General features: G+C 36.3%; 1 protein-coding gene, 1 non-coding gene and 1 pseudogene across 3 annotated transcripts; 1 reads left to right on the forward strand and 2 right to left on the reverse strand.

Annotated features, from left to right (window-relative positions):
• LNPK (lunapark, ER junction formation factor) lies at nt 9,534-113,229 on the reverse strand. 2 transcript variants are annotated; one of them, XM_005675935.3, is made up of 14 exons: nt 113,096-113,229; nt 107,832-107,920; nt 106,203-106,244; nt 105,314-105,501; nt 88,017-88,075; nt 84,114-84,154; nt 73,620-73,703; nt 73,489-73,540; nt 33,055-33,267; nt 24,709-24,814; nt 23,366-23,436; nt 22,425-22,595; nt 20,794-20,876; nt 11,709-11,822 (listed from the first exon to the last, which is right to left on the reverse strand). In XM_005675935.3, the coding sequence occupies exons 2-14, from the start codon at nt 107,856-107,858 to the stop codon at nt 11,814-11,816; spliced, it is 1,146 nt and encodes a 381-aa protein (XP_005675992.1). In that variant the 5' UTR covers nt 107,859-107,920; nt 113,096-113,229; the 3' UTR covers nt 11,709-11,813. The 2 variants fall into 2 exon arrangements, with proteins under 2 accessions (XP_005675991.1, XP_005675992.1); XM_005675934.3 differs by lacking the exon at nt 20,794-20,876 and having other exon boundaries at nt 9,534-11,822.
• On the reverse strand, nt 72,086-72,158 carry TRNAG-UCC. The gene has a single exon. It is a non-coding gene; the product is annotated as a tRNA-Gly (tRNA).
• Nucleotides 137,618-138,104, forward strand: LOC102179330 (annotated as a pseudogene).

The following is a 144,179-nucleotide window of genomic DNA, read 5'->3' on the forward strand; positions in this document are numbered from 1 at the left end:
GTGAAAAGCTAATTTTATGACATCATTTCATAAGCAGGAAGTTCCTGGGTTGAGGAGAGGGAACAAGTAGCTGTTTGGGGTAGGGTGGTGAAACTTTATAACATCAAAACCAGTAAGATACCTTGTGATTCCTTACAATACCCCTATCTTATTTTCAAAATGCAATCTCACTAACCTGATGAGTTTTAAGCAATTCCCATGTCTAAAAGTGATCACTGATAAAGCTATCAGCAATCTTAAAACATGCAAGACTCACACACTGAACTTCAGTTCCATTTTTATACTAATTTTGCCACTGCTGCGGCACTGCTGCGGCACTGCTGCTTTGTACCTCACATATAGCTTCTGGCCATGGGGATAATTTGATGGATTCTCTAATGCCCGAAGAAAAGGATCTTGAGGTTCAACTGTTGTTGTTTTTTTAATATTATTAAACATTAATGTTCACTAGTATCTTTGGTAGTTAGCTATTCTCTCAGAAGAGAGCTGCAGCATTCCTGCTCTACTGACTTGTGATCCCCTTTGAAAATTAGATGAAAGTTATGTATTCTCTTCCTAGAAAAATGTGCACATACACACATAAAATTCTGCAGAAAATTTCCAGAGGCCCTTGGACTCCCTGGATCCTTGTTAACAACCTCTATACCAGAAAGAGAGAAATTTATAGAGAAACAGTAAACTGGATGAGAGGTATAGGAAGAGATAAAGAAAGGATAGGAAGTAGAAAAGGAAGTTTCCCATTCTAGTCGACTTTCCCTATTTAATTTTCACAGCAGCTCTATGCATCACATATCATTTCTCAATAGTCAAGGAAACGAAGGTTTAGAGACATTACCTAATTTCCCCACAAGGTCGTACTACTGGAAATTGGCTGAGTCAAAATGCAAACCTGGTCTCCTAACTTTTTAAGTCCTATGAATACTTCACTTAGGACTTACGAAGTCAACTTACTGCTTCTTCATCTTGAGACTTAAGGTAGAACTTAAGACCTATTAGATTAACCATTGAGTAGACAATGAACTCCCTGAGTAGGGTCCATGTCACACTCATTCTACATCTCCAGTGCCTGACACACAGGAGGCACTCATTAATGGAGAAATGAATATTTGAATTAACACACTGGGGCAACAATCCCATAAATAGTGGTAGAAGCTACATGCAGCTGTGTATGATCATATCATAAAGATCCTTATCACCACTAAATACTCCTTTAGATGGCCACTGGGCACGTTTCAAACCACAAATGGTAAACCTCTTGTACAGAAGCAGCATTTAATCCTTTTGAAAAATCATGTATTTATAAAACACAAAGTAGATTTACAGAAACCTGCCTAACATTATCATGTCAAGATCTTTTGATAGTCAACTATTTCATCCTATGAACATCAAACTCATATTGAAAATAAGTTCATAAATTAGGGCTGTTTCCAAAGATACTTATTTTGTAAATGTTATAATAAGAACTTAAATGCATTGTTTTCTTTTTGCAGTAATTGCTCTGAAGATGAAAACTAAAGTACCATTTCAATGAGGTAATTGCTGCATTTACTGCTCATGTCATGTTGATATATAACCATGTATCAAAGGTCATCCTTCTGTACTCATACATTATCAAATTTGAAAGCACAATATTTGATTCTGACCAACCTTTAAACTGCCCACAATGTGTGTAAAAAATAGATAGAGTTCTACCTTGGGTTAAAAAAAAAAAAAAATGAACCCATGTTTTGGAAGCAGAAGGGTCAAGAAGCCAGTAGCAAGGTTAGATGTCAGCACCATGAATCTTGCAGTGTCTTAGCTTATCAGTGAGGGCTAGCACAATGATCACAAGCTAAAATTGCTGTACTAATGAAGACAAAGGTCTAAAAAATTAGATAGCACAGCCCTCCTAACAGAGGGCAGTATCTTGTGGGCAATAATGCAGATATAAGGACATAAATCACTTTAAAGACAATAAAACCTATAATGCACAAATTGAATTCTTTACATGTCTATTGGAGGAGGCACTGTTGAAAACAGAAAACAGAAGTGTCAGCCATATACCTCTTGTTACTCATCTGTACAAGGCAGTCCAGAATTCTGCTTCTTCATTAGAAGGCAAGTCCTCTGCTCCCCTTTTCTTCTGCCCACTCGAAGCTCACAGCACTACTGTCCTGACTCACAATTTAGTAGTCTTGTGCCACCCTGTCCTAAAAGAAGTGTTGAACATTCATGCTTGCTTCAAACTATTGCTAACAACTGTTTGCTAGGATAAACTGGTCTTATCAGAATCTACTAAAACCTGAACAGCTGCTGCCCCTGCATTTGCTGGTTGGGGGAGGGGAGGAGGTGTGGCAGGGTGGAGGGCGGGGGTGGGGGGAAATGGCAGCAGGAAAGGAAAAATCCCCACTGTTCAGTAAGGACTGTGGCTGTATTAAACAAATAATATACCATTGACTTTCATCAAGCCCAACTACAGGAGATTGCCCTGTTGAAGAAAGATCATACAAACATCAAAAAGAATCCAGGTCTTTAAAAACCAAAAGAAAAAAATCATGTTGAAAAGAGTCTACAACATCCACCCAAAACGTGTTTCAAGCGTATAAATTTTATTTCAGTCAATACTCAGTTCATTTTATAAAATTCACAACATCCTATTCTGAAAAGTCATGTATTCTTTGGCTGTATGAAGACTCATAATTGAGAATACAAATTCATTCCAAAATTTGATTTCATCTATTCCTATGAAAGGTTTTTTTTTAAACCCTACTACTTATAATTTAATAAAATATGTCAACACTTGGCAGGTAGGCAAAGCCTTTATAATTCTTGCTATAGACATTAAGGTACAAGTAGCCTTTCTCATTTTCAGAAAAAAAAATAGCTGACTATAATTCATAAACTATAACACACTAAGCAAGTTTGAATTTTATTTGCCATGTACAATATATCTCATGTTTAATGATTTTTTGAGGAAAGTACGCAACTTTAAGATGTTTTTGTGTCTGGGCTCCAACAGATACAATGTCCAAAACCAGCAGCTTAATCCAGAAAATTCTAACTTAATGTCAGTTGCAACATTAAAAGGTCAGAAATAAGAAAATAAACATAAAAATGAGATTTTTTAAAAACACCAGTCCATAAGTAATTAAAATATGGGATCGAGGGTGGGGAGAGTGGGGATCTTCAAAAATGGAAATTTGCTAAAGAACCCAAATTACAGATAGAATTTAAAAATCATGCCCAAATAATGGACTCACATGAATCAAGGAAGAGCTCTGACTCTGTGGTCCCCCCTCAGCACACCAGCTCTTAGGCCATCTTCAGCTTGGTTCCTTCAGTTACTAAGCATCTATCTCAGACATTAAGAATTCAAAACAAATGAATCCTCCCCACTCTCAAGGTGCTCAGTTTCCATTTTCTCATATCTTGAGCTAGTCCTTCTCACTTTCTATCCCCAATTCCTGTATTTGTAAGAGTTTCAGATAGAAGTAGCATACCAACTGATCAACTCAGGTCTATCACAGGAATCCATTCTCTAAACAGACAGGTAGCTGACACCATGTCAGGTTTCAGTTTTGTTTTAATCTGTGCTGTTCTGCTGGAGGAGTGCAAAAGTGAGAAATGCAAGACTGAGCAACAAGGCCTTTCTTCTATGTTACCAATCAAACGAGGGAGGCAGACTAAACGAGGTCAGGAGATTACAAATTCTACATGGTGTATAAAGAACAGTAAGAACAAAAAGCAAGTAACTGCTTAGGGAGGTTGAGGAAGTCACTTGGATTACAGAGTTAGCTCTTCAGGAAATGAGAGTTGACAAGAGTAGCATCATGGAAGATCAATGCAAGGCACCTCTCAGAAGTGTGGTCAGAAGGTGAGGGAGAATAGTAGGAGATAAGGCCAGAAAAGAAGGGCATGCTTACAAGCCACCTAAGGAGGTGGCCAGACACAAATGAGCCAGACAGCAGTTTTTGAAATTTGTGTTTTAGAATGCTCCAATAGCAATGTGGACAATGGACTTTAAAAAAAGGAAAAAAAAAAAGACAAAAGCATCAGTTGAAATTTTCCTAAGTTGTGAGGAACAAACTTTCTGGCCATTTCCCTTCTCAATAATTCAAATAATCAGAGATTTGCAAAATCCTTCACACTATAAAATCTGCACTGAACACTATAGCAGTATTTCCCATTGTGCATATGTGTAGGTTCACCCATACTACTACTCAACAGATAATTTATTGTCTCTTCTATACACCAGGCACTGGGAATATAATAAGCAAAACCAGATATGGCCTTGACTTCAACGAGTTCAGAGTCTGGTGCAAAAGACAATATTATTAAAGAATTTCAAGAGGAGGGTACGTCAGAGTGGAAAGTCTGACAAGTGTTAGGTTAAGAGAAGACCGCCCTGAAGAAGTAACAATTGAGTTATCACAAAAATGAGAAAACCAAGAGCCTGAGTCTATTTCTTTCAGCCAACAGAGGACAAGAAAGCTCATAGGTAGTGAAAAGGACAGAACTTAGAGATCCTAGGTTTCAATTCCATTTACAATATCCATAAATTAAGTAATTTTCGGGAATTCATTAAATCCCTGCTTGACAGGATTCCAGCCCCTCACATGGCTGTGTGAGACTATATGAGAATGTATATGAAAGTATCCAGGGCACAGGGCCTGACTAAGAACAGGTATTCAAAAAAAAATGTTCATTTAATTCCCCACTTTCTTCATCCTTCAAAACCAGACTTAAGATAGAAATATTTATTTTCACAAAAATAAATTTTTCCCAGTTTTCCTAAATCAAGTGCCAGGGATCTGGTAAACGTCTTTGGCAGTTGAAAATTTGGCCTATTCTCATATAATCCTGGAATAAGAACTTAAACTAATTTATGAGGGAGATTTTGAGAACTCTTTTTAATCTTCTCAGAGTGCTTCCAGATTCTATCAATTTTGCTGCCAAAAAAAAAAAAAAAAGGAAGGCATAAATATTTTTTTAAAAAAGAGAAAAATGCATAAAACAGAAAATCTAGGTTTTAAAAAACATCAATATAGAGCTATGAAAGTGGATAGTATTTTCTTTTCCTAAAACCCGTGAGTAGTATAAACTAAACTACATATAATAGGAGCTTTGGAGGAAAAAGAATAGGAAATTGAATGCAATCTAAGTTTCATACAAAGGTTAACTGATAAAGGTAACTGGGGGGACACAAACTATTTAATAAATAATTTTTAAAGGCATTTTTAAATAGTATTAAAGTAGAAAATGTAGATTAGTTTCCAAGGAGGAAAGAAATTAGGCTGATACAATTATGGATTGATACAAATTCTGTACTCACTAATAATTTTTAATTCCTCACTTTATTTGTATTCTTATGGTTATATTCTAATAAATGTACTTTTCTATATTTATCAGTCTAAACTCAAGAGCCTGAATCTGTGGATATAAATCACTTTAAAGAAGGCCATCAGCACACTTGTTAGCCAATCTCATTTGCTTCTGTTTTTCTGTGTGTGCATAATAAAGTCAACTGACCAAGTGACCATGAGGAGGACTGACTAGGGTTCCTGTCTTTTTTCTAGCAGCTGTTCTTCTTTATCTCTGACTGTGTTACTGTGCGATTATCTCAACTGGGTTTCACTGAGATAGAAACTGAAGCTCTAGCAATGAACTATTTAAAACTAAGACACTAGTTTATTGTTTGCAGTTAACAACAAAAACTCTGTTTTATTGCTTTACTAATTTGGTGGTGGTGTTCAGTCACTCTGTTGTGTCCAACTTTCTGCAAACCCATGGACTGCAGCACACCAGGCTTCCCTGTCTTTCATTATCTCCCAGAGCTTGCTCAAACTCATGTCCATCGAGTCGGTGATGCCATGCAATCATCTCATCCTCTGTCATCGCCTTCTCTTCCTGCCTTCAATCTTTCTCAGCATCCGGATCTTTTCCAATGAGGCGGCTCTTTGCATCAGGTGGCCAAAGTATTGGAGTTTCAGCTTCACCATCAGTCCTTCCAATGAATATTCAGGAATGATTTCCTTTAGAATTTACTGGTTCCATCTCCTTGCAGTCCAACGGACTCTCAAGAGTTTTCTCCACCACAGTTCAAAAAAAATCAACTCTCTGGCACTCAGCCTTCCTTCTTTATAGTCCAACTCTCCCATCCATACATGACTACTGGAAAAACCAGAGCTTTGACCAGATGGACCTTTGTTCCCAAAGTAATGTCTCTGCTTTTTAATATGCTATCTAGATTGGCCATAGCTTTTCTTCCAAGGAGCAAGTGTCTTTTAATTTCATGGCTGCAGTCACCACCTGCAGGGATTTGGGAGCCCAAGAAAATGAAGTCTGTCAGTTTCCATTTTTTCCCCTCTATTTGCCGTGAAGTGACAGGATCAGATGCCATGATCTATTTTTTGAATGTTGAGTTTGAAGCCAGCTTTTTCACTCTCCTCTTTCACTTTCATCAAGAGGCTCTTTAGTTTCTCTTTGCTTTCTACCATGAGGGTGGTGTCATCTGCAAATTTGAGGTTATTGGTATTTCTTCTGGCAATCTTGACTCCAGCCTGTGCTTCATCTAGCCCAGCGTTTCACGACATACTCTGCATATAAGTTAAATAACCAGGGTGACAATATACTAATTTGGTAGAGTCAATATATTTAGGTCTTTAATAGTTCTAAAACAAGTCAAATTACAAACGGTAAGATTTGGCAGATCAATTCACAATCATCTCTAGCTTGGTCTGTCTTCACGTAAACACTTGTATTATTTTAATAGCTCTAAGAGTTCATAAACTATATGTAAATCTCTTCTATAATTCTTACAATGAGTTGATGTTATACTAGATAATGACACCACATTATTTTCTTTCAATTTTCTAAAGCAGATCTGTATCCATAATTGTCTCAAAACTGCTATAATTCCACAAATTATCCTCATTCTTTGACCCTTCCACTAACTGATTTGAGCACAATCCAACAGGCATTATTGTAGAGTAATACTATAAGGTAATATAAAGGAAAAAATAAGAAGTTTTAAGATAGTTAAGTAGTTACTATCAGCTGGAAATAGAAATAAACATGTTACATATTTTAAATACATAAACTCTAACACCAATAATGATTGGCAGTATAAAAACAGTGGTTTAATATAAAGCATCCTACATTAAGAGCTGAGATTCGAGTTCTGACTTGCTTAGGCGCTAACTCTCCCCATGACTTCATGTAAGACATTTAGTATTTCCAGCACCTAGCATACAATGTTTAATGAAAATCATTATATAATTAGAACCTCTCCCTGACTACATGAAATGATAGCTCTTCAGATTCAGTTATGTTCAGCAAACAATAGTGACTGTGTGTCCAATGCATTGGGCTTCCCCAGTGGCGCAGACAGTAAAGGATATGCCTGTGATGCCGGAGACCCAGATTTGATCCCTGGTTTTGGAAGATCCCCCAGAGAAGGGAATGGCCACCCACTCCTGTATTCTTGCCTGGTAATGAGAAAGACCAAGTACAAGAATAAAGAGCAAAGCTTAATAATTAGCAAGATTTCTAAACTTGGATTCTGACTGGAACTATTTCACTTGAATCCAACAACTGATTGTCCTCCTGTCTGTGCAAGTGGGAAGGTATCCCAGGCAGAGGAAGAGCACCAGGAGACCAGGGGATTAGGAAAAAACACTGCATTTGCAAACAGAGAAAACTGTATAGCTGTACTAAAAGTGTGCACGTACAGGGGCAGAGGAACAGTGGCAGCAGTTGCAGTGAGAAATGCCAGAAGAAACTAGGAGCAAAGTTACATGGGCTTTGTAAGCCGTATGGGTAACTTTGGACCTCATCCTAAGAACAGTGAGGGTTTAAGCAATGGTACAACACCATTTGTTTTCCAGTTATGAAAACTCTTTCAGGCTGAAGTAGACAGAATAGATAGCCATGGACAAGACTGGAAACAAGGAAACCTGCTAAACAGTTTTGAGATGAAGGAGGCCTGAATTAGAAGGTAGTACAACAGTAATAAGAAGTAAGACTTCTAAAGTCATATGTGTGTGTATGTGTTAGTTGCTCAGTTGTGTCTGACTCTTGCAACCCCATGGACTGTAGCCCACAAGGCTGCTCCATCCATGGAATTCTCCAGACAAGAATACTGGGTAGCCATTCTCTTCTCGAGGGAATTTTCCTGACCCAAGGATTGAACCTGGGTTTCCTGCATTGCAGACAGATTCTTTACGGTCGGAGCCACCTGAAGTCATTTGCCTGCATTCCAATCGCAGATTTTTCACTTATCCAGTGGCTTACTCTCTATAACATGTTTTCCTATTTATAACCCAGAGGAAAAAATCCTCATAGGGTTGTTGCCAAGGAACAAATAATACTCATACAACAGTTAGCATGTTGCTTGGTACATAGTAAGAATGCAAATGTTTACTATCATTAATGTAACATTAATGGGATGGAGAAATGAGAATATAACTGAAAGATGCTTAGGAAACAGAAATTGACAGTTAAGGTACAGGAAAAAGGGGAAAGGAATGAGTGCACAAACTCTAGTTTCTAGCCTGCATAGTAGCACTATTTGATAAGATGAGAAACACAGAAATTAAACTGAAACATAGAAACTTTTTGAAGGTTTTAAAGGAGAAAATAGTGTTCACTTTTTAATAAACTGATTGGGAGAGACATTCATTCCAGTAGGCAGGTGTATCTATCACTCTACAAGTGAAGGAAAGAGATCAAGGCTGAAGATGTGAGAATGAGAGAGATAGATGGTAATTAAGTCCATGGGGGTTGATGAGAGCCTTTAAAGAGAGAATACACAGAGTGAAGAAATGCTGACAAGGTAGAAAGGTGAAACATCAACATGTAAATGATGGGCAGAGGAAGAGAAACCTGCAAAGGACACTGAGAGAAAAGGGGCAGAAGAATAAGAGAACAATAGTGTGAGAACGCAAAAGCCAAATGAGAAAAAAGTGTTTCAAACTAAAGGGAGCACCCAAGAGTGTCAATGGAATAAGGTAAGAACTGAGTTTTTGCTGAATTTAGCAACAAAGTTATTCATTCACATAATAAATAATAAATGTGTCAAACATTGTACCAGGCTCTGGAGATACAAAGGTAAATAAGACAGAACCTTGCACACAAAGACTCTTAAGTCTTGAAGAAATACAGTAAACTAATACACAGATAAAATACTCACAGATTATAACAGAAAAAGTGACAGGATGAAGTAAAAGGCAGAGACCAGCTTTAGATATGGACCTTGGGAGGGCATCTCTCTTGAGGAAAGAACATTTAAACTGAGACCTAACGTGGGAAAGGGTTTAGCTTAGTTAGAGGATTGAAAAGACACCCTAAGACTACAGCATAATGGTAGAAGAGAGATGGAGAGAAAAGCCAGACATGTTTGTAGATTATGCTAAGGGCATAGTGAGAAGTTTAGATGATGACCTGTTGAGCATTAGTAAGTAGGGAAGTGAAGGTTACTCTAGCTCACAGCACTGATTAGTTTGCTTCTCCTCATTTATACTAGTCTTAATAATCAGAAATAGGACATTATACCATTCTTCAACCATTAATTGTTTATTATCAGAAGAAACTTTTTAATTTTAATAGGTACTACATGATTACAGCATGTTACCCATTATATTAATTTACCTATTTTAACCTTCTTCCATAGATACTTCTGATATCTACTTAATTCTATCACTAAATTATATTTCTCTGAGATTACTCATTTTTCAGAATTTGAATGTTTTATAACAAGAAGACTGAGCAAAGTGTTACTCAAGTGTTATGGGCCAATAACACACACACCAAAAAAACTGATCAGCTTCATCAAAAAAGAAAAAAAGACTATATTCTATAGTATTATTATATTCCACAGTTTCAGGTTCCTATTGCCTTAATCTATGCATTTATATACATGTATATGATAAAGAAAACCTATCAGAAAACTTTGGCTTGATTCTGATCGGCCAAATTATATTTCATATTTTTTTTCATTTCCTTATCTGCAAGAAGAATTCAGAGCCCTTCCACATTTCACAAAGATATCAAAAGTATAAATATCTACTATCAGACAGTCAGCTAGGCCCACTACATAAATTACTTTTTATTGTCCTCATACTCCAAAAAGTAGGCATTCTTCCAATTTTAAAGATGAAAAAACATGACCTCAGTGAGGTCAGGTGACTTGCCCAAGACTGCAGAGCTAGAATTCAAGCCCAATCTTGTAATCTTGAAAACTCTCAGACTATTAACATATTTGTGTTCCTTTAAAAAACCTATCAGATATAAGATATTAAATCATAAAGGTGAATTTTTAAATAACATATGGTATTTTATTTAATTTTTAACAAACCATATATAACTTAGAAATACTTGCCATATACACCATTCCTGTATATTCCTTCCTTTGGCATAACTTGATAGTTTTTTCTTAGTAATAGATAAAAAGAAGATAGAAAAGATAACAACAATAATTATTATTCTGGGTCAAAAAAATTGCCAGTTAGTCTTTAATACACATATTAAATCCAATGAACTACTAGTAATTAACTGCCTATTCTCACAAAACTATGTCTCTCAAAATTAAAAACTACAAATGGCCTAAGGTTTTCCTGAATCAGAAAAATCTAACCTCTGATTAGAAACTCTAAATGTCACTAATTCTCTGAACTTGAAAGGTAACAAATTTGAATAAAAGGATCATAATTCTGTCTCAGCATAATTTACAGATTTACTGAATTGTGAGCTCTTCCTACTAAGACTTTTCAGGTACCTAAGTCATCTACCAAGATATTGTCTGAAGTAGTCTAGATATTTAACAAAAAGAAATTGCTGCCAGATCATCTTTATTTTCCTTAACAAAATACACATAAGAGCACAAAATTCATTTATAATATCAGTATTATTTTACAAATATAAATAATGTTCAAAATTCAAGTACAGTCAAGTGCAGAGATATTTCCTATATGTTAATATGTAAACATAAGCTAATTATATACATCAGGTACCTCTGGCCCAGCTGCAAAATAAGAGACATCAAAAGTAACACTGCACTTGACTGTTCAACTGTAAGAATTCACACAAATGCCTATATTGTTACTGTAATAACTTTCATACCTCTTGATGTAAATGCCTAAATAGATATTTTACCCCCGGCAAATATCACAAGAGTTAAAATTCTATCCATTTTAATAATGAAGTATTAAAAATCTTAATTGACTTTCATTCCTTAAAACAAACGCTATTAGAACTTATTCCTAACCAAGGTTCTTCCTATGCCAAATGTATTTACAGGTCACAAGTAGAAAACAAAACTTCTGTTATATTTGTTTACTTTTAGAACAGAAAAAAATACCTAAACGTTGTCTAAACATTGTGGGTTTCTGTACATTCAAAAGGATTTTACTTTACTGACACCATTTGCTTTTAATTTTAATACCCAGTAGACATAACTTTGACATATTGAAATAGCTAGGCAATCTGAAATTCAAATGATACCAAGCATGTCTTTGAGGGGGCGAAAAAAAAGAAAGCACTACCTTAAAAAGCAATAACTGACATCAGCAAGACTACAAATATCCAGTTGAAGGCACATGGAAGCATTTACTACATTGTCAAAGATTCTCCACTTAGTTCAGGATTAGGAACAGCATCAGCTCTGGGAACTGTGGACTTGTCTTCACTCATTGAGGTTTCTTCATTCTCGGTCTCTTCTTGTTTCTCCTCTGGTTCCTCTATGCCAGATGCTTGTTCAGTCACTGGGTCTGTCTGCTCTGTATCTGGTATTTTGTCATCTGTCTGTTCTGTACTATTATCTAGAACATCTTGTTCTTCTAAAGATTCTGAAAAGATAAAGAGTAAAAACTTTAGGAATAGCCAATGTTAATAACTACTAAATAAGATAAGCACGTGCAAAGAAACTAAGAAACAGAAGAATAGTCTAACATTATCCTTAAAATATATCTTTTTAATGTACTTAAGTACTTCATGCACGCATACTCAGTCGCTAAGTCATGTTGACTCTTTTGTGATCCCATGCACTGTAGATCACCAGGCTCTTCTGTTCACGGGATCTTCCAAGCAAGAATACTGGAGTGGGTTGCCATGCCCTTCTCCAGGGCATATTCCCAACATGGGGATCAAACCAATGTCTCCTGCATTGGCAGGCAGATTCTTTACACTGAGCCACTTTGGAAGCCTATCCCTATAGCATACTATATATGAAATGGTATGAATGAAGGAAAAAACAATTTGGGGGAAACATACCCATAAACATAATTTTACCTAAAGTCCCATTGTTCACAAAATAAATGAACTTTCATAATACTTAAGAACTTTCCTAAAGATGGATTTGAAAGCTGAATGTCTGAATATATAAAAATTCCAATAGAATTATATATTATAAGACAACAGCCCAGCAAAAACAGCAAATGCACTAACTCCCAGATTATGTTTCCTGAAGGAACTAGTCTCTCTTGCGTCCAGGCAACACTGTGACCGATGTATAAATGTGTACTTTTGTAGGGTGCGTATGTGTGTATAGGTGGTGTGATTTCCCACACTGATTTACATCTCTATTATCCATGACTGTGGGGGTCTGGATCCACCTTTTCCAAAGTCAAGACAAGTCTTCCGTCATCCCTGTGCAAGACAAGTTCTTGGGATTTAAACCTCTGGGTCAGAATATGCTACATACCTTGAATGCTAGGGAGCCAAAGGGAAGAGTCTTTTGCCTCTGTCTCCATTAGCAGAGGCCAAGTAAGGGCATTGGTTCCTAACCTGAAAGTTTACGTCTTTCAAACTCTCATTTGAGTTTCATTAAACTCATATCTCTTAATAATAATTTAATAATAATAACTTTAATTCTTCAAAGTTTAAAGAATAGGAAAGGGAAGGAAGTGACAGGAGCAGAGTTTTGGGCCACTCAATTTCCAAATTTAAGATAAACACCTAAGTTTGAGGTGTTTCTTTGTTTTGTTTCTGTAATAAATAGCAACTAATATTACTGCTAGGACAAATATGGTTAAACTACATCAGCAAAGCAAATACGGAGATTTTCATACCCTCACAGATGATCTCTTATATTACAAATGCTATTGATTCAAAAATCTGGAGGACAGGCCAGTTTACACTAGTAAAAAGTTCTAGATTTGTTCCTTGTAGAATAGTAACCCACTCCAGTATTCTTGCTGGAGAATCCCATGGACAGAGGAGTCAGGTGGGCTATAGTCCATAGAGACACAAAGAGTTGGACACAACCAAAGCAACTTAGCATATAAAAAATGCCAGCATTTTGATAACAAAATTAATACTTTTTAAAGAAAATATGCACACATGTTGACATGGAGGTTTTATAAATTCATGGTTTTATCACTTTTAATAAATACAAATTATATCACATACTCTATGTGGAGTTGAAAATAAATTTTTAACTTATTTTTAAACAGATTTTTTGACTCTAGTTTATGGAATTAATTACAATCTCTTTCTTTTTATATATAGAACAAAGAGCAAAAATTGCATAGCTAGGGATATCCAAGTTAATGAGGTTTACTGTATGAAAATTTCATATGCTCACAAAAAAGATGAGGAATGTTCACATGTCACAAAAATGCTATTTTTATTGTAAAAGGAACATAAAATGGCACTGTGCACCACTTGGAATCTTACAAAAATCCAAAGTTGAAAAGCAGGAGGTCGAGTCGTGTTATACGAAGTTGTGTTATATCCAGTGGTCAAAGGAAAAGCAGAGAGTGAAATGAAACTCTATGGACATGTACAGACCATTTCTGATACAAGGGCAAGCAAACTCTTCAGTGGAAAACTTCAGGAGTCAATAAATGAAAGTCACTCAGTCATGTCCAACTCTTTGCGACCCTGTGGACTATATAGTCCATGGAATTTTCCAGGCCAGAATACTGGAGTGGAAAGCCCTTCCCTTCTCCAGGGGATCTTCCCAACCCAGGGATTGAACCCAAGTCTCCTGCATTACAGGTGGATTCTTTACCAGCTGAGCCACAAGGGACGTCAAAAACCATTTGTAATTCTACCTTTACAGAATTTATCCAGGGAGAATTTTAAGAGTCACTGTCTTCTACAACTCTCTGGCCATAGAGTAATACTTACTTGCCAAGAATTTTACAAGTGGTTATGAGAAGGGAATGGCAAACCACTTCAGTATACTTGCCTTGAGAACCCCATGAACAGTATGAAAAGGCAAAATGATAGGATACTGAAAGAGGAACTCCCTAGGTCAGTAAGTACCCAATATACTACTGGTGATTAGTGGAGAAATAACTCCAGAAAGAATGATGGGATGAAGCCAAAGCAAAAACAATACCCAGCTGTGGATGTGACTGGTGATAGAAGCAAGGTCCGATGCTGTAAAGAGCAATATTGCATAGGAACCTGGAATGTCAGGTCCATGAATCAAGGCAAATTGGAAGTGGTCAAATAAGAGGTGGCAAGGGTGAACATCGACATTCTAGAAATCAGCAAACTAAAATGGACTGGAATGGATTAATTTAACTCAGATGACCATTATATCTACTACTGTGGGCAGGAATCCCTCAGAAGAAATGGAGTAGCCATCATGGTCAACAAAAGAGTCCAAAATGCAGTACTTGGATGCAATCTCAAAAACGACAGAATGATCTCTGTTCGTCTCCAAGGGAAACCATTCAATATCACAGTTATCCAAGTCTATGCCCCAACCAGTAACACTGAAGAAGCTGAAGTGAACGGTTTTATGAAGACCTACAAGACCTTTTAGAACTAACACCCAAAAAAGATGTCCTTTTCATTATAGGGGACTGGAATGCAAAAGTAGGAAGTCAAGAAACACCTGGAATAACAGGCAAATTTGGCGTGGAATGCGGAATGAAGCAGGGCAAAAACTAATAGAGTTTTGCCAAGAAAATGCACTGGTCATAGCAAACACTTCTCTTCCAACAAGAGAAGACTCTACACAAGGACAGCACCAGATGCTCAACACCAAAATCAGACTGATTATATTCTTTGCAGCCAAAGATGGAGAAGATCTATACAGTCAGCAAAAACAAATCCAGGAGCTAACTGTGGCTCAGATCATGAACTCCTTACTACCAAATTCAGATTCAAATTGAAGAAAGTAGGGAAAACCGCTAGACCATTCAGGTATGACCTCAATCAAATCCCTTATGATTATACAGTGGAAGTGAGAAATAGATTTAAGGGCCTAGATCTGATAGATAGAGTGCCTGATGAACTATGGAATGAGGTTCGTGACACTGTACAGGAGACAGGGATCAAGACCATCCCCATGGAAAAGAAATGCAAAAAAGCAAAATGGCTGTCTGGGGAGGCCTTACAAATAGCTGTGAAAAGAAGAGAGGTGAAAAGCAAAGGAGAAAGGGAAAGATATAAGCATCTGAATGCAGGGTTCCAGAGAATAGCAAGAAGAGATAAGAAAGCCTTCTTCAGCGATCAATGCAAAGAAACAGAGGAAAAGAACAGAATGGGAAAGACTAGCGATCTCTTCAAGAAAATTAGAGATACCAAGGGAACATTTCATGCAAAGATGGGTTCAATAAAGGACAGAAATGGTATGGACCTAACAGAAGCAGAAGATATTAAGAAGAGGTGGCAAGAATACACAGATGAACTGTACAAAAAAGATCTTCTCAATCCAGATAATCATGATGATGTGATCACTAATCTAGAGCCAGACATCCTGGAATGTGAAGTCAAGTAGGCCTTGGAAAGCATCACTACGAACAAAGCTAGTGGAGGTGATGGAATTCCAGTTGAGCTGTTTCAAATCCTGAAAGATGATGCTGTGAAAGTGCTACACTCAACATGCCAGCAAATTTGGTAAACTCAGCAGTGGCCACAGGACTGGAAAAGGTCAGTTTTCATTCCAATCCCAAAGAAAGGCAATGCCAAAGAATGCTCAAACTACCGCACAAATGCACTCATCTTACATGCTAGTAAAGCAATGCTCAAAATCCTCCAAGGCAGGCTTCAGCAATATGTGAACCGTGAACTTCGTGATGTTCAAGCTGGTTTTAGAAAAGACAGAGGAACCAGAGATCAAATTGCCAACATCTGCTGATCATGGAAAAAGCACGAGAGTTTCAGAAAAACATCTATTTCTGCCTTATTGACTATGCCAAAGCCTTTGACTGTGTGGATCACAATAAACTGTGGAAAATTCTGAAAGAGATGAGAATACCAGACCACCTGACCTGCCTCTTGGGAAATCTGTATGCAGGCCAGGAAGCAACAGTTAGAACTGGACATGGAAGAACAGACTGGTTCCAAATAGGAAAAGGAGTACGTCAAGGCTGTATATTGTCACCCTGCTTACTTAACTTATATGCAGAGTACATCATGAAAAATGCTGGACTGGGAAGAAACACAAGCTGGAATCAAGATTGCCAGGAGAAATATCAAGAAGCTCAGATATGCAGATGACACCACCCTTATGGCAGAAAGTGAAGAGGAACTAAAAAGCCTCTTGAAGAAAGTGAGTGAAAGTGAAAGTGGAGAGTGAAAAAGTTGGCCTAAAGCTCAACATTCAGAAAATGAAGATCATGGCATCCAGTCCCATCACTTCATGGGAAATAGATGGGGAAACAGTGGAAACAGTGTCAGACTTTATTTTTGGGGGCTCCAAAATCACTGCAGATGGTGACTGCAGCCATGAAATTAAAAGATGCTTACTCCTTGGAAGAAAAGTTATGACCAACCTAGATAGTATATTCAAAAGCAGAGACATTACTCTGCTGACTAAGGTCCATCTAGTCAAGGCTATGGTTTTTCCTGTGGTCATGTATGGATGTGAGAGTTGGACTGTGAAGAAGGCTGAGTGCCGAAGAATTGATGCTTTTGAACTGTGGGGTTGGAGAAGACTCTTGAGAGTCCCTTGGATTGCAAGGAGATCCAACCAGTCCATTCTGAAGGAGACCAACCCTGGGATTTCTTTGGAAGGAATGATGCTAAAGCTGAAACTCCAGTACTTTGGCCACCTCATGAGATGAGTTGACTCATTGGAAAAGACTCTGATGCTGGGAGGGATTGGGGGCAGGAGGAAAAAGGGACGACCGAGGATGAGATGGCTGGATGGCATCACTGACTCGATGGATGTGAGTCTGAGTGAACTCCAGGAGTTGGTGATGGACAGGGAGGCCTGGCGTGCTGCGATTCATGGGGTGGCAAGGAGTCGGACACAACTGAGCAACTGAACTGAACTGAACTGATGATTTAGTAAACCCTCCAATAAAGTTACATGAAATGAAAAAACAAAAAGCTCAGAACTCAGGACTCAACTCATCAATAAGCATGCTTCAGTGAACATGGGCCCACATAGTCTGTTATCTGTTTGACAGATTAACTTAGTATTAAACAGGAGAGGTATCAAAGTTTATGATTTATCATATTAAAGCTTTGTGATATAATTAAACAGACACATCCCCAGTCAAATACAATGCAAATTTTAAAATTCTGGGATCTTAAAGAAGCAGTTAATAAAAAGAGAAAAATTATAATACTTAATTTTGTTAACGTATATAGAGGTGAATTATAAGAAATACCATGTGAATTCTATGAAAGTCAATTATTTTCATAATAAGAAAGTAGCATTATATACAAAACTTGCTCATCAATACTATATTGTATTTCAGAAAATATACAGAAGACTAAAAAATGGTGAAATGATGAATAGGGTTTGAGAACAAAAAGTGTATTAATGACTACTTTTCTTCCGCCAGGTTAATCTGTAGAAAAGTAATATTAATAGCAGTTAATGCTACAAAAATTTGGTACGTGTCATGATACCTATAATGCAGATATCAGCTAGTCTAAACAACATAGATATTCAATATATGTATGTCAGTGTCATTTTGTGAGAAGTCATCCCAACAAGCTGTAAGTGAACTAGATGCACAAGATTAACAGACATTTAATTACATACCAGTTTAATAACTAAACCACTGAACTTTATAAAAAGATTATTAAATATATTCCAAAAGTACTTACTTTATTTCTGTGGGAGAGTATCATTTGCCTGTTCTAATAAAAACAGTATATTTTTTCTGTGAAGCTGTTAGTGTATATATAATAGCTTGGTGGTATAAAATTCATTACAGTAGATGTCAATATTTGGGCATAAAATACCAAAAGAGAAACCATATTTCATGTTCACACTAATTAAACAGGTCTACTCTCCCCTGTGCAGCTCCAGTTTAAGACTAAAATTAATACAAGGTTACCTGAATAACCTAATTCCATCTGTAGGAAAATTTTTAAAATCACCTTTGACATCTGTAATGCCAAGAAAACAATATATCACAATGTGATAAAACAAAAATGATCCATGGGATTTGTTCCTTACCTGACTCCTTCCCCTTCTACTCTCCTACCCCAATATTCTTGAGAGAAAAGCTTTTCCCACCAAATTGTCACAACTGGCTTCTGGTTGTTTGGGTAAAGCTTCAATTCAGCTAGTTAGCTCAACCTCATAGAACTGAATGTAACTGTATAATGAACACTGCCACTGCCTCACCTATAAACCACAAACATGCAAAAACATTTAAGAAGACCACTGTCCCTTTAGGTTTTTATTCTAGCTCTTGAAAGGATAATTCTCCAATAAAATTAAAGAATAGTTAACAAAAGAATTTCATACATGTCCAAAAGAAACACATAATTTCTGCAGCAAAATACATGATTCTATTTATATTATGTATTCCAAAACTCCTAATATTTCGGTGATTTAGATTCTTCTTATTCCTTTTTACAATAACTTTAAAAAAATTTTGCCTTGCTAACATATCAGTACCTACTATATGTACAGACTATAAAATTCACCCAAAGGAAATTGTTAAATTAAAATGGACAATTTGTCTTTAACTCATAGATTTTGAAGTTTTTTTAAGATTTTTCTGCCTTAAGAAAAACAGCCAACTTATATTCAAGGACCAAAGACACAAATTTCATCACAAAATGCAATTTACTGGCTCAATGAATAAAATTCAAATAAATGATGACCACCTATGAGAAAATAGCTCATTTTAAACATAAAAATGTTGTGTAATTATTTACCATTTGTGAACAAATCCATCAGATGAGTCATGAGAATGTCATTATTAAGCAATAATGTAAAACTGCTAGGTGAAGGTGTTTCAGAAAACGAAACCAACGGCTAAAAGATCTCTATATCTAAAACAAGCATGAAAAAAACATAATATAGGCAAGTTTACATCTTGAGTAAGCTATACATAGCTAAAAATAAAGACATAAGTTTTTCTGATCTGATACATAGAATTCAATAAAATCTACATTATCAAGTAGTACAATTTCCTAAAGCACCTAATAAGCAAAACTAAAAACAGAACTTTCCCTAGTTCAACATAACCTAATGGTAATAGTATATTGCTGAAACAAAAGAAAGGGAAGAGCAAAAATCAGATTATCAAGATAAATTTCACCTTATATAAATTTTACTTGCTATTTTTGATAGTACTAAGTAGACGCCATGAGTTTTATTACTAGCAAGTTATTTCCAGTGAATAAAAGTTATATTCTACTAAAATAATTACATAAGATCTAACTAAATATAACTGAACAACAAAAACAATATTAACGTTTTTTAAACATGCTAACTCCAAATCACTATACTGGAATATTAATAGTGTAGTAACCTTGTACTCTAATTATTACCATATCTAACAAAAAGAATGCTATGAATCAATTATTTTGAAAAGCACATTTAAAAAAGAAGAAAAACTGATAAATTGACTTTAACATGGCTTAGCAGACACTCATTTACTGCACTATTCATTTCACAATAAAAGAAACCAAAAAAAAAACTAAAAACCAGCTCATTACTTTGACATACCATATTTAGTATGCTCTTAGAATAAAGTGACAATCTTAATTTTTTGTTTTCTCTAATAGTTTATTACCAAAACATCTGTGTACATAGTTTTAGAAAGAATTTTAGGAATTCAAGTGAGCAGTTAACAGGAGGAATTTCTTTCTTCTAGCACTCCTTCTTTGATGAAAACTTTCCAAGGTTTCATGTGTTGTTCCAAGAGTGGTCCAAAAATTTCAAAAGCCTTATGCCTCATCCTAAATGCAAAATATTCCAGTAGAATGAAGATAAAATTTAAAGTCTTGCATCATAAATTGAAAAAAGGATTTCTTGTATTAATTCTAGATTCACATAAGCGGTTATGAACTATTCTTAGAAAAAACATTAAGATGAAAGAAAGTTACCTTTTGGTTCCATCTGTAAATTCAGTAATGCAATCTCAAGAAGCTGGTTCAATACTTTTAAAAATATATAAAAATTAAAACAGGAAAGTTTTTCTCTCAGACCCTAAGTTTTGTGTAATTATTCTACACAGATGTGTAGAAATCAGCAATCTAAGCCTTTCATCACATTGGCTGTCAACAGAGGGAGTAGGTGATTGAGATGATATGCTCCTTACTTCACAGTTCAATTTAATCATAAAGGTACGCCACAGTGTTTAAATAAATGCAGCTTTATCTCTTCATCAGAAATACTTCCCGCCATTTACCAATGGAATCCAGCTTGAAATTGATAACCATATATCACAGTGTTGAGAGACAGGAGTCTTGGAAAAAATTTTGTCTTCTGACAAACCAAAGAAGTAAAACGATGCTCATAATAGCCATTTTGATGAATCCAAAAAGAAGAATGAAGTTACTAGTGTAGTGACTCTCTTAACCAAATGGAATTGTTGCTTCAGTTTCTAGCATTGTGGAGCTATCACACCCTGCCTCAATGTCTTCACCTATTAACGTTACCTTATTAGGGTTGAGTTTGAGCCAGTTAGACTTCATTCCGGAGGTTTCTGACAGAAAATGAGACATCTGGGGTATTGCTCCTCCTAGATTAGATGAGAAGGAAAGGTATAGCTGGGTGTGGTTTGCTAACTTTGCATCTTGACCTTAGCAGAAGATAAAAGCATGGGACTCATTATCAAGATATCTATTTTGTTGGCTGTTTTTTCTTTTTTTGTCCCAACTATTGGCTTTCAAATATTCACTTTAGCTTTCATAAGCAAAGTTACTCATGGCAGGGACTCCAATTTTTCCTCTAGGCATCTTCAGGTTGGAATTCTTTAATTTTCAGTTCCAAGAGGCTGCAATGGCAAGGCAGACGATTTGCATGTAACAGCATGCAGCTCAGAGCATGACTTAAGCAAAAGAAAAAAGTCTGACATTGTGTTTGGAGTTGATGTTGCAGACATGGAGAAGACAAATACGATTCAGCGTTGAAGTACATAGGCCTCTTGTCATGGCTCTCTGTATTCAAATTCATTTTGATATTTGTTAGTAAGCCAAAAGCCAAGCCCAAGTCAACACACATATTTTAGGTTCATTCTTCAAAGTTAAAAAAAAAACAAACATAGTCAAATTCTCATACCAAACTTCAGATATGTGAAAATTCACTGCCTTGTGTATTTTTCTCAGTTAAAGCACTTTTTCCACTACTCAGTGATTTTATAAAGAAATCAAATATATGTAAATGATAACTTCTAGAAGTCAAAAGAATGACTACTGACTGCTACCTTAAACTATGTGAACAAAACTTCCCATATGGATTTTTTTTTCCTGTACGGGGTGAAGCACCAAAATATCAGGGACTGTGTCATAACTTTAGCAATCTTCATAATTCAGAGCTGCTTAACAAATAGTTCCTCACCCAATATTGATAACAAGAAATAGTTGGCAATTAATAGTCAGACATTCCATCTCATCTTTTCCATTTTTTCATGAAACTTCCTTAGGAATTCCTAAAACAGAACTGAAAGATTAGTTCTAAAACTCAATGAATCCTAATAACTTCCATTTCCTTAAAATAAGTTTGCTTTACAACAAAGGCATTCATCAACAATATTAAATTCTGTGGACCTTGATAAATTGTCTGTTTCAAAGGAACACCAGTCCTGTCAATATAGTCATCCAAAGAATGTAAGGCTGACTTTTCAACTTCAGAGCTTCCTGTTTTCCAATAACTTCTAGTCATAGAAATGGTAAGGCACAAACCTATATTTATCAGTGTTAACTATAATTATTATAAGAAATTGACCCTTATGAGTAGTGGCTTCATAATTATCTTAAATCTGCTTCATTTTACATAAATTGAAAAACAATTCCATGAAATTATTACTAGTTAAATCTCCCAACAGTTAATTAAAAAGATAACTCCATAAATAATATTTACCAAGCTATTTCTAGACCCTGCTTAACACAATATATATTTTAAAGCTCAAACACATCAAACCAAGTGCATAGGAGGCCATAATATCAGAGCAATACCTGATATACACATGCTGCAAAATCTGATCCATTCTTGTCTAAAACAATTATGCTTTTATTGTTGAAAGCAAACACTATCAAGAGACAAAACTTTTTAATTAACATATTCATACCTTCATTGATCTGGTTCTCTGATGAAATTACATTTCCTGAGGGCAAGGAACCAACTGTACTTGAGCCTTCCAATGCCTGCCTCTTTTCAAAACTAAATTCTGGAAGTCTTGGAGCCTGGGGTCTGGTTTTTCTAGCAGGATTCAAGAAAAAACAGTAGGCACAACGAAAAGCTGTAGAGAATTAAAAAAAAAAAATACCATAAACCAAAGAAACTTTAAGGACTAATCAAGCAACCCTCAAGGTTATTTTTACAAAGAATATTTCAAAAGCCATTTATTCCTTGTGAAATTACACATGGTTTTAATAATATTATGGCAGGTGTTCGAACCAAAGTTTATTTTAAAGCATATTTTTAAATTATTATTAGAATTATAATATCAATTTAAAGCAGAAAAGATAATAAGTTACATAGCAGGTTAACTAAGGGCAAAACAATAATAATGATCTAAATGTATTATAGAAATTACACTTCTAGGACCATGAGGTATCTTAAAAGCCAGAACTTTACTCATCTGCCCCCCAAAATGTTGCATGTTATATATATTTGAGAAGCATGATTAATTTAGTTCAATATTTTTAAATAGTAGCTGCACATGAAAATACTCTGAAGAACTTTAAAAAAAATGCTGATGCCTGGGCCCCACCTCAGATCAACTAAAGCAGATTATTTGTAGGTGGAACCTGGGCATCACAATGTTTAAAAGCTCTTCAGGTTAATTCTGATGCACAGTGAAAGTTTAAGAACAGCTAGCCTAGAAGTTGTACATTGTATGAAGAAAAAACGTGAGCTGTCTTTTCTGCTTTGCTGTGTGTTCTATAATATGCCTAAACAACATATACAGAGCAACACCTAAAACAAAATGGCATTACATGGCAATTGGCACAGAATGAAACATTTAAGAGTAAAATATTTAAAATCTAACTGCCAAATAATTCTTACCAATGTACTCAAATTCTTCTTTCAAAGCCATGCCATTGTGAGAAAAACACTGCTGACATATAAGGGCATACCTACAGCAAAAGGAAAATAAACAGATTAGTTACAAATGCAGACAAAACAAGCAGGAGAAGCTACTTTAGCCATCACAGCTAAAGTACACAGTTAGATTACACAGCATTTAATGTAGCTAGATGTGCCATAATAGATATTACTTCATAAACAATAAACAACACTCTTTATGACAACAGTCAAAATTTCAATTATTTTACAATATTATATATCAAATTAAAAATAAACTAAGAAACAGTCAAATAAAATTTTCTTAGTAAGCAGAAATGTATTTGATAACAGAACACTTAAATTTTAATGTTTCCTAACACATATTCCTGGGGATGATAGACCCCAAGTCTGTGGTCAGATAAAGAGTGGAAAAGATGAAGCCTCTTAGAGATTCACAAATGAGTATCATTAAAACCTCTGTGAAGTCTTGTAGTAAAGAAATGAATTTAATTTTGTTTAGCCCAGTCCAAAGGTTAATTTCTGTATATCATGATTTCTTAGCTATCCCAGTTACACCTAAACATCTTCCACATTTTCTATTTATATACCCTTTGTGTTCTCTGAGTAAATACTTAATAAATACCTGGCCCTATCAAACAACATTCTATCTGTTTTGAAGAACATATAATTTTTCACATTAATATTAAATTCTAGTCTCTTTATTTAGACAATAATATTAACCAATAACCTTGTCAAATATCTATTCTTAAAATATCCTAAGAATTATTTAAAAGTCTATACAATGACAATTGCTCTGCTCATATCATACTTATAATCCTAGAGTTATTATAAGGATCAATTAAAATAACTGGAGAAGCATTTTGGAACTCCAAGTGTCAAATACAGGAAGCTGTCCTCACTATTAAAATTATCACTATCATTACATCTAGTACTCATATCTATAGAACTCCATTTCTTATAACCTACCAACTTTTCACTATTTACAAACTTCAAATTCAAAAGATTCAACAAAATGATTCCAATTCTCTAAAAATAATGTTATAGCAAGGTTATAGCAGTTACAATATTTTTTTGTTATATATAATACATTTTAAAATATTTTATCCAAATACTTTATCTAGATAATCTACTACTGAAAAATAACTGAGTATGTACTCTTTTGCAGGGCCATAAAATACTGCATTATGTTCTAAAATCAGGAAACAACTACAAAATCAGAGAACATTTAGTGCATGTGCACATGTGTGTACACACACCCCCCCCCCCACTCTGACCAATAAACTTTCTTCATTTTTATTTAGCTACACCCTAGTAAACATTACCTGTTCTGTGGACCGTCACCAACTAAATATTCAACAATTCTATCCAGAGCACCTCGTTCTCGAGGCAGAATGGGTCTTGCTAAAGGTGGACCAGGAGGATGAAGACCTAGTAAATAAATATACACCAAATTTATATGTGTGAAATACATTTAAACTTCAATTCAGTTGCCAAGAACTACTTATGCTTGTTAAGAGTTTTTTAAATGATTTTAACAAAACAAAAATGATACTATCTCTGTATTCAAATTTTCATTAAAAATACTACAGTACAAAAATATATTTATATATGTGCTATATTAGAACCAGCAACATAATCTATTAAGGAATAAAACTATGTTGAGTTCTGTACAAATTAATTTTTTAAATGCTCAGACTCTTAAAAGTTTATGTAATAATAAACTAGGAGACTTCCACTTTGTACCATAACACAGTAATCAGAGTCAGATTTAATCTCCCATTTAAAACAACTAAAATACCATGTAAAATATATTATGCAATGGTTTTAGACACACTGGATATCAAGTAATGTAGGATAAAGATGCCTGAGACACATACAGCAAGTAAGATGAGCCCTACAACTGCCCCAACTTATTGTCTGGAGAGTTTTCCAGGTAGCAATTCAGGCAGAGTAAATCCAGGTGAAGTTCATTAGTCTCCCCGAGTTGAGGAGAAGCTGGAACGCTGGAGAGGCCAAGGCAGGTTGAGTTCACTGGGAACAGTACCAGAGAGGAGGGAATGCAGAGACCCAGAACACCAAAGATCTGCCCAGGATGCAAATGAGAAAAACTACCTGAGGACAGAGAAAGAACTGCCCCCAAAATACTAAAGGTACCAGTGCTCACATGGGGTCAAAAATATCACATGTTCCCACCAGCCAGGATGGAAAACTTTGTAACTCACAGGTCACTGGGTAAATATTCAGAGAGGCCTTGTACAGTAATTTTAAAATATTCTGTACCCAATATGGCAAAATTTACAATGTCTGACATCAGATAAAAAATTATTAGTCATGCAAATTGGAAAGAAAATAAAACCCATAATGAGAAGAATCAATCAAAAGTGACCCAGAAATGATGGAGATGATAGTATTAAGAGACAAACATATTAAAACACTTATTATGACTATATTCCATATGCTTGAGAATCTAGATGAAAACTGTAATATGTTAAGCAGAGACATGAAAAAAATTTATAAAAGACCCAAACTGAACCTCTACAGATGAAATTTACAATGTCTTAGGTTTAAAAATTCACAGATGAAATGAGCAGCAGTTTGGACATTACAAAATAATTAGTAAATCTGAAGATAGCAATAGAAGCCATGCAAAAGGAAACACAAAGACTAAAAAGATTTTTAAATGAACAAATCATCAGTGAGCTGTGTAACAACCTCAAGCATCTAGTATACATATAATTGGAGTTCAGAAGAGGAGAGGAAAAAAATTTGACTCAAAAAAATAATGCACAAAAATTTTCAAAACCTGATGAAAACCGAAAACATACAGACCCAAGAATATCAACAAATCCTAAGTACAAGAAATAATTTTACACCAAGATACAGCATAATCAACCTTCTTAAAACCAGTGACAGAAAATCTTAAAAGCAGTCAGAAAAAGATACATTAGTACAGAGAAACAAAGAATGATAGATTACTCATAAGAAAATAAGCAAGCAAGAAGACTATGAAACAGTATCTTAAAAGTTCTGAAAGAAAAACTATCAAATTAGTAAAATTATCTGTATTAGTGAAGACATCTTTTAAAAATGAAGGCAAAATGAAGACTTTTTTCAGACATACAAAACTGAAAGAATTCATCACTAAAAGAAGTGTACTACAAGAAATGTTAAAAGAAATCCTTCATGCAGAAGGAAAATGACACCAGACAGAAAGCTGGATCACACAAAAGAAAGAGTACCTGAAATGGTTACCATGTCGGTAAATATATAAAACATTATTTATATCACTTTAAAAAACAATTGATGGCTTAAAGAAAAAGTAATACAGGTTTCCCTTGCTATCCAAAAGTTCCCATGAAAGCTTTCGCAAGCCAAAATGGCATAAAGTGAAGAAGCAATTACCTTAGGACACATCTTGCTAACGGATGCACAAAATAAATTGAGACAAAGCACAGATGCTCACAGACAAAGTTCAAAGCTATGGCGGCTTGATGATGAGATGCTGAGTGTAGTTCCCAGGGAAGGAGCTTGGTGGTGCCACTCTTGCTGGTCAGGATGCACGCTGCCTCTACAACGGCTCGCTGCAAAACAAATGCTGAACGCTATTTTCGCTTTTCATCTTTTTTTGTAAAAGCGAAAACCTTCTTCCGATTCTTTCAATTAGTGGAAACAGGCACTAATGTAGGTCTTTCATAAAAGCAAAGTGGTGTAAAGTGAACTTTCAAAATGTGGAGGATATATCTGTAATTCCTTGTGGGGTTTATAACACATGTATAAGTAAAACGTATGACAACAATACCACAAAGGCCAAGGGGAAAGAAACATTAAGTATACTATAGTTTGATTCTTAATCTGTATGAGAACTGGTGTCATATCATTTGAGATGAACTATGATAAATTAATGATACATACGGAAAACTCTAAAGTACCCACAAAATAACAACAAAAAAGCACTATAGCTAATAAGGCAACAAAAAATAAATGATTAAAAGCAGTCATAAAAGATGCTCAACCCACAAGAGGCAGAAAACAAGAAAGGTAGCAGAACAAATGGGACAAATAGAAAACTAGCACAATAAAAGATTTGAACTCGAACTTAAACATATCAATCATTACATTAAGTGTAAGTGGCCTGAGCATCCTCACTATGAGGCAAAGACTGTCAGAACAGATAAAAAAGCAAGACCCAACAGATGCTGCTTACAAAAAATCCATTTTAAATATAAAAACACAAACAGACTAAAGGTAAATGACAGGGAAAACTACATAAGTACGCTAACACTACTCAAAAGAAACCTAGAGCACCTGTATTAATAGCAATCAAAGTAGATTCTAGAGCAAAGAATATAAACAGGGATAAAAGTGTAATTTCATAATGACAAGGAGTCAATTCATCAAGAGAACATAATAATCCTAAACCTATGATGTATGTGCATTATAACAGAGTTTCAAAACACATTATGCAAAAACTAAAAGAAATACAAAAACAAACAAATACACAATTATAGCTGGAGATTTCAACAGCATTCTCTCAAGCACTGACAGAATAAACAGACAAAAAATCATTAATGATATGCAATACTACCTACTTAACCAATTTGATGCAATCAACATTTACAGCCATTCTACCCAGCAGGAACAAAACATATATTCTTTCCAAGTGAACATAGAGCATATACCAAGACAAATGATAGTCTGAAACATAAAACAAATCTCAATACATTCAAGAAGATTCAATAATACAAAGTATGTTTTCTGACCACAACATAATTAAACTAGAAATAAGTAACAAAAAGACATCAGGAAAATACTCAAATATTTGAAGACTCAATAATATATAAATAATCCAAGCTTTAAGAAAAATAAAGAAATTAGAAAGTATTTTTAACTGAATGAGAACAAAAAACCAACATATCAAATTTATGATATGCAACTAAAACAATATGTAGAGGAAAATTTATAGCACTAAACACCTATACTGCTAAACACCTACAAATGAGAATAAATCTAAAATCCATGAATTCAGTTTCTACCTTAAGAACCTAAAAGGAAAGAGCAAATGAAACCCAAAGTAAACAAAATAAATGAAATTATAAAGATCAGAGTGGAAATTAATAAAAATATACTAGAATAATAGAGAAAAGATAATTCTTTGAGAAGACCAAACTGATAAAGCTCTAGTCAGACTAATCAGGATAAAAAGGAAAGATACAAAATATTAACAATGAGAGAAATGACATAAATCCAGATAGTAAAGATATTCAAAGAATAATAAGGGTATATTATGAATAACTTTCTGCCAATAAATTCTATAAATTAGAAGAAAAAAATTCCTCAAAAGACTACCAAACTACCACAACTTACTCAACAATAAACAGAAACTTCAACTTGCTAAAATTTTGTTAAGAATTTTTGCATCTATTAAGGATATTAGTCTGTAGTTTTTTCTTTAAAAAAGTTGAATTTTTTTTTAAAAAAAGAGAAAACCTTCCACAAAAAAAACACCAGGCCTATTAGCCACCTCAACCTGTAACATTTAAATTTATTACTAAGAAATAATACCAATTCTATACAAACTTGTCCATAAAACTAAAGACAAGAAAATGCTTTCTCATACTGAGGCCAGCAATACTCTTATACCAAAACCAGACCAAAAAAATTACAAGAAAAACAATAAAATTACAAGAAAACAAATAAACAAAGAAAATCGACAAAACAAAATTACAAGAAAAAAAACAAAAAGCAAAAACAAAACAGACCAGTATCTTTAAGGAAAATTGATGTACACATTTCTAACAAAATTTTAACAAACTGAACCCAATAATATGTATAAAAATTAAAACATGACCAAGTCAAATTTACCTCAGGAAAGCACGGTGGTTTAATGTCTAAAAAATGTCAGTGTTAATGAGGTGGATGAAACTGGAGCCTATTATACAGAGTGAAGTAAGCCAGAAAGAAAAACACCAATACAGTATACTAATGCATATATATGGAATTTAGAAAGATGGTAACGATAACCCTGTATGCGAGACAGCAAAAGAGACACAGATGTACAGAACAGTCTTTTGGACTCTGTGGGAGAGGGAGAGGGTGGGATGATTTGGGAGAATGGCATTGAAATATGTATAATATCATATATGAAATGAATTGCCAGTCCAGGTTCAATGCATGATACTGGATGCTTGGGGCTGGTGCACTGAGACAACCCAGAGGGATGGTATGGGGAAGAAGGAGGGAGGGGGGTTCAGGATGGGGAACACATGTATACCTGTGGTGGATTCATGTTGACATATGGCAAAACCAATACAATATTGTAAAGTAATTAACCTCCAATTTAATAAATTTATATTAAAAAAAGATATTAACATTGGAATAAAAAAAATCAATCAACGTATTTCACCATATGAAATAGTGATATTAAAAAAAAAACTAAACTAAACTAAAACCCTATAAGAGCATCTCAATAGATGTAAAAAAGGGATTCGAAAAAATCCATCATCTGTAACTGATAAAAACCTTCAGCTAACTAGGAATGGTAGGGTACTTCTCCTCAATCTGATAGGGGCTATCTATTAAAAAAAAAAAAGAAAAACCTATAGCTTACACTGAGTTGAGTGATAAAAAAGTAAATGCTTTCTTCCTAAGATCAGCAATAAGACAAGGATGTGTGCTCTCACCACTTCTATTTAACACTGCACTGAAAAGTCTAGCTAGTGTAATAAGGCAAGAAAAAGAAAGGAATCTACATTTAAAAGGAAGAAGCAGAATTGTATTTAGTCACCAACAATCTGAAACCTGTTTAGGATATATTATGGAATCTATATAAAAGTTATAAGAATCAGTGACTTTAGCAATATTACAGGATATAAGATCACTATACAAAAATCAATTTCTATGTATGTTACCAGTGAACAATGGAAACAGTTAATAAAGTATTTAAATTAGGATAAAAACATGAAATAATCACATGTACATTTAATCAAAAAAGGTACAAAAGCTATAAACACTGCAAAACATTGCTAAGAGAAACTAGAGAATATCTAAATAAATGGAGAGATACATTGTATTCCTATTACAAATTAGCCAGTATCAGAGATGATGACTGGAGAGTCAGGAGTAGAGGAATAACTTAGAATTTAGTTAATGATTACATTATATAAAACAGTAACAAAAATAAAGTTACACATTCAAAATTACGAATTGTAACTCCATAATCTCTGAAAACTGAAAGAGAACTGTTTGTAGGAGATATTCTAAAATTAAGAGACTACACAGAAGGCACTGAGAAGAAAGTTAGAGAATAAAATAAACAAGATGTGATGTTTGCCTTTGTAAAACAAGGCCAGATAAAAGTAAGATAGGCAGCAATGGACGTTTACATGGAGACCTTCCAAACAAAATGAGGTTTTGTTGAAACAAGCCCTGCAATACATGGATTAAAGGTCTTCAAAATGACTGTTACAAAACCTTTAAAGCATTAAAAAAATGGCTTTAGGGCAGCAATATGATAATACTATTCTAAAAGATAAGAGATTTGCGTTGTAAATAGTCACAAATCTTAAGGCTGTTACCATCTTAAAAAGGGGGGAATGATATAGAATTATAGCTAATAAATGAAATTAGGTTCTAGAATAAGTTTTCAGTATTAGGAATCAAGTGCATTTTTCACATTTCATTGGCTATTGGCATTTCTTTGGCTAATGTTAGGTAGAGTCATACTTAACATTCAATCATCAGCATCAAAAAATAAACTTGAATGCAGACATTAAGTGTCATCCCTCATTATCAAATTTTCAACTTAAATAAACACGGCAAATTAAATTTTGAAAGCATTTAAGCCAGCTTAACTTTTGCTGGAGTATTTTACTTCTACATGCTTAAAATTAAAATGTCCATAAAGGAATCTGGATAAATAAAACAACAGATTTCATAAAAATATCTTAACTCCCTTGCATGTTAATAACTTTTAAAATAACACATCTTTGTATTCATGCTGTTACGGGTAACAGTAATTAATACAAACATCAAGAGCAATCATTGTAGGAATATTGGTCATTTTTACACAGCTTGGCAAATTATCAAGTACCTGCTGGTTATTAATTTTCAAACATATGGGAGCCCTGTGGTAATACACATTAAATTGATTCTCTTTCACAAATATGGCATAATAAAAAAATGAATTATTAATCTTCTCTATAAGAAATCACTTAGTTCACTCACATTTTTGGCAATGTACAACTTAAATACAAAGTCTTTTACACAGAAACAAATTAAAAACTTTAGTAAAATATATTATGTTTACATGATCATGAAATGGTAGGCTACTGAAACCCTGTTCTTACACGTGCTATTATATAGTTTTCATTACTCTGTATAAGTTGATAAACTCTAATTTCTTTAAAAATAGTTAGATATACAAAATGTATTCTCACAAAAATAGTTCTTCCATTATAACAATTAAGAGCTTTACTTTACAAGTCATGGGTATCTCAAATCAACCAGTAACAACTGAAAGATGAATAATTTTCAATCAATTTACTCAATTTCACAAAATATACAGTTGCCCTGAGTGACATCATTATATGTTAAGTTTAAAAGTATTTTTTCAATAACCAACAATTAAAATTTATGATTTGTATTCATTTCATTTATAGTTAGCTTTCTTAATATATTTATAAATTAATAGTTTTTTAGTTTTCTAAAATCTTATGCTGTTTTCGAAGAAAAAGGAGGGGGAAAAAAATCTGTATTAGTAACATTTAGATTGCTTACTGATTTTATTAAGACTATGTAAATGCCCTGAATATCTAATATCAACTTCTGATGAGGCTCAAAGTCATAAATTATATGTAATTAGTCATGAAATATGAAATTAATCTAAATTAAAATTAAATATCCTAAAATAAATAATTTATTATCATATTTAAGAATCTGACATGGGACTCTACATACAATAATGTGATCTGCTGAAGAAGAAGACTTTCATGTCCTAATCATACTCCAAAAGAAGGTTGCAGGGTAACATAATCTATTACACTCCTAAAATGGGATCTTCCCCTAGAGATCTACAAAACTGAAAAAGGAGAATCCAAAGAGATGAAATAGTAGTAAAGGCAGTACGTTAATTCAATAAGACTTTATGTTAAATTATCTGTCAGAAAATATTGAGGCTCTATGGCTTAAAAAAAGAAAAATCTACCAAGCTCACATTAACATTAGTAGTATTACACACTACAGTACATGAATATTCTTCCTAAAATGTTAATCTGTCAGGTTTGAAAATATATATGAAGGGTTTAGCACAAAGCATGAATACACTCCCAAAATGTTCTCTTCTATCCTCATTTTATATAAATCTGGAGCCATTCTAAGCTGAATATAAAAAGATATGCTATACTGTTGACTACAGAATACTACAAAGTTTTATTGCCATTTAAACAAAGAAGCCATAACAGTTAAATGAGCTCAAGAAATAGGTTTCAGTATCACAAGGTGCCAGCTGTAAAGAGTTATGGCTAATTGAATATGGAACTCCTGCTTAATCAAATAACTGCTCTGCTATTTCCAAATGAAATGCCATTTCCACACTGTCTGAAAATGGCCCATTTTATTGGTAACCAGAGAAAACAATATAAACTGTAAATAACATTAAGTGCTCTGTTTACCCATTCCAGGCACTGAAGTAGCAGGGGATCCAAAACGTCTTGGTAATACATTTGATGATAGGGCTGGAGTAACAGTTCTTTCTGGGGGTCCACCAGGGGCTGAAGTGTCCTTTGGTGGTCCAGGAGAAACTGGAATTTGCGGAGGAGGGCCCTGGCTGGAGCCTGCTGGTGTTGGAGAAAGGTTTCTTTGAGCGGCAGTTCGCTGACGAATCTCTGAAAATAAGAATTAAAAGTATATATTAGGTTTAACATTTAGCATACCACCATCAGTCAATATCACAAATGACTTATATTCAATAAAGCTTTGCAGCACTAGAAATCATCTACAAGGTCAAACTGCTTATAAATAACAAATGTGTACAATGTAACACTGAAAACTGACTACAAAGTACTCCATTTCTGAACCTAAAATTCAACTACATGTATATATTTACATAAGTCTTGATCTAAGTCTACCTACTGATACTATTTTTCAAAATAAATTCAAATAAAATAAAATAAAATCACCCAATTATGCATTATATCTTTTTATAATAAATCCCTCCCAAGTTATGATAAAGAAAGTTTATCAGAATCAGTGAAAACACCAGTGAAAACTGAGGAATTGCTTTTTCAAGATAAAAAAATGGTAATGCTAAGAAATGAGCAAATAAGTATATCTGGAATTGTCATGTAATTTATGAAGTAATTAATCTAAGTAGTCATAGAAATGCTGAAGAAAGGTACCATTTCTATTCTTCTTTATACTACTATCTTCTGGGGTAAATTTTTTTTGGTCAGTACATTCAACAGAGGAAAACTTTCACTGTGCACAAACAATACATTAGAATAACAAATTTTCTCTTTTTGATGCAGAAATTACAAGAAGTCAGTAAGTGAGTCAAATCCAGGCTGCTGCCTCTTTTGTAGTTTTCCACTGAAACACCCTAACACAGTTCTTTACATACTGTCTATGGCTGTTTTAGAAGAGTTTGAGTAAACACACTAGAGACCATATGGCTCTCAAAGTCATTCACTATATTTACTATCTGTTCCTCTACAGAAAATTTCATGATCCCCCTCTGTACTCAGTAACACAAAATTCAATTCTATCATTCCCCATTCTCACCAATACCTTACTTGAATGTTGACGGTACGATCTCAAATAAAGATGCACTTCTAACTTTGTAATTCTACATATCACCTTAAATTATTACAAATCTTGAAATGGTAAGCCAAAACTAAAGAAGTTATTGATAAATTTTAATTGGCATGATTGGTAAAACATGCAGTTTCAGAAGCAAAATACTTTAGATTTGGACTCCATTTGACAGTTAAATATTTTCAGAAACAGCTCATTGCAATCACAACTTGAGCACCAGATTTCAGTTCACTATAGCCTCGTCAACTATTAAGAACCTGGGTCCTGCGGTCAAAAAGGTTTGGTTAGAATCCCAGCTACAGCTCCATGACCCCAGATGGGTTAACTTTGTTAAGCCTCTATTTATTTGCAAAATTAAGATAATAATATCCTAACTCAGAATTGTTTTGAGAATTAAATAAGATAATGTCTTTAAGTTGACAGATCACATTTATTGAATACAAATCTCAGATGACAGTGCTTTCATACAGCTAAGTATTTTCAAATCACCATTTAGCTGTAATTACTGGGACCAACAAATTTTCCATTGGTTCTTAATTTAGTCTCTAACCTAGCCACTGCAATAATAAATTACAAGTATGTTATCACTATATAAATGGATATGTCCTTATATGTGGCTATTTTCCTTACAGTTTATGGAAATTTTTGAATTTTACCTAGATTAATTATATCCTAATTAATTCAGCAAATTAACTGGTCACTTAATTATCTTTTACTCACAAGGAACTTCTTAAAAGATGGTTACACATTAGGAAAGCCATTAAATTCTACAAAAGGTACTGAGTTCAGTGAAATCATCTAAGGATCTGATTACTGGAATTAATTTAAAAAACAAGGCATCAATATTTTAAATCATTTCTTTAGCAGATTTTTAGGTAAAACATAACTCCAAAAGGCTTCCCTAGCGGCTCAGTTGGTAAAGAATCTGCCTGCAATGCAAGAGACCCAGGTTCCATCGCTGGGTCGGGACAATTCCCTGGAGGAGAGTATCCTTGCCTGGAGAATTCCATGGACAGAGGAGCTGGGCAGGATACAGTCCATGGCATCACAAAGAGTAGGATACGACCATGCGACTTTCACTTCACTTTCAACTCAAAAATGGTATTTTTCTTCCAGATAAATGCTTACCATTTATTATACTATCTTAAAAGTCTGTAACTTCTTGAACAAAGACTTGAGACTGCTTCCTCTGAGCATGCATTTACCCAGCAAAAATTAACTAAAGCACACTTTTAACGTCACTCATATGCTACTGAAAGGTAAGGTCTATAACTAAAAGGAACACCATATCCAGCATTCCATAAAAGAGATTTGGCTTCATTTCTAAATCTAAAATTAGGCAGACAAAAGGGAAAACTGACACAAAAGAGTCAGGAAAGGGAGAAAACATAGTTTCAGTATTTACAAAGGAAAAGAAGGTAACAAAGAGTTACAATGACTATGGTTGAAAACAGCTAGCAATACAATACCAAATCTATATTTGGTAAAATACTATAAAATATTCTGGTAGTCTCAATGAAAAACAGCTAAGATTTACCTACTTTAGCTATGTGCCATTTACAAATGCTTTGTATTATTAAATCTCTTAAAAAGTTTCTCACACTCAACAAAATAGTCATACTGGATATATTGAACATTTCCCACATTCAAACGTAAAATATCATCCCCTAACAACATTTACCAAGCACTCCACATAAGTCTCGTTAGGTACAAGGACTATCCCATAAAGTTACCTCTTGACTAGAGGATATCCTTATCAATGACCAATCAATAATTCAAAAAAAATCACACTAAGTATGAGGACATTCACTTCAGCCATGTCCGACTCTCTGAGACCGTATGGATTGTAGCCTGCTAGGCCCCACAGTCCATGGGATTCTCTAGGCAAGAATATTTGAGTGGGTTGCCATGCCCTCCTCCAGGGGACCTTCCTGAACCAGGGATTGAACCAGCATCTCTTAATGTTTCCTGCATTAGCAGGCAGGTTCTTTACCACTAGCACCACTTGGGAAGCCCAATTTTAAATTCAAAATGAATCAAATAGAATCAAAATGAGACTGAAAACTACTATTTTATGATAAACAAAAGGAAGAAAACAAAGTTTAAAGTAATGACACAGAATATGTTTTATGTTGTTAAAAACATAAATTTTGGAAACAAATTGTCTGGATTTAAATTTTAGCTCCACCCTATTTATTAGTTGTGCAGGAAGGCTTTTCCAAGTTGATGAAATCTCTCAGTTCAGTTTCCTCATAATGAGAATACTTATCTCTTACAGTTGTTATAAAGAATAAATGAGATAATCAACACAAAGAGCTTAGCCAGAGCATAAGAAAAGTACTTAATAACTATTACAAGTGGTATACATCGAAAGGTTCCAACTTGTATAATAAATCTAAAGCTGAGCAATCTAGAATTTCTAAAGTAATTATTAAAACAAAATACAGATTTTAGTTTGCAAATTAAATGTTTTCCTAGAGTTATTTGCGAACTTGTTTAAATGTATTATATAAAACTTAAATCTATTACTCTAGCTTGCTATTAAATACTTCTTGAGATGAATGTTCTATAATACCAATAATTATCCCTTAATTTATCAGATTTTAAATAATGAATGATTCCTTATACATACAGGTAGGTTTTGTCTTTGTTTTGGTATTAAGCTGTAGTAGCAAAAACATCATACAACAGTTAGGAGGCCTATATTTTCATCCTAGCTGATACCATTTCCTTATGTGAACTAAAAGTCTTTTATCCACTCTGGGTTTCGAATTTCTTTAAAAGAGTGTTGGAAGAACTACAAAGACAATCCTCATATTTTCCCTAATACTGGTTAAAGGCTTTCTGAACTATCGTGTCCAGTCCTAAGCATCATACGAAGAAATTTCAATGACTAGGATTTTAGTAACCAACAGAAATGTCTTTAAGTCTATCAATGATTAGCATATGCAGATATGAACACTTAAATTCAGGAGAATGTGGTTCTTTATAAATGTGATCATGAGATGCAGTTAGGTGGAACACAGATATATTTTCAGGAGAGTTTCTACTTTTGAATTTATATAAATTCAGGTCTCTCTTGTTTAAATTGATATGATTCCTTTAAATAAAATAATAAAGATCATGCATCTGATATCTCCTCCTTTTACTTTCTAAATGATCTAAAGTCTGCATTCACTGTATCATCTTCTTCACATTCTACTCATACTAAGCTCCTTTAAATTCAGCTTCTGCCATGCTTTTCTATCCGATTTGTTTCCTCAATCCGTCAATGGCCTTTTATTAACAAAAATGACTCTATAACCTTTTTCTTCCCATAGAGGCAAAGCTTTAAGGAAAAAAAGAAAAGAAGAAAAACTTTCCTAACAGTTCATTCTTCAACCCAATGCAATATGGTTTCTGTCCTCCTCCTTAGCTACCAAAGTATCATCTACCACTCAAAGTACTATTGCTTTGGTTACCAACTTATCATCATTACTGTTATTATACATGGTAGCAATGGTTTTGTCACTAAGTCATGTCCAACTCTTGTGATCCCACTGACTACAGTCTGCCAGGCTCCTCTGTCCATGGGATTTTCGTTATTATATATACATTTTACCAAATCCCTACTATTTGCTAGGAACTATATGAGGCATTTTACTTGCATTTACTAATGTCATACAGTACTCAGGCCAACTTTTTGTGATAACTCCTATCCTGTTTTCAAAAGAAACCAAAGCTCAGAAGTCAAGTACCTTCCCAAAAGTCTTACAATATAATAAGAGATGGAGCCAGGATTCAACTCCAAGGTTTTATGACAGATACCCTCACTCTGTTATATATCCTGTTAGATTCAATGGACTCATTTCTCTTCTATCCACTTGACCCTTTGTAGAATATGGCAGAGAGTATCATTCCTACTTATGCTTCAACTTTCTAGATGTCAATTTAGTTCTACTTTTAATTCTGATCATTTTTTTTCCTGGGATGCTCTTTCTCCATCTACCCTTAAATGCTAATGTTCTTGCAGGTTTTCTTACTCCATTTTCTCTCCCTGGAGAGAAAATTTCACTTGATCGCATAGTTTCAATAAATACCACTTATACTTCCCAATGACTCCTAATCTGTATCTATAAACTCAACTTTTTTCTAAGCTCCACTTGAAATAATTAGCTATCTATACGTTATATCACCTGGATTTAACTCCCACTTAACAGATACAAAAGCAAATTTATTACCTTTGACACAAATCTACTTCAATTCTTAATGTTCCTTATCTTGCTTAAAATACTAACATCTAAACAGCTGCCCAAGCCAAAAACCTTTACTCCTCCTTCCACTCCACACTTTTCAAATCTAATCACCATCAAGTCCTGTCAATCTACTCTTAAGTCTGAATTCTCTCTTACATCTCTTCCAACATTGTTGCAATAATTTATCTAGTGCAGGCCCTTATCTTTCACCTAGATTAGCTGGTATTCTAATTCATCTCCATGTGTTCAGCCTGGCATTCTGGAATCCATTATGCATATTACCAAAAAACCAAAAACAAGCAAAAAGGCTGTTGTTTCTAAAACACAAAGCCTCCAGTGGCTTTCCATGTTGTATATAAAATAAAGTCCCAAGCTCTGTAATGTTGCATACAAAATCTTTCATAATTATCCCTTTGTTGCTGCTGTTATTCAGTCCCTAAGTTGTGTCTGACTCTTTGTGATCCCATGGACTGCAGCATGCCAGGCTTCCCTATCCTTCACCATCTCCTGGAGTTTGCTCAAACTCATGTCCATTAAGTTAGTGATGCCATCCAACCATTTCATCCTCTGTCATCCCATTCTCCTCCTGCCTTCAATCTTTCCCAGCATCAGGGTCTTTCCAATGAGTCAGCTCTTCTCATCAGGTGGCCAAAGTACTGGAGCTTCAGCTTCAGTATCAGTCCTTCCAATGAATACTCAGGGTTGACTTCCTTTAGGATTGACTGGCTTGATCTCCCTGCAGTCCAAGGGACTTTCAAAAGAGTCTTCTCCAACACCACATTCAAAAGCATCAACTGTGCGGTAGCTTGTACAACCTGTTTTTATTCCAATTCCAAAGAAGGGCAATGCCAAAGAATGTTCAAGCTACTGCACAACTGCACTCCTTTCACATGCTAGCAAGGTAATACTCAAAATCCTTCAAGCTAGACTTCAACAGTACATGAACTTAGAACTTTCAGATGTACCAGCTAGATCTAGAAAAGGCAGAAGAACCAGAGACCAAATTGCTAACATCCATTAGATCATAGAGAAAGCAAGGGAATTCCAGAAAAACATCTACTTCTGCCTCATTAACTATGCTAAAGCCTTTGTGTTGATAACAGCAAACTGGAAAATTCTGAAAGAGATGGGAATTCCAGACCACCCTACCTGCCTCCTGAGAAACCTCTATGCAGGTCAAGAAGCAACTGGACATGGAACAATGGACTGGTTCAAAATCAGGAAAGGAGTATGTCAAGGCTGTATATTGTCACCCTGCTTATTTAACTTACATACAGAGTGAAAGTGAAAGTGTTAGTTGCTCAGTTCAGTTCAGTTGCTCAGTCGTGTCCGACTCTTTGCGACCCCATGAATCGCAGCACACCAGGCCTCCCTGTCCATCACCAACTCCCAGAGTTCACTCAGACTCATATCCATCAAGTCTGTGATCCCATCCAGACATCTCATCCTCTGTTGTCCCCTTCTCCTCCTGTCCCCAATCCCTCCCATCATCAGAGTCTTTTCCAATGAGTCAACTCTTCATATCAGGTGGCCAAAGTCCTGGAGTTTCAGCTTCAGCATCATTCCTTCCAAAGAACACCCAGGGCTGATCTCCTTTAGAATGGACTGGTTGGATCTCCTTGCAGTCCAAGGGACTCTCAAGTTGCTCAGTCATGTCCTATTTGTTGCCTGCTACATTGAGAATTTCAGCCTAATTTCAGGAGACCATACAAAAAAGCTTTCTTTTTCAAACATTTTCAAATATTATTTTCTAATAGTACATATGACATGTCAACATTTAGTTGAGTTCACTTTTTTGTTGCTCTGCTTTTTAAAGAACTATAAAGCAAAATATACTTTCAATTGATCTAAACATTTACTTTTCTTCATCACCTTGATAATTTATTTCTAGTTCTCTCTTATCTCTCAATGTTAAACAACCTGCACCTTGCGGTTTGTCAAGGTCTCATTTGGTTAGTCATATTTTTTATAACATTCAAACAAAATTTATGAGTTCTTTTAAAAAAAAGTTTCCTTTTATTTCCTTTAACAACACATTTATTAAGCAACCACAATGAGTAAGGCACTTCAGAATGGGATTCAGAGTTGCGTATAAAAGTGGCAAGCAAAGATAACACAAAATTACAAATTACAATAACTCAAGGTAAATGCCACAAAAAAAAAGAACTAATAAGGTACTATGGAGGGTTCAGAAAGGAGAATATTAAACTCAGGAATGGGCTGAAGAAAGGTTTTGTGGTAATGGTGGCATTTAAGATAAACGCTGAAAGATGAATGGGGGTAGAAATGCCTTTTGGAGAAGGAAATGGCAACCCATTCCAGTGTTCTTGCCTGGAGAATCCCAGGGACGGGGGAGCCTGGTGGGCTGCTGACTATGGGGTCACACAGAGTCGGACACGACTGAAGTGACTTAGCAGCAGCAGCAGCAGAAATGCCTTTGTTACCTGTATTAAGGTATATGTGGCATTTTAAAAATAAAAGTCCAAAATTATTTGAGTTGCCTCCATTAAAATGGAAGAAAGAGAATGTCTATGTCTCCTCCCTTGAATCTGTACTACTGCTGTTTGACCAAGAGAATATAAATTCTAGTTTTCAAAACTACTTTTCTGTCTCTTGGGCAGCTTGCTCTTAGAATCCAGCCACCATATTAGGAAAGTCCAAGTGGCTCCACTAAAGAGATCCATGCGGAGAGGAACCAATGGCCAGCACCAACTTGTCAGTCATGTGAGTAGGCCATCCTGGTAGTAGTTCCTCCATCCCCAATCAGGTAGTTCCAAACCCATGTTGGGTAGAGACGAGATATTTCTACCAAACTCTGCCAAAACTGTGAATTCATGAGAAAAACAAATGAATGTTGTTTTCTGTTCAGTCCAGTCACTCAGTCGTCTCCGACTCTTTGCGACCCTATGAACCGCAGTACACCAGGCCTCCCTGTCCATTGCCAACTCCCGGAGTTCACCCAAACCCATGTCCATTGTGTAAGCCACTAAGTTGTGGAGCGGTTTGTAATACAATAAATAAAAGCACAGCTATAACATGTAAGAACGCCCAAAAAAGTGAATTTGCTATTTTATGTCTTCCCAGATTTTCTTAATCAAATGTACATCCCCTGAAACATCAAAATATGAAATATCATTATGTTTACTTACAAAAGCAAAAAAGATTAATGATTTCTACTTTCATCTTCCATGTATGCCATGGAACACAAGTGAGTAAACTATAAAAACCTACTTAAATAAGCTGTAATCCATGTGCCAGAACCATTAAATTTTTTTTCAAAACTTTTTGATTTCAAACTTAGCTGTGGCACAATTTTGACTTTTGACTGACCTTCCTTTTACTAACTTCACTAGTAGAGATGCAGGGTTATATATAAAGGTAAAAGAGAATGTATGAGTGCCTTCCTTTTAAAACAAATATAAGAGGATCTATTAAGGGTTTATTTTCAGCTATCAGATGACATCCTCCAAAAATCTTATCAGCCTTCCTACTTCAGTCATTCACTGTTATGGTCATAACCTAGTTCTAGAACCTTGCCATTAAAGATAACTGAACTCCACTCAAGTTCAAGCACAAACTCTCAAATCACACTTACATTTCCTACTTCCTTCCTCTATGACTCTTTCAATTCCAAGGGGATCTCAGTTCAGTTCAGTTCAGTTCAGTCGCTCAGTCGTGACAGACACTTTTCGACCCCATGGACTGCAGCAAGCCAGGCTTCCCCGTCCATCACCAATTCCTGGAGTTTACTTAAACTCATCATTGAGTCTGTGATGCCATACAATCATCTCCACCTCTGTCATCCCCTTCTCCTCCCACCTTCAATCTTTCCAAGCATCAGGGTCTTTTCAAATGAGTCAGTTCTTTGCATCAGGTGGCCGAAGTATTGGAGTTTCAGCTTCAGCATCAGTCCTTCCAGTGAATATTCAGGACTGATTTTTAGGATTGATTGGTTAGATCTCCTTGCAGTCCAACAGACTCTCAAGAGTCTTCTCAAACACCAGTTCAAAAGCATCAATTCTTCAGTGCTCAGCTTTCTTTATAGTCCAACTCTCATCCATACATGACTACTGGAAAAACCAGAACCTTGACAAGATGGACCTTTGTTGGCACAGTGATTTCTCTGCTTTTTAATATGCTGTCTAGGTTGGTCATAACTTTTCTTCCAAGGAGCAAGAGTCTTTTAATTTTATGGTTGCAGTCACAATCTGCAGTGATTTTGGAGCCCAAGAAAATAAAGTCAGCCATTGTTTCCACTGTTTCTCCATGAAAGTGCCATGAAGTGATGGAACCGGATGCCATGATCTTAGTTTTCTAAATATTGAGCTTTACCACAACTTTTTCACTCTCCTTTTTCATTTTCATCAAGAGGCTCTTTAGTTCTTCTTTGCTTTCTGCCATAAGGGTGGTGTCATCTGCATAGCTGAGATTATTTATATTCCTCCCGGGCAATCTTGATTCCAGCTTGTGCTTCCTCCAGCCCAGTGTTTCTCATGATGTACTCTGCATAGAAGCTAAATAAGCAGGGTGACAATATACAGCCTTGACATACTTCCTTTTCCAATTTGGAATCAGTCTGTTGTTCCATGTCTTGTTCTAACTGTTGCTTCCTGACCTGCATACAGATTTCTCAGGAAGCAGATCAGGTGGTCTGGTGTTCCCATCTCTTCCAGAATAAGGGGATCTATAATCCATTAATCATTAAAGAGGTCAGCAAACTTTTTTTTGGTAAAAGATCATATAGTAAATATTTAAGATTTTGTAGATCACATATGTATTTCTGTTGCATATTCTTAATTCTGCATTTTGGGGGTTTTATTGGAACACTTTTTTTTTTTTTTTTTGGTGTATGGCATGGGGATCTTAGTTCCTTTCCTCAACCAGGGATTAAACCCACGCACCCTGCATTGGGAGCACGGAGTCTTAACCACTCAATGGCCAGGGAAGTCCCTTGGAACACTTTAAAATATGTAACTCTAAGCTCAAGCACCACAGAAAACAGACCTTGGCCCAGATTTGCAGACTGAAGACTGCAAATCCCTGTATTATTAATAATACTACCAATACCTTTTGACTGTCCATCATCCCCCTGTTATATCATTTCCTTTATGATCATCTCAGATTCAATAATACATCACTATAATTACCTTCTTGCAAACAACTTCATCTCCTTGCCTTTTGATAATCCATTCCACTAAACCCCAACCCTACTCAAAATCAACTCTCTGTCTACTCCAAGCCTGCACTCATACAGCTAAACTCAACTGGAAAACATTCAGACAACTATGCTTTAAATACATAACTATTAACTTTAAGTGGACATAAATGCCCCCTAGTAGTCCTACATTCTGAAAATTATTTTATTCCTTCTCTTCAGGTCCCTCAACAACATTTTCCTCATCCTCACTCTCATTAAGAAAATAAACACAATCAGAAAACAATTCGAATCACCTACCTATAATTGCCTAAGTTCTCTGTCTGCCTTCCTAATACAGATGACATGAGCACACTCCTATCAAGAGCCAACTCCACACTTGTACACTAAATCCCATTCCTTCTTGTCTCCTCATGGATGGTTCTCCAACTGTCGCACTCTCTCCATCATCAATCATCTATGTCTTCTAGGCCATTCCCAGTAGCACATAAACATGCTATCATTTCTTTCACACATCATGTTCACCCGTACATATACATACATACAAAATGCTCCAGCTACCCATGTTTTTCAAGTCTCTTTACTCAAAAGAATTGTCTCTTCTCATTGTTTACAACTTCTCTACTCCCTTTCTTAAATCTACTCTAATGAATCCATTCCTCCACCAAAACTATTCTTTTCAAGGTCATCAAGTTCCTCAAAATTGCTAAAATCAATGGCTAATTCTAGACCCTCAACTTATTTAGCAGTGGTATTTATCACAAATGATCACTACCTAGAAACTCTTCAATTAGTGTTTAGGACACCACATACTTTTGGGTTTCCTATCTCACTGAACATTTCTCAGTTTCTTTTTCTGGTTCTTCTTCATTACTCCAAATATCTTAATGTTAGAGTACCCAAGGGTGACCTTGGTCCCTTCTCTTCTTTCTCCATTTCTCCATCACATTTACATCCTTGATAACCTCATCTAGTTTCATGGTTTTAATACAATCCACAAACTGATGACACCCAAATTTGTACCTCTAATACAGATAATTCCTGTTTGCCAGACTTGTATTCAACTACTTCCTTAGAATCCCCACTTGGACACCTGTCTAACAGGCATCTCAAAGATGCATATCCAAAATCAAACCCTGTTCTTCATCACCTCATCTGAACCCCCATTCAAAAAGTGCTTCTTTTGTAATTTCTACCATCTCAGTGGGGCTTCCCTTGTAGCTCAGTTGGTAAAGAATCTGCCTGCAGTGCAGGAGACCTGGGTTCGATCCCTGGGTCAGGAAGATCCCCTGGAGAAGGAAATGGCAACCCACTCCAGTATCCTTGCCTAGAAAATCTCATGGACAGAAGAGCCTAATGGGCTGCAGTCCATGGGGTCGCAGAGTCAGACATGAATGAGCAGCTAACACACAAACATACAAACACACGTGAAAGAGGTGAGGGGATGAGTCATGGCAGATATCTGAGGGAAGTTACATTCCAGACAGAGGGATCATTAAGTGCAAAAACTGAATACAAAGCATGCCTGGATTACTCTAGAAATACCGTGGAGGCCAATATGGCTGGGACTGGGTTGAACAACTGGGAGAATAGTAAAAGAGGCAATAAAAGAGGCAGCAAAGGATCGTATCATGTGGGATCTTGTAGAATGCAGACCATTGTAAGAACTTCAGTTTTTAAAAAAGTTTTTTTTGTCTTTTGTTTTGAGCTGAGGATTGACATGATTTTAAATTATATTTTAAAAGAAAGGTGACTGTGTTGGGGCTGCAAAGGAAATAGAAGTGGAGTTGTAGTTACCTAAGGAAAGCACTGATGAGACCTGAACCTTTTAGTAACATAGACGTGGTTTAAGATTCTGCATATATTTTAAAGTTGGAACCCAAAAGAGCTCCTGATGGACTGGGTATGGGTGGGGTCAGAGACAGAGAAGTCAGAGATAACATCCAGGATTTTGGCCTGAGTAACTGGCAAGGTATTTACTGAGATGGTAAGTAGGTAAGTTAAGTGTTAGTTGCCCAGTCGTGCCCAACTCTTTGCGACCCCATGGACTGCAGCCCACCAGGCTCTTCTGTAGTCTGCCAGGCTTCTCTGTCCATGGGATTCTCTAGGCAATAATACCAGAAGTTTTAGGTTGCCAGTTCCTTCTCCAGGGCATCTTTCTGACCCAGGGATTAAACCCAGGTCTCCCACATTGCTGGCATATTCTTTACCATCTGAGCCACTAGGGAAACCCTCTTTCATAACTTTGATCAAATGTTACCTCCTCAATGTGGCATTCCCTGACAGCCCAATGTAACATTAAAACCCCATTCTCACTCAAGACACTACCTATGCATTATCCTTTTATCATTCTCCTCCAACATTATACAAATAAATTGATAAATAAAATTTTCTACCCCCACCAAATGCACAAAAGGTGATTTTTTTTCTTACTATCTTTTGTTCACTACTATGAACTCAGGGCCTAAAACAATGCCTGGCAGTACATACTCACTAAACATTTATTTTAAAACAAAACAAATTTTTAAAAAATCAGATTAGCACATACAAGTCAAATTTATTCCCCTATACCAATTAAAACCTTAAAAAGAAATTTAATTTTTCACTAGCCCCAAATATCTATATTAATTTATCCTAAAGAAGCTACTCAGGAATCTGTACTATGGCAAATTCAGTTTTTCACTAAATCCAAACTTCATTACTTTTTAATCCAGTAAGGATATAAAATTCTTCCATTTCTCAGTCCATTATTTCTATAGAACTAAAATAAATGCTGCACATCTAGTAACCATATCACTCTATTTAACACATATATGTATATATAAACACGGGCTCCCCAGGTGGCACAGTTGTAAAGAATCCACCTGCCAATGCAGGAGATGCAAGAGATATGGGTTCAATCCCTGGGTTGAGAGGATCCCTTGGAGTAGAAAATGGCAACCCACTCCAGTATTCTTGCCTGGAAATTTTCATGGACAGAGGAGCCTAGTGGGTTACAGTCAATGAGCTCACAGAGAGCTGAGCAACTGAGCACACACACATATATAAACATACACCTATTTTTTTGTCATTTATATTGGATTGGCCAACATGTTCATTTCCATGAGATATAATGGAAGTTTTTGGCCAACTCAATAACTTCATATCAAATGACAATACTGATTTTCTAACATTAAGTGTCCACTGATTAAAATTCCTTATAAAAAAACGGTCAGGGTCAAACAGTTAAGATTATCAAAACCAAAGAAAAGTCCGAGAAACTGGCACAGCCAAATGAAACCTAATAAACATAACAACTAAATATAATGTGATATCCTGGGTGAGATCCTGGAACAGAGAAAGAACATTAGGGAAAAACTAAGGAAATTATTATAAACCATGGACTTCAGGTTAATAATAGTGAATTATTGGTTCATCAATTTTGTTACTGGTCCATCAATTTTAATAAATGTACTACATTAATGTAAGACATTAATAATAAGGAGAAGGCAGTGCAAAGGTATATGGGAACTCTTTACCAAGCTATTGCTTTGTAAATTTTCTGTAAATCTAAAACTGTTCAAAAAGATGTGACCTACTAAAAAGGGGGAAGAGGGCCTATATCAAGAGTACAGAGTAGGACAGATTGAGCATGCGCTCACCTCCTCCCACAGGCACACCAAAATTACAACTACTTAGAGAGTAACCATCTCTGAGAATGACCAAAGGACAAGAAGAGAAGATTTCCCATAACTAAGATATAAAGAAGCCACAAAAAAGCAGGTAGGAGGGGCAGAGACATAGTCTATTCAGGACCCACCCCACCACCCCAGTGTGGCAACCCACAATGGGGAGGAAAATCACAACTACAGAGGTCCTCCCCAGGGACTGAGAAGTCCAATCTGCACATTGGGCTCCCCAGCCCATGAGTCCTGTACCATGATAAGACCCCAAAATGTCTGACTTTGAAAACCAACAGGGCTCACATTTGGGAGAGCCAGAAGGGTGTAGGAAACTGAGACATAGCTCTTTAAAGGTGCAGGAAAAAACACACACAATCCTAAATTAAGCACAAGACAGCAGTGTGAAAGATGCCAGGATCAGACCTATCTGCTGATCTTAAGAAACATTCTGCTGGGACTCCCCCTGAGTACTGAGATGCTGTCAGCAGCCACTTTTGTGATGTCATATTACCTTGATGACACTAGAAGTGGCAGGTGCCATTTTGGAATCCTCTCAAGCTTATTAACACCAGGGGCCTACCTTACCTACCAGTGTGCTAACAGAAATTGCATGGCAGCAGGCCTCAGAGCCAGATGTGAAGAGCCTGCACTGTCCACCAATGTACCCCTAGTAATAACATGAAGCAGGTCATCTCAGCTACCTGGGCCCAGGGACCAGCTCCACATACCAGCAAACCCATATCAGCTGGTCCTGCAACAATAGAAAGGTGCACACAGTCCACAAAGGGTACACTGCTGAAGCATCTTCTGATGGATAGAAGAAAGCATGCACCTGGATACCTCCTACATAAGACCACTTCTCCAAGATCAAGAAATGTAATGGGCCCACCTAACACAAAGAAACAAATACAGAGAATTAGGCCAAATAAGAATGATCCAAATGAAAGAACAAGATACTCTCAGAAAAATGACTAACTGAAATGGAAATAAACCATCTGATAAAGAATTGAAGGTAATAATTATAAAGATGCTCACCAAACTCAGAATAAGAATGGATGCCCACAATGAGAGCTTCATAGAGACAGAAAATATGCTTAAAAATCAGAGCTGAAGTTCAATAACCCAAATGGAAAACATACTAGAGGGAATCAATGGGAGATAAGATGATACAGAAGAACAGACTGGTTATCTGAAAGACACAGAAGTGGAAACCACCCATGCTGAACAGAAAAAAAGATAAACAACTCAGAAAAATGAGAATAGTTTAAGGCAGGGGTCTCAAACCTTTGGGATCTAATGTCTGATGTGAGGTGGAGTTGATGTAATAATAAAAGAAAGAAAGTGTACAGTAAGTGCAATGTGCTTGAATCATCCTGAAACCAACTCTCCTCCCCAGTCCGTGAAAAAATTGTCTTCTGCACCGATCCCAGGGGCCAGAAACACTGGGGACCACTGGTAAGGGATCTGGGGGACAACATCAAGGAAGTGCACTAGCATTCACATTACAGGAATTCCAGAAGGAAGAAAGACAGACAAAAGGCTAGAGAAGTTATTTGAAGAAATAACGGCCTAAAACTTCCCCAGTGTGAGGAAGGAAACAAACATCCAGGTCCTGAAAGAACAGACAGTTCCAAAGAAGATAAACCAATGAAGTCCACACCAAGACACATTATATTTAAAATGTCAAAAGATAAAGAGAAAATCTTAAAAGCAACAGGAGAAAAACAACTAGTTACCCATAAGACTAACAGCTAACTCTTCAGCAGAAACTTGGCAGGTCAGAAGAGAGTGGCAAAATATATTCAAAGTAATGGAGGGAAAAAAAGAAACTTCAATCAAGAAAACTACTCAGCAAGGTTATCATTCAGAATTGAAGGAGAAGTAGAGTTTTACAGACAACAAAAAGCTGGAGGAGATCACTACCATTAAACCAACCTTACAAGAAAAGTTCATACTGGGGGGAGAGGGAAAGATGGCAGAGGAATAGGACGGGAAGACCACTTTCTCCCTCACAAATTCCTCAAAAGAACATTTCAACGCTGAGCAAACTTCACAAAACAACTTCTGTAGGCTGGCAGAGGACATCAGGCAACCAGAAAAGCAGATCATTGTCTTCAAAAACAGGTAGGAAAAAATATAAAAGACGAAAAAGGAGACAAAGGAGGTGGGGAGGGAGCTCCGTCCCGGGAAGAGAATTTTAAGAAGAGAGGTTTCCAAACACCAGGAAACACTCTCCCTGCCAAGTCTGTGGCGAGCCTTGGAAACACAGAGGGCAACATAACAGGAAGGAAAAATAGATAAATAATTAAAACCAACAGATTACAAGCCCAACAGTAACTCCCCCAGCGGAAAAGCAGCACAGACGCCTGCATCCGCCACTGGGAAGTGGGGGCAGGGCAGGGACGCGCGGGAGGCGCGGGCTGCAGGGCTTTGTAAGAATCAGGCAGGAACGCCCCACGCGCAACCAGAACGATCTAACTTGGGCTAGCAAACCGGACTGTGGGATAGCTACCACGCGAAAAGCTCGAACATAAGACACCGCCAGGACCCAGCACAGAACAAAGGACAGAACGGGAAAAGCCGGCTGCAGACCATCCCCCGCCAGGGACAGGCAGCCAGAGCCGTAAGGACTGGAAAGGGGCAATCGCAGCCCCGGAGAGACTTTACTTACCTAACTGCAAGCAAGCTCCTTTGCTAAGACTTCTGGGGGTGCTGGACAGTCACAATCTACCGCACGGGGTGCGCCAGCGGTCCACCCAGAAAGCTGAGCAGCAGCGGCAGAAAAGGTGACAAGCCGCGGCGATCGCGCTCGCCAAACTCCTGAGCTACTCGGACCCGGGAAGGGCATAAAGCGCAGTTCCAGCCGAATCTGTGCCTCTGAAGGCTGCCTGAGCGCCGAACCTGAGCGGCTTGGACCGGGGAAGTGCACGCAGCCTAGGGCCGGCCCCAGACGGTTCCCGGCTGAGCATCCTAGAGCCGGAGCGGTTTGTGCGCCGCGAGAAAGGACAGGTCAAGCGGGGCAGAGATACTGTGTGCACACGACAGTGCTATTTGTTAGCAGCAGTCCCCCTCCCCACAGCGCGACTGAACTAGTGAGCCTAAAAAGCCAGCAAACAGAAGAAGTTAAACAGAGGGAACCACCTTGGAAGTGATCCCACACGGCCCATTACACCAGAAAGGGCCAGATATTTTTAATATTTTTAAAATCATTCCTTTTTTTTTTTTGCTTTTTTTTTCCTAACTTTTTTAAATTGTTAAGTCTTCTATTTCTCCTCTAATTTTTATTTCTATAACCTATTATTACTATATTTTGTTTGTTTGTTTTTTAAAAAGACTTTTTTTTTTTTTAAGGCAAACACCATATACAGTCTTTGGATGGTTGTTGATGGCTTTTTTTTTTTTTGATTGTTTGTTTGTTTTTTAATAATTCTTTTTCTCTTTTTTTTTTTTTCTTTCTTTCTTCCTTTTTCCTTCTGCTTCTCTCTAATATTGTATCTTTGAAAATCCAACCTCTACTCTAGATTTTTAATCTTTGCTCTTAGGTTTTTGTGGTCAATTTTGTACATTTAAAAACCCAAACTTCACTATCCCAGTTTACCTGAGAGCGAGATTACTGGCTTGACCATTCTCTCCTCCTCTGGACTTTCCTTTTTCTCCACCAGGTGGCCTCTGTCTCTTTTCTCCCCCATCTCTCCTCTATCCAACTCTGTGAATCTCTGTGTGTTCCAGACGGTGGAGAACACCTAAGGAACAGGTTACTGGCAGGATTTGTCTCTCTCCTACTCATTCCTCTCTCTGATCCTCCTGGTCACCTCTGTCTACTTCCTCCCTCTCCTCTTCCCCGTATAACTCTGCAAATACCTCTGAGCGGTCCAGACTATAGAGCGCACATAAGGAAGTGACTACTGGCTAGCTTGCTCTCTTCTCTTTTGATCTCACTGCATCTCATTCCAGTTACCTCTAACTACCCCCTCCATCTTCTCTTCTCCTTATAACTCAGTGAACCTCTCTGAGTGTCCCTCAATGTGGAGAAACTTTTCATCTTTAACCTAGATGTTTTATCATCGGTGCTGTATAGATGGAGAAGTCTAGAGGCTACTGTAAAAATAAAACTGAAAACCAGAAGCAGGAGGCTTAAATCCAAAGCCTGAAAACATTAGAGAACTCTTGAATTCAGGGAACATTAAGCAATAGGAGCCCATCTAATGCCTTCATACCTACACCGAAACCAAGCTCCACCCAAGGGCCAACAAATTCCAAAACAAGACATACCACGCAAATTCTCCAGCAACACAGGAACACTCCCCTGAGCTTCAATATACAGGCAGCTCAAAATTATCCCAAAACCTTTGATGTCTCATAACCCATTACGGGTCACTCCATTGCACTCCAGAGAGAAGAAACCCAGCTCCACCCACCAAAACTCCAACACAAGCCTCCCTAATCAGGAAACCTTGACAAGCCACTGATAGAACCCCACCCAAAGTGAGGAAGCTCCATAATAAAGAGAACTCCACAAATTCCCAGAATATAAAAAGGCCACCCCATACGCAGCAATATAACCAAGATGAAGAGACAGAGGAATACACAGCAGGTAAAGGAACAGGAGAGTTGCCCACCAAACCAAACAAAAGTGGAAGAAGTAGGGAATCTACCGAAGAAGGAATTCCGAATATTGACAGTGAAAATGATCCAAAATCTTGAAATCAAAATGGAATCACAGATAAATAGGCTAGAGACAAGGATTGAGAAGATGCAAGAAAGGTTTAACAAGGACCTAGAAGAAATAAAAAAGAGTCAAAATATAATGAATAATGCAATAAATGAGATCAGAAACACTCTGGAGGCAACAATTAGTAGAATAATGGAGGCAGAAGATAGGATTAGTGAAATAGAAGATAGAATGGTAGAAATAAATGAATCAGAGAGGAAACAAGAAAAACGAATTAAAAGAAATGAGGACAATCTCAGAGACCTCCAGGACAATATGAAACGCTCCAACATTCGAATTATAGGAGTCCCAGAAGAAGAAGACAGAAAGAAAGATCATGAGAAAATCCTTGAGGAGATAATAGTTGAAAACTTCCCTAAAATGGGGAAGGAAATAATCACCCAAGTCCAAGAAACACAGAGAGTTCCAAATAGGATAAACCCAAGGCGAAACACCCCAAGACACATATTAATCAAATTAACAAAGATCAAACACAAAGAACAAATATTAAAAGCAGCAAGGGAAAAACAACAAATAACACACAAGGGGATTCCCATTAGGATAACAGCTGATCTTTCAATAGAAACTCTTCAGGCCAGGAGGGAATGGCAAGACATACTTAAAGTGATGAAAGACAATAACCTACAGCCCAGAATACTGTACCCAGCAAGGATCTCATTCAAATACGAAGGAGAAATCAAAAGCTTTACAGACAAGCAAAAGCTGAGAGAATTCAGCACCACCAAACCAGCTCTCCAACAAATTCTAAAGGATATTCTCTAGACAGGAAACAAGAAAAGGGTGTATAAACCCGAACCCAAAACAATAAAGTAAATGGTAACGGGATCACACTTATCAATAATCACCTTAAACGTAAATGGGTTGAACGCCCCAACCAAAAGACAAAGACTGGCCGAATGGATACAAAAACAAGACCCCTCTATATGCTGCTTACAAGAGACCCACCTCAAAACAAGGGACACATACAGACTGAAAGTGAAGGGCTGGAAAAAGATATACCACGCAAACAGAGACCAAAAGAAAGCAGGAGTGGCAATACTCATATCCGATAAAATAGACTTTAAAACAAAGGCTGTGAAAAGAGACAAAGAAGGCCACTACATAATGATCAAAGGAACAATCCAAGAAGAAGATATAACAATTATAAATATATATGCCCCCAATATAGGAGCACCACAATATGTAAGACAAATGCTAACAAGTATGAAAGGGGAAATCAACAATAACACAATAATAGTGGGAGACTTTAATACCCCACTCACACCTATGGACAGATCAACTAAACAGAAAATTAACAAAGAAACGCAAACTTTAAATGATACATTAGATCAGTTAGACCCAATTGATATCTATAGGACATTTCACCCCAAAACAATGAATTTCACTTTTTTTTCAAGTGCTCATGGAACCTTCTCCAGGATAGATCACATCCTGGGCCATAAATCTAAACTTGATAAATTCAAAAAAATCGAAATTATTCCAAGCATCTTTTCTGACCATAACGCATTAAGATTAGATCTCAATTACAGGAGAAAAACTATTAAAAATTCCAACATATGGAGGTTGAACAACACACTTCTGAATAACCAACAAATCACAGAAGAAATCAAAAAAGAAATCAAAATATGCATAGAAACTAATGAAAATGAAAACACAACAACCCAAAACCTGTGGGACACTATAAAAGCAGTGCTAAGAGGAAAGTTCATAGCAATACAGGCATACCTCAAGAAACAAGAAAAAAGTCAAATAAATAACCTAACTCTACAACTAAAGCAACTAGAAAAGGAAGAGTTGGAGAACCCCAGAGTTAGTAGAAGGAAAGAAATCTTAAAAATTAGGGCAGAAATAAATGCAAAAGAAACAAAAGAGACCATAGCAAAAATCAACAAAGCCAAAAGCTGGTTCTTTGAAAGGATAAATAAAATTGACAAACCATTAGCCAGACTCATCAAGAAGCAAAGAGAGAAAAATCAAATCAATAAAATTAGAAATGAAAATGGAGAGATCACAACAGACAACACAGAAATACAAAGGATCATAAGAGACTATCAGCAGTTGTATGCCAATAAAATGGACAACGTGGAAGAAATGGAAAAATTCTTAGAAAAGTACAATTTTCCAAAACTGAACCAGGAAGAAATAGAAAATCTTAACAGACCCATCACAAGCACGGAAATTGAAATGGTAATCAGAAATCTTCCAGCAAACAAAAGCCCAGGTCCAGACGGCTTCACAGCTGAATTCTACCAAAAATTTCGAGAAGAGCTAACACCTATCCTCCTCAAACTCTTCCAGAAAATTGCAGAGGAAGGTAAACTTCCAAACTCATTCTATGAGGCCACCATCACCCTAATACCAAAACCTGACAAAGATGTCACAAAAAAGGAAAACTACAGGCCAATATCACTGATGAACATAGATGCAAAAATCCTCAACAAAATTCTAGCAATCAGAATCCAACAACACATTAAAAAGATCATACACCATGACCAAGTGGGCTTTATCCCAGGGATGCAAGGATTCTTCAATATCCGCAAATCAATCAATGTAATTCACCACATTAACAAATTGAAAAATAAAAACCATATGATTATCTCAACAGATGCAGAGAAGGCCTTTGACAAAATTCAACATCCATTTATGATAAAAACTCTCCAGAAAGCAGGAATAGAAGGAACATACCTCAACATAATAAAAGCTATATATGACAAACCCACAGCAAACATTATCCTCAATGGTGAAAAATTGAAAGCATTTCCCCTAAAGTCAGGAACAAGACAAGGGTGTCCACTTTCACCGCTACTATTCAACATAGTTCTGGAAGTTTTGGCCACAGCAATCAGAGCAGAAAAAGAAATAAAAGGAATCCAAATTGGAAAAGAAGAAGTAAAACTCTCACTGTTTGCAGATGACGTGATCCTCTACATGGAAAACCCTAAAGACTCCACCAGAAAATTACTAGAGCTAATCAATGAATATAGTAAAGTTGCAGGATATAAAATCAACACACAGAAATCCCTTGCATTCCTATACACGAATAATGAGAAAGTAGAAAAAGAAATTAAGGAAACAATTCCATTCACCATTGCAACGAAAAGAATAAAATACTTAGGAATATATCTACCTAAAGAAACTAAAGACCTATATATAGAAAACTATAAAACACTGATCAAAGAAATCAAAGAGGACACTAATAGATGGAGAAATATACCATGTTCATGGATCGGAAGAATCAATATAGTGAAAATGAGTATACTACCCAAAGCAATTTACAAATTCAATGCAATCCCTATCAAGCTACCAGCCACATTTTTCACAGAACTAGAACAAATAATTTCAAGATTTGTATGGAAAGACAAAAAACCTCGAATAGCCAAAGCAATCTTGAGAAAGAAGAATGGAACTGGAGGAATCAACTTGCCTGACTTCAGGCTCTACTACAAAGCCACAGTCATCAAGACAGTATGGTACTGGCACAAAGACAGACATATAGATCAATGGAACAAAATAGAAAGCCCAGAGATAAATCCACACACATATGGACACCTTATCTTTGACAAAGGAGGCAAGAATATACAATGGAGTAAAGACAATCTCTTTAACAAGTGGTGCTGGGAAAACTGGTCAACCACTTGTAAAAGAATGAAACTAGATCACTTTCTATCACCGTACACAAAAATAAACTCAAAATGGATTAAAGATCTAAATGTAAGATCAGAAACTATAAAACTCCTAGAGGAGAACATAGGCAAAACACTCTCAGACATAAATCACAGCAGGATCCTCTATGATCCACCTCCCAGAATTCTGGAAATAAAAGCAAAAATAAACAAATGGGATCTAATTAAAATTAAAAGCTTCTGTACAACAAAGGAAAATATAAGCAAGGTGAAAAGACAGCCTTCTGAATGGGAGAAAATAATAGCAACTGAAACAACTGACAAACAACTAATCTCAAAAATATACAAGCAACTTCTGCAGCTCAATTCCAGAAAAATAAACGACCCAATCAAAAAATGGGCCAAAGAACTAAGTAGACATTTCTCCAAAGAAGACATACGGATGGCTAACAAACACATGAAAAGATGCTCAACATCACTCATTATTAGAGAAATGCAAATCAAAACCACAATGAGGTACCACTTCACACCAGTCAGAATGGCTGCGATCCAAAAATCTGCAAGCAATAAATGCTGGAGAGGGTGTGGAGAAAAGGGAACCCTCCTACACTGTTGGTGGGAATGCAAACTAGTACAGCCACTATGGAGAACAGTGTGGAGATTCCTTAAAAAATTGCAAATAGAACTACCTTATGACCCAGCAATCCCACTTCTGGGCATACACACCGAGGAAACCAGAATTGAAAGAGACACATGTACCCCAATGTTCATCGCAGCACTGTTTACAATAGCCAGGACATGGAAACAACCTAGATGTCCATCAGCAGATGAATGGATAAGAAAGCTGTGGTACATATACACAATGGAGTATTACTCAGCCGTTAAAAAGAATTCATTTGAATCAGTTCTGATGAGATGGGTGAAACTGGAGCCAATTATACAGAGTGAAGTAAGCCAAAAAGAAAAACACCAATATAGTATACTAACACATATATATGGAATTTAGGAAGATGGCAATGACGACCCTGTATGCAAGACAGGAAAAAAGACACAGATGTGTATACCGGACTTTTGGACTCAGAGGGAGAGGGAGAGGGTGGGATGATTTGGGAGAATGGGAATTATAACATGTATACTGTCATGTAAGAATTGAATTGCCAGTCCATGTCTGACATAGGGTGCAGCTTGCTTGGGGCTGGTGCATGGGGATGACCCAGAGAGATGTTGTGGGGAGGGAGGTGGGAGGGGGGTTCATGTTTGGGAACGCATGTAAGAATTAAAGATTTTAAAATTTAAAAAAAATAAAAAATTAAAAAAAAAAAAAAAAAGACCACCCCCTCACAAAAAAAAAAAAAAAAAGAAAGAAAACTATAAAACACTGATGAAAGAAATCAAAGAGGACACTAATAGATGGAGAAATATACCATGTTCATGGATCGGAAGAATCAATATAGTGAAAATGAGTATACTACCCAAAGCAATTTACAAATTCAATGCAATCCCTGTCAAGCTACCAGCCACATTTTTCACAGAACTAGAACAAATAATTTCAAGATTTGTATGGAAAGACAAAAAACCTCGAATAGCCAAAGCAATCTTGAGAAAGAAGAATGGAACTGGAGGAATCAACTTGCCTGACTTCAGGCTCTACTAAAAAGCCACAGTCATCAAGACAGTATGGTACTGGCACAAAGACAGACATATAGATCAATGGAACAAAATAGAAAGCCCAGAGATAAATCCACACACATATGGACACCTTATCTTTGACAAAGGAGGCAAGAATATACAATGGAGTAAAGACAATCTCTTTAACAAGTGGTGCTGGGAAAACTGGTCAACCACTTGTAAAAGAATGAAACTAGATCACTTTCTAACACCGTACACAAAAATAAACTCAAAACGGATTAAAGATCTAAATGTAAGATCAGAAACTATAAAACTCCTAGAGGAGAACATAGGCAAAACACTCAGACATAAATCACAGCAGGATCCTCTATGATCCACCTCCCAGAATTCTGGAAATAAAAGCAAAAATAAACAAATGGGATCTAATTAAAATTAAAAGCTTCTGTACAACAAAGGAAAATATAAGCAAGGTGAAAAGACAGCCTTCTGAATAGGAGAAAATAATAGCAAATGAAGCAACTGACAAACAACTAATCTCAAAAATATACAAGCAACTTCTGCAGCTCAATTCCAGAAAAATAAACGACCCAATCAAAAAATGGGCCAAAGAACTAAGTAGACATTTCTCCAAAGAAGACATACGGATGGCTAACAAACACATGAAAAGATGCTCAACATCACTCATTATTAGAGAAATGCAAATCAAAACCACAATGAGGTACCACTTCACACCAGTCAGAATGGCTATGATCCAAAAATCTGCAAGCAATAAATGCTGGAGAGGGTGTGGAGAAAAGGGACCCTCCTACACTGTTGGTGGGAATGCAAACTAGTACAGCCACTATGGAGAACAGTGTGGAGATTCCTTAAAAAATTGCAAATAGAACTACCTTATGACCCAGCAATCCCACTTCTGGGCATACACACCGAGGAAACCAGAATTGAAAGAGACACATGTACCCCAATGTTCATCGCAGCACTGTTTACAATAGCCAGGACATGGAAACAACCTAGATGTCCATCAGCAGATGAATGGATAAGAAAGCTGTGGTACATATACACAATGGAGTATTACTCAGCCGTTAAAAAGAATTCATTTGAATCAGTTCTGATGAGATGGGTGAAACTGGAGCCAATTATACAGAGTGAAGTAAGCCAAAAAGAAAAACACCAATACAGTATACTAACACATATATATGGAATTTAGGAAGATGGCAATGACGACCCTGTATGCAAGACAGGAAAAAAGACACAGATGTGTATACCGGACTTTTGGACTCAGAGGGAGAGGGAGAGGGTGGGATGATTTCGGAGAATGGGAATTATAACATGTATACTGTCATGTAAGAATTGAATTGCCAGTCCATGTCTGACATAGGGTGCAGCTTGCTTGGGGCTGGTGCATGGGGATGACCCAGAGAGATGTTGTGGGGAGGGAGGTGGGAGGGGGGTTCATGTTTGGGAACGCATGTAAGAATTAAAGATTTTAAAATTTAAAAAAAATAAAAAATTTAAAAAAAAAAAAAAAGACCACCCCCTCACAAAAAAAAAAAAAAAAAGAAAACTATAAAACACTGATGAAAGAAATCAAAGAGGACACTAATAGATGGAGAAATATACCATGTTCATGGATCGGAAGAATCAATATAGTGAAAATGAGTATACTACCCAAAGCAATTTACAAATTCAATGCAATCCCTGTCAAGCTACCAGCCACATTTTTCACAGAACTAGAACAAATAATTTCAAGATTTGTATGGAAAGACAAAAAACCTCGAATAGCCAAAGCAATCTTGAGAAAGAAGAATGGAACTGGAGGAATCAACTTGCCTGACTTCAGGCTCTACTAAAAAGCCACAGTCATCAAGACAGTATGGTACTGGCACAAAGACAGACATATAGATCAATGGAACAAAATAGAAAGCCCAGAGATAAATCCACACACATATGGACACCTTATCTTTGACAAAGGAGGCAAGAATATACAATGGAGTAAAGACAATCTCTTTAACAAGTGGTGCTGGGAAAACTGGTCAACCACTTGTAAAAGAATGAAACTAGATCACTTTCTAACACCGTACACAAAAATAAACTCAAAACGGATTAAAGATCTAAATGTAAGATCAGAAACTATAAAACTCCTAGAGGAGAACATAGGCAAAACACTCTCAGACATAAATCACAGCAGGATCCTCTATGATCCACCTCCCAGAATTCTGGAAATAAAAGCAAAAATAAACAAATGGGATCTAATTAAAATTAAAAGCTTCTGTACAACAAAGGAAAATATAAGCAAGGTGAAAAGACAGCCTTCTGAATAGGAGAAAATAATAGCAAATGAAGCAACTGACAAACAACTAATCTCAAAAATATACAAGCAACTTCTGCAGCTCAATTCCAGAAAAATAAACGACCCAATCAAAAAATGGGCCAAAGAACTAAGTAGACATTTCTCCAAAGAAGACATACGGATGGCTAACAAACACATGAAAAGATGCTCAACATCACTCATTATTAGAGAAATGCAAATCAAAACCACAATGAGGTACCACTTCACACCAGTCAGAATGGCTATGATCCAAAAATCTGCAAGCAATAAATGCTGGAGAGGGTGTGGAGAAAAGGGACCCTCCTACACTGTTGGTGGGAATGCAAACTAGTACAGCCACTATGGAGAACAGTGTGGAGATTCCTTAAAAAATTGCAAATAGAACTACCTTATGACCCAGCAATCCCACTTCTGGGCATACACACCGAGGAAACCAGAATTGAAAGAGATACATGTACCCCAATGTTCATCGCAGCACTGTTTATAATAGCCAGGACATGGAAACAACCTAGATGTCCATCAGCAGATGAATGGATAAGAAAGCGGTGGTACATATACACAATGGAGTATTACTCAGCCGTTAAAAAGAATTCATTTTAATCAGTTCTGATGAGATGGATGAAACTGGAGCCAATTATACAGAGTGAAGTAAGCCAGAAAGAAAAACACCAATACAGTATACTAACACATATATATGGAATTTAGGAAGATGGCAATGACGACCCTGTATGCAAGACAGGAAAAAAGACACAGATGTGTATACCGGACTTTTGGACTCAGAGGGAGAGGGAGAGGGTGGGATGATTTGGGAGAATGGGAATTCTAACATGCATACTGTCATGTAAGAATTGAATCACCAGTCCATGTCTGACGTAGGGTGCAGCTTGCTTGGGGCTGGTGCATGGGGATGACCCAGAGAGATGTTGTGGGGAGGGAGGTGGGAGGGGGGTTCATGTTTGGGAACGCATGCAAGAATTAAAGATTTTAAAATTTAAAAAATAAAAAAAATAATAATGAAAAAAAAAAAGAAAAGTTCATACTGTTCATGGGGTTCTCAAGGCAAGACTACTACAGTATTGAGAACCCCATGAACAGTATGAACTTTTCTTGTAAGGTTAGTTTAATGGTAGTGAACTCCTCCAACTTTTTGTTGGTCCACTGAAGGCGGCAATGGCAAACCACTTCAGTTTTCTTGCCTTGAGAACATCATGAGCAGTATGAAAAGGGAAAAGGATAGGACACGGAAAGATGAACTTCCCAGATCAGTAGGTGCCCAATATGCTACTGAAGAAGAGTGGAGAGTAACACCAGAAAGAATGCAGAGACAGAGCCAAAGAGAAAACAACACCCAGTTGTGGATGTCCCTGGTGATGGGAAAAAGTCCAATGCTATAAAGAACAATATTGCATAGGAACCTGGAATGTTAGGTCCATGAATTAAGGTAAATTGGAAGCGGTCAACAGAAGATGGTAAGAAAGAACATCAAAATTTGAGGAATCAGAGAACTAAAATGGACTGGAATGGGAGAATTTAACTCAGATGACCATTATATCTACTACTGTGGGCAAGAATCCCTTAGAAGAAATGAAGTAGGCCTCATAGTCAACAAGAGTCTGAAATGCAGTACATGGGTGCAATTTCAAAAATGACTAAATGATCTCTGTTCATTTCTAAGGCAAACCATTCAATATTACAGTAATCCAAGTCTATGCTCCAACCAGTAATGCTTAAGAAGCTGAAGTTGAACAGTTCTATGAAGACCTACAAGACCTTCTAGAACAAACACCGAAAAAAGATGTCTTTTCATTATAGGGGACTGGAATGCAAAAGTAAGAAGACGAGATACCTGGAGTAACGGGCAAATTTGGCTTTGCAGTACAAAATGAAGCAGGGCAAAGGGTAACAGAGTTTTGCCAAGAGAACGCACTGGTCTTAGCAAATACCCTCTTCCAACAACACAAGAGAAGACTCTATACATGAACGTCACCAGATGGTCAGTACCAAAATCAGGCTGATTATATTCTTTGCAACTAAAGATGGTGAAGCTCTATTGGGTCAGCAAAAATGAGACCAGGAGCTGACTGTGGATCAGATCAAGAAGGTATTGCAAAAGTCAGACTGAAATTGAAGAAAGTGGGGGAAACCACTAGACTATTCACGTATGACCTAAATCAAATCCCTAATGACTATACACTGGAAGTAAGAAATAGATTCAAGGGATTAGATCTGATAGACAAAGTCCCTGAAGAACTATGGACAGAGGTTCGTGACACTATATAGGAGGCAGAGACCAAGACCATCCCCAAGAAAAAGAAACTCAAAAAGGCAAAATGGTTGTCTGAGGACGCCTTAAAGTAGCTGAGAAAAGAAGAGAAGCTAAAAGAAAAGAGAAAAGGAAAGATATACACATTTGAAGGCAGAGTTCCAAAGAATAGCAAGGCAAGGTAAGGAAGCCTTCCTCCATGATCAATGCAAAGAAATAGAGGAAAACAATAGAATGGGAATGACTAGAGATCTCTTTAAGAAAATTAGAGTTATCAAGGGAACATTTCATGCAAAGATGCAACTATACAAAAAAAAAAAATCCTCATGACCCAGGTAACCAGAATGGTGTGTTCATCCACCTAGAGCCAAATATCCTGGAATGCAAAGTCAAGTGGGCCTTAGGAATCATCACTATCAACAAAGCTAGCGGAGGTGATGGAATTCCAGTTGAGCTATTTCAAATCATAAAAGATGATGCTGTGAAAGTGTTGCACTCAATATGCCAGCAAATTTGGAAAACTCATCAGTGGCCACAGGACTGGAAAAGGGCAGTTTTCATTCCCAAAGAAGTGAAAGGAATTTGGCTAGTGTTAATTCCAAAGAAAGGCAATGCCAAAGAATGCTCAAATTACTGCACAATTGCACTGCTCTCGCACACTAAGCCAAGTAATGCTCAGAATTCTCCAAGCCAGAAATTCAACAGTACATGAACCATGAACTTACAGATGTTCAAGCTGGATTCAGAAAAGGCAGAGGAACCAGAGATCAGATTCCCAACATATGCTGGATCATTAAAAAAGCAAGAGGATTCAAGAAAAACATCTACTTCTGCTTTATTGACTACGCCAAAGCTTTTGACTGTGTGGATCACAACAAACTGTGGAAAATTCTTAAAGAGATGGGAATACCAGACCACCTTACCTGTCTCCTGAGCAACCTGTATGTAGATCAAGAAGCACCAGTTAGAACCAGACATGGAACAACAGATGGGTTCCAAACAGGGGAAAGAGTACATCAAGGCTGTATATTTTCACCCTGCTTATTTAACTTAGATGCAGAGTACATCATGAGAAATGCCGGGCTGGATGAAGCACAAGCTGGAATCAAGATTTCCAGGAGAAATAGCAATAACCTCAGATACACAGATGACACTACCCTCTTATGGTAGAAAGCAAAAAACTAAAGAGCCTCTTGATTAACATGAAAGAGGAGAGTGAAAAGTTGGCTTAAAACTCAACATGTAGAAAACTAAGATCACGGCATCTGGTCTTGTCACTTCATGGCAAGCAGATGGGGAAACAATAGAAACAGTGAAAGACTTTATTTTCTTGGGCTCCAAAATCACTGCAGATGGTGACTGTAGCCATGAAATTAAAAGACTCTTGCTCCTTGGAAAAAAAGCTATGACCAACCTAGACAGCATATTAAAAAGCAGAGACATTACTTTTCCAACAAATGTCCATCCAGTCAAAGATATAGTTTTTCCAGTGGTCATGTATGGATGTGAGAGTTGGACAATAAAGAAAGCTGAGTGCCAGAAAATTGATGCTTTTGAACTGCAGTGTTGGATAAGACTCTTGAGAGTCCACTGGACTGCAAGGAGATCCAACCAGTCAATGCTAATGGAAATCAGTCCTAAATATTCACTGGATGGACTGATGCTGAAGTTGAAACTCCAATACTTTGGCCACCTGATGCAAAGAGCTAACTCATTTGAAAAGACCCTGAGCTGGGAAAGATCAAAAGCAAGAGAAGGGGATGACAGAGGATGAGATAGTTGGATGGCATTACCAACACAATGGATATGAGTTTGAGCAAGCTCTGGGAGTTTGTGATGGACAGGGAAGCCTGGCGTGCTGGAGTCCATGGAGTTGCAAAGAGTCAGACACGACTGAGTGACTGAACTGACAAGAAAAGTTAAAGCCACTTCTCTAGGAGGAAAAGAAAAAAAAAAAACTAGAAATAAGAAAATTGTGAAGGAAAAGTCTCACTTGTAATGGTAAATATATAGTGGAGGAAGTGGATCAGTCACTTATAAAGCTAGTAGAAAGGATGAAAGGCAAAAGTAGTAAAATCATCTTATCTACAATAAGTGGTTAAGGGATACACAAAATTAAAAATGTGAAATATGACATCAAAAACATAAAATATGATGTAGGGGGGTAAAAAATAAAAGGCTTTGAGAAGGCATTTGAACTTAAACAAGATCATCACTTAAAACAGACAGCCCTATATAATACATATACAGAAACAAATAAAAGTACAAAATACACACATAGAACAAAAAAAGAATCCAAACATAATGCTAAAGACAACTATAAAAGCTCAAGAAGAAAGAAACAGAGAAGAACTACAAAACACCAGAAACAAACAACAAAAAGGCAATAATTATATATAAATGGACAAAAATACTGTAATCAAAAGACAATGGATGGCTGAAGGGATTACAATTGGAAGAAACACAAGCTGGAATCAAGATTGCCAGGAGAAATATCAATAACCTCAGAAATCCAGATGACACCACCCTTATGGCAGAAAGTGAAGAGGAGCTAAAAAGCCTCTTGATGAAAGTAAAAGTGAAAAAGTTGGCCTAAAGCTCAACATTCAGAAAACGAAGATTATGGCATCTGGTCCCATCACTTCATGGGAAATAGATGGGGAAACAGTGGAAACAGTGTCAGACTTTATTTTTGGGGGCTCCAAAATCACTGCAGATGGTGATTGCAGCCATGAAATTAAAAGATGCTTACTCCTTGGAAGGAAAGTTATGACCAACCTAGATAGTATATTTATAAGCAGAGACATTACTTTGCCGACTAAGGTCCATCTAGTCAAGGCTATGGTTTTTCCTGTGGTCATGTATGGATGTGAGAGCTGGACTGTGAAGAAGGCTGAGTGCCGAAGAATTGATGCTTTTGAACTGTGGTGTTGGAGAAGACTCTTGAGAGTCCCTTGGACTGCAAGGAGATCCAACCAGTCCATTCTGAAGGAGATCAACCCTGGGATTTCTTTGGAAGGAATGATGCTAAAGCTGAAGCTCCAGTACTTTGGCCACCTCATGCAAAGAGTTGACTCATTGAAAAGACTCTGATGCTGGGAGGGACTGGGGGCAGGAGGAGAAGGGGATGACCAAGGATGATATGGCTGGATGGCATCACTGACTCAATGGACGTGAGTCTGAGTGAACTCTGGGAGATGGTGATGGACAGGGAGGCCTGGCATGCTGCGATTCATGGGGTTGCAAAGAGTCAGACACGACTGAGTGACGGAACTGAACTGAACAGATGGAAAGCAGAGGAATAGAAAAATATACTCCATACAAATGGAAACAAAAAGAAAGCTGGGGCAACAATACTTACATGAGAAAAAAACAGACTTTAAAGCAAAAATTTTAACATGAAACAAAGGGCATTACACAAGGATAAATGGATGAATCTAACAAGTCATATTACTTGTAAATATCTATGTGACCAACACAAAAGCATCTAAAAATATAAAGCAAATATAAAACAGACATAAAGGGAGAGACAATAATACAATAATAGTAGGGAAGTTTAATGCCCCATTTATATCAATAGATAGATTAGCCAGAGAAAAATCAATTTAAAACACTGGCCTTACATGACACATTATACCAGAAAGACTTTATATATAAATACACTAAACATTCCATCCAAAAGCAGCAGAATACATTCTTTTCAACTGCACATCAAACATTCTCCAAGACAGATCACATGCTTGGCCACAAAACAAGTCCCAGTAAATTAAGAAGACTGAAATTATATCAAGCATCTTTTCTGACCACAACAGTATAAGACTAGAAAACAATTACAAGAAAAAAATAGAAAAATACAAATACACGGAGGCTAAGCAATATGCTACTAAACAACAAACTGGTCAACAAAGAAATCAAAGGGGAAATTAAAAAATACCTTGAGATAAACAAAAACAGACATACAACATATCAAATCTATGGAGCACAGCAAAAGCAGTTCTAACAGCTAAGTTTACAATGATATAAGCCTACTTAAGAAATAAGAAAAACCTCAAGTAAACCATTTAACATTACGTCTCAAGAAACTAGGGGAAAAAAGAATAAACAAAACCCCAAAGTTAGCAGCAGGAAGAAACTAAAGAAGATCAGAGCAGAAATAAATGAAACAGAAACTAAAAAATAATAAAGATCAGTGAAACTAAAAACTGATTCTTTGAAAAGATAAACAAAATTGATAAAACTTTAGCCAGACTCATCAAGAAAAAAAGACAGGACCCAAATGAATAAAATCAGAAATAAAAGAAGTTACAATCAACACACCGAAATATCACAGAAAGAATCATAAAAGATTACTATGAATAATTATAAGCCAATAAAATGCACAAAGGCTCCCCTGGTGGCTCAGTTAGTAAAGATTCCACCTGCAATGCAGGAGACCACCTGGAATGTAGAAGACCCGGGTTCATTCCCTAGGTTGGGAATATGCCCTAGAGAAGGAAATGGCAACCCACTCCAGTATTCTTGCTTGGAAAAATCCCATGAATAGAGGAGCATGGCAAACTACAGTTCATGGGGTTATAAGAGTTAGACACAACTTAGCAACTAACCCACCACCACCACCACAAAATGCACAAAGCAGGAAAAATGGATGAACTCCCAGAAACATACACTCCCCCAAGAGTGAATCATAAAGAAATAGCAAACATGAACAGACTACAGTTATCAGTAGTGAAATTGAATTGGTAATCAAACAAAAACCCCAACAGAAGTCCAGGACCAAATGGCTTCACAGAAGAATTCTAGTAAACATTTAAAGAAGAGTAAATACCTATCCTCAAACTATCCCCAAAATAGAAGGATCATTCCCAAATTCATTCCAACAGTGCTCCCTTTACCCTTATACCAAAATCAGATAAGAACACTATAGAAATATTATAAGCCAATACTCCTGGATAAACAAAGATGCAAACATCTTCAATAAAATACTAGCAAACCAAATTGAACAATACATTAAAAGGATCACACACCACAATCAAGTGGGGTTTATCCCAAGGATGCAAGGATGGTTCAATATCCAAAAATCAATTAATGTTATACACCATGTTAACAAGACAAAAGATAAAAATCATGATTATCTCAATATACGTAGAAAAAGCATTTGACAAAATCCAACAACCATTTATGATAAAAACTCTCAACAAAATGGATATGGTGGAAATATACCTCAATATAATAAAGTCCATATATGACACTCTGCTTATTTAACTTACATGCATAGTAGTACATCATGAGAAATTCTGGGCTGGATGAAGCACAAACTGGAATCAAGACTGCCGGGAGAAATATCAAAAACCTCAGATATGCAGATGACATCATCCTTATGCCAGAAAGCGAAGGAGAACTAAAGAGCCTCTTGATGAATGTGAGAGAGGAGAGTGAAAAAGTTGGCTTAAAACTCAACATTCAGAAAACTAACATCATGGTCTGGTCCCATCACTTCATGGCAAATAGATGGGGAAATAGTGGAAACAGTGACGACTTAATTTTGGGGGGCTTCAAAATCACTGCAGATAGTGACTGCAACCATGAAATTAAAAGACTCTTGCTCCTTGGAAGAAAAGTTATGACCAACCTACACAGCATATTAAAAAGCAGAAACATTACATTGCCAACAAAGGTCCACCTAGTCAAACCTCTGATTTTTCCAGTAGTCATGTAGGGATGTGAGAGTAGGACTGTAAAGAAAGCTGAGTGCTGGAGAATTGATGCTTTTGAACTGTGGTATTGGAAAAGACTCTTAAGAGTCCGTTGTACTGCAAGGAGATCCAGCCAGTCAATCCTAAAGGAAATCAGTCCTGGTATTCATTGGAAGGACTGATGTTGAAGCTGAAATGCCAATACTTTGGCCACCTGATGTGAAGAACTGACTCATTGAAGAAGACCCTGATGCCGGGAAAGATTGAAGGCAGGAGGAGAAGGGAATGACAGGGGATGAGATGGTTGGATGGCATCACTGACTCAATGGACATGAGTTTGAATAAACTCTGAGAATTGGTGATAGACAGGGAGGCCTGGCATGCTGCAGCCCATGAGGTCGCAGAGTCAGACACGACTGAGCGACTGAACTGAACTGATGACAAACTCACAGCTAAGACTCAGCAGAGAAAGCTGAAACCTTTTCCTATAAGATCAGGAAAGAGACAAAAATGCCCACTCTCACTACATTTACTTAACATGTATTGCAAGTCCTAGCCACAGCCATCAGACAAGAAAAGGAATCCAAATTGAAACTGTCACTATTGGCGGAGAACATGATATTAAATATACAAAACCCTAAAGACATCACAAAAAAACTTTCAAACCAACTTATGAATTCAATAAAGTTGAAGGATACAAATTTAATATATGGAAGTCTGTTTCATTTCTATACACTAATAATGTACTATCAGAAAGGAAAAAAATTAAGAAAACAATCGCATTTATAATTACATCAAAAAGAATCAAATAAATAGGAATAAATTTAAATAAGATACTGTAAGATACTAATCTGAAAACTGTAAGATACTAATGAAAAAAATTGATAATGAAACAAATAAATGGAAAGATATACCATGTTCATGGGTTGGAAGAATTAACACTCAAAATGTCCATACTACAAAAAGCCATCTACAAATTCAATGCAATCTCTATCAAAATACCAATGGCATTTTACACAAAACTAGAAAAAAATGATCCTAAAATTGATATGGAACCACAAAAGACTCCAAATACGCAAAGAAGAACAAAGACAGTTAGCATACTCCCAGAGTTCAAATTATACTACAGGGCTATAATAATCAAAGGGCTTCCCAGATGGCACTTCTAGTAAAGAACCCACCTGCCAATGCAGGAGACATAAGAGACGTGGGTTTGACCCCTGGGTCAGGAAGACCCCTTGGAGGAGGGCATGGCAACCCACACCAGTATTCCTACCTGCAGAATCCCATGGACAGAGGAGCCTGGTCGGCTACAGTCCATGAGGTAGCAAACAGTCAGACACAACTAAAGCAACTTGGCACGCATGCCAATGCAGGAGACACAGGTTCAGTCTCTGGGTTGGGAGGATCTCTTCGAGGAGGAAATGGCAACCCACTCTAGTATTCTTGCCTGGAAAATCCTACGGACAGAAAAGACTGACAGGTTGAAGTCCATGGAGTCACATAGTGCCAGACACAACAAAATGACTAAGCATGCATGCACATGTACTAATCAAAATAGTGCAGTGCTCACAAAAGCAGTCACACAGATCAATGGAATGGAACAAAGCTCAGGAATAAGCCATGATTATAGTCAATTAATCTATGACAAAGGAGGCAGAAATATCAAGTGAAAGTCTCTTCAATAAATAGTGTTGGGAAAATTGGACAGTTAAACACAAAAGAATCAAACTAGACCACTTTCTTTTACCATATTCAAACATAAACTCAAAGTGGATTAAAGACTAAAAATATAAAACCCCTGTAAGAAAACATACGCAATAAATCCTGACAACAGTATATCTTTTTGTATCTATCTCCTCAGGCAAGCGGAACAAAAGCAAGAATAAACAAACAGGACTAATCAAACTAAAAACTTTTGCATAGCAAAGAAAAATAACAAAACAAAAAGGCAACCTTTTTATTGGGAAAAGATATTTGCAAGTGATATATCCACCAAAGGGCTAATATACAAAATATACAAATAATATACATGACTCAATATCAAAAAACCAAGCAATCTGATTAAAAAATGGGCAGAGGAACAGAAGAGACATTTTTCCAAAGATGACACACAGATGACCAACAGAAACATGAAAAGTTGCTTAATGTCACTAATTATCAGGGAAATGCAAATCAAAATCATGCTAAGGTATCACCTCACACGTGTCAAAATGGCTATTACCAAAAAGACAACAAATAAAAAAGTGTTGGCAAAGAGAAAAAGGAACCCTCACATGTTGGTGGGATAAATTGGTACAGCCACTATAGAAAACAGTATGAAGGTTGCTCAAATAATAAAAAGAACTACCAGAAGATCCTGTAATTCCACACCTGGGTTTCTATTTGAAGAAAACAAAAATACTAATTTGAAAAGATATATGCACACCTATGTTCACTGCAATATTATGTCAAATAGCAAGATATGGAAGCAAACTAAGTGTCCACCCATAGATAGATAAAGAAAATATGGTATACATTTATGTATACAATGGACTACTACTCAGCCATGCAACAACATGAATGGACCTATGGGTTATTCTGGTAAGTGAAGCAAGTCAGGCAAAAAAAGGCAAAAACCAGATGATTTCACTTATACGTCATACCTATAAACCAAAACAAACAAACAAAACAGAAACAGACTCAGATACAGAGAACAAACTGGTAGTTGCCAGAGAAATGAGGAGTTGGCAAATGGTCAAAATAGGTGAAAGAGATTAAAAGGTACAAACATCCAGTCACATAATAAATAAGTTTTGAGGATATAATATTATGTAAAGCATGAAGAATACAGTCAATAATAGTATAATAACTTGGTATGGTGACAGATGGTTGCTATACTTTCCAAGGAGAGCATTTTTTAATGCATATAAATGTTGAATCACTATGTTGTACACCTGAAACCAATACTGTATGTCAACTATACTTCAATAATTTAAAAAACAAAATACAAGAGATAAAAAGATGGGTGGGTAGGAGGCTGGCAGTCAGGTTAGTATTATATCAGTAAGTACTATATTCCTTTCAGTGCTAAACCTAAACAAATCAAAAAATACTATTCACAAATTTCATAGTAAATTTTAGTATAAGATACATCGTGTTAAGTCACTTCAGTCATGTTCAACTCTTTTCGACCCTATGGACTACAGCCCACCAGGCTTCTCTATCCATGGGATTCTCCAGGCAAGAATACTGCAGTGAGTTGCCACGCCCTCCTCCAGGGGATTCTCCCGACCCAAGGACTGAACCCACATCTCTTACAGCTCCTGCCCTGGCATGCAGGTTCTTTACCACTAGCGCCTCCTGGGAAGCCCATAATATGTATCATTTACACCTAAATAATAAAGAATGAGAGAAAGCTACCCATTATACATGAATCTAAGATCTGGTTTAGTAAACATTAAAGAAAGGTAGTAAAATAAAGACACCCCAATTAGATTCAGTTTGGAGAGCAGATCTGTTCAAGGGCCACATAATGTACATACAAACACCCTTTAGTAGTTTTTCCCCTTTCCTATTATATAAGCTCAGAAATAGGTGAAAGAAACAAAAGCGAAAAAAAAGGAGGAGGGAAGAGAAAAGAGTAACAGGGAGGGAGGGAGGAAAAGAGGAAGGGAGGAAGGGACTAACAATGGTTTAAAAAAAAGCAATAAAGACAAGTTTAAACTCACAGAAACACAGAACTTAAACATAAATAAAATGTATGACTAAGTCACCTATCAAAAGAATAGTAACAAGATCAAATTAACATGAAAACTATAATTCTCAATAAGGGGAATAAAGTTGAGATACAGTTTATAATTTTTTTTTAAAATAGGGGAAAAAATTCCAAATAGTAATTAATATCTATTGACCTGGAAAAGTTATGAATACTAGAATAGTGTACCCTAGAAAAAATACTTTAAAAAATAGATTATAAGCTTCTTAAGGTCAAAAGCCATACTATATTCATCTCTTTATTCCCCCTGGTGTCTACACATAAGAGTTATTTAATACAATTTTTTAACTGAACAATTCATCTGTATTATAGCTAAATGTTAATTTTCCCTAAAAGAATGCCCAAAAGTAGTGCTTCAGGAATCCAAATCAGAGAGATCAGAGATGGTTTTTCTATAGTTACAATATGACATTAGAAGAAAAAAAGTTTGAGTTTCAAAAGTTTCTAAGGAAAGATAAGTTCAGATTCTTAAATGAATTAACACTGCCTAATTATTAATAAATGCTTAAGAAAGTCATACATCTGTTCTTTTATAATGAGAGAAAATAGATTTCAAGTAACAGCATCAGCTTTCTGCAAAATATCACATTTTAAAAATATATTAATGAAGGTTATTTCAAAAGTATCTTTGTAAAGTTAGTAACAGTTATATAAAAAAGTATAGAAACCTGGCCTGCAGGCCACAATATTTTTTATAATTTCTAGTAAGAAGTATAAATTGTAAAAAAATTTAAACTGATTATGAAAGTAGGTGCTACACTGCAAATAATTTTCTTTTCTTCGGCCATGCGATGAAGCTTGCTGGATCTTAGTTCCCCAGCCAGGGATTGAACCCATACCCTCTGCAGTGGAAGTGCAGAGTCCTAACCACTGGACCACCAGGGAATTCCCTAAAATTAATTTATTTTAATCATCTTTAAATTTTAACATAACTTTTGATAAACTTCTATATTCATCAGAAGAACAGGCTAATATTTCTATTAACCAGAATTCTACTTATGAAAGATGGCAAAGATGAGATTCTTTCCACATACCTCCACCAACTAGAATACCTAAAACTATTATGGCTTATTAATACTCCTGGTCACTGTGGTAATTAATAGAAGTACTGACTTCTCAAAGTTCTAAATATCACCCTAACTTTATAAACCAGGCTCCAATTCTGATGATTTATAAGAGTAAAAATTAAATACAGTATATTCTGTATTGCAACAAAAGCCTTACAAACTACAGGCATACCTCCTTTTACGGTGCTTCGCTTGATTGTGCTTTACGTATACCGAGTTCTTTTTTTCTTTTTACAAAATAAACTATACAAATTGAAGGTTTATGGCAACTCTGCATTATCAGATGATGATTAGCATTTTTTAGCAACAAAGTATTTTTTAATTAAGGGATATATATTTTTTTCTTGACATATTGCTATTGCACACTTAACAGACTACAGTATGGTATAAACATAACTTTAATATATACCAGGAAACCAAAAAATTCATGTGACTCACTTTATTACGATATTTACTCTTGGGGGTGGTCTGGAACCAAACCTGCAATATCTCTGAGGTATGCCTATGTATTATTATATTCTAGAGACAAGAACAAAAAGGGAAGCCAGTGCAACCTCAAAAATATCTTTTCACACACTAGTCATGGGAATTCTTTATATAATCACTTAATAACATTTTTTAAATTACATATATTTAATGATATAATAGTAATGGTTTCACTAGTAATCTGGCAATATAACCTCAAAAAGCAAGAGTTAATGCTATTATATAGCAGTAATTCAATATTCTTCTCATTTCTAAATTATTTTCCTCTTCCTAACTAAAAGTGTTATTTTAGAAGAAACTAAAATTTGACAAAAATCTTCATTTAATTTCCTCAAAATAAATCAGAAAGATGTAGGAATTTTCATAATAGCAGATATTCCAGGAGGCTCTTATTTAAAGGGGGGAAATTACAAAATATTGGTGAAATCATTTAAATTTCAAAAGACCATAACCAATTATATATTTAATCTCAACAGATAACATCTTTAATGAAAATGAAATAAACTTACTGCCATCTACTTTAAGTCATATCCCAAATAACCAAATACAAATTAATATAAAAGCATTTTATATTTTTTCACACCTCTATCACACTTTTGAACTCACTTGGGTAAATAGGGATCTTTCCAACAGCAGCAGCAGTTTCTACAAAGTTTATTTACCTTGTCCAGGTCTTGGAGTTACAGTTGCTCCAGCAGATGGTGGCTCAAACTCCTATCAAATACAGTAATGTTATTACAGTATCCTACTACAATGGGCAATTTATAATAAAACGGTGATACCACAGCCTTACCTTTGCTTTCTTTGAATCTGGATCAAACCTTTCAAGAATTAATTTAGCTGTTTTATAAGTTTCTTTTTCCATGACTTCTTCAAGCTGCAAACAAAAATTTTCACAAATTGTCACATTTTAAAACACTCATACACTACATATTTTTATAAGTCCTATTCAAAAAGTATTCAAGTACAAGGCTTAAAATAAATAGCACATAATATATCCAGATAGCATGAAAGACTTCCTACATTCAAATAATAAAATTCAGAATTTAAAATGGCTTCTAACCTCTAATATGCTACTTGTATTTAACAGCTTTACTACAGGAAATACCAAATATTGCTAATTGTTTACATATAATGAGGAGAATAATTACATGCACCAACTTCAATAATGGAATGTGCAAAAATCTATCAGCCATCATTATTGGAAGTTATTAGACATGACAAGCAAATGACAGGCAATTCCTCAGATTTATTTCCTCATAGCACTTAATGCTATTAATTTAAAGAAGGTCGTTAGCCAAGAGCTTTACAAAATAAAATCTCTGTGCCAATTAACTGCTGTCAGCATCGATTTTAGATTATTTATTAGCAGAAGCAATTAGCTTGCTGCAAAATTCAGTGAAAACTCAGCAACTGGGAGAACAGCCATGCTCGCTCATGGAATTTGCTCAAATGACTTTAAAAGGTGAAGCTCTCCCTTTTTTACTCTGATTCAAACAACTTTAGAGGTAAAAAACAGAACACAGTAAGAATTTAAGCAAAAATTTTACTGAGTTCTATGCTCACACTAGTGACTATAATTAAAGCACTTCATTATTATAGCATTTTATTTACAATGCACTCAAGTCATTTTATGGTTTAATATGTGGGTTTAATTTCAAAAGTAATCACTAGTAAAGCATCATTTTAGCAGTTAAAGCCCAATATCAGAAAAAGTTTTACTTTAATGTAAGACAGTCATAATTATGACAGATAACTAATATACAGAATGAAAATGCTTTTGCAAAACTTGGAAGAGGAACTTTTCCTTTTCAGTGACCACTGACAGCCACTTAGATTCATTAAATGTCATGATTATTACAAAGGGCATTTATTTTAAAATGCAAAGCAGAGCACATTTACCAAGTTAAACTATAACTAAAATATGCTGCCACAATAGTAGTTAATAGATTTCTCATTAAAAACTCAATATAATATTTAAGAAGTAAAAGTGCTTAGATGATTTATTAACCTTGGTTTAGTGAAACTAAAACATATTTCTAATAATTTCAAAATTATTATAAGTCTTAAAACAAGCACATCTAAAATTCTGATGTAAAGAAAATGTTTGTAACATTACTTCTTTAGGGTTGGGGAAAAAATGGGAATGGGGACAGAAGGCAAGATATGATCTATCCCCAAATGAACATAATCTACATGAAACAGCAAAGAACTGAATCCCTGACCTCTACAAATTAATTTTTGACAGTCCAGACCACTGTTATAACAACTGAATTATATGTAATAATGAAAGTGGTTTATATGTACACAATACCACAGCTACAATACTATATGTGATAAATGATCACTTAAAATATTGCTTGTACAACTAAGGAACCCATCTGTAGCTTTTATTCTACTTTGTACTCAGTCACTCAGTCATGTCCAATTCTTTGGGACCCCATGTACTGCAGCCTGCCAGGCTCCTCTGTCCATGGGATTCTCTAGCAAGAGTACTGGACTGGGTTGCCATTTCCTCCTCCAGGGGATCTTCTTCCTCACCAGGGATAGAACCTGCATCTCCAGCATCTCCTGCACTGGCAGGTGGGTTCTTTACCACTAGGACCACCTAGGAAGCCTCTTTATCCTACTCCAAATAACATAAATTTTAAAAGCTACATAGGTCTAGTGGCTGATTTGGACACCACAATTCTAGAGTAAGACTACAGCTAAGTTTAAAAAGAAGATTAGATACAACTGTGATCTTTAAAACAATACTCGAAACTAAAAACTAAAATGCCACTTTAACAAACGATTGTCACTCCTAATACATCATTCAGCAAATATTCATGTTTATGTCTATGTACATGTAAAGTATCTTAAAATCATTTTAAAAAACAAAAAATACAAATCCATTCTTTTTTGCATTTCAGGTCAGTTCAGTCGCTCAGTCACGTCTGACTCTTTGCACCCCATGAACCGCAGCACTCCAAGCCTCCCTGTCAATCACCAATTCCCCGAGTCTACCCAAACCCAGGTCCATCGAGTCAGTGATGCCATCCAACCATCTCATCCTCTGTCGTCCCCTTCTCCTCCTGCCCTCAATCTTTCCCAGCATCAGGATCTTTTCCAACGAGTCAGCTCTTCGCATCAAAAATCTTTTTTCATGTAATAGCTTAATTAACACATTTATTCCTACTACATTTTAAGCGAATAATCTGTTTCATATAGAGAGACATCTGATCAGTGGGAAGAATACAAACTTGAAACCACAGCATCAGAAAAGATCTAGGTTCAAATTCTTAATTAGCTGTAGAAAGACTTTAAGCAAATCTGTTAGCCCCAGTTTCTCCTTTTGTAGAGTTGAAAAAATAATACTATTTTCTCATAACACTGTCATGCAATTTAAATAATATAGGAGAGTCTACAATAGCACCTAACACAAAACACACGATCTTCAGAGATTACCTCAATTTTTCAGAGTGGATCTGAAACAAGCTTTCAAATATGTTTTCAACTTCCAACATATTAATACCAGGACTCAGGAATGAGAAACTGAACTCTCAGAATAACCAAAATTATAAATTACTCTGTATACTTCAAAATATTTTACATACTTTAAATAATAATGAATGATATAACAAAGAATGCATTGCTTTTCTGTGATATTGATTATATTGAAAGTTCCAGAGTTTTTTATTTAATATAAAGAGGGAGTCCTTGGTTCAATTCAGTTCAGTCACTCAGTCGTGTTTGATTCTTTGCAACCCCGTGGATTGCAGCATGCCAGGCCTCTCTGTCCATCACCAACTCCTGGAGTTTACTCAAACTCATGTCCATTGAGTCGGTGATACCACACAACCATCTCATCCTCTGTTGTCCCCTTCTCCTCCTGCCTTCAATCTTTCCAAGCATCAGGGTCTTTTCAAATGAGTCAGCTCTTCACATCAGGTGGCCAAAGTATTGGAATTTCAGCTTCAGCATCAGTCTTCCAATGAATACCAGGACTGATTTCCTTTAGGATGGACTGGTTGGATCTCCTTGCTGTCCAATGGACTCTCAAGAGTCTTCCCCAACACCACAGTTCAAAAGGATCAATTCTTTGGTGCTCAGCTTTCTTTATCGTCCAACTCTCACATTCATACATGACCACTGGAAAAACCATAGCTTTGACCTTTGTTGGCAAAGTAATGTTTCTGCTTTTTAATATGCTGTCTAGGTTGGTCATAGCTTTTCTTCCAAGGAGTAAGCATCTTTTAGTTTCATGGCTGCAGTCACCATCTGCAGTGATTTTGCAGCCCAAAAGAATAGTCTGTAACTGTTTCCCCATCCCTGATACTCTGTGGTAAAGAATCCACCTACCAATCCAAGAGATACAGGTTTGATCCCTGGTCCGGGAAGATTCCACATGCCACGGGGTAGCTAAGCCCATGCACCGTAAGAACTGAACCTGTGCTATAGAGCCAGGAGCTGCAACTACTGAGCCCACGTACCACAAATACTAAAGCCTGAGCCTGCGCTCCTCAACAAGAGAAGCCACAGCAATGAGAAGCCGTTGTACTGCAAGTAGAGAGTAGCCTCCATTTGCTACAGCTAGAAAAAGGCCTGTGCAGGAACAAAGATCCAGCACAGCCAAAAATTTAAATAAACAATATAAAAAAAAGAAAAAAAAACACATGATTGCTTATTCATTATGAATCAACATTATTTTGGCAAGCTTATATATTTTGAGAACATATAAAAGTTATTTCTACCTGATACAGAATTTCATCAGAGAACACTAAAAGAAGGGAACACTAACACAAAATGAATGTCATTTTTTCTTTGAGAGAGAATTCTACAACATTTAAATTGTAATTCTTGAAATAAAATTTTAAAACACACAAAGCATTAATTGCCCTATCCAATATTCTTGATCCTTGTTTCATAATGAGTACTCCCCATGTAGAAAAACATCTTTTGAGGTTTCCCTGGTGGCTCAGTGGTAAAGAATCCACCTGCCAATGCAGGAGACACAGACTCAATCCTGAGTCGGGAAGATCCCACATGCCTCGGAGCAACTAAGACCATGTACTACAACTACTGAGGCTGTGTTCTAGAGCCCAGGAGCCACATCTACTGAGCCCACATGCCTTACGGCCCACGCTCCACAACAAGAAAAGCCACTGCAATGAGAAGCCTGCATGCTGCAACTAGAGAGTGGCCCCTGCTTGCCATGACTAGAGAAAAGCCCACATAGCAACAAAGACCCAACGCAGCCAAAAATATATTAAAAAACAAAATTTTTAGAAAGAGAAAAATGTATTTTGGACTTCCCTGGTGCTCCATTTGTTAAGAATCCTCCTGCCAACACAGGGGACACCAGTTTCATCCCTGGTCTGGGACAATCCCACATGCTACAGAGCAACTAAGCCGAAGCACCACAACCACCGAAGCCCACACACTACAGCTACTGAAGGCTGCACGCCCAAGAGCTCATGCTACACAACAAGAGAAGCTACTGCAACGAAGCGCACACACAATAAAGAGCAGCCCCTGCTCAATGAAACCAGAGAAAGCACACACACAGTAAGGAAGACTCAGTGCAGCAGAATATAAATATATAACATTTTCTCTAAAAACGTCTTTTATTTTGCATTGACTTTGGTCAAATTATTAAGAGTGTGCCCAAAAGCATCTTCAATTCACAGCTTTAGGGTACGTTGCACATTTAAACACATATTTTTAAAATGGTAAAATAATGTCTTGCTGTAGTTGTTCAGTCGCTCAGGCATGTCCGACTCTTTGCAACTCCATGGACTGCAGCATGCCAGGATTCTATCCTTCATCATCTCCCAGAGTTTGCTCAAACTAATGGCCACTGAATCAGTGACACCATCCAACTATCTCATCCTCTGTCATCCCCTTCTCCTCCTGCCTTCAGTCTTTCCCAGCATCAGGGTCCTTTCCAATGAGTCGGCTCTTCTCATTAGATGGCCAAAGTATTGGAGCTTCAGCTTCAGCATCAGTCCTGCCAATGAATATTCCAGGTTGATTTCCTTTAGAATTGACTGATTTGATCTCCTTGCTATCCAAGGAACTCTAAAGAGTCTTCTCTAGCACCACAGTTCAAAAGTGTCAATTCTTCCACACTCATCCTTCTTTATGGTACAACTCTCACATCCATACATGACTACTAGAAAAATCATACCTTTGACTATATGCATCTTTGTCAGCAAACTGATGTCTCTGCTTTTCAATACATTTCTAGGTATATCAGAGCTTATATTTCAAGGAGCAAGCATCCTTTAATTTCATGGCTGCAGTCACCATCCGCAGTGATTTTGGAGCCCAATAAAATAGTCTCTCACTGTTTCCATTGTTTCCCGATCTATTTGCCATGAAGTAATGAGAGCAGTTGCCATGATCTTCATTTTTTGAATGTTGAGCTTTAAGCCAGTTTTTTCACTCTCCACTGTCACCTTCATCAAGAGGCTCTCCAGTTCCTCTTTGCTTTCTGCCATTAGGGTGGGTGTCATCTGCCTATCTGAGGTTACTGATATTTCTTTTGGCAATCGTGATTCCAGGTTGAGCTTCATCCAACCTCATTCCACATGATGTACTCTGCATATAAGCTGAAAAAGCAGGGTGACAATATACAGCCTTGACAAACTTCTTTCCCAATTTTGAACCAGAAAATATTGTCTGCTTACGCTGATTTTAGTTTTGCTGTTGAAATCAATATTTTTTTAATAATTCAGATTTTAAATTATTTTTTGATTTCACATAGGCATATTTCACAATAACACTAACTTCTCCCTGTGTATTTCTTCTGTTAAAGTATTTACAAAGATATGTAGCCTATAGTGAATATTCAGACGCTGGAAAATGCCAGCAAATATTATTGGGTAATATATCTGAAATGTCTAGTGAGATTAATAGCCCCACGCAGAATCATATGCTAAAACTGTCAATTTAAGGACTTCTTTTGCTTCCAAAATTTATTTCATGGAATGTCACTTTGTACAGGATTCTGTACAGAGTATACTACAGTATACTGTGAGTGACATTCCATGAAATAAACTTTGGAAGCAAAAGGAGTCCTTAAAAAATAATAAATAAATTTACTAACATTTATTTATAAGAATAACTCACTGTTATAAGAGACAAGGCCCATAACATACTTATAACATGGCCACAAAAGCAAGACTAAGTAGATTGTGCCACTTCTCTTCTATGTGCTTCTGTCCTGTTACCTGAAGTGTTCACATTAACCTACAGCTCAGCATGTCGGCTGTTTTTGCTCCTGCTTTCAACTGGCAGTGGACTCTTTTGAACCAGTAACATTTGTAGTGATTGTTAAGTTTTAATTCTCAGAGAATTATAATACTCTTCCCATGTTCCCAATTTCTCCAACAATTCTCCTCAGGACTTGGAAAAAAATAAATTGCCTGAGAAATGCCAGGAAAGACTTACCACACAGAAATATCTGTACTACTGAGAAAAAAAAGCACAGAATTTTCATGAAGCCACTTAAAGAGGTCATTTTGACTCATGTTTTGTTGGATTTTGACTTTGAACTGTTTTAATGGAATGCTCATGGATACAGATGGATTATCTGTTGAACAGTGATATTTTTTTAAACTAAAAGTTAAAAAAAAAAAAGACCACAAAATATGTGAGTGGCAAAATGTTCACATCTAGACTTGGGAGACTTTTTAGGTAACTAAAGATTAATTCCTAGCTTTATTTTAGTAAGTAAATACTTAGATTAAGTCCTTAGATTTAAAACATTGTTTTAAAAGACTGTTCTTACTCATTTTCCTTTCTAAGTAATTTTTAATCAATTGAGAATTCATGTTTACTGTTATAAATTACACTTTCACAAATTTCAAATTACATTACAGATCTATCCAGATTAAAGAGATGCATCCCTGAGGAAACCACCTTCAATAAAATGTCAAATAGTAAATACAATTTATATTAATTTTTTTAATGAGAGTTAAGAGTTGGGTAGTTTTAAACTAATAGTTATTTGTCATGTCAGTATATTTAAAGCTATAAATGTAGGGTAAAACATTTGGTTACATTTTGTTTTCACTGAAAAGCAATGTCCCTTCTTTCTCCTCTCATTATCAGTACAATCATTAGCTAACACTGTACTCCTTACAAATTCACCCTTTAACACCCATTGTTCTAAACAAAGTATAAAGTACTTCTGAAACAAAGCATCTCTGTTGAGGGCTTGGGCATTAAGACAAGGGACTAGTTCCCAGTAGCAACAGTACTGTAACCTGCAGCAATTAATTCAACATAAACTGTGTTCCCTTAGAGTGCAGCCAATTTATTTTTCTCTAATCATACTGCAAGAGAAATGCCATTCTGAACTATTCTGTAATACTGATGCCTCATAAACCATTTATACATAGAAAACAATTGAACTTTGAACTGAATTTCCCAACTGGCAGACCTAGATGCACATTTTCTATTCTGCGATTCCATCAAGGGTTATTTAAGATCTCTCATAGAATTTTCTAAGTCCGTTCTGTTCCTCTACTGAGAATTCTTCCCCAGTCATATATGTTCTCTAAGATTCTGTTTTCTGCTCATGTAATTCCACTGACATTGAATCAGCTTCTCATCACTCGGAACTTTTCTTTTTTCCTTTTTTCTTTTGTCTGCCTCTTTGCCTTTTCTATGTTAATCAGTATTTCTCCATTTTGGTACAAATAGGGCTTGGCTTTCATCAGCACTATCAGATCTTCTTCATCACATCAGCAAACCAAACTAATCATATCACAACTTCTATATTATTGAGAATCGCTGGCATTTCCTCATTTTGAACTTTGCTGTTCCATAACACACAAAATGCCAGAAATATAATAAGATACAGTGGGAATATGTTTACAACTCAATTTAGGACCATCAAAAATGTCAATGCAATTTTGATAAATACCTCACTGAACACTGCGAGACATCAAACAAAAAAGATTAAAGAATCCTTTCAAAATTAAAGCTTCTTTATTTTTCAGGTACATAAATCCCTTGACTAGTGTCTTTTCTTATCAATTCACAGAACAATTTTTAACATCAACCTTAACCTTCATAACTTTTATTAGTTTCATCCATAATTGTTACCTATTACATTGTTGTTCAGTCGCTAAGTAGTGTCTGACTCTTTGCCACTCCATGGACTACAGCACAACAGGCTCCTCTGTTGTCCACCATCTCCCTGAGTTTGCTCAAATTCATGTCCATTGAGCCGGTGATGTCATCCAACCATCTTCTCCTCTGACACCCTCTCTCTTCTCCTTTTGCCTTCAATCTTTCCTTCAATCAGGGTCTTTTCCAATGAGTCAGTTCTTCGTATCAGGCGGCCAAAGTATTGGAGCTTCGGCTTCAGCCTCAGTCCTTTCAATGAATATTTAAGGTTGATTTCCTTTAGAATTGACTGGTTTGGTCTCCTTGCAGTTTAAGGGACTCTCAAGAGTCTTCTTCACCAACAGTTTGAAAGCATCAGTTCTTCAGTGCTCAGCCTTCTCTTTGGTCCAACTCTCACATCAGTACGTGACTACTAGAAAAACCATAGCTTTGACTACACTGACCTTTGTCAGCAAAGTGATGTCTCTGGCTCCTTAACAGGCTATCTAGGTTTGTCACAGCTTTTCTTCCAAGGAGCAAGCATTTTTTAATTTCATGGCTGAAGTCACCAGTCGCAGTGATTTTGGAGCTCAAGAAAATTAAGTTTGTTACTGCTTCTTCTTTCTCCCCTTCTATTTGCCATGATCTTAACTTTTTTTAATGCTGAGTTTCAAGCCACCTTTTTTACTCTCCTCTTTCATCCTCATCAAGACGGTCTTTAGTTCTTCTCTGCCATTAGAGTGGTATCATCTGCATATCTGATGCTGCTGATATTTCTCCTGGCAATCTTGATTCCAGCTTCTGATTTATCCAGCCCAGCATTTCACATGATGTACTCTGCATATAAGTTAAATAAGGAGGATGACAATATCTAGCCTTGTCATACTCCTTTCCCAATTATGAACCAGTCAGTTCTGCCACTTCTTGACCTGCATACAGGTTTCTCAGGAGGCAGGTAAGGTGGTCTGGTACTCCTATCTCTTTAAGAATTTTCCACAGTTTGTTGTGATCCACACAGTCAAAGGCTTTAGCAGAGACAATGAAGCAGAAATAGATGTTTTCCTAGAATTCTTTTGCTTTCTCTATGATCCAACGGATGCTGCCAATTTGATCACTGGTTCTTCTGCCTTTTCTAAATCCAGCTTGTACAACTGCAAGTTCTCAGTTCACATACTGCTGAAGTCTAGCCTGAGGGATTTTGAGCATTATCTTGCTAGCATGTGAAATAAAAGCAACTATATGGTAGTTTGAACATTCTTTGGCACTGTCCTTCTTGGGATTGGAATGAAAACAGACCTTTTCCGGTCCTGTGGCCTCTGCTGAGTTTTCCAAATTTGCTGGCATATTGAATGCAGCACTTTAATAGCATCAGCTTTTAGAATTTTAAATAGCTCAGCTGAGACGTTAGACTAAATTACATTAAATTGATTTTGCATATGATTAAATATCATTAAGTTTCCATATAACATGATACTCCTTTCAACTATCATTTTTATATTTCAAAAATAATTATGTGGAAAAAGCATATGTAAATTCAAGTCAAATACCAAGTTCAATTCACTTAGTAAAACTAATAAATATCAACTTCTAAATATCTGAAGTCCTTCCTCTCTCTTGGTCCTTGTCTTTCCAACCCATCTGAAGGATGCATTAACTGGCCCCACAATAGATGCCCATGTAATTAGAACTGCTAACAGACAATGGAAGAAATCAAATAAGAAATATTCTCTTCCCCACCCCCACCTTTTCTTTAGGGTTATTTTTCTTTTTTCATTGTTAAATTTCTTTTATAGCCAATCCTCTTGATTCCGCTCTCTCTTAGCCTTATCGTGTCAAAAAAATCTGAGAACTGACATAATATTTGGTCCTTTTTTGGCCCTAATAATAAATCTAGATATTCACCTTTTTACCCCTCTGCCTCATTTAGTACTTCAAAATGATTCATTTATTAACTTCTCAGCTTCCAACTGATATGGACTCTGAGAATCTGATAAGTCCATCTAACTGCTTTTTCCTGTCAATCATTATTTACTAGCAAAAATATTCATAATTTAGCTTCACCATTAAATTGCTATTTAAAAGCATACGTGTTCCTTGGAGAGTCATTACTTTCAGCATATAAACATTAATTATTCAGTCCTTAATTCATTAGCTTTATACAAATTAACTTAAATAAAAGTTAACTTACTATTTTTTTCTTCTGGGATTTTAAATCATCCAATGCTTCATCTAGAAAACAAGATTTAAAACCAAAACTAAATCAGATACTAAGATGCTTAAGATACAGGAAAAAAAATCATGTCAAATGATATACATTAAGCAACTGCAACAAAATGTTCTCATTTTAGGATTTCTCACTGATGTGTACAGACAGAAGTTATCTCATCTTTACCCACATATATTTTATATGTTTGCCTATATTTTATATGTTTTATATGTTTGCCTATATTATATACTACAAGTTCAGCTGGGAAAAAATGGACTTTACATAGAATAAAACACTTTTCTCAAATATAAAAAAATATATATTTTTAAATATTTTCAGAAACATTACTTTTTATAATTTCTCCTTCAACATCCCACCGATTCTCTTTTTATACATTGGTAATGAAAATGTTCTCTTTATTTATAAGGAAAAAACATTTCATTAAGCTATCTGATCTCAAGAAAATGAGCACTAAAAAGAAAACCTTTGAAAACCTATAGTATTACACCTGAGGAGGAACTTGGAAAGGAAGATGATACTAATTACTTTTCAAAAATTAAACTTTTCCAAGATTTGCATGCTTAGTTAGGTTGCATTGGTAGAACATAAACAATCATTTCAAAGGATATAATTTATGTAATTTATGAACATCAGTATCTGCTTTACAAATTTATTTTAGGTTTCTAGTTTTTCTCTAGGAATACTGAACTAGCATAAATAGGAATACTATCCCAGCGAGAAAGAAGAGACTTAAAACTTGATTTAAACATTTTACCACCATATGTAAAATAGCCAATGGGAATTTGCTGTATGGCTCAGGAAACTCAAACAGGGGTTCTGTATCAACCTAGAGGGGTGGGATGGGGAGGGAGATGGGAGGGAGGTTCAAAAGGGAGGGGATATATGTATAGCTATGGCTGATTCAGGTTGAGGTTTCACAGAAAACAACAAAATTCTGTAAAGCAATTATCCTTCAATTAAAAAATAAATTAATTTTAACAAATTTTACCAAACAGAATTTAAATAATTGTTCTTTATTTTTCATTAAATTTACTTACAAAATTATCTCTTCATTGAAGTTTTGGAGTAGCAAACATCTAAATATCAATTCAAATAATATTATTCACATAAAAATTCAAAGAAATATAAGCTTCTGAAAAGATGATTTTACCACATTTTTTTCCAAAATGTATTAAGTAGTCTTTAATGTTATAGCTGACTTATTACTGAAAGGAGAAAAAAACTGCTGACATCTTTACAGAGAACAATCATCTTTACTTAGGTAAGACCAAGCCAAATATTTAGCCTCTAATGCAAAGATCAGCAAACTTTTTCTATAAAAGGCCAGACAGTAAATGGCTTTATGAGCCAAAAGGAAAAATTAAGTAGGTAATTTTAAAGCAAAAGAGTAAATGAATTTCCACAAAACTTTTAATGACAAAATTCAAATATAATAATAATTGTGGTCAACTGCTTGTAACATAGGTCTACCAATGAAAAGAAAAATTATAGGAGGTAGGTGGGGGGATAACATCTCACTTAATTGAGATTTAAAATTAGTATCCCCTACCACCAAAACTGATTGCAAAAGTCAATCTGTTAGTTTATCTGTAATGAGATTTCACACATTTTATTTTTGAAAATTTTTTCACATAGATAGGTGCTGCTAAATATTTAAATCAATTGATAACCACATGATTTTAATTGAGCATATTCACTGTGTGAAAGGCATTTATAAAATTCTTTAATTTCTTCTCTTGATATTTGTCTTTATTATGTCACTACAAATTAATCACTTTCAGTTAAATGGATTTTGAAATATGGAAATTTCCTTTGTACTTGCATGAGGTGTGAAAAACACTGCTGGAACTGCAGTTTGAGCTCATATAATGTATCTGCTACAAATCTGTGTGGGAATGGAGATCTTCTTAACTTTTCATAGCACTTTTTAAAAAATTACTTTTTGTCATTAAATTGTTATTTTCTTTCTAAATCACTTTTATAGCACTATAGATTTCACATATGAGGACTGTTTCACCTTGTAATGTTAGGCTGAGTTCATTAAGAACCATTATCAAGTCTGCAAGACCTAATTTCCAAAGCCCAGTTCATTCACAGTGATTAAAGGCAGTCTGCCTCAGAAACATTTCGATCCTGGCCGAGTTCAAAATATCATAATAAAATTTTACTACTATTACTAATCCATCAAACTGCTTCTATTTCTTTTATTTATTTATTCGACTGTGTCAGTTCTTAGTTGTGGCACGCAGGATCTTCATTGAATCACGCAGGATCCTTTTTTGTGGCACACAGACTCCCTAGCTGTGGCTTGCAGGCTTAGTAGCTGCAGTGCATGGGCTTAATTGCTCCGTGGCAAATGGGATCTTGGTTTCCCAACTAGGGATTGAACCTGCACCCCTTGCATTACAAGGCAGATTCTTAACCACTGGGCTACCAGGGAAGTCCCCCCACTTCTATTTCTGATAAAAGATCACATAACTGATGATGATTAAGTCTGTGAGAGCACATGAAGTTCCCCATTGACTATTCGAGTTCAATAACCCATGACAGGTTCAAATATGCTTTGCAAGTATTGATATCTGCTGTTGAGTAACACAGTGAATAACCACAGAATTTAAACACCTCACAGTTTCATGAGCTTTGTAAATTAATCCACTAAGCCTTTTTCTGCTTCACACATATTTTTACCACCAACAGTTGTAAATGAATCTCAGCAGAGTCCACTTCAGGTTGTATTACATTAGTGCTTTTTCAACTTCTTTAAAAATATTCTCTCCCAGCATGTTCTACACAGACTGTTTACAGAGGCTAACTCTTTAGTCACGTCAAGTTCAGTACTGACGCCTCAAGTAAACTAACTACAATTGAGCTGTATCAGTAACATCTGTCAACCCATCAAGAACCAATGACAGGGAATTCCCTAGCAGTCCAGTGGTTAGGACTCAGCACTTTCACTGCAATGGTCCAGGTGCAATCTCTGATCAGGGAACTGATCCCACAAGCCAAATAGTGTGGCCAAAAAAAAAAAAAAAAGAGCCAACTGACAATCACTTGAAATCATCTGTCTTGTTTTTAAATGAACTATGTTGCTTCCAGTGTTCTTAACTCTTCAACCAATTGTTCTTGCTAAAAAGGTTACTAGCCAAGCAAGTATTTTCCCTAAATACATTTTTTTCATCTGCTGCAATTACATAATTTAATTAACTCACAACTGGTAAATAGCTATCTTTACTTCAAAAATAAGCCACAGAAAAACTTACTTTGAAGTTTCATTTTCACTTTTTATTTTTATGAAGAAATTCTGCTATGATGAGATATCCCATTTTAAATGTTCTAATTTTTCTGACATTGCTTTTCTGTGTGTTGGGAATATCATGATGAATAGTTAGCATAGTAGTCAATATATATGTATATTCTTTTAGTATAATTATACTCTCAATGCATAAAAAGCACAATGCTTTGTGTTTTGGTAATAATACATTCCACACTACTGTGAGACTGAAAGGAATAGATGCAACTAATAGAATAAATCAAAAGATGTTTAACTATATTTTACCCCCTAATAACATAAATTTTCTGTAAAGATAACCAGTATAATTTCTCTTCATCCAAAGAAATGACTTATTTTGTGTATTGAGTGAAAAAAAATTCTAAATGGACAAGACAGAAATAATACAACTGAAAAATAAAACCAGTTTGATCATTCATAAACTTTCTTATGCTTTAAAGTGAACAACTTCTCAATATTTACCACACTGTCATTTCAGTATACCATTTCATAACCTGTCATTCAATTACAAATCAATGCACCATATAACATGGGTTTTTAAAAAGTATTTATAAAAACTTCAAAATTAAACTTACTATTTCTTTCTGTTCTCTTGGAAAAGAAGAAAATAAGTACTGTTCTTATACTCCAGATGCTATAGAAGAAGCAAAAATCAGAAACAAAAACCATAATTAGGATACATGAATTAGAAGCCACATTAAATGAAAACAAATACACATTTCTAATTACAGTCAGAGACAACGTTTCCCTTTGTATTTTGAAAATAAAAAAGCACTCCTTTCAGAAGTCACCAGAAATCTACCTGTGCTTTCAAAGGAGGAATTCTCAATCTAAAATTCATGGACCTCCTGATGGTCCCTCCAAATTGTGAAATTGCCTTTGTGCACCTAAGTGCATTTCTCTGGAGAGACCATTGCCCTTATCATTCTCAAACGGATCTATGAATCCTCCAAAAGATTAAGAACAAATTATAAAATTCCTTCTTACTAGGTAAGCATGAACTCTAAAACTTTATCTATTTCTATACATTAGGAAAAACACATTTTACAAATCCAGAGCATTATACAAATGTAAGTTGATACTCCTTCCCTGTTATTGAATATTAGAGGGAATTTTACCAAACAAGCTATCTTGAGAAAAAATAAAATATTATAATCAAATAAATAATTGACAAGTAAATTTAGCTAAACAACTCCTTTCATAAATTTGGTGAGTAATTATTTAGGCTTTACATTAGTAAGACATCAAATGATATTAAGAGAATTAAAAGAAAATTGAAGAATGATCCTAATCACAGACTTGTCCAGGTCATCTCTTAAATTCAATGTAAATAAACCAAAATTCCTTTCTCCATAGAACATACCAGAATAAGTATACAAACATTATCATTTTATAAAAGAAATATATTGTATCTAAATGTAAATTCAAATAAGTATGAAAACTAGTTCTTCACTCTGAAATATATCATTGCTATTCTTAGGAATCAGCCTACAAGGTCATCACCAGTGAACTCTGTCTCCTGGAGTTCACAACTCTGAACTTTATGTAGCCCTCTCTCACCAGTGTTGGTCTGTGTGACCAATAGCATATGACAGAAGTAACAGCATGCCACTTCAAGATTAGGTTATAAAAACACACAGGCCATCTCAGGCCTCCTCTTCAGCTTGCTATCTTTCTCTCTTGGATTACTCACTCTGAGAGAAGCCAGCTGCTATGACATGACGACCTTCAGGGAACTCTATAGAAAAGCCCATTTCATGAGAACAGAGGTCTCTGGCAAACAGCCAGGAAGGAGCTGAGGCCTGCCAACAACTACATGTGTGAGCTTAGAAGTAAATTCTCCAGCCTTAGTTAAGCCCTGAGATGATTGTAGCCCCAGCTAATAGCTTAACTGCAATTTATATATGAAAAAAGACCCTGGGCCAGAACCATCCAGCTAATAAGCTGCTCCAACATTCTGCCCCTCAAGAACTGAAAGAGAAAATAAACATTTGTTAAGCTACAAAGTTCTGGGGCAATTTGTTACATAGCAACAGATAACTTGTACATGTTTTTTGTATTATGACAATTTATTTTTATGATATGAAAACACCAAAATAACCAGCAGCAGATTCCTACACAGTACTTGGACAACTACCCTAGTACTAAAAAAAAAAAAAAGACACTGGCCTTCTTTATCAAGGGAAGGGAGATGAAAAAAAAAAGGTTAAACATACAACTCACAACCCTCAAAGATTCTACAAAAGTAGAAAAATCCCATAATATTTCCCCACTGCAAGCCCACTGAAACAGTGGCAAACTGAGGGATGATTTGGGGGTGGAAAAAAATAAGTACAGGGGAAGAAAACAGAACACAGGAGAAGGAACTGCAGAGATAAAGACTAAAACTCTGTAGGAAATCTATTAATTTTCTTAAATGGTAGATATTTGTAAAATTAGACATAATTTTCAAAGTGTACAAGTTATAAGAATGAAAATATAGTCCCTTACTTCACAATAAAACTTACTAATATCCCTTTGTGGACAACAAATTCTTCTTTTGGTTTTTATCAGAACAATTGGTGGAGAAAAGGAGCTGTCAAACAATACACATTTCTAAGTGTCAAGTCTTCAAGACTTAAAAAGACAGACTATAATAGAGTTAGCTATTTTTTCAGGAGAAGTTAAATGAAATTCTTTTAAATAGATAATTCTTTAAAATAAAATTTAGGAAAAGAACTAAAGTACTTCAGGAATATGTGTTCTAGTTATCCCAACAAAGATGTTGCTCTCCCAATAATTAAACATAACTTATAACAATACAGTAAATAACATGTTTGTCAAGATATTAAGGATATTTCTACCGACTCCTATACTTTGAGAATAGTGGCATAGTCTCCATTTCCCCCTTCTCTTCTTGGAAATCATTCAAACAGAAGGGAAACAAAAATACAAATTCATTTTCTGATAAAATTAAGATAAGCTAAAACTCATCTCTCAAAATATGTGAAAGAGTTCCCCAAAACAATAGAGATCATGCTGGGGCTCAAAAGAATAAAAGCATAGAAGGAAAACTGCTCATCTCACTCAAAGACAGGAAGATAAACTTCTCAAAGTGTAAAGATTAGAACTCATGTTTATTACAGTGAGAACAAGATACACATGCTATAGGCAGAAATTCCCCAGTTTGGTTCCAACAATGAAACAGAAAAATTAGGACTTAAAGAGAAATCACTCATAAATGCCCTATTTACAAAGAATATTCTGTTTCTATGGCAGCAGGGCAGAGAAGATTTATATTATGAAAAATTTTATACACAGTTGCCTAACATTAGCCAGAGACAAATAAAAGCTGAACAAACTAACATACTAAACCCTGGATCATAAGGAAAATTATAGATAGCCTAAAATGTAGGAAGACTTGTCTCTATACTCTCAAATAAACCTCTTACAAATAACTGGATGAAAGTAAAGTAAACATACCACATACCTATAGATTTTGTTTGTAAGTTATAAAAAACAAAATCAAAATAGAAAATTATGTTTCAAAACTTAGACCAACATCTTTCATTTAAATAAATGTAAATGAGCTAAGCTCACGAGAGCAAAAGAAAAAGACTTTCAGACTAGATCATAAAATAAAACTAACCCTATAATATAAACTAACACCTAAAACTAAGTTTACACACAAAATAAGGTTTGATCATAATATGACACAAAATTAAATTCAAGACTACCTACCCCCAACCAAACAAAGCTCCAAACTAGAAAAAGGTTATTTTATAGCATTAAAAGGAATGAAGTTTCTTTCCAACAAATACAGCTGAAGCAACTGGGCATCCACAGGCAAAGAAGAAAGTGACAGGATCTCAATGGAACCTCACATCTTATATTTAAAAACAGGCTCAAAACGGATTATGAACTTAAATGTAAAATGTTAGAAGGAAAAAAGCACAGCAAATAAAGAGGAAAATCTTCCAGACCTACAGCTACAGAGGAGTTTTGGGTTTTTTTTTTTTAATTTTTTATTTTGCATTAAGGTATAGCCATCAACAATGTTGTGATACATTCAGGTGAACTGTGAAGGAACTCCACCATACACATACAGATATCCACTCTCCCCCAAATCCACCCTTACCATCCAGGCTGCCACATAACATTGAGCAGAGTTCCATGTGCTATACAGTAGGTCCTTGTTGATTATCCATTTTAAATATAGCAATGTGTACATGCCCATCCCAAACTCCCTAGGTATCCCATCCCCCATCCTTGTCCCCCATCCCTGTCAAACATAAGCTCGTTCCCTAAGTCTGTGAGTCTGTTACAGAGGGGTTTTTGATAACAAAAGCACAATCCATAAAAGGAAAATTGTAAATAATAAATTTGGCTCTGTGAAAAACCCTTTATAAGGATGAAAAGACAAACTACAGACTGGGAAAAAATATTTACAAACCATATATCCAGCAAAAAACTTCTATCTAAAATACATAAAGAACTTTCAAAACTCAACAGCAAAAAGACTAATAATTCAATTGGAAAATCAGACAGCAGACATGAATAGAAATTTCACTAAGAAGATGATACAAATCGAAAATAAACACATGAAAAGATGTTCAGCATCACAGCCATCAGCGAAATGTGAGTTAAAACCACACTGATCTATCAATACACACCTATCAGAATGATCAAATTAGAAAATTGTGGTAATACCAAATGTTGGCAAGGATGCAGAGAAACTAGATCACTTAAACATAATAGTGGAAGTGTAAAAAGGTACCTCTACTCTGAAGGAAAAAAAAAAACCTGTTGGCTCAGATGGAAAAGAATCTGCCTGCAATGTAGGAGACCCAGATTCAGTCCCTGGGTTGGGAAGATCCCCTGGAGAAGGGAATGGCAATTCACTTCAGTATCCTTGCCTGAAGAATTCCATGGACAGAGGAACCCGGCAAGCTACAGTCTATGGAGTCGCAAAGAGTCAGACACAACTAAGCGACTGAATACAGACACACACACACTCTGAAAAAAAGTTTAGCAATTTCTTATAAAAGTAAACATGTATTTATTTACATGTGCCTCTGACATTACACTCAGGTATATACACCAGAGAAATGAAAACTTACATTCAGACAAAAACCTGTACACATATATTCATGGAAACCTCATTTGTGAGAGCCAAAAACTGGAAAACATCCAAATGTCCTTTAACAAGAATATGACTAACAAACTGTGCCACATTAATGCCATGAAATACTACTCAGCAATAAAAAGGAATTATTGTTATACTTAACATTTTGAATGGATCACAGGAATATAACATTTTGGATGGATCTCAAGAATATGCTGAGTTTAAAAAGCCAATTCCAAAAGGTTACATAGTATGTGATCCCACTTTATAATATTCTTGAAATAAAATTATAGAGATGGAAAACAGATTGGGGTGGCAGGGGTTAGGAATGGGGCAGGTGGAAGAGAACTGGTATGACTATAAAGGGGAAGCAGAAAGGAACTCTGCACAATTCTGGATTTAAATTGTGGGGTAGTTATATGAAGCTACACATATGATAAAACTAAACAAATATAAAATACATGCACACAAATGAGCATATGCAAAACTAGTGAAATCTGAATGGGCTCTATGAATTGAACCAATAACGATATCCAGCTGTGTTATTTAACTATAGTCATGCAAGATGTAACCACTGGGGAAGCTAGGTGAAGGAGAGACAGGACCTGCTTGTATATCTGTTTTTTCCAATTTTGTATGAATCTGTGATTATTTCAAAGTAAAAAGTATTTTTTAAAGGATGTGCTTTCAGTTTAGGAATATCTACTCATCAAATAGAAAAGCATCAACACTCATAAAGGAAAACTAAAGGAAATATAGCGAGAAGTAAAAGTACATTGTTATTAGGACACAGAAGACCTATATAATATAGCAAGGTCATTTTCACTGATAATATCAAATTTTGTGTACGTGGGAAAAAACACTATCTTTAGGTATTCATGAAACACAGCAAGTAACCAAACAGCATGCCGCCAAAAAGTCTCAATAAGATCAAAGTAGTAGATATATTATTAAACAACATGCTCTGAAAGAAATACATTGAAACTAGAAATAAGGTCTCAGTTCAAAATGGCGGAGTAGAAGTATGTGTGCTCATCTCCTCCTGCGAAAGCACCAAACTAGCAACTAACTGTTGAACAACCGTTGACAGGAGGACACTGGAACGCACGAAAAAAAGATACCCCATGTCCAAAGACGAAGAAGCCACAGCAAGACAGTGGGAGCAGCACATCAATGAAACAAACCCCACACCCACTGGGTGGATGACCCACGGACTGGGGAACAGTAATACCAAAGAAGCTTTCCCACTGTTGTGAAGGTTCTGAACCCCACGTCAGGCTGCACAGCCTGGGGATCTGACAAAGGGACTGGGAATCCCCAAGAAATCTGGCCTTGAAGGCCAGGGGGATTTGATTATAGGACTTCTATTGGACTGGGAGAGAGACTCCAGTCTTGAAAAGCACAAACAAAATCCTACATGTACCAAGACCCAAAGGAAAGGGGCAGTAATCCCACAGGAGACTGAACCAAAACTACCCGCTCATGCTGAAGGGTCTCCTGTGGAGGCCTGGGTCGGCAGGACCTCACCACAGGGACACTGGCAGGAGCAGGCCAGGAAGGTCCCTCTTGGCATAAACTCTCTAGCCCCCAGGGCTGGGTCGCCTCAGGCCAAACAACTATCAGGGAGGGAGTGCAACCCCACTCATCAGCAGATAATTTGATTAAAGCTTTACTGAGCAAGGTCCTGCCCACCAGAGCAAGACCCAGTTTTTCCCACTGCCAGTGCCTCCCATCAGAAAGCTAACACAAACCTCTTAGCCTCATCCATCAGAGGGCAGAAGGAAGAAGCACAGTTTCACAGCAGCTAAAACAAAAACCATATTATAGAAAGTTAACCATGATGAAAAAGCAGAAAGTTATCTCCCAGATGAAAGGACAAGATAAAACCCCAGAAAAACAATTAAATAAAGTAGAGATAGGCAACCTTCCAGAAAAAGAATTCAGAATAATGAGAGTGAAAATGATCCAGGAGCTTGGGAAAACAACGGAGAAGATGCAATAAATGTTTACCAAAGACCTACAAGAACTAAAGAGCAAACAAACAGAGATGAATAATATATTGAAGAGAAGTGAAGTTGCTCAGTCGTGTCTGACTCTTTGCAACCCCATGGACTGTAGCCTGCCAGGCTCCTCCGTCCATGGAATTTTCCAGGCAAGAATACTGGAGTGGGTTGCAAGGAGTCAACGGCAGAATAACTGAAGCAGAAGAACAGATAAATGACCTGGAGGACAGAATGGTGGAAATTACTGTTGCAGAACCGAATATAGAAAAAAGAATGAAAAGAAATGAAGACAGCCTAAGAGATCTCTGAAAGTGAAAGTCGCTCAGCTGTGTCCAACTCTTTGTGACTTCATGGACTATACAGTCCATGGAATTCTCTAGGCCAAAATACTGGAGTGGGTAGCCTTTGCCTTCTTCCAGGGGATCTTCCCAACCCAGGGATAGAACCCAGCTCTCCCTCATTGCAGGCGGATTCTTTACCAGCTGAGTGACCAGCAAAGCCCTAGTGGACAACATTAAACACACCAACATTCACATTATAGGGGCCCCAGAAAAAGAAGGAAGAGAGAAACGACCTGAGAAAATATCTGAAGAGATAATAGCTGAAAACGTCCCTCACACGTGAAAGGAAATAGTCAACCAAGTCCAGGAAGCACAGAGTCCAGGCAGGATAAACCCAAGGAGGAACACATTAAGGCACACAGTAATCAAACTGACAAAAGTTAAAGACAAAGATAAAATATTGAAAGCAACAAGGGGGAAACGACAAATTACATACAAGGGAACTCCCGTCAGGCTATTAGCTGATTTCTCAACAGAAACAAGCCAGAAGGGAATGGCACAACATATTTAAAGCAATGAAAGGGAAGAACCTACAACCAAGAATACTCCACCCAGCAAGACTCTCCTTTAGATTTGATGGAGAAACCAAAGCTTTCCAGACAAGCAAAAGTTGAGAATTCAGCACCACCAAACCAGCTTTACAATAAATGCTAAAGGAACTTCTCTAGGCAGGAAACACAAGAGAAGGAAAAGACCTACAGAAAATAAATCCAAAACAATTAAGAAAACGGTAACAGGATCATACAGATCAATAATTACCTTAAATGTAAATGGATTAAATGTATCAACCAAAAGACACAGACTGGCTGGGTGGATGAAAACATGCATGTATGCACTTTCACTTACATCACTCTCCCTGATCTTCCAAATTGTATGTAATTATGTTCTACTGTTAGATTAATCATGTTCCCATTATGGCTTGCAACTGTAACTATCTTTTACTTTTTGTCTGACTATTGATTGTGAAAGCTGATATCTTTTATTATTGTGAAAAAAAAACTACCAATAATAACTAAGCCAAAAAACCAAACATACAAAAATACACCCTGCCATCTAGAAATAACCCTTAAATTACAAAAACTTTTAAAAAAATGCAATCATGTCTTAAAATAAGCAAAGTAAATACACATCACTACATATTAAGTCCTGCAGGATAAAACTAAAAGAAAATACCATGGCCTCAAATATATGCACCGTGTATTATGTTAAGAAATAAGGATGAAAATAAATATATTAAAGCATTAATTTTGAATAACAAGAATAAAGTAAACCTAAGTGTGAAAAAATAATTAATAAAAAGAAGCCATTTTTTTAAGCTTGTTCTTTGGAATAAAACAGCTAATAAAAACAATCCAATCAAAAAAGAATTACAAATATACAAAATAAGAAACAATAAGGAAGCAACAATCATAGCTACAAGGAAGATTTTAAAAATCAATCAGAGACAGTGATTACTACTATTACAACACTGCAAATATATTTTAAAACTGTAGCATGATTAACAAAAGTAACCTTGGAAGACAGAGAAAGCCTAAAAAATTAACTACTATTGAATTTTAAAAGTTGTTAAGAGCTAGCTGCTATCAAAAAAACACGAAGCCCAAAAGATTTCAAATGGAATACTACTAAACCTGTAAAGGACAAATACTGCCAGTACTATTTAAACTGTTACAGACCATTTAAAAAGAAAGAAAAGCTTTCTAATTTTTTACAAAATGACTGCAACTAAGAAAGTAGAAATTTTCCTAGAAATCAACATTTTAGCATTTGAATTCAATATTTAATATAATCTATCATATCAAGAGGTATAAGATGAAAAATTATCTGGCTATCTCCATAGATGATGAAATAGCATTTAACAAAATTTAATAATCTTTCTTTAAAAAACTTAAACAAAAAAAAAAAAAGCTAAACAAAATACAGAAAGCTAGAAAATTCCTTAACATAAAATACATGTCTCAAACCAAAAGTCAGAATAATGCCCACTGGGGAAATTAGAAGCATTCCCAAAGACCAAGTCAAGGATGACAACTATTTTCTCTGCAAGTTAACACTGTCCTGCAAGTATTAGCCAACACAATTAGGAAAGAGGGGGAAAAAAATCTGAAAAGAGTAAAAAAATTTTAAAGGAGGTGGCAAAATTATTGCTATTTACAAATAATAAGATTGCATACTTGTAAACTCTCGAAGAATCAACTGAAACATTTATTAGAAACTGTTCACCTGAAACTATCATAATATTGTTAGTCAGCTACACCCTAATACAAAATAAAAAGGGTCAAAAAGTAAAATTTTCAAAAGAAACAATAAGATAATTATTATGGTTGAATACAAAATTAGTACAGAAAATCAGTTAAGTTCATATATACAATCAGTTCTAAGATAGTAATACTAAGGCATAATAAAATCCCTTAACTCATATTCATTAAATTATTTCTGTTGTTCCTTTCTGAATGAACCTGATGTTATTTGAAAAGTAAGTCAGCATGATTTTGTGTTGAATATTATCAGTGACTTGCACTGTAAATTCATAAAGATGCTCTAACATGAAAAATTGGAGTTTCGATAAAACAGAATTACACCTTAGATTCAGTGAACATTTTAAATCCTTCATATTCAGTGTTTTTACTGTATTAAAGTTAAAAATGATAAAAGTTAAAATGCAGCAGAATGTCTAAAACTCAAACAACATAAACCTTCCTCATTTTTATGGAAGGATTAACATTCCATAAATCTCTGATGATTTTTCAGCAATCATCATATACAAAGGAGTTTTTACTTATTTGGTCCTTCTTGCCAAATTTAAGTGCTTTCTTTCTAACAACTGCACAAAACCCATCCAATTTATTGAAATGTTTTAAGATGAGACTTAGCAATGAAAAAATACAGGTCTCGGTTTTGTCAGTTTATTTAATCATCAAAGGCTTTAGCAAAAGTTATTTTCACATTCAGACAAACAAAAATAATTTATTTTGGTATAATGAACAAGCTTTATTTTTTTTAAGAAAATAATTTTTTTATTAAACAATGCTGAGAATTAGTTTTTAATTAATTAATTGGAGACTAATTACAATATTGTGGTGATTTTTGCCATACATTGACATGAATCAGCCATGGGTATACATATGTCCCCCCTTCCCGAACCCCCCTCCTCCCTCCCTTCCCATCCCACCCCTCTGGATTGTCCCAGTGCACAGCTCTGAGTGCCCTGTTTCGTGCATCGAACTTGGACTGGTCATCTATTTCACATATGGTAATATACATGTTTCAATGCTATTCTCTCAAATCATCCCACCCTCAACTTCTCCCACAGAGTCCAAAAGTCTGTTCTTTATTTCTGTGTCTCTTTTGCTGTCTCATATATAGGTTCATTGTTACCATCTTTCTAAATTCCATATATATACAAGCTTTATTTTTTTAACTTTATAATGGAAAGGGAGATATAACTCAACACCATTTCCCCCCAATAAGTTGAAATGTTATCTTTATCATGTATAAAAACCATATGCAATAAAAATTCCTTTGGAGATTTATTTCTGGATTCTTGTGTTTCTCTTCCTTTGGTCTGCGTCTCTATTTAGACCAAACTTTTACTTAATGAAATTTTATAATACATCTGAAGCCTGGTAGACCTCTGCTCCTTTTCTAAATTTTTCAAGATATTCTTATGTGCTTATTTTTCCATTAAAAATTGTGGAATAAGTGTACCAAGATTTTTAAAGTATCATTAGTATTTTTATTGTGATTACACATTTTTAGACTAATTTAGGGAGAACCAATCTCATTACAATACTGAATCTCCCTATCCAAGAACAGGATTTGTCTCTTAATTATGTCTCAGTACATAATTCTTTAAATACAAAATTATATCAAGTGAATATCTATGTTTTAGTAGCTATCAATATTATAAAAGGGATGCTTGCAAAATTATTTTCTTAGCTACAAAAACTAAGTAGTCTCCTTAAGTAAATATCAAGAGATGTTCAGATACCTTCTTCTTTACAACTATAGTTGATGAGAGATACTTTATATATTGACTATGCCAAAGGCTTTGACTATGTGGATCATGACAAACTGTGGAAAATTCTTAAAGAGATGGGAATACCAGACCACCTGACCTGCCCTCTGAGAAATCTGTATGCAGGTCAAGAAGCAACAGTTAGAAACAGATATGGAACAGACTGGTTCCAAATCGGGAAAGGAGTACATCAATGCTATACATGGTCACCCTGCTTATTTAACTTCTATGCAGAGTACATCATGAGAAATGCTGGGCTGGAGGAAGCACAAACTGGAATCAAGATTGCCAGAGGAAATATCAATAACCTCAGATATGCAGATGACACCATGCTTATGGCAGAAAACAAAGAAGAACTAAAGAGCCTCTTGATGAAAGTGAAACAGGAAAGTGAAAAAGTTGGCTTAAAGCTCAACATTCAGAAAACTAAGATCATGGCATCTGGTCCCATCACTTCATGGCAAATAGACAGGGCAACGATGGAAACACTGACAGACTTTATTTGTGAGGGCTCCAAAATCACTGCAGATGGTGACTGCAGCCATGAAATTAAAAGACGCTTGCTCCTTGGAAGAAAAGCTATGGCCAACCTAGACAGCATATTCAAAAGCAGAGACATTACTTTACCAACAAAGGTCCATCTAGTCAAGGCTATGGTTTTTCCAGTGGTCATGTGTGGATGTGAGAGTTGGACTATAAAGAAAGCTGAATCCCGAAGAATTGATGCTTTTGAACTGTGGTGCTGGAGAAGACTTGAGAGTCCCTTGCACTGCAAGGAGATCCAACCAGTCCATTCTAAAGGAAATCAGTCCTGAATATTCACTGGAAGGACTGATGCTGAAGCTGAAGCTCCAATACTTGGGCCACCTCATGCGAAGAACTGACTCATTGGAAAAGACCCTGATGCTGGGAGGGACTGGGGCAGGAGGAAAAGGGGACGACAGAGGATGAGATGGCTGGGTGGCATCACCGACTTGATGGACGTGAGTCTGAATAAGCTCTGGGAGTTTGTGATAGACAGGGAGGCCTGGTGTACTGCAGTCCATGGGGTTGCAAATAGTCGGACATGACTGAGGGACTGAACTTTATTATACTTGATACTTTATTATTAAAGTCCATGAAACAAACTTTCTTCAAAAGGCTACAAGTTATGTCTTTTAGCTATCTAGAGGGATTGAGGAAATATATATCACAATCTGGGATATATATCTCTTCTCTTGGGAGAAGAGAAAGTGGGAATGAGGCATAAAAACTGTATTAGTACAAGATCAAACCTCTATCCTCAAACAGCTTTCAAGCAGAAAAGTAAGAAAACATAGCAAACAGCACAAAACCACCTTCCTCAGTTACTTTGCTTAAATTCTCCCCCTCATAAATTCATTTTAAGAGGAAAACACACATACAGGGAAAGAAAACATGGTTAAATCCTATGGGGAAGTCAACATTTTATGCTAACTGGTCTATGAAATGATCTTTTGAATGGAATTTCTGGAAAGGTATAACTTGTAAGAATAAGGTATCCAGAAATAAAAGTTTATAAGGTTGCTCGAAGAGTTAGTTAAGGATAGAGATGAACTTTACAGTTGTTCACTCAAAAAATGAGCCAGCTCCCAAGGTAATGCATTTATCAGCCAGCATAATATAGAAATATAAAAATTTAACTGTAACCCAAACCTTCCCTCACAATGGAGCACACACTCTTAATAATTCCTATGAAATCAGTTCACTTTAGTTTCAGTTTTAGTAACAGTTAAAGAGATCAGAGAAATATAAATATATTATCAAATCTGAAAAGCAGAAAAATAATAGATTGGAATCTCACCAAGTTCCTCCATATTACATCCTAAAAAGAAGACATAATAAAATCTTGAGTATCGATATTCTATCATAAAAGATAATTTGGGAATAGTTATGATTAGGCAATATATGTTCAGTCCTAAATCTATAACTTCTCTGCCAGTAAAAGCATTTGGGAAACTTGGAATGCAGAGACAGCAGTCACTTCTTGTAGTTATTAGGTAGATGCCTAAAGTTTAAAATCAGTGTAGACAGTGATGAGAGTGAAGCAATCCATTTTATTGCTTCTTCTGCCTCCATTTCTTTAACCAAAACCTGGTTAAGACCTCAAGAAAAAGAAAGTTTCTAAAGGGAAAAAACCTTAAAAAAAAAAAAAAAGAAGACGACGTTTCCAAAGAAAAAAAGTCCAGGGGTAAGCTTGGGCAATAGCTCACATTACGCTCAAAAGAAAATGTCCTGTGATGACTCTTCTTTCTATTTACCACATTCACTCTCAGGTTGCTATATTTTATTTCATGCTTTTTTGACTGTCATCAATCAGAAGGACAATTCTATTCTTTGTTGGATAACTGGGCTATGTTTCCAAAAGTGACAAGCACACTGAAATAGAAACTGCAGCAGAGAACCAGGTCACAGATGTGAGTGAGAGAGTGAGAAATAGCTCTGAAGTGTAACACGCCAAGAAATACTAGAGGTAGCTGATGCAGAGCAAGCAAAAGGACACAGTAGGAACAACAAAGGTTCATACTCAAAGAGCGGAAAGATCAAACGGGAAGAAAGAACAAACATATTTAAAGAAACTAAGTATTTTTTACTTTTAAAAACAGTGTATGACTTATTTGAAAAAAAAAAAGTCTTCTGAGTCAAAATAGCTGATGACAATCTGTGGATAGGCACTGGAATTAACATAGTAGTTTCCTGCCAGGCATTCTTTTACAACTAGATAAAAAATCTTTTATAATCAGAAAATCAATTTTTATATGGAAATGGATGTCAAGTGGAGTTTAAGTAAAGACACTTAAATCAATTAATATTCCCACTTACTCACTTTCTAAATTTTTCTCTCTTCATCAAAAGGGAAAAAAAAATAGGAAGGAAACAGGGAAAGAAGCTCAGCATTATGAAATCTGTGACTACATGTGGGGATAAGAAGCATTCCAACAGATTTCAAAAGAGAAGAAAAAACTTTTAAATGGCAGAAACAATTATTTTGTAATATGCATGCACTCGATTTTTGGCTCTTTAACCTACACACAAAGTTAAAACTGTATCAGCTCCAGGGGTTCCTAAAGACTAAACAAAAAATGTTTACTATAGAAGTCCCAAAGAAAAAGATCGTACCCACCAACGTCAAAGCAAAAAACTTGTTACAGCCTGATTCCTCCTTTTCCCTTACCTTCCATTTCTTCCCATCAAGTTGTCTCAGTTTCACTTCCAAAATATTTCCAAATCATTTGTTCATCTCTACTGTCACTGGGAAGTCCAATCCACCTTCATTTTTAAATTAAACTTCTATAACAGCCTCTGAGCTGATCTCCTGGTTTCTACTCTTGTCCTCCTCTTACTCCATCTCCCTAAGACAGCACATATGATCTTAACTTAGATATCATCATGCCATTTTCTACTAAAACCTTTACACATTTACCATTTCACCCAAAATGAAATTCAGACTCCTCTCTGTGATCTCCATGACCTAGATTGTGCAAGCTCACCACGTATTGCTCTTCCTCTCCATTGCTCATCCTCTCCTCACACATTCCAGATATACCTATGTTTTTGATCCTCGCCTAAGTAATACTCTCTCATACTTCACAGCCTTTGCATTTTCTTGTGGAAAGATCGTCTTGGAATTTTGTTTTTAATTTGAAGAATATATTTATATTAAAAATTCAAATAACACCAAAAAAGCAAATGGAAAGAAATAAATACTTAAAATTCCAAAGCCTAGAGAAAATTACCATTTTTATTTTCAGAATAATCCTTTCCGATATCTCTCTGTGGGTATACATGCTATTCTACATTGTATATATAAATAATCTTCCATCTATTCCAACCCTTTCCATACTGGTTCTCTCTCATACTTTAGTTCTCACTTCAAATACCAGGTCCTCAAAAGAGGCCTTTTGGACCATCCTGAAGTATCCTACTCCTCTCTATCACATCATCTGTTTATTTCCCTCATTGCACTTATCTTTCTCTAAATTAACTATGTTTGTTTACTTGTCTCTCATTTTTTGTCTATCCAACCCCAACAGAACGCAAGCTCCATGATGACAAAGATCTTATCACTGGGGGATAGCTCCAAACCAAATATAATAAATTGCAGGTACTCAATATTTACTGAATGGACAAATGATGGCTTTGACTAATATTTATATACTGCCAAATCCTAAATTTGTACCTTCTATTTAAATTTCTCTCCTGAACTTCATAGTCATACTTAACCACCCTACTTGGCAGCTTTATCTGGGTAGAACACATGTATTTCAGTCTCAGTGGGCCAACTACCTGCTCCCTCTCATGTTGTTGCTTATTCAGATGAATGACACTACCATCAACCAAATTTCCCAAGCTATGAACTTCAATTTTATCCTTGATGCAATTCTCCCCCTCCCCACCCCATATCCAACCAATCACGAAGAACCTCTCCATATTACCTCAATTCTACCTCCTAAATCTCTTCAACCCATCCATTTCATTCAGACCATCTGTTCCTCTTCAATGCTGCTACCACCATTCAAGTGCAAATTACCGTTATTTCTCTCCTGGACAGCTACAATAACCTTTTATCTTGCTGCTCCAGATCCATTCTTCAGTTCAGTTCAGTTCAGTCACTCAGTCAACTCTTTGCGACCCCATGAATCGCAGCATGCCAGGCCTCCCTGTCCATCACCAACTCCCGGAATTCACTCAAACTCACATCCATCGAGTTGGTGATGCCATCCAGCCATCTCATCCTTGGTCATCCCCTCCTCCTCCTGCCCCCAATCCCTCCCAGCATCAGAGTCTTTGCCAATGAGTCAACTCTTTGCATGAGGGGGCCAAAGCACTGGAGTTTCAGCTTTAGCATCATTCCTTCCTTCTTACTCCCCTCTAATTTACTCTCCACGCTATAGCCTTAGTGGTATTTTCAAGATAACAATACAATCATGTCATACTTCTTCTTAAAAGTCTTCAGTGGCTGCCCACTATTCTTAGATTAAAAGCTAAAATCCTTATCATGGACTATAAGGCCCACAAGAAATATCCTTCGCCTAACTATCCAGATTTTTCTCCATAATCCAGTCTTCAGCTTTCAGTTCTTTAAACCTACATGCTCTATCTTCCCTTGGCGTCTTCACATATTCCGTTCCTTCTGCCTACTACACTACCTACCATATCACACCACCCTTGCTACACATATTCAACCTTCAGATCTCAAACTCAAACATCACTTCCTCAGGAAGGCTGCGGTAGGCAGAATTCTAAAGATATCCCCCCCTCTCTCCCCAAGATTTCCATTCTCTGGTTATACAAACTGATATAATTATTACTCAATTGATTTTAAGATAGGAAGATTAACCTGGATTATCCTGGTGGATCTAATATAATCAGCTAAGCCCTTAAAGCAGAAGTTTCTCCCAATCAAGGGCAAAACAGGAAATCAGAGAGAGAGAGCAGAAGTTAGCCAACACCTCATTTGGGCCTAGAAGCAGATTCTTCCCACCAGAGACTCCAGGCCAGCTGATAACTGATTTAAATCTGCAAGACCCTAAGCAAAAAGTCCAAACTACCTGGATTTCTGACTTACTTCTGTGATATAATAAATGGGTATTACTTTAAATCACTAAATTTGTGGCAGCAGTAGTAAAGAAAACAAAGGACTGACCCCCACCTCCACCTCTCTGACCCTCACCTCCACTCCAGACTGTGTTAGGGGTCCTGTCAAATGCTCCCAGACCATTTGACACTCTCATAATACTCATTATACTTAAGTTAATGTATGCAGTCTAAGATCTATGGACAAAGGTTTAGTGTTTTTGTGTACCATACACCACAATAATCCAACATCTACACAACTGGTACCTATAAACATTTGCTGACTGAACAAATTTTTCACTCAACTTTCTGTCAAAATTTTCAATCATGACATACCTCCTGTAAAGTACTATATTACAAAATATTTCTATAATAAGGATCAATTGCTTTATAGCGGTTACTAAAAAGAGGGGAACAGTAGGAGAATGGAATACATTCAGAATCACTGGGGCAAGTGTTCTTTTCGTTTTATAAGCGTTCCCTCACTTACCATTACCCACAATCAGAAATGCCCACTCCATGCCCAATACTCCTAGGGAGCATGACCATCTATTAGAGAATCACAGAAAGATTACCATATAGAACCATTATTACAAATGTCACTGGGTCATATTCCTCAAGCACACTGGACTGTAAATAGAGGTTTAGAACAACTGTTCTCCTTTCTTAAAGAAATAGTTTTCAAACTGCAAAAAAAACGAAATTTACTCAACCTGCAACAGTACTATATTTCATAATAAAAAGAAACTGACTATATTACAACTATCTAGTCAGAAAGAAGAAAAGTCAACAAAAAGAATATTTTACTTACATTAACGGGAAAGCAAAAAATGGAAGTGTCATGGCAAGTCTTGCTGTAAGTTCATCCGGAAGATACCATAAGTATACAATTAAGCATGTAAATAGATAGAGGACTGAAGAGTACAGAATTAATCTTCCAACCCATAATTTTTGTAATCTCTGATTTTTTTCCCTAAATTCTTCCAATGCTTGAATTTCCTGTGAAGAGAAAAATTCATAAAGAAAGTAAACTGTTTAAAAAAAATTTAACATGATAGAGAAGTTATAGAGAAACAACCCTTAAAATTCAATGAAACATAATACCTTGATATTTGAAACAGAGCATAATATGAAAAGACAATTAAAAATGAAGTTTAAAATATATTAAAATGCCTATAATGATTTGACAAATCTCTTTATGCAAGATATTTTAAAATAATATTTGATAACCTATCAAACTAGCAAAGCTCAGAGGTATAAAGTTGGCATCAATAAACAGTATTTGTTAAAACAAACAAGTAGTAATTCTCTTTGTATAAGGCCAAAAAAAAGTGACTATAAAAAGGATGAATAAAAATTGAAACAGTGATCCATACTAGATTCCCTTGATCTATTCATCATTCTGAATTCCCAAGGAATAAGTATTTTTTACGATAGAAACTGTAAAAAGCTGTGAAGTTTGCAAGCTGATATAAATAGTTGCAGACTATTTTATAATCTACTTATCTATAATGGTGTAACATTGATTTACACTATTATTTGACACAGAGTTCTTAAGTCACTGATAAGACTTTGGACTTTAACATGAAAGTTCTCAGACTTACTGTATATCACCTCTAAATTAGCATACCAGATCTAGTCTCCAAAGTAATATATACTAAAATAATATTTATGTAACACCCCAGAGCCAAAGAACATACCTTATCTATATTTTCCAGAACCTCTACAGTTGAAGGTTTCGTCTGTTATATAAACAGAAATAGGAGACAGCATTAAAGCTTGTTATCGCTAACTTCGAAACACTTTGACTTTTTTAATCATAAAAGAACATTTTAATCCAAAACTAAGTTTTTTCAATATTACCAAGCAATATGTATTCCTATTTACAAATGAGATTTAGATTTAAATAAAAATTATAAGTATAAACAAAATTACACAAGACTAAAGAAATAAGATGCTCCTATTTAACTTATTTTTAGGCCCAAAAGTACTTTCAACTCTGTAGCTCAATTTTTACTGTCCTTAACCCCAATAAAACATACTTAGAAATTATTGGGAGATAATTTGTTTAAATTTTCCTTTAAGGAAAAATTTTTAAGATATGATTATTCAAAAGAATTCTATTATTATTATAAATTATTAACTCTAAATAATTACATACATTAAATTATTATAACTATAAATGCTATTTAAAAATTCAAAACTAAAGATGTTCTGATCTACTATTGCTAAAAGTTCACTTAGGACGCTGGGGGTCAAAAATCAATAAGCTACCTTCATTCTGAATTCCTAAAATACTTTTCTGAAGATCAGATTTTTAAAGGGCATCTAAGAATACTTCATTAAAACAGAGCTTGTTTTTCAGAGACATTTTTTATATCACCTAGAATAAAAATCAGCTAAAATGGCTCACATAACACTTGAAAAAATAATGACTAATTATATACTCAATAATGATAATCATCAATTTATTGTAGTACCCACAGGAATTGTTAATATTAGATTAAACCATATGAAATTGCTGTTTATGTAGTCAAAACTGTTGAAGACTGGTAATTTCATACGGTTCAACCTAACAAGAAAAATAAAGGAAAAACAGATAAATTCAATTATCAGATTTTAAAGGGGGGCAAGGTGGACAGTATCAATAAAGCGTCAATCCACAGGAAAGCAGTTCCAGCAATAGTTCAAAAACTAAACTGTATATCAAGTACTGCTAGATGCCGTTACTATGGTAAAAAGGAGTAAAAAAATAAGCAAAGCAGTTTGTCCTAGACTACATTACCTTCTCTTATGTTAAAGAAGAGCATTTATCAATATTTTCTATAATCCTAAATTTAAAGACTTGGCCAATAAAATAAAATTCTATTTTTAATTGTGTTTAACCTATTAACTCCTAAAAGTACATCTAGTATCACTTCAGTAAATATTTGTGATAAGCTTTAAGCAAAAGGATACAACCTATAAAAACATTAAGTACTGCATAGAATAATTTCAACTATCTTTCAAGTAAGATTGAAATTTAGGTGCTATGAAAACAATAAAAGACAACCATTTGTACATGAAGTTATAAAGATAGAAATAAAAATAATTCATAATTCAAAGTGAAATAATCCTGTTAAACAGAGACAGGAGACACCTATAAAGCAAGTATAACCATTAAAGTCGAAATAAAAAACAAATTCACAAGAAGGAAAAAATAATTAAATAGAGTTAGGGATAATATTAAACTACTACTCAAGTTTACACCACAAAGGAGACCTTTACAAATAACTTTATGGGACACTTTTACATTAGACTAGGAACTGTTGTAAAGAAAACTAACTTACCCTCCATCGAGAAAATAATCCACCCATTTTTCATTTGCAGAAACTGGGCACAATAATAAATATCATCAGTTGTCCAAAGGAACTCACAGCTAGAAATAAAGCAATTATTTTTAAAGTTTAAGTTAATTATACAGCATACTCACTATAAAATTTAAATGTTGCAATACTATAAACAAAATACTATAAAATATTAATTTCCTTGGATTCCACTTATGTGAGAGTTTAATTCAGATAGACTTGCAGACAGTCCACCTTTTAAAAAATCTTTCTTCTAAGGCAGAACATATTTAAAAGTGAAAATAACGCTGGAAGGACTTTTTAAGTAGCAAGGCATTTTAAAAGTGTGTATTTATACCACTTTGCAATTTTCTGTTCCTTAAAGTAGGTCCTCTATGTTGTTCTTGCAAGAAAAGTTCTGCTGTACTTTTATTCTACATTCTTAAAGACAGCCATTTCTATAATTTGGCTGTCTCACAACTAAACTAGTTATTTGGAGTTAGGGGTGCTCTACAATGTTCAGAATAACATCACTTTACAATAATAGAAAGTCAACTGGATTCTGAGTAAGAAAATAAGGGTTACAAGGCTACTTGTGACAATGAGCATATCATTTAATGTTTCTGAGCCATAATTTTCTTTTCTGTACATTAAAGTTAATAATATTACCACTTTTCACAGGATAATCTTCATTACTATCATTTTACAGATAAGAAAATTAAGTAGAAAGAAATCAAGTGATTTGTGCAATAACTCAGAAGAAACATTACCCAAAGGAACTCTATCTTCAGACTTCTGGTCTGTCCACAACCAGTCAACACCCAAATAAGCATTTCTCTCTGAAACTCTGTTTGAGTCCCTCAAGTTAGTTAAAGTGTCATGCCAGGTAGTTGTATCTCCTACCCCCATCTTTCGGTTGTTTTTCTATGACTCTCAAATGTATGCAATTCTCCAGGCAAGAATACTAGAGTAGGTTGCCATTTCCTTCTCCAGAGGATCTTCCCAACCCAGGATCAAACTGGCATCTCCTGTGTTGCAGGCAGTCTCCTGAATTGCTGGTAGATTCTTCTACCACTAAGCCACAAGGGAAGCTATATTAAATATTACCATACATTTAAAAAATGTACCAGCAATATTGTAACCTAAATTAATTTACCAGTCAATAATTATATAATTTTTAATTCTTTTAAATTGAAATAGTTAAAGTATATTTTCAAACTTATATATTTTTACAAGGTTACAGTTATATACTACCAATATAAAACTGCTTCATTTCCACCAAAAAAAAGTTAGGACATAATTCTTACATTTTTTTAAACCCATAAATGTAATCACAAAATAATGCCAGTACCAAGTAAGTACATACACTCTGAAATACTATTTTTAGGTTGGAATTAGCATAAGGCATGCCTACCTTGAACTCTCTTGGTTACAGAAGTAACAAAAAATCTAATTATAAAACATACAAAGTGACTTTTATGGACAGAAATATCTATCATCTATCCTAAAAATTTCTGCAGTTTATAAATGTAATCAATGCTATAAAGCACATTTAAGTTGCAATCTAAATATTATTATTAATTCTTCAATAGTAACTCAGTATTCAAATTTCTAAAATGTGGTTGTAGGAAACCCAGGAACTTTAATGAATAAAAGTAAAAATTTCTAAGCTAAGACATTAAATAGATCTTAAAACCATATATGCTAAACATCACCAAGACACGTGACTGGGGAGGGAAGATTCAGATGAACCACTTAACATGTATACTTTCAAAGTATACATTATCCCACGTATGCATGGTGTACAGGACAGTGATTTGTACACAACTGACCTACACATCCTGGTTTGAAACAGTGATGTGCCTCCAAGCTTATAGCTACCATAAACTAGATTTTTTAACATCTGAAAGTAATGACAATAATATTTAAACGCTTAGTACTCAATCTTCTAGCAAGCCCTAAAACAAATGTTTTTCATAAATTTTGTCATTTAGATACTATTATCAATCTGTTTTACAAATGAGGAAACTGAGGCTACAGAAGTGAAATAATTTGCTAAGTTCCCAAAGACAGTAAGTACTAATAGAAGAGCCAGACACAGTATTTTAGTTTTGATTTTTTTTAAAGCAACAAGTTAGGGGTAGGGGATTAAGAAGTACAAACTACTATGTATAAAACAAGTAAGTTACAAGGATATACTGTACAGCAAGGGAATATAGCCAACATTTTATAACTATAAATCAAGAATAATCTTTAAAAATTGTAAATCACTAAGTTACATATCTGCAATTTATATGATATTGTAAATCAGCTATAGTTCAATAAAAAAGGCCAAAAAAAGAAACGTTATTTCCAATAACTCAAAATCATAAATAAAATCTTTCTGTAGATTAGACTGAATTATTTGTACATAAAAGCACCCTCAGACATTCTCAAACATCTGGTAAATGGGGTTACTGCAGTGGAAAGTTATAAACACAAGATCCAGGGTTGGTACAGTGTATCACGTAGCCCAATTCCTTTATTTGATTAAATTTGAATGCTTAAGTCTACATGGAAGAGAAGCTAAATGATGTGCCAAAATCATGTATCTCCAGGTAGGGGCAGAACTGGTATGAGAAGTCTTCAAGTACTAATTCTACTTGTTTACTGCATATCACTTTTAAAATACATGTCATATGAAATATATGCATAATACTATAATTAATACCAACTTTCACATCAATTATTTGCTTGAGAATTGTTTCAGTATTAATGAAACATTAACATTACTATGAAACCTTGGGCAAATAAAGTACTTAACCTCTCAGTTACTCATTATCTTCATCTGCAAAACAGTGATAGGTAACACTCCTCTCAAATGTTAATAAGCATTCTAAAGTATTTACAACAGTGTCTGGCACATCCTAATTTCTCAACACAAATTGTTGTTTTTACTGCTGTGGCTGTTGCCTTTCTCCAGTCCATCTCTGCTTCCTTTCAACACAGGGAAAATACATGAGAATCTAACTACTAGCATTTTTTCTGAAGCATAAATCGATTTGCTTGCCCTTGAGTGGACAGATGGTTCAATCTCAACTGGCCTATTCCAAGAACTCTTCTATGAACATGTACAAAGAGTCTCCTTCCACTTTGATATAATGGGACCTGACATGACCATAAGAGCTGGGTGCATCTAATGTGTTTTTCAATAAAGAACAATGCCCACAATATTATTCTAATGCTTTCTACTAACTGCTATTCACACTCAGGTTTAAGTGTCAGAATTTAAAATCTTGGGACATGTTATTCTTAAATTTTCAGCTTACTTCAAGTCATATTGAAATAATGGAATAAAAAAGGTCTGGATTCAAAACATCACTCAACCACACACTAGCTATGTGATCTTGGATAAACTAAACTCTCTAAGCCTCAGTTCAGCATTTGTTTAGCCGTGAAAATACACTTCACATAATAGTTGCATGAGTTAAATGAAATCATACATTATTTGGCACAGTGTTCAACAAATAATGAAGTGTATAATAAACTATAGAACTTATTACTACTATTACCAGAAAACACATGTAGTACAGCAATACTTCTCATATGGAACACATTTCTTTCTACCTTCTTATAAAGAAACTCTTTCATAATTTTAAAATTGGAAAACAAAATTAGTTTGCATTTTAAACTGAAATTGTATTGCTCTCGCTTCCTCCAGTATAAAAAATAAAGCAAAATACTCTAACAACTCTTCCATTAAAATAACCCTGTAGGGCCTTTAATAGCAAAGGAAGTTTAGTTTTATCAAGTTTCAAACTTAAGTAGAAACTATTCAGTTACCATCAATAGAAACCTCTATAATACACTGGGCTATTCAACTTGAGATTAAAAGGGTTTGTTCTAGAACTCTAACTTCCAAATATCCTAACTGAAAAGACAATTCTGAAATATCCCAAACCACCACATTTATTGCTCAAAAATAAAATTACTGAAAAGAAGTACACTTCTAAAAGCACTTTTATTATTTAATGATTAAATTCTGGTCTTCACAGTAAGTCAATAGTCATTCTAAACTAAATACTACTCAAGAAATCTTGATTGGAAAGATTTCTACAACAAATCATACCTGTTGTAAGCCATTTCTTCCTTATATTCTTTCAAGTTAATAATATATGAACACCAAAGTTTTTAACAGTATTGGGCTCATCCCAGTAGATGACAGAAAAACTGAAATTCTAACTGTAAATGCATCACTTGTTTAAAAATGTGTTCAAAATCAACTTGATTCTCCTAAAACTAAACTACGGGGGCTGTTGAGGACAAGAAATTAGCATTCCCTGCCAGTTTGAACATATCCCTGAAACCAAGCTTACTCATAACTATACAAACTGCTGTTGAATTTTGTGTGGTGACAATTTTGTCAACAGTGACACCCAGGCCACAGAGAAAGGAGAAAACAGTCGACAATGGGCACCACAGACCAGAAGCCTACTGGGAAAAAACGGAACATGGAAAATTCAGTGAGTCACAGATTTTACTTAGCACACCATCAGCAAAACTGTGTGCACCAATCCCAACTTTCTCTTAAACCCCTTACACAATATTCAAGAATTAAAACTACTGATGCGGTTTAGATTTGCTCTTCTTCTGCCAGGCCTATGGCACCCACGCAATCTCGCCCTTCCCTTCACCCCACCATCTCTCAAATAAGGACAACGGCAGGAGAGGCTTCTCTAAGCAGCACACAATCCACGCCCACACGCCTGGGCCGAGCAGGATGACACTGACAGTTTTCGGTCCCTCCCGATTTCTCCCACTCGCGGCGCCTCCGCACAACTCAGCAAAAGATGACAAGGGTAGAACCCACGCAAAGCGACGGCCTACTGTAGGACCTTCTGACCCTTCGCTCGGACAGGGAGGTGGGCCAAAGGGACGGTGCTCAGCTCAACCCAGTCACCGCACCACCACCCCCTCCTCGAATCTCTGAAAAAAGGCTGGGGAACCAACTCCCCTCCGGGGACAAAAAGGGGTCTCCAACACTCCAGAGCCATCCCAGCCCCTGCACCGGGAAACCAAGGGGATCAGGCGGTGAGACGGGGTCAGCGCGCAGCCGGGCCAGGAGCTCGACTAGCCGCCGCCGCCGCGGAACTGGTAGGCCACTCGGCATGAGGCGGAGCGCCTGGGAGAGGCAAGCAAGGTAATCGGGAGCGTATTTCCCAGGGAAAAGCTCAGCGCGCCTCTCTTCTGCCGAACCTTCCCAATGACCCTCATTTTGAGCCCTTTACCTTCAAGTAGAAACGAGCAAAGCCGGGCGCTGGCGTCCACCTCTGCCAGTTTCGGCCACCACCGCGCAGTCCGCCTCCAGAGCGGACAGCACCAGCCAGTGACAGAGATACGGGCCCGGCCAACTCCTTCCCATCAAACCCCGCGCTCCCGCCGCCGGCCAATCAGTGCCGCGGCCGGCCCGCGCCGCTCCCTCGTCACGTGACCGCGACTAGGGCGGGCAGTTGGGGAAAAAGGCAGGCGGTTGGCGGGAGGAGGTCTGTGCATCCCTGTGGCTTCCGCAGCCAAACGGGGTGGTCGTCGTCGCGTCTCACAGGTGGAGTGTCATTTGTTTTGACTCTTACCAATAGTTACTTCTTACTCCTCCTCTGCCTCCTGCTTTTCTTTTGGAACCTGTTCTGCAAAGTCTCACTGACTAAAGAAAACCCCGAAATTGGTCCTGATGGCCCTAGCCCGCGGCGAGAGAGAGGAGTGGGTTTGACGGTGGAAATAGGTGCGCCTGGACAAGAGCCCGCCCTGAAGAGTGCGGGATCAGCTGTCATCCAGCCGGCAGCGGAGCCAGTTAATACTACACAGCTTAGGAGAGACGGGTTCCCAAACAAGCGAGTGAAGAAATTCAGCCTGGACTCCAGGAGTGCTTGAGACTTTTATGACTCATGGACTTCAAAAAGGATCCTTTGATGACTGGGCCGCTTACCTCACCATTATGTGATAAACGTCAACTGCCCGAGGATGTTGCTTTCAAACCGGTAGCTTAACAACATAAGCTGAGTTTTCTATCTTAAAACCCGTAAGAACACTCCCTTGGCAGGTCTTGGTACTAGGTCCACGAATAAACCACCTAGGTTTTATTTGCCTCAGATTTGAAACATTGGCTAAAGTGCATTAAATTTACTAGTCAACTGAGAGTGACAAGTCTCAATAACAAATAGTACTTGAATCACACAAGGTAATGTTGGAGAAGCATAGAGAAACTTCAGCAAAACCTCTTGTCACGATTTACCCCTGTGTTCAAATATTTTTCATGGGACTTCTATTTTGTTCAGTTACATACACAGTTTAAGTGCCCATGGTATTTTAAAGAGTATAATCGTTGTATTATGCTATGTTTAAACTTTGACAACCAAACAGGTAAATTGTGAAAAGAAAGCAAAGTATTTAGTTGGTGAGAATAATTTATTATACTGGAAGCTACCAGATAATTCACTGTAGAGTTGCGTAACTGCTAAAATGTTTAGTTACAGCTTTGTAAATGTGAAGGGAAGGAAACCAAAGTTTCTTCTTATACTCTGGGTAAGACACTTTACATAAAAAGAAAATGAAACATTTCACTTATTTTGGTATGGAAATTTAACCATTTTGTTTTTCATCCTTTCTTATTTTAAAGTTTAAAAAAAAAGGCAACGCAATGAATTTTTGGTTACCACGGGGGAAGGGTAGTGGGTAGAGAAGGTTAGGGCAGTGTGGGACTGACATGTACACACTGCTATATTTGAAATATATAACCAACAAGGACCTATGTATAGCACAGGGAACTCTGCTCAATATTATATAACAACCTAAATGGGAAAAGAATTTGGGTATGTATATGTATTTAAAATAAAATGAAAGGCCTGTGCAGTTTTGCAAATACAGCTCCTCACCTCAGGACAATCTGTTTTCCTAGAGAACAAGGAAGAGATACTTTCTATTTGCTAATGATTTGTTTTCTAGTTTTAATTGATCCATCAAGACTTACTGAAAAGAGGACAAAAGCAGGTGGGGGAAAACAAAAGAGCTAACTAGGTGCAAGAAATTCCAAAAACCTAATCCTGAGACAAAATGCCTTAGGTAGTTGACATAGAAGAGGAGAAATTTGGCCTGACGGGGAGACAGAGGAGTACTAATTAGATCATTAACTTTTTTAACCCTCCCAATAACCTTTTAAGGTAATTATCTGTTTTCAAATGAAACTGAAAAGAAAAAGGAACTGAATAAAAATTATACACATATTGTTGAAAATAATACTATCCTCCTCTATATCACTGCCTCCTCTATATCAAGTGGTAAGAGTTTGTAGGCAAAGTGAGAGAAGATATTAGAAGCAGAAAGATCAGCATATGCACTATTTGGCTGAACTAAGGTTCCAGCAGTCATTCCAAATATTTATTGAAGACAAGACCATGTGTTAAGTGCTGAGAACACAGAGATAAGTAAAATAGCTGCCCTAAAGCCACTGACCGGAGAAGGCAATGGCACCCCACTCCAGTACTCTTGCCTGGAGAATTTCAGAGACGGGGGAGCCTGGTGGGCTGCTGTCTATAGGGTCGCACAGAGTCAGACACGACTGAAGCAACTTAGCAGCAGCAGCAGCAAAGCCACTGACTCTAGTGAGAGAAACCTTTGAGAAAACAAACAAACAAAAACACAATATAAGGTAAATAAGTGTTGTGGTAGAGGCAAATGTTCAGAAGATTGGAAAATGCTAAGGCAGCAACAGCCAGAGGGGTGTTTTGTCTGTAAATACTAATACTAAAAATTGTCCTGCAGTAGATTCTAAGGAAGTGAAAAGCAGATGATGAGCAAGGAAACAAACTGTTCTAAGCAAAGGAATTTGTAAAGATCTAATTCAACAAATAAGTGAGCCACATTTATTTAGATAGATAAATAAAAGTTGCAAGAGATAGGTGCTCTGAGAGCTTAGAGTGAGTCACTGATCTGGTCAGGAAAGTTAGGTAAGGCATGTTTGAGGAGGTCACCTGGAATACAGATCTGAAGGATGAGAAACTGAAGAAAGGAGAAAAGGAAACAGAGGGAACAATGTATGTACAGCCTTTTGTCAGGAATGAACAGTGCAAGCCCAAGGGTCTGAAAGGAAGTCACTGTGACTAGAGCATAGTTTGCAAGGAGACCAGACTAAGCAGGACTTGCTTGGCCATACTGAGAACAAAATGGGGTAGGGATTTAACCTGATCAGATCCATGTTTGGAAAAGATTATTCCCGCTGCAGTGTGGAGATATGAACAGGATCAGTCTTGGACCAGTTAGGATCTATGAATCATGGCTAATGTTGGTAGTAAGTAGTTCAAGTGGATTGGGATGGGCACAAGGAGATGGAGACAAGTGAGGAAAATGGAACAATTTAGGAAGTGAAATAGGTCTAGGGAATGGATTGAGGTAGAGTGGAACGAATGGGGATTGAAAGAGAGGAAGGAGTCATGACAGGCTATCTGGCAGGCACAGTGGATGGAAAGCAATGTTCACTGAGGTGTGGAGAACACTGAAAGAGAGTCAGATTTGGGGGGAGATGGTGATTTCAGTTGATTTCAACAGGCTGAGTCTCAGATGTTTTCATGACTTAAAAGGAGAGATGTCACATAAAGTAGATCTATGGGTCTGCAGCACTGAGAAGTCTGAGCCAGAGAAAAAGTGTTCGGGTTTATAATATGTTCTTTTCCACAAAGTACTTATTTTTTCAAAATGCAAGTATTATAAGTATTGTGGAAAAACAAAAAGTGTAAGTCTCTAACGCTGTTTGCCAAACTTCCTTTCAAATTACCTGGGGCCTTCATTTAAAAAAAAAGTTCTCTAGTATGAGGCATCAAATTTTGAAATTTTAACAAGTGCCACCAGTGAGTCTTCCTCCCAGGGAGTTTCTCTAGAAAGTGGTACTCCAGTGCCAGAGGCCACCTGCATAAGAGTTACCCTAAGTGCTTATTAAAAGCACATCCCTCTAGGGATGGGAGGGTGGGAGAAAGGAAGATGATGCAGTACCAGGTAGTCCAAGATTTCACCCTCCATCCTTGACAGAAGTGTCCTACGTGCTCCATCAGGCAGTTCAGAGGAAAGCTGGTGTCCTTTGTTGAATGATGCAGATGTAGGCAGCAGGCAGCCTGACAGGCTGCTATAACAGCTTTCCTGGCTCCTAGCCCAGGCCTCCTGCCCTGTCCACTGAAGTGGTGCTCCGCCTACTCCAGTGCTCTCTCTTTCTACCACTCCCATCAAAGCTTGTCCTTCCTCCCTGGGGAAGGTGTTATGGGTGTTATGCTTCATATACTCCTACCAATTCAGAGGTTTCTTTTAGCTAATCTGGCCAGGGTTGAGAGGGAAATAGATTCGAATGCTATGTTTCACTCTCAACAAATTCTCAAGAACTGTGTAAGCATTTTGTTTTATAAGGACTGAATTGTTTGTTCTCTGCGTAGTCTCACTGTAACTTCTCTTTTTCTCTATGAAGCACTGTAGATGTAGAGGAAGAATCAGAAAGTAAGGGGGGAAAGAAATTAGAATTATTTTTTTTGATGGGAAATAGAGCAAACAGATGTATACTACTTAAAGACTATAACCCAAAACACTCATGTAACCTGCATTGGGTCAAAAAGTAGAATGTTACCAACACCCCAAAAGGCCCCAAAGTGCCCCTTCCTTTATAACCCCCAAGAACTTAGGGTTAATAAACACTATCATGATTATTAAAATATTGACTTCCTTGCTTTTCTTTATAGTTTTATTGCTTAATTACTCAAATAGTATATTTCATGCCTGGTTTTTAACTCAATGTAAATTGAATCATAAATTTTTTTTTCATGTCTTGATTTCTTTTACCCAAAGTTAAATCTTTAAGATTCACCCATGTGGCTGTAGGTTTTTATTCATATTTCTTTAATTGTAGGTATTAATTTCAGAGAGAATAATATCCTTCAACATGAGCCTCCCCTTTATGGCTTATGGTATGACTCCACATTTGTTCCGGCATGCCCATGTGTTTTCCAAAAAAATTTTTCATTTTCATCACATGAGTTTCATACCTTTATAGTAGGTAGAATTCTAAAGATGGCCCTCAAAGATTCCCATCCCCTGATTAATCAATAAAATGATAGTCTAAATACTGCTATGAAGGACTTCTGCAGATGTAAAAGAAGTAACTCTGAGCTTCAGAGAATCCAGGCTCCAGGGACTGCACCTTGAAGGGTGTGTTTGGGTTGGAGGACCCATGTGCCGACCAGGAGGTGAGCAGGCTCCACTCTAAAACTAGCCTCTAGAATCAGCTTTCTAGCCTGAGGCTGTTCTGTGCATCCTTGGTGGACACAGGTGGCAGATACTGCCATGCCTGGGCCCTGCAGCAGGCTAACCACATGCTGTTACTGCACATTAGCTGCAGCATGCCTGGATTCCTGACCTACAGAACTGTGAGATAATAAATGAGTGTTATTTTAAGATGCTAACATTGTGGTGATGTGTTACAGCAGCAAAAGAAAATTAATATGCACCTTTCTTATTGAGCAGAAATCTTGGTGGCTTATCAAGTAAGCCTTCACTAGTAGGATGATAACCACAGAGGTCACACTACTCAAGACCTGCAGCTGAGATTGCTTCACCGTTTAGAATCCAGACTAAAAATGCACCTGTATCTACACCTGCCTCTGAAGCTATGTTTGATAGATAGACAGTACTTCGGAGGAGAGGGACGGCAAGTCAGGGAAGCACAGCACCAAAAGCCAAGCGCTTAGGGTGCCACGAAAGGAGCACAACAGCTCCTCAGCCTGTTTGCTCATATCACATTCAGATGAGTCCAGCCCGCACTCCAGAAGCAAACAAGCACTAAATGTGGTTCCCGTATCTCAATAAAAGAGAGGGGACATAAAGTCTAGATTGCTGTGAAATAACTGAAAATAAATACTGACATCAAGTCTAATGCTGAAGATTCCTATTATCATAAGTAATGCATAATTCCAGAGACCAATTGTGTCTGAAAGGCATAATTTAAAATTAGAATACAAAGTATCCTGGCATGTAGATAATTCCATGTGAGTCCAAACTAATTATTGTAAAAGAAAGGAATATTTTCTTCTTGAAAAGAAAAAAAACTTTGCTTGTTCTGAAAAATATATATAAACTAAGAAAATAAATTATTGGCTTGCGTCCAGTAAGTCCAAAAAAGATGGCATTCTAATGCTTCCTGAAAAATGAGGGTTCACATGGCAAATCAGGGATCTGGTGAAACTTGAGTCTTCTCTTATATGCATGTAAAGCTTACACATAAAACAAGGAAGATATCGCTCTAGCTAATTCACACTGAGATTTATTTTTAGTAGGAGTCATAAGAGTACATGGGGTTTTACAAAGCATAAAATATGGAAGACAAATTTTCTGCCTTGAGCTTAGTAAAGCACGTGTAGGTGGTAGCTAACAGGAAAAATATTAAGTCATGATGATTTACAAGTGATCACCAGTGGGAGACTGGATATATTTAAAAAAAAAAAAAGTCATAAAAACAGAGAATTGGGAAATGCCAGGGATTTGAAAAAAAAAGCTTGAAGGAAGAATGAAAGATGTGAGAAATTAAAGACAAAGTTCTAAGAAATGAGGAAGGAGAAAAAAGACAAAAATAGAAGAAAAGACTTGCTGCTGTGAGGCATGAGCAAATACATGAGAAAAAAAATGTAGGATTGATTTGCTTGGCAGACCTCTGAAAACAGACAACTGGAAATCCTAACTATGCAATTCATTTCTTGAAAGGTTAAGAGCTAAATTTCCCAAACAGTAGACACTAAACCAAACTTCTTGCTCAAACCATATTGTTCCATCTGTAACATTTATATATATAAATAAAATTCCATACAACTCTATATGCAGCTGAATTGTGAACAACTTCAAAGCTTATGAATATTTTTGAGCTATAATGCACAAGAAACTTCGTGTTAGACTATATATTCAAAAGCACTAGTTTTCTTAACATATACCTATATTCTAGACAAGTCCAAATGCTATGGCAATACTGATATCAGACCCAATATTTCTCTCCAAGATAAAGGCAAACTTACTGTGTAGTGTATTCAGGGCACAAACCACCTCCCTTGCTACCTTTGTAGACACAGCAGCTCTACAGTTTTCTCTTTATTATCCAAATAGATCATACTCAGGAAATTATCTGTTCAAAACATTTGCCAATTTTTAAATGGCATTATTTGTCTTTTTATTAATGAGTTTACTATACCTTTACAGTGGCTTAGTGGTAAAGAATCTGCCTGCAATTCAGGAGACCTGGGTTTGATTCCTGCATTGGGAAGATCTCCTGGAGAAGGGAATGGCTACCCACTCCAGTATTCTTGCCTGGAGAATTCCATGGACAGAGGAGCCTGGTGGGCTAGAGTCCATGGGGTCCCAAAGAGTCCAGCACATTGAGCAACTAACACTTTCACTTTTTTTTCACATACCTTTACAGTAAACAAATGAGGTGGTGTGAGTCCTCCAACTTTGCTCTTTTTAAAAATTGTTTTGGCTATCCTAGTTCTATATGAAGTTTTAAGTAAATGTATCAATTTCTAGGAAAAACTTTGCTCCAATTTTTATTGGGATTTCATTGAATACATAGAATAGCTTGAAGAAAAGTGGCATATTAACAATACTGAGTCTTCCAATGCAAAAACAGAGTATTTCTTTCTATCTATTTGGATATTCTTTGATTTCTTTCATCATTATTTTATAGTTTTCAGCATACATGTCCTGCATATTTTTGTTAGATTTGTGTCTAAGTATTTTATGGCTTTGGTACTATTTTAAATGATACTGTGTTTTAAAATTTGATTCCCAAATATTTGTTGGCAATATGTAGAAATAAAACATTTTTATATTTTGACCTTTTATCCTGTGACTTCTCTAAAATGGCTTATTAGTACTAGGAGGTTTTTATAAATTTCTTGGTATTTTCTATGTAGAAGAATCACATAGTTTTAACAGAGTTTTTTTTTTGTCTTCCTTTCTAATCCGCTTTTTTAATTTGTTTCTCTTGCTTTCTTGTACTATATGGTACTTCTAGTACAATATTGAATAGAAGTAGTGAAAGCAGACATCCTTGCTTTGTTCCCTGCTTTGGCCACCTCATGTGAAGAGTTGACTCACTGGAAAAGACTCTGATGCTGGGAGGGATTGGGGGCAGGAGGAGAAAGGGGACAACAGAGGATGAGATGGCTGGATGGCATCACCGACTCGATGGACGTGAGTCTGAGTGAACTCCGGGAGTTGGTGATGGACAGGGAGGCCTGGCGGGCTGCGATTCACGGGGTCGCAAAGAGTCGGACACGACTGAGCGACTGAACTGAACTGAACTGAATCTTAAGGGGAAACATTCAGTCTTTCAATTTTAGTATATTAGATGCAAGTATTCTGTAAATTTTTTATTAGATTAAGGAAGTCCCTTCTTAATTTGCAGAAAATATTTATCATGCCGTTAAATGTTTATATAGTTAGGATTTCCAGTTGTCTAATTTCAGAGGTTTGCCAATCAAATCAATCCTTTATTTTTTGTAGTAATTGCATTTTTGTATGGAATTTTATTTATATATACAAATGTTATAGATGGGACAATATAGTTAGATATTGAATGTATGATTGAATGGTGAATTTTGTCAAATGCTTTTTCTGCATCTATTGAGATGATCACATAGTTTTTCTTCTTTAGTGAGTCGATACGATGAATGATATTGATTTTCAAATCTTGAATCCTATAATAAGCTGTAACCACAAGCATAATAATCCTCAATGAGTTCTGAATGTTTTTAGTGAATTATTGAATGTGAATATAGATTGGTGTCAGGAGTCTAGAACCCTGAACCCTCAAATTTCACAGTTTGACTAACTCTAGGTAGCATGCAATCAACATATTTACATTCAAGAACAAAAGTTTCATCTCTTCTTCTGTCTTCACTGGCTGTAGGTCATGCTCCCAATACTAGTTTGGGGGGGTTCTTTTGTTTTGATTGAATGATTGATTTTGTAAATTTATTTGCTAGTCTATTTTATATTTTTTCATGTACCACTTAAAAGTTAGTCTGAGATTTGAGATTTGTAGATCCATTTACAAAGACTTAGCTATATAACTTGGGTCTGTCCCACTGCGGTAAAATAAAAAATAAAAAATATATATATTTGGGCTTTGTTCCAGGTTCTTGTCATAGAACTCCTAAAACCTTGGAATTTCACATATGATAGGAATGCATTTGATATGTTGATAAGATGATTCTCGGCTGAGGGGCTCCTAGATAATTTCAGAATGGGAGCAGATCACAAGAAAGACAAACCTTGATTAGAAGCTTAGAACTTTCAGACCCATCTCCCGACTTCCAGGGAAGGGATAACGGCTGGAGATTGAGTTAATCACCAATTGCCAAGGTTTAAGCAATCATGCTCACATAAGGAAACCTTCATAAAAATCTCTAACCTATGAGTTGAGAGATCTTCCAGATTGGTAAACATGTTGAGGTACTAGGAAGAGAGCACACCTGGAGAGGGTGTGGGAGCTCCAAACCACCCACTTTCCCCATACCTTGCCTTATATGCATTTCTCTCTTTTGGCTATCCCTTTATAATAAACCAGTGGTGGTTGTTGTTCAGTCACTCAGTCATGTCCGACTCTTTTGAGACTCTGTGGACTGCAGCACGCCAGGTTTCCCTGTCCTTCACCATCTCCAGGAGATTGCTCAAACTCATGTCCGTTGAGTCAGTGATGGCATCCAGCCATCTCATCTTCTGTTGTCCCCTTCTCTTCCTGCCTTCAATCCTTCCCAGCATCAGAGTCTTTTCTGATGAGTCAGCCCTTCATATCAGGTGGCCAAAGTATTATTGTTTCAGCTTCAGCATCAGTCCTTCCAATGATTATTCAGGATTGATTTCCTTTAGGATTGACTGTTTGGATCTCCTTGCAGTCCAAGAGTCCTTGGAGACTCCTTGCAGACTCAAGAGTCTTCTCCAACACCACAGTTCCAAAGCATCAATTCTTTGGCACTCAGCCTTCTTTACGGTCCAACTCTCCTATCCATATATGACTACTGGAAAACCATAGCTTTGACTATACAGAACTTTGTTGGCAAAGTAACAAAGTTGTCTCTGCTTTTTAATATGCTATCTTGGTTTGTCATGTCCTTCTAAGGAGCAAGCATCTTTTAATTTCATGGCTGCAGTCACCATCTGCAGTGATTTTGAAGCCCAAGAAAATAAAGTCTGTCACTGTTTCCACTGTTTTCCCATCTATTTGCCATGAAGTGATGGGACCGGATGCCATGATCTTTGCTATTTGAATGTTGAATTTTAAGCCAGCTTTTTCGCTCTCCTCTTTCACTTTCATCCAGAGGCTCTTTAGTTCCTCTTCGCTTTCTGCCATAAAGCAGAAATAAACTAGTACAAGTGAGTGAAATATTTTCCTTCATTCTATGAGTTGATTGAGCAAATTATTAAACCTGAGGGAGGGAGGTTGTGGGAACCCTGATTTGTAGCTGTCAGATAGAAGCATAGGTAACCTGGGGACCCAATAGTTTGGTGACTGGCATCTGAAGTGAGGGCAGTCATTCAGGTGTGCATGCATGCTAAGTTGCTTCACTTGTGTTCAACTCCTTGTGACCCTATGGACTGTAGCCCGCCAGGGTCCTCTGTCTATGGGATTCTCCAGGCAAGAATACTGGAATGGGTTGCCATGCTCTCCTCCAGGGGATCTTCCTGACCCAGTGATCGAACCCTCATTTCCCGTGGCTCCTACACTGCAGGCAGCTTCTTTACCGCTGAGCCATTGTGGAAGTCCAATCTTCCGGGACCTAGCCCTTAACCCTGTGGCATCTGATGCTAATTTCTGATAATTGTGCCAGAATTGAATTGAATTGTAGGACACTCAGTTGATGTCCAGAGAGTGGGAAAATTGGTTCATTTTAAAGGAAAAAACCCACACATTTAGTGTCAGATGTATTGTGAGTAAAATACCTCACCCACGCATGTGCAATTCAGTGATGTCGGCTGGCATTATGCTGGTCTATCACAGATTTGGGGGGAATCATCTTCTCTAAGTCTCCCTCTTCCAGGATTTCCCTCCCATTCTCCAGCCCTCTGAAGCCTTGTTTCCTGATCTTCTAGCCAGAAAGGTGGGATTTCTCTTGGATTTCTAGATGTCCATTTTTCTGCCAGTTTCCCACAATTGGGGCAACCCACTGGGCAAGGCAGGGGGAGGGAAGAAAGGTTTTTAAAAAAATGGGAATGCTCCCTTCCTTCTCTGGCCCTCAGCTCCCCTTTCTCAACTCTTCTGGACAGAAAGATAGGAAACCCACTGCTTCAACTCCACTATAGGTCAGCCCTCTGTAAGACACAAACAAACAAGGAAGTAAAAGAAGAGAGAAAAGAGTATTACCCCCATGCTCTCTGGCCCACAGGGATCCCCTTTTCGGGTCTTATGGACAGAAAGATAGATAGGATTTCTCTGTTTTACTGTCTGTAGTATTGATGTTGGAGAAGGAAATGGCAACCCACTCCAGTGTTCTTGCCTGGAGACTCCTAGGGACGGGGGAGCCTGGTGGGCTGCCATCTATGGGGTCGCACAGAGTCAGACACAACTGAAGTGACTTAGCAGTATTGATGTGCCAGCTGTACCAGGAGCCTACACTTAAGACGATGAGCAAGAAAAAGGCAAAAATATGGGAAATTCACGGCCATACAGCTCACTTCTCCAGGTTTTGACTCCTTTCCCTAATCTGCCTGCTTTTCTTTACTTTCCAAAGTCCTCAGAGAGTTGCTCTTTGCATTTCATCTAGTGTTTTTAGATGTAATCAGCAGAAAGATAGGCTTTAGTAGGCTTATAATTTGACCACATCAGTTCAGCCTGCTAGTTTTTCATTGACTTTTCATGTGACAATAATTTTATAATATCATTTTCTATAAAGAGTAGAAAGATAATCCAGTCTTTTGTTGATTTAAATGGTTTGCATTATTGATTGTTTAGGAAAACATTTCAGCTTTCTGTTAATATGTAAATCTTAAGAATGGCTATCAAGTGAGGGAAAAGTGCTACCAGATAGCTAGATTTTTTCATCTAGGCACCATAATATGTCAGAGTTTTCATGTTTCTTTGTGCAGTAATTAATCAAAAATAGTCTTTGAATCAATAACAGTTATTACTCATTCTTGATGTCTTTGTTCCAATAGCATATTATGAGTTTTATATTACTTTTTGAAATGTAATCATTTTGTGTCAAATCAAAGAGTTATAAATCCTTTTCTATTGTGTTAATATGATTCTTTCCTCTCATTAAGTACATTATCAAACTATACAAGAGCCTATTCATCAGTTTTATTTGAAATATACCTCTTCCATTGGTTAATTCCTGCCTTTGGTGACGATTTCAAATCTTTTTTGTTGTTGTTACAAATACTTCTTGATGTCAGAATAATTTCTATTGTCTTAATTGCTTACCTTTTCCACTTTTGTTTCATATTCCATTAATTTTTATCTGAATTTTTTCTCAGTTTTTTATAAATAGATTTAAAGATGAAGAAAAATGGTCTCCTTTATATAATTCAAATATAGTGACTGCAATTTCTTAAATATCTTATAGAAACATTTTAAAGTGTCTTTCTATATTACAGTTATAGTGATGTATTTGCTGGGTGTCCATTTTTTGAATAAGCTTTTTGGTTTACTTTTGTGTTAGGGGTTTCCTTCCAAATCTTTGAAAAATATATTTTAGGGCCTATAAAATTTCCTTGACCCATGTTGCAAAGCTTGAACAACTTTACAGAGGATAACCCATTGTATTACCCTTAGACTTTTTTTTAAATCCAAGTTGATATGTTTATGTAAAATACTCCATTTATGAGAGGAAACTGAAATGAAAATAGCTGCTGTAAAATGCCAACATGGTTAACAACTGTGGAAGCAGCTTTTTCTCTTATAGATTAAAGGAATAAACTGCACGTGGTATACATCCTGCATACTTATTAATATCTTTAAAGAGTGCTGGGAGCCCTTTTCCTCACCTATGTCTAGACGGACAACACTCCATGAATATTTTCAACCACAGGTTACTATTTCCAAAAGTTATTTCACATTGTTGAATAAAGCCAAAGGCTGGTTTACAGTTGGTGAAAAATGTCAAAACCATATATAGTTTTCGAACACAGCAGTAGAGCACAACAATGGCCAACTAATCAGTGTCAGACACATCTGGCCTAGAAGCTACAAAAATGGAGTAACATTTGGTTTCTGGTTTATTTATCTGTTAACCCTTCTATTATGTATTTTCCCGTTACTTCTATTCATTCTTCATAAACTGTTACTTTTTACCCCCCAATTTTGGGCATTTTTCCAAGTTCTCATGCAAAGATGAATTAAATTTAATAGTTTTTTCTAGGATTCCCATTAAATTTCTGTTATTTGAATGATTATATTTCATCATGACCTCTGAAAGTCCCCTTAAAAATGCAATAACCTCAACTACTTCTGTTTCAGCACTTCAGAATAATTTGGAATGTTCTTACTCAGCTGATTTTTGATTTATGGGTAATCTAAGAAAAGATAGTTGTCTTGTGCTTCATAGAATAGTCACAGCTTTTGAGGGCTATCAATAAATTCATTTAGTCTGTAAAACCATCCAGTGTAAGTAATGTCTGTCTTGTTGAAAATAATTTACAAATGAAACAATATTTATGATCTCTTTTTGCCTTGGGATAAACTAGCCAGAATCTCATAAGGGTGTGACTCTTTAAAACTTTTTTCAAAATACCTTTTTGAGAAATATCTCTCTTGCTCATTTTATGTTCTGTTTGATTCTATCTAAATATTATTGGACTCACAATTTTGAAGGAAAAATTGTCTTTAACTAAAATACTGAATGACATTATTACATTTTAGCAATAGGGCCATAATAAAAAAAACCACAGTTCTTATTAAAGTCAGTGAAGTCATAAACAAGAAGCTGCTGCCAACATTTGCTGACTATACAAATTGTATTTTACTTGATTATTTTCTGTTTCTCCAGATTTTTCATTTCCTCTTTGGGAGTGCCCTGATTCTCATAATCTTTATCTCTTCCCCTGTCACTACATTTTCTTGCCTCTAATGAATCCATCCTTTTCTTTATGATTTTGGCATTTTTAGCATGTATTCCAAGATAATAAGAAATTTTTTGGTATTTTGATGCTTAATTTTTGGCTTCTAAAAAGGACACTTTCTTAGTGAAAATTCAACTTTCAATTCATAATTTTACTCATCTGATGATTGAAAGAATTTTCCACAAACTGTCTTCTAGTCCATACATTTCAAATCTTGTTTCTCCTCCACAAACAAGCTATTCCCATCATCCAGGTACCATTCATCTGGCAGAAGCTCCTGGCCCTTGCACCTTCATATCACCATGCCAAGTGAGTTGGCAGGAAGGGCAACTGAAGTATGCTGAGAGGTTATTCTTACCCTGAGATGGTTAGCAATGAGCACAGGAGTGGCTGTGAAACATGTAAATATATCCCACAAACAGAAAACACAGAAGAATTATACAAAAAAGATCTTCATGACCCAGATAACCACGATGGTGTGATTACTCACCTAGGGCCAGACATCCTGGGAAGTCACGTGGGCCTTAGAAAGCATCACCATGAACAAAGTTAATGGAGGTGATGGAATTCCAATTGGGCTATTTCAAATCCTAAAAGATGGTGCTGTTAAAGTGTTGCTCTCAATATGCCAGCAAACTTGGAAAACTCAGCAGTGGCCACAGGACCGGAAAAAGTCAGTTTTCATTCCAATCCTATCCCAAAGCAAGGCAATGCCAAATAATGTTCAAAGTACCAGACAACTGCAGTCATCTCACATGTTAGCAAAGTAATGCTCAAAATTCTCCAAGCCAGGCTTCAACAGTATGTGAACTGTAAAGTTCCAGATGTTCAAGCTGGATTTAGAAAAGGCAGAGGAACCAAAGATCAAATTGCCAACATCCAATGGATCATAGAAAAAGCAAGAGAATTGCAGAAAGACATCTACTTCAGCTTCACTGACTACCCTAAATTCTTTGACTATGTGGATCACAACAAACTGTGGAAAATTCTTTAAGAGATGGGAATGCCAGACCACCTGACCTGCCTCCTTAGCAACCTGTATGCAGGTCAAGAAGCAACAGTTAGAACAGGACATGAAACAACGAACTGGTTCTATATTGGGAAAGAAGTGTGTCAAGGCTGAATATTGTCACCTTGCTTATTTAACTTACGCACAAAGTACATCATGTGAAATGCTGGACTGGATGAAGCACAAGCTGGAATCAAGATAGCAGAGGGAAATATCAATAACCTCAGATATGCAGATGACACCACCCTTATGGCAGAAAACAAAGAGAAATTAAAGAGTGTCTTGATGAAAGTGAAAGAGGAGAGTGAAAAAGTTGGCTTAAAGCTCAACATTCAAAAAACGAAGATCGTGGCATCCTGTCCGATCACTCTGTGGCAAATAGATGGGGAAACAATGGAAACGGTGACAGACTTTATTTGAGGCAGGGGGGGAGGGTCCAAAATCACTGCAGATAGTGACTGCAGCCATGAAATTTAAAGACGCTTGCTCCTTGGAAGAAAAGTTATGACCAACCTAGACAGCATATTAAAAAGCAGAGACATTACATTACTGACAAAGGTCTGTCTAGTCAAAGCTCTGGTTTTCCAGTAGTTATGCATGGATGGGAGAAGTGGACCTTGAAGAATGCTAAGTACCAAAGAATTGATGTTTTTGAACTGTGGTGTTGGAGAAGACTCTTGAGAGTATGGTTCACTTCAAGGAGATCCAGCCAGTCAATCCTAAAGGAAATCAATCCTCAATACTCATTGGAAGGACTGATGTTGAAGCTCCAATACTTTGGCCACCTGATATGAAGGGCTGACTCATTAGAAAAGACCTGGATGCTGGGAAGGATTGAAGGCAGGAGGAAAAGGGGATGACAGGGGATGACAGAGCATGAGATGGCTGGAAGCCATCACTGACTCAATGGACATGAGTTTGAGCAAGCTCAGGGAGTTGGTGATGGACAGGGAAGCCTGGCGTGCTGCAGTCCATGGAGTTGCAAAGAGTCGGACACAACTGAGCAGCTTAACTGAACTGAATGGAGGAAAGTCAGAAGGAAAGACACTGCAATCTTCACTGGTTGGAGTTAAAATATCTTACTTGGGCAAATTTAGCAAAAATATGTAATTCTGAGAGCACCATCACTTAAGTTCCTATCAAGAAGCTTTATTAACATTTTATTCCAAGGAGTCTTGACATATCAACCTCCTTAGTTTCTTGGTAAATCTGCCTCTGGACATTACTTCCAAGCTTTCTCCACAATTTTCCCAACTGCCTGAAATGTCTTGTCTCTTTTTCTACTCCTAGCAAATCCCTACTCTTCTTTTGAGGCTTAATTCAAATGTCAATAATTCCCTGAGAAAGAACCCAGTGTGTTGGAAAGAATTTGGGCTCTGGTAAATGACAGAAAAATGGTTTCAATCTTAGCTGAGCCACGCGTTTTTTGGTATGTTCAAAGCAAAGTACTAACATCTTTGAGCCTCAATTTCTTCATATATAAAATATGGAAAAAATATACTTATCTTGCTGACTCGTAAGAATTCTAAAAATTTAGCATTTCATCAACTCTATTTTTTCTCATTTCAATATCTCTCCATAGAATAGTGGGAACATTGAGAAAATAGTACATAAGAGAGGCTTTAAATTATTTTTTTCTCTTCTTTTAACACTATTTTATTATTTCAGTGATCAAAAGAACTAGATGAAGTGAATGAGGCATTTGCATCAAATCCAAACTATAGGGAGGTGTCAAAACACTCAGTAATCAGCATAAACTTTATACTTGTTAAGATCAATGCAAAAAAATCTGTAATTAATAAAATGTCAAAAAAATGTTTAATGGAATAAATATTGCAGATTTTCCCTTTGCCTTAGGCTCCAATATGATTAACATTGGTAGTGGTGATCAAATCTTGATGAAAGAATTTAGAACATTACTTTTTTATAACTATTCATAGCAAATTTAAATTATTGTTTTTATATTCAGCTGTTTTTGCACATGCCATCTTTCAACACCTCCAGTATTAATTTCTCTGGCATTAAACTTCGACCCTCATAACAAATTATTATCAGCAAATTATCTTTGTTTTATCCTAGAAATATTGTTTCTGTTATTGAAAAGTAGGTTACTGTTGTGGAAATCAATTTCTATTAGAGATAAATTCACTCTAGAATTATCTACTCTATTTTTTCCTACATTGAAGCTATTTAAATTTCATTCTCAACCTTTTGCAAAATGACTCATTTCAGAGTACTTCAGAGATCTTATGCTTCCTTTAGGAATTCTATTTTATACCAGTAAGTTGTTCTCATTTTCCATCTAAATTATTTAGCCAAATTTATTTATTTGTCCTTATTTCTCTGAGGTGATTGGAGAAGGGCATGACAACCCACTCCAATATCCTTGCCTGGAGAATTCCATGGACAGCGGAGCCTGGCAAGCTATGGTCCATGGGGTTGCAGGCTGAAGTGACTGAGCTTGCACGCACGCACTGAGGTGATGGAGTAAAACAGGTCAGATAGTCTACCTGAGATAAGTTCTGTAATGTGTATTCTCATACACTGCGGGTGAACGTATAAATCGGCCCTTGCTTAAGGTCAGTTTTAAAATAACCACCAAATTTGAAATATGCATGGCATATCTTACTTTTATAATTAAAATAATAATTTTTTTAAAAAGCAATTTGTCCTGTTTTATCCTTCTAGGTGAAACAGTACAAGATCCCTGGCTTCAAGGACCTCATACTTAAAGGATGAAGGAGAAATGAATAATGTTGGTCTTTACATAGGGCAATATATTGAAACTGTTTTGAAGTGGATTTTCATATTATGAATAGTAACTATGACCTGTAAATATAGCCCACATAGAAAGTAAAAGCAGAGTCTAAAAAAGTTTGATATTGCCATAATTCTACACTTTGAAATTAAAGATAATTTTGTGTTGATGTAAACAAACCCTCAAACTCAGAATGAATGAATTATTCACAATATTTTTCTTTTTTAATAATTTTGTTTATTTTTTTAATGGGTAGCACACACATATGATACAAAATTAAGTTGCAAAAGGGCATAAGGTGAAAATTGTCTCTCTCCTACCCTGTTCTCAGCACTTACAGGTCCCTTCCCTAGAAGCAAACACTATTGCCAGTTCTTGGTTAGCTTCTCAGATGTCTTTTGTGAATATATGGATATATTTCACTCACTTTTTTTTTTTTTGCACAAAGATTAGTTCATCCTCTACACTATTAAGCATATATCTTAAGAATGGCTGTTTTTTAATAGCTGTATTATATTCAATTAAAAGGATGTAGCTTTTTTTTCTTAATTTTTACTTCATTTTGCTTTACAATACTGTATTGCCATACATTGACATGAATCAGCCACGGGTGTACATGAGTTCCCAATTCTGAACCCCCCTCCCACCTCCCAACCCATATCATCTCTCTGGATCATCCCTGTGCACCAGCCCCAATCATCCTGCATCCTGTATTGAACATAGACTGGCAATTCGTTTCTTACCTGATAGTATACATGTTTCAATACCATTCTCTCAAATCATCCCACCCTCTCCCTCTCCCTCTCCCACAGAGTCTAAAAGTCCGTTCTATACATCTGTGTCTCTTTTGCTGTCTCACATAGAGGATTATCATTACCATCTTTCTAAATTCCATATATATGTGTTAGTATACTGTATTGATGTTTTTTCTTTCTGGCTTACTTCACTCTGTATAATAGGCTCCAGCTTCATCCACCTCATTAGAACTGATTCAAATAGAATGTAGCATTCTTCATCATCAATATTTAGGTTGCTTCTGATCTTTTAACAGTTACAAGCAATACAAAAAAGCCCATAATTGTTTATATGCGCCATTTCTTTCTTTATCATGTACATCTGTAAGGAAGAATATGTAGAAGTAGAACTGCTGGGCTAAAGGGTCTAGACAACTATACTTTCAATAGATATTACCAAATTATCCTCTATAGAGGTTGTACTAAGTTACATTGCCACCAGAAAAGTCTTTCTCCCAAACCCTGGCCAACACAGTGTATAATAAAAATGGTATCTCATAACACTGTAAATCAGCTATACTTAAATTTTTAAAAATGGTTTCTCATTGTAATTTTGTAGTTTTCTAATTATGAGGGAGGTGGATTATCGCTTTATGTATTTAAGAGCAACATTTACTTTCAAAACTCATTACATTAAGAGCAGTCAATATTTCTTTCCAAATATGACTAGATTATTTTCCTTTCAATGAAAAAAAAACGACTCCTACTGAGTTGTAACTTTGCAATAGCTACCATTAAAATAAATGAGTAAATACATAGAGAGAAACAAATAAATAAGCAAACACTAAAGAGGAGAGTGAAAAAGTTGGCTTAAAGCTCAACATTCAGAAAATGAAGATCATGGCATCCGGTCTCATCACTTCATGGGAAAGAGATGGGGAAACAGTGGAAACAGTGTCAGACTTTATTTTTGGGGGCTCCAAAATCACTGCAGATGGTAACTGCACCATGAAATTAAAAGACACTTACTCCTTGGAAGAAAAGTTATGACCAACCTAGATAGCATATTCAAAAGCAGAGACATTACTTTGCCGACTAATGTCCGTCTAGTCAAAGCTATGGTTTTTCCAGTGGTCATGTATGGATGTGAGAGTTGGACTGTGAAGAAAGCTGAGTGCCGAAGAATTGATGCTTCTGAACTGTGGTGTTGGAGAAGACTCTTGAGAGTCCCTTTGCAAGGAGATCCAACCAGTCCATTCTAAAGGAGATCAGCCCTGGGTGTTCTTTGGAAGGAATGATGCTGAAGCTGAAACTCCAATACTCTGGCCACCTCATGCAAAGAGTTGACTCATTGGAACCGACTCTGATGCTGGGAGGGATTGGGGGCAGGAGGAAAACGGGACGACAGAGGAGGAGATGGCTGGATGGCATCACTGACTCGATGGACGCGAGTCTGAGTGAACTCTGGGAGTTGGTGATGGACAGGGAGGCCTGGCGTGCTACAATTCATGGGGTCGCAAGGAGTCGGACACGACTGAGCGACTGAACTAACTAAAACACCTTAGAATTTAAAGGGGTTTTCTGCCTTTTCTGGAAGAATTCAAAAGTGTATCTTTGAACTGTAGCAAAAATGTGAAATTTCACTGAGATTATTGAATTGCTTTTGTAGCCATGGTATTATTCATGGTAATAAAAGAAAGTCAACTTCTGAGACTTAGAAAATCCCTCTTCTAATGAGAGCTCGTCTTTAGGGAACTTCTAACATTATTATTGAGGAGTAACATAAGTATAGTATAAATTCAATACAATATCATAAATAGCATTCTTACATTGTTGCTAGTGTTGCAAAATAATGTAAATAAATATAAAGGAATGTCAATAGTAACATTTTTCTCTATTCTATGTCATTTCACTGTTGGTATTAAACCACTATCTTTTTTATTTTTTTATTTTTTTTTAATTTTTAAAAATTTTATTGGAATGTAGTTGATTTATAATGTTGTCTTAGTTTCTGTTATATAGTAAAGTGAATCAGTTATACATATATCCACTCATTTTTAGATTCCTTTCCCATATAGGTTACTACAGAGTACTGAGTAGAGTTCCCTGTGCTATACAGTAGGTCCTTCAGTTCAGTTCAGTTCAGTTCAGTCGCTCAGTTGTGTCCGACCCCTTGTGACCCCATGAATCACAGTGCACCAGGCCTCCCTGTCCATCACCATCTCCCGGAGTTCGCTCAGACTCATGTCCATCGAATCAGTGATGCCATCCAGCCATCTCATCCTCTGTTGTCCCCTTCTCCTCCTGCCCCCAATCCCTTCCAGCATCAGAGTCTTTTCCAATGAGTCAGCTCTTCGCATGAGGTGGCCAGAGTACTGGAGTTTCAGCTTCAGCATCATTCCTTCCAAAGAACACCCAGGGCTGATCTCCTTTAGAATGGACTGGTTGGATCTCCTTGCAGTCCAAGGGACTCTCAAGAGTCTTCTCCAACACCACAGTTCAAAAGCATCAGTTCTTCAACGCTCAGCTTTCTTCACAGTCCAACTCTCACATCCATACATCCCCACTGGAAAAACCATAGCCTTGACTAGATGGACCTTTGTTGGCAAAGTAATGTCTCTGCTTTTGAATATGCTATCTAGGTTGGTCATAACTTTTCTTCCAAGGAGTAAGCATCTTTTAATTTCAGGGCTGCAGTTACAATCTGCAGTGATTTTGGAGCCCAAAAAGATAAAGTCTGACACCATTTCCACTGTTTCTCCATCTATTTCCCATGAAGTGATGGGACCAGATGCCATGATCTTCGTTTTCTGAATATTGAGCTTTAAGCCAACTTTTTCGCTCTCCTCTTTCACTTTCATCAAGAGGCTTTTTAGTTCCTCTTCACTTTCTGCCATAAGGGTCCTTATTAGTTATCTATTTTATATATAGTAGTAAACCATTATCTTTCAATCGTTGTAGAAGTTAATCTTACTAAATAAAATCTAGCACTTGAAAGAGAAGGCAATGGCACCCCACTTCGGTACTCTTGCCTGGGAAATCCCATGGATGGAGGAGCCTGGTAGGCTTCAGTCCATGGGGGCGCTAAGGGTTGGACACGACTGAGTGACTTCACTTTCACTTTTCACGTTCATGCATTAGAGAAGGAAATGGCAACCCACTCCAGTGTTCTTGCCTGGAGAATCTCAGGGACAGAGGAGCATGGTGGGCTTCCGCCTATGGGGTGGCACAGAGTCGGACACGACTAACGCGACTTAGCAACAGCAGCAGCAGCAGCAGCACTTGAAAGGTATAAGAATCTCAGAACTCTTCTAGTTAGTTTGTATTGATAGTATGGAAAACACTTAGTACCTTAGAGTTGTAAGTGCAAACTATACTTTTTCATATCTTTTTGGGGGAAGGGGAAATGTGTTTTCTTATTCTCTACTTTCAACCCACCCCATCATCCTCATCCAGAGAAATAGTTCTCTCAAGTTACAGATAAGATGCCAGTTAATCAATCTGGCTGGTCACTGGAGTGAAATATGTCACTGCCAGATCCCCTGATACCTTGTATAGTGGCACAGACTCCTGGAATTGAAAGGGAGCCAGCTCAAGGAGTCATTTAATCCAGACCTCTCTCTTCCTGCAAGGCTCTGCCTGAAATGTCTAAGACAGATGGTTTGTCCTTAAAATTCACCAGGGACAGAGATTCTACAATATTACTCTGGAGCCTTTTCTAATGTTTAATCACTATTACTGTCAGGTCAGTTTAAGCTCTTTCCTGAAGTTTTTCCTCTGCAGACATGGAAAACAGTTGGTCAGCAACCTCTTTATAATCACCTTTCCAATACGCAAAAACAGTTACCAAGGTTCCCTTCAGCCTTGTTTTTTCTAGTTTACATGGTTTATCTGCCATTCATTTTTAATATATCAGTATTTTTATCTCTATATCATTATTGTATCTCAGTAAACATTTTGATTACTTTTCCTTAAACTCTTTTCATTTCTTCTATATTACTCTGAATTTAGCTTTATAGTAAGTTCTGTAATTGTAATGTAGTTTTAAAATTTTTAATAATTATAGGACAAGGTAACTATGCTTTTGCTTATTCACTAAATAAATACTTATTGAGTATTTTATGCCAGCAAAAAAAAGATAGATAAAGCTCCTGCTTTATATATATATATATTTTAATAGAAGAAACCAAGAATAAGCAATTTAAATGAATCTATAATATAATGTTATGATAAGAATAAAGCATCTTGTATTAATTAGAAAACAGCTAGGCTGCTGTGATCAGTTGTTGTTGTTTAGTCACTAAGTCGTGTCTGACGCTTTCGTGACACCATGGACTATAGCCCGCCAGGCTCCTCTGTCCGTGTGACTTCCCAAGCAAGAATACTAGAGTCGGTTGCCATTTCCTTTTCTAGGGGATCTTCCCAACCCAGGGTTTGAACACGCAACTCCTGCATTGGCAAGCAGATTCTTTACCACTGAGCCACCAGAGAAACCCCCACAGTGATAAAGACCCAACAATAATTCAGTGGTTTGAAGAAGAGGTTTGTTTCTCACCTAACAGTCCACCCTGACTGCTCTGGATCATCAAGAAGTCGTTCAGTGACCCAAGCCCTTCCATCATATTGCATCATCAAACCTTAGGTCATTGTCATTATTCTCATAGTATAAGCTGGATCACCCAGAGTTCCAGCCAGCAGAGAGGAGAAAGACAGTACATGTGAAGCTATCCTAGGCCCAGAAGTGGCACACTTGCACTGTGTTCCATTGAAGAGAACACAGTTACAGGGCCATGGTCGGCAAGGGAGACCTGCTAACTATGTGCTCATGAAGGAAAGGAGAATGGATTTGGGGGGAGTGCCCAGACAGGGTGTTGCAAGCACTGCCGATTTTCTCCCCAGTAGCCTCAGATCTTGTTTTACCTCTTTATGTGTTTCTGCTTTCAAAATCAAACACTGGACTGTTTTTCAGAAGATGTTCTAGGAACACTGGAAAGTCTTAGGAATTTACTTCCCCCGACCCTGCCTCACCCGGGGGGACTGATGTGTGCCACAGTATGAAAGACCAGCCCCCTTACCCTCTGCTGTTAGGACAATCCTGAGGTATAACTTACATTCTAGATTCCCTTGCAAATCACAGGCTGAAACTTCTCTCTATCAGAGCTGGCCTGAGATTCATCCTTGCTTGTATGTCTTCTCTTTCCTGTCCTGCTTTCCACATCCCCTTCTTGGTTTCCCCCAGGAGTACTTTCTTAATGAATCACTTGCACATGAATCCTCACCTGATGGTCTGCTTCTAGGAAGCCTGATCTAAGACACTAGGTAAAGGGCTAAAGGTGCTGGGTCATTTTCAGTGGCTTCCCATATACGGTCAAAAGGAGTATCTGGAAAAGAAGGAAAAACTTAGCTCGCAGCTATCACTATTACTATGGGAAAAAAGAAAAACTAAAACGTGTATTTCTGCTGCTAGGTGCACATTCATATGTATAAATTTAGCTTTTGTGATGTGGATGTCTACAATCTGTTCAAAAAGTGAATGAATCTGTATCTTGTGTATTATCAAATTGATCTTCATAAAAGCAATCTTCTAATTGGATCTTTGAAGATAAAGGGAATAAAATTACTAGAATGGACAACAGAAGTGCTCAGTGACACTTCAGCACTGGGTAACCCTCAGGTACTTGGAGTCTTTCCAAATATAGAATGTCATGGATTCTAAAGCACTGAAGAGTGACTTCTTTGGGGGGGCCAAATATATTGCCTGTCATGTTTCGAATAAGGGGAATGATTGCTGAACTATATGGAAAATAGGGTGGGGGGTGTTGGGTGTGAGGAGGAAGAAGGACTGCAGAAGAAGCAACCGGCAAAAGATTAGCTGATTTAGTTTTGACTTTACTAATTGTTACCATCTATGATTCTCTTCTATGATCCTAATTAATAAATTAACACAGAAGTTTATGTTACACAGTAGTTTTATAATAATACTAAAATATGTAAATATTAGACTTATTTGTTTATTGCAGAATTACTAGGTTTTGTATGCATAATTAACCCAGCAAGATAAAATTTTTTAAAATAGATTTCTAAGTTAAAGCATCACCTTTGATAAATACAAAAATCAGGAAATATAGATGTTACTTAGAGTAAAATTCTCTTTCGCTCAGGCCCACAGCGCCAGCAGGATGGGCAAGTGTCGCGGTCTTCCTACTGCCAGGAAGCTCCGTAGCCACCGACAAGACCAGAAGCGGCATGATACACAGTACAAGAAAGCTCATTTGGGCATTGCCCTGAAGGCCAACCCTTTTGGTGGCATTTCTCATGCCAAGGGAATGGTGCTGGAAAAAGTAGGAGTTGAAGCCAAACAGCCAAATTCTGACATCAGGAAGTGTGTCAGGGTTCAGCTAATCAAGAATGGCAAAAAAATCACTGCTTTTGTACCCAATTATGGTTGCCTGAATTTTATTGAGGAAAACGATGAAGTTCTGGTTGCTGGATTTGGTCGCAAAGGTCATGCTGTTGGTGACATTCCTGGAGTCCGCTTTAAGGCTGTTAAAGTAGCCAGTGTCTCTCTTTTGGCTTTATACAAAGGCAAGAAGGAAAGACCAAGATCATAAATTTTGATGATGAAAGCACGATAGTAATAAATTTTCATATACCAAAAAAAAAAAGTAAACTTCTACAAGTTCTACCCTGTCAGAGCCCTGCAGACTCTTCTAAGACTCTATGTTTTACTCATATTTAAAATTGTTTATCTATTTTTGTGCTTATTTGATTAATATCTATCTCCACATTAAACTATAGATCTGCAAGGGCTACTTTTGATCATTGTTGTATCTCCAGCATCAAATGCAATGCCTAACACATAATAGGTACTCAAAACAATTTTTTGTTGATCCAAAGGAATTAATAAATACATAAATAAAAATAATTTATATTAAATTTGAAATAATAGAGTCTTTACCATCTAAAGTACCTGGTGTAAGAATTCTCATACATTACTCTGTAAATTATAGAAAATGGATAATGCAAATGATTCTTGTCCTTAGAAATGTAAATAAGTTATATACAACAGAATGCCATTGATTATTGCTTATATACAACAGAATGCCATTGATTATTGCCCTATGCATAGATCAGGTTTGCATCATTTGCAAATATATTTTAGCTTTCCATATTGCCCACATGTATGTGGTTCTTTGAATTCTTCTTTGAATAGCATGTAACATTATACAGTTTCCTTCATTAATCAATGCATTAAATTAAATATTTGATAGGTATTTGTATTTGTATGAGTCATGACTACTTTCTTCTAGAAAGTATGCTTTAACACCTTAAAAACATCTTAAATAAAGCAAATAGTCTATTTATGTATATGAAGATATATGAGAATAAACTACATGAGCAGTATGCTGTGCCTAAGCAGGAACTGACAATACTTCTTTAAAGAATTTTATTAGTCAAGCTACAAAGAGAGTACCGAAGGAACTTTTTTATCACTATTTTGCTTTTTATCACTATTGTTAGTTCATGTAACAAAGTACCAGCACTGCACTGTATCATTCAGACTCTTCCCTAGCTCCCTAGGATTTGCATACTTGGAAAATATTTTACAGAGATCACCCATACAAGTATTTCAAAATACTTGTCCTGGTTTGCAGTTAAATTTGTTCTTTTATTTTCTGTTTTCTTTTGTTGTCATTATTTTGCTCCATGTTATATACTTTAAAACTGAAGAATTTTCAAAATTGGAAAAAGAGACAGCTCAAACTTTGGAATTTCAACTCCATACATGTTTGAAGAGTGCAAAGGTTGTAATGGGGGCAGGGAGCAGGACTAAATTACATATGATTTTTTTCAAACAAATGCCAAATTATATCTGCTAGTAAGTTTTACCTAGCTTGGAAACCAAACTCAGCCACATAGTATGAGAATGCCAGATATACGACAATAAATATTTTTGGCATAGTTTCAAAGCTACATAATGCCAGACATAGACATGTAAAAGTAATGGCAAAAACTACAAAGATTATAAAAGGAATAAAGTCACAGTTCGTAATTCATATGATTATGTTCAATAGCAGACTTAGACAGCTTTTCACATAATAAGATCCACATGTAAAAGCATCAGCTTATTTTACTCAGAAAAAGATAACAAATATTAAAATGGCTTTTAAAAGTAAAATTTTGTTGAGAGCTTGTAAATGTATGTTTGCAAGCTGAAGGAGAAAAACTTAAATTGTCTTTTTGTTTCTATTTAGATACCCAACTTCTGCTTCCCTGTTTGTAACACAGAACAATTGAATAAGAAAACAAAATGGAGTTTTAAAGATTGGACTGTCTCTGAAATATTGTCACTGTAATCTGAATACTAAAACTGGAAAATACTATTCTTCTAAAATTAAATAAACCGTCTTGCATTGAGAGAAAGGATAAAGGAAATATAGTTGTCAGATGTTCAAACCTTGATTTGACTACTGGGTACAGATTGTGGGGCTCAAAGCCAAAGTTAATAAAGTAGTCCAAAGCAATTTCATTATATCCTCCATTGCAAGGTTAGTATCTCAGGTTGGTTTTTCAGTGCAGGCTTTCCAGCAACATTTTGTGCTACCTGTAATATCTTGTTTTGGACCTAAAGAACTCCAACTAAATTGCGTTTGTGATGGGTTTGATTTCCAGAGATAAAAGAAGCACACTTTTGTGTTTTCGTTTTGTTTAATTTATAGATTAGAAGTGGCTGGCCATCAGGGTGGGCTAATGAAAAGCAAGACTAAGGGGAAATGCTAGTGAAAGAAGGATGGAAGAAACCATAGAATCTGAGATAAACTGTCAGTCCCTTAGGCAAGATAAGCCAGAACACCACAGTGCCAAGAACAACTAGCTTGGGTTTCAGTTCTCAGTCACAAGCAACACTGCGAACTGAAGTTCAATTTTAAAAAAAGAATTTTACCAGGATGGGAAATAATAATTTAGTAGGTGAACTGAAAATAGTCACATTTTGAGATTTCATAGTAAGGGCAATAAAATATTTCTTAGTACTATAGGTATATATGGTATTGATTTTTTATTTTGTTGAATAAAATGTAAAAATTATTTTTGCTTCTTTTCAACCCAGTGAAAACTTATAACGTAGAATAAGTTATATGGCATCTCTTATCTATCAACCGTTATAAAAGAGAAAAATGTTTTCCAGACATATTTTCCTTAGTTCCAAACTTTGCAGGAAACTTTTAAATACCCCTCTAGTGATGCACTATTTGTATTGAATACATGTGCAACACACTGGTGGTAATAGGCACTCTTACTTAGATGTGGGTAAAAACATTTGTTACCAAAAGACACTTTCAAACTGAGTTCTATCCCCATTTACACATGGATCCCTTTAATGGATGTTGAGAGTCTTGATTTAGAACTTTTAATAGGCTCGTTTACATTTTGCAAATCTCTACCTTTGAAATAAAAATGCAGTGATCCACCCATCTGCAGACAATTAAGACCAGCAGCCAAGTATAAAAGGGTGGAGAACTTTTAATAGGTGTTTATAGATTGGAAGCATCGACCCCCTTTTAAATGAAAGAAGCCTAAGAAGAAATAGTAAGTGTTAAGGATAACCATGAAATTCATTTAACCCCCCAAGCAGAAGATCTGTTATCAAAGAATTGGCAGGATTCTACACCTTCCAACTTAAGATTCTTAGCTTAAGTACTCAGCAAAAGTACTTAGAAAAGAAATATCTTATTTAGAAGTGTTTTGATTATAAATTCTTAACTGCTTTAAGGTCAAAAACACAAGCCCACAGGAAGACCGACAGTAAGGTATGTGATATAAAAACAAATATTTCCATAAAATCTTTGCCCTAGCAAAAAGGGAAATTCTTAGTAGGTTCAAGGTGGGAATTTAGGGAATAGTATTTTTTTACAGGAAATACTGGTTAGGCGTTTTATATAGGGGGTTCTGCATTTGTGAAAGGATAATTTGCTCTAAAATATGTGGGCAACCAGCCTAAATTCTCTAATTGAGTAGTTTGCTCATAACCCCAGGCCATTAGGTGAATGTAAACTGTTACAGGCTTAGTAAGAAAATAGTCCCATTAGGATTTTTGTATTTGTATGTGGTTGTGGGTTAGAGTAACTGTTTCCAAAATCATGGATTAATGAAAAGCTCTTTTTTCTAAGTTTGCAAATACCAGCTTTGAAATGCTCAAACTCAAATTAAGCCAAGGATTCTTTTTTTGCTGTGTTTTATTTTGTTTTTTGCAGTTAAAAATTCTTTTTACAAGATCAACGCTGAGCTCTAAGTTCCACTGTAAGTTATCTAAGGAAAATTAGAGATACTTAATTGACTGGTTGTTAATAAAGGAAAACACTCAAGCTTTCTTTGATACTGTCATTCAAAAACTTTGCTCATATCCTAAACTTCCCCTCATTGGCCACTGCCAAGGAACTTGACAGAAAATGGGTATGACTTTTAGAAACTAAAGACTAGTACAGAAATTCACGAAATGTGGTGTGCGTGTGTTTCATTTAGTACACGTGGGGTGGGTAAGCTCGTATTTCTGTGAAGGAGAAGACAACTTTATGTGCTGCTTCTTGCGTCCGATCTTGGGCTCCTCTCTTATAATGGATCCCTTCAGCTAAACAGTCTACTTCTTTTCCTGTTCCAGGATTCTTGTTAACTCATCACATTGTTTCTTCCTAAGCATAGTATACTTGCATAGCAGAGCAAGGAAGGAACCCAAAATAGACTATGTAATGCTCCTTTCAATCCATAACTATAAAACGCAGAAGAAATTCAGTCAAAGGAGGAAAATACCTGACCGAATATATTAAATTGACATATTCAAATTGAGATAATCTGTGTCTTGTTCGTGTCTCCATTTTCCCACTGAAACTGGCTCTAGTACTAATAAGCTTGCGGATGCTAGTTTTATATCAAACCTTCTTTTAAAAACTGAATTACACAAGACCTTTTCTTCACAATTAAATAAATAACAAAATCACAGAGCCCAATATCAATCTCTTAGGCCACCTGGGGCAGGGCTAGGTGTTTTCATAGGCTGGGTAACTTTTTACTGTCTAGTTTCCTTTTCTCCACTTAAAATGTTCCTATTTCAAAACGTTATAAAAGTACAGCCATATCACAAATATATGTTTGCCTAAATCCTTTAGTTGGAAAAATCAGAATGATATGATATGGGAGGAAATACAAAAATAAAAAGAAATCCTAAAAAGAAGATACCAAAGCAGAATTGTTCTGAGATAATATTGTAAGAAGTGAAAAATTAAGCTCATATACAGGAGGATGTGAAGAAGGAATTTTAAGAGGGCTGTGCTCTACTGTGAAAGTACATGTAAACGCCATCCCTTGAAAGAATTCCAGAATAGTTGGATAGTTTTGAATAGCTTTCTTAAAAATTTTCTAAGAGTTATAACAAAGAGATTGTATTTATTATCTTCTTTGGATTGAGATTGAAGCTAGAATACTTGAATAATAAATTTTGGGCAAGTTGAGAGATGAGATTTGCTGAAAGAAATAAAGATAAAGGAAATATAAATTGACTCTAGTAACAACCAAATGGAGAGAAAGGATTTATCTTCAAAATTCTTCCCTTAATTTATCATTTTCAAAAGTAATAAAATAATACTATAGAGAGGAAAGGCAGTGATTCATCAGATTCTTTCACATACCAGTTTACCAATATTTTTAATACCAGTATAACTATGAATTGTGTTAAGAGCAAAATGAAAATACGTATGTAGATATTTTCATGGACAACAATCCCACTTGGAGTGCCCAAAAGATGATAAAATGTTAATGAGAATTGAGACCTAACAGAGAAAAAAAAATCCATAAATATAAATATAAGATTAGAAACTATTTTCATGTAAAGATGCTTCAAGAGGATCCTAGATAATTTTTTAGAAGAGATATGGGTTGAATTTCTAAAGAATAACTGTCCAATCTTTCTTAGTTTCATCTTGTACATAATTAATGAATATTTGTTAGATGAATGAGAAAGAAAGACGAAAAGCAAGCCTATTACAACACAATATCTATTTTGTGAGAAAGAAACTACTATAAATCTAAATATTTGCTCTTTCAAGTTTACTAAAATATATTTTTAAATGGATACATGGTAGATAACTATTAGAGTCAGATGAAGTGTTTTTATTTTTCTCTCTTCTATAGGTTTGAAATCTTCCATAATAAACATTTTAAAAATGAAAAAGTGTATTCCTCAGGATTTGCAGAGTAAAGTGGCATATACAAAATTCATATTTAGTAACCAAAACTTGGAGATTATTATGGAATTTCATCTCAAGGAAAGACTTGTTGGGGGAAGGGATAACAACATGGGGTCTGCTCTGTCCAGTGACAATGAAACAAGAAGGTGGAATGAAGCATGAAGGGAAGTCAGAGGGAGGGGCATGGCAGTCGTTTCAAGCCTGGTGGCTATTTTAATATTACAAGACTTTGTTCTTCTGATGCTTCACCACCTCATTAACCTATATGTCATTCTGAAGTATTTTGCCATGCTCTGATGATTAGAGACTTGCTCGCTAACAACACAACATTTTAAATGCAAGCTCTTCCCTGGAGTTGTGGTGAATTAATTTTCAATTAGTTTTCATTAATGAACTTCATTTTATGGGTCCAATTGCTGTCCCAGCTTCAGGAAATCCAGCAAGTACTTTGGTGGGGTGAGAGGGGGCAGCTGGAGGAGTCAGGAATATCCTGGGCCCTTT

The sequence above is a fragment of the Capra hircus genome, chromosome 2, assembly GCF_001704415.2.
Source record: "Capra hircus breed San Clemente chromosome 2, ASM170441v1, whole genome shotgun sequence".
NCBI lineage: Eukaryota > Metazoa > Chordata > Mammalia > Artiodactyla > Bovidae > Capra > Capra hircus.

Bases quoted from the DNA above. Each gene is read 5' to 3' on its own strand.
- LNPK (XM_005675934.3), bottom strand. From the start codon at position 107,858: ATGGGTGGATTATTTTCTCGATGGAGG. The intron at 73,704-84,113 runs GTAAGTTAACTT...TTTTGTTTGCAG, and splicing joins AATCCCAGAAGAAAAAAATA to CTTGAAGAAGTCATGGAAAA. The intron at 73,541-73,619 runs GTAAGGCTGTGG...TGTATTTGATAG, and splicing joins CAGATTCAAAGAAAGCAAAG to GAGTTTGAGCCACCATCTGC.